Source organism: Saccostrea cucullata, unplaced genomic scaffold (genome assembly GCF_032062105.1).
Source record: "Saccostrea cucullata isolate Sc308-1 unplaced genomic scaffold, CSIRO_AGI_Scuc_v1 ctg1216, whole genome shotgun sequence".
Lineage (NCBI taxonomy): Eukaryota > Metazoa > Mollusca > Bivalvia > Ostreida > Ostreidae > Saccostrea > Saccostrea cuccullata.
Genome location: NW_026919105.1, coordinates 1 through 112,108, shown reverse-complemented (window position 1 = coordinate 112,108; position 112,108 = coordinate 1). Strand labels below are relative to the sequence as shown.

The 112,108-nt window shown below is 33.4% G+C and overlaps 6 protein-coding genes and 1 long non-coding RNA gene across 16 annotated transcripts; 5 read left to right on the top strand and 2 right to left on the bottom strand.

Annotated features, from left to right (window-relative positions):
- Window positions 1-29,388: 29,388 nt before the first annotated feature.
- On the top strand, window positions 29,389-34,353 carry LOC134279582 (peroxiredoxin-like 2C). Its single transcript, XM_062761996.1, has 7 exons — window positions 29,389-29,665; window positions 29,814-29,850; window positions 30,972-31,003; window positions 31,171-31,224; window positions 32,065-32,176; window positions 32,423-32,545; window positions 32,709-34,353. Exons 1-7 carry the CDS (start codon window positions 29,459-29,461, stop codon window positions 32,834-32,836), a joined length of 693 nt encoding a protein of 230 aa, XP_062617980.1. The 5' UTR covers window positions 29,389-29,458; the 3' UTR covers window positions 32,837-34,353.
- A 12,136-nt stretch (window positions 34,354-46,489) lies between these two features.
- Window positions 46,490-49,199, top strand: LOC134279599 (uncharacterized). The gene is made up of 3 exons (XM_062762018.1): window positions 46,490-46,792; window positions 48,668-48,779; window positions 48,950-49,199. The coding sequence occupies exons 1-3, from the start codon at window positions 46,543-46,545 to the stop codon at window positions 49,197-49,199; spliced, it is 612 nt and encodes a 203-aa protein (XP_062618002.1). The 5' UTR covers window positions 46,490-46,542.
- A 3,304-nt stretch (window positions 49,200-52,503) lies between these two features.
- LOC134279664 (dual specificity protein phosphatase CDC14A-like) lies at window positions 52,504-69,143 on the top strand. 6 transcript variants are annotated; one of them, XM_062762100.1, is made up of 16 exons: window positions 52,504-52,846; window positions 52,991-53,081; window positions 54,783-54,858; window positions 55,207-55,299; window positions 58,991-59,070; window positions 59,266-59,332; window positions 59,540-59,602; window positions 60,581-60,668; window positions 61,436-61,666; window positions 62,078-62,216; window positions 62,436-62,607; window positions 63,044-63,159; window positions 63,453-63,644; window positions 64,164-64,211; window positions 65,480-65,612; window positions 67,174-69,143. In XM_062762100.1, the coding sequence occupies exons 1-16, from the start codon at window positions 52,798-52,800 to the stop codon at window positions 67,198-67,200; spliced, it is 1,665 nt and encodes a 554-aa protein (XP_062618084.1). In that variant the 5' UTR covers window positions 52,504-52,797; the 3' UTR covers window positions 67,201-69,143. The 6 variants fall into 6 exon arrangements, with proteins under 6 accessions (XP_062618084.1, XP_062618077.1, XP_062618092.1 ...); XM_062762093.1 differs by lacking the exon at window positions 60,581-60,668 and adding an exon at window positions 60,358-60,445; XM_062762108.1 differs by lacking the exons at window positions 60,581-60,668; window positions 64,164-64,211 and adding an exon at window positions 60,358-60,445.
- A 7,592-nt stretch (window positions 69,144-76,735) lies between these two features.
- LOC134279572 (uncharacterized) lies at window positions 76,736-77,998 on the bottom strand. The gene is made up of 2 exons (XM_062761984.1): window positions 77,194-77,998; window positions 76,736-76,832 (listed from the first exon to the last, which is right to left on the bottom strand). The coding sequence occupies exon 1, from the start codon at window positions 77,731-77,733 to the stop codon at window positions 77,230-77,232; it is 504 nt and encodes a 167-aa protein (XP_062617968.1). The 5' UTR covers window positions 77,734-77,998; the 3' UTR covers window positions 76,736-76,832; window positions 77,194-77,229.
- A 2,053-nt stretch (window positions 77,999-80,051) lies between these two features.
- On the top strand, window positions 80,052-80,437 carry LOC134279656 (uncharacterized). Its single transcript, XR_009994688.1, has 2 exons — window positions 80,052-80,184; window positions 80,228-80,437. It is a non-coding gene; the product is annotated as an uncharacterized LOC134279656 (long non-coding RNA).
- Window positions 80,438-83,830: 3,393 nt separating this feature from the next.
- On the bottom strand, window positions 83,831-104,140 carry LOC134279625 (nuclear receptor-binding protein-like). 5 transcript variants are annotated; one of them, XM_062762046.1, is made up of 17 exons: window positions 103,946-104,140; window positions 100,356-100,478; window positions 99,125-99,184; window positions 96,136-96,195; window positions 94,673-94,732; window positions 92,409-92,510; window positions 91,962-92,051; window positions 91,704-91,744; window positions 90,711-90,799; window positions 90,217-90,297; window positions 89,900-89,958; window positions 89,682-89,789; window positions 89,337-89,466; window positions 86,471-86,579; window positions 85,993-86,043; window positions 85,213-85,516; window positions 83,831-85,075 (listed from the first exon to the last, which is right to left on the bottom strand). In XM_062762046.1, exons 1-17 carry the CDS (start codon window positions 104,054-104,056, stop codon window positions 84,983-84,985), a joined length of 1,671 nt encoding a protein of 556 aa, XP_062618030.1. In that variant the 5' UTR covers window positions 104,057-104,140; the 3' UTR covers window positions 83,831-84,982. The 5 variants fall into 5 exon arrangements, with proteins under 5 accessions (XP_062618030.1, XP_062618037.1, XP_062618046.1 ...); XM_062762053.1 differs by lacking the exon at window positions 94,673-94,732; XM_062762062.1 differs by lacking the exon at window positions 99,125-99,184.
- A 730-nt stretch (window positions 104,141-104,870) lies between these two features.
- On the top strand, window positions 104,871-112,103 carry LOC134279562 (protein phosphatase 1G-like; the record flags this gene model as incomplete). Its single annotated transcript, XM_062761973.1, has 4 exons — window positions 104,871-105,133; window positions 105,321-105,390; window positions 110,182-110,373; window positions 111,568-112,103. Coding segments are annotated over exons 1-4 (909 nt in total), but the record flags the coding sequence as incomplete, so codon positions are not given.
- Between the last annotated feature and the right edge of the window lie 5 nt (window positions 112,104-112,108).

Sequence of the window (112,108 nt, the reverse complement as noted above, 5' to 3'; positions counted from 1 at the left end):
ATGCTCACTAGTAATATCCCCGCTTTGATGTGAATATACACTATCATGTTAAAGTACAAAAGTTTAGTTTCAGGCAGATGCATGGATTAATATGAAGTTAATATTAAATTTATATACAAATAAATCCCACCATGTGACATGCCTCAACAAAGTATGTGCTAAGATTTCAAGCATCTGTAATGAGTAGTTGCTGAGAAAACTGCGACGAAAAACAGGTTTAAAAAAGGGGTAAAAACAGTATACACCCCACGGGCACTTGTTTCGTATACAGGGAGACCCTTATTTATTTTTACCACTAGGTACCTAACTTATCTTCAGGCACCCTCACTTCAAGCTTGTATTTTGTTAATATATCAGTCATTAACCTACTTTACAATGATATCACTCGCTTCAAGAGACTATTTTCTTGTCAATCAAATCGTTTCTGACGTCTCAGGTCGAACCTCTTTACTGTAATCTACTCATTTATTCCTGAATACATTTTAAGACTTTTATCGAGATACAAGTAACAGCTTTTCTAAAAGCTTGCCTGATTAATGCCATCAATATCTATAGAACCTATAAGCATGTTAAGTTATAAACGTTTACATTGGGGTGTAAATTATTTCACTAGAATAAATTATGAAGATGTTGCACAAAACATCATGCATTCATTTTAAGTTGTATGATACTCATCAGAGCAATAGAAAAAGAACACATTTTATATAAAGCATATATATTGTTCGTATCTCAAAATAGAAAATGAAATCATGTACATGTCCCGCTGTGGATTCGAACCCGCGACGTAAAGATGAACAATTCACTCCGCGAGTCTAAAAATGGTTTTAGAGGATAAAGTAAATAAGGGAAAAAACTAAATTAATGTAATTGACTAATGCTGCAAAGCATGGTTATAGCCTATATGTAAAGGTCACATAAATTAGATTCAACTGCATACAGCCTAGGCTTTGAGGAAGACAGTTGAAAATATGATAATTACAAGAAATTGGGAATCGTAACGGTTATGACTGACATGAAGGATATGTTCACTAGTTTCTTGGGTATGCCAGAGGATCAAAGATTGTTTGAAACATGTGATAAATAAGTTAAAGCCATATATGCTTAAATGACCCAACAAACTTGACGGCGATATATGAATGGCGACAGGCGCGGATTCAGGAAGTTTTTCCCCAGGGATGAGGGGTCCATATCAAAAATATTTGAACGAGCAAAAAAGTAAACTTTCTCAATCCTGAAATGTGAGAGGACACTTTCATAAGTCTATACTCTGTGGAGGAAACCCCGTGGAGGGGGGGGGGGGGGTGGTGATCAGATGTATATTTGGCCAGTACATCCTCTTAAGAGGTTTTTGTTCGTTTCGATTTTATTACTTTAAATGATGTAACTTCTAACTCACTTCACAATATCACCGATATGTTTTTTTTCCAAAGCTCGACCAGGATTCCGACAAAAAAGAAAATACTTTATATAATTCACGCAGTTTTCATTTCCATTCAATGGAATAGTCCAGGAAATGGGCGCAAAAACTTATACGTGACATTTTGGCACGAAATGATTGTATCACCCCTTTGCTAGAAGACAAATGGACTAATCCAGTAGTATAGAAACGCAGAAAAAAGGTCAAACGGACATGCCCGTATAAGAACTGGCATGAAATAAATAGCTGCTAGCAAAAAGTTAAAGGAAATAAATAAATCAATGTATTGTATCAGCGATGTGTTTATTTTTCTGCTAACTGTTGTTGCTGAAACGCAGGTAACAAAATCCGATGATAATCAGCATGCACCAGATTATGCTGCCTAACTGTGACCTCTTAGCTTCGCACCTAGGAAATATTGATCCTTAGTAGTGCCTGACGCCGTGACGTCAGGCAACAACTGCCGGTTGGGGTTAGGGTAAAACCAGAGGCTTCCGAGTATTCCATTCCGAGGTCTCTGGTTTCATCCTTCATTTGTTACCCAAACTGGAAATTCTGCATAGAACTTGCCCTTGGTGTATACATCCACGTATAGAAAGCATCACTTACCTTTGAACTCTGTCGACTCCACTGACAATACATGTACAAGTGGAGACTTCTTGCTGTTATGATAGCGTGGGTGACAATGGCGGAAAACTTTCTTCAGACTAAAATCAGAAAGCATGTGTTAAATCATAACAAGAGGCCCATGGGCCTTATAGGTCACTTAAGTATCATGCAACAACTTTCCAACAATTGAATTTGATTCCTGTTTTAATTTAAACCAGAAGCCATGAAATTCACAATTTTGAAAGAGGCACCATTGCTTTTCATTAATATACTTTGTTTACTTTAATACCCAGAAGTAGATCAGAGTAACAAAGAGAAAATGCATTTTCACTTTATCAGTTGTGCACCCCATCTCAAAGAAACCACAAACCCTGGGGCCACATCTTTCAAAATATTGGAAATTTTATTTCATCATGTTGATTAATACCAAAGTGCAGATTTCACAGCATTAAATTATTTTCAGACTATGTACCCCCCTCCCCAAGTATCTCTGTCCCAGCGGCCAGGAAATTAACCATTTTTGGAAGAAGCAGCTTTCTTCGTAATAAATATATACTAAAATCATTGGCATAATACCTAGGAACAAAGAAAAAGATTTCCAAAGAATTCTTGCATTTTCACTATCTAAACAATTTAAAGCCCCACCCTAACACAAGAAGCCCTGACCCAGGGGCTCTGAAATTCAAAAATCTCATAGAGGCATCCTTCTTCCTCATAACTATGTACATAGTTTATTGGTTTGATACCCAGGTGCAGAAAAGAAGATTTTTAAAGAATTTATGCATTTTCACTATATAATCAATAGAGCCCCACCCTAACACCAGAACCCCCAACCCAGAGGCCATGAAATTCACAATTTTGGAAGAGGCAGCCTTATTCAACATAACTATGTACTTGGTTAGTTTATTTAATACTCAGGAGGAGAGAAGAAGATTTTCATGGAAAAAATTCATTTTTCACTAAATAATCTTTATAGCCCCTCCCTAGCACTAGAACTCCTGACAGTGGAGCCATGAAATTCACAATTTTGAAAGAGGCAGCCTTATTCAACATAGCTATGCACTTGGTTATTTATTTAATGCCCATAAACAGAGAAGAAGAATTTCAAAGAATTTATGCATTTTCACTATATAATCTATATGGCCCCGCCCTGCCACTACATGTAGAACCCCTGACCCTGGGGCCATTAGATTCACAATTTTAGAAAAGACAGCCTTTTTCAACATTACTATGCATTTGGTTAGTTTATTTAATGCCCACAAACAGGAAAGAAGAATTTCGAAGAACTTATGCATTTTCACTATATAATCTATATAGCCCCGCCCTAGCTCTAGAACCACTGACCCTGGGGCCATGTAATTCACAATTTTGGATGAGGCAGTCATTTTCAACTCAACTATGCACTTGGTTAGTTTATTTAATGCCCAGAAGCAGAAAAGAAGAATTACAAAGAAATAATGCCTTTTCACTATATAACCTATATAGCCCCGCCCTAGCACTATAGTCCAGTCATTATAAATTTGACCTCAAACTAATTGCAACAGAATTTCTCTCACAGTAGTGTTTCTTCTAATAGCCTAATGTAACTCCATAAAAAAATCGGATGAGTGGTTTTCATAGAAGTCGACTTCAAAGAAAAGGAAATATGACTTTCACTTTATATCTGGTATGCCGCACCATACTACTCGCTCTTGACGTCATTTTCTACTAAGGGGACGACCATTTGATCCTGAGGGGGGGGGGGGCTGGCAAATTTTTTTGAGATGGATTATTTATTTTCATGCCTGTCGAGGACAGATTATTTATTTTCAAGATTATCAAGGACAGATTATTTATTTTCTTCTATGTTTTACCATATCTTGATCAATTGATTCTAAAAGACTAATCATTATAATACCATATTCGGATACAGGATTTGGGGAGGGGACAGGTATAACTTTGTTTAGGCAAGAGGTCTGGAGCCGCCGTAAGGGCCCCAGTGGGTCCTGGGCGAAGCCCTGGTGGAGGCCAAGGGAGTACACCCACCCCCACCCCACCCCCCAAGGTCTTGGGGTTTCGTGTATTTTAAGAGTAAAACCAGGCACTATTATAATGGTATTGGTTATTATGAACCAAAGTATGACATAATTAATACTGGTCATACCGTACTTTGAATGAAGTAAGTTCAGGGAGCAAAGCCACCTGAAGTTTTTGGGTTTTTCAATATGTATAAGAGTAAAACTTTTGTAGAAATTGTTTAGATGTGTACCAAAGTATGACATCATTAAGTCATATCATACCTTGAATAAAAAGGGCCCAGAGGGCGAAGCCCCCTAAAGCTCTCAGGTTTTTGTGTATTTTAAGAGTAAAACTAGGCACAAAAATATTGGTTTTGTCCCAAAGTATGGCATTATTATTATTCGTATCATACTTTGAAATTTTAAGGGATGGCCTGGGGTCGTACACATGTACGTCCCCCTTAAATCCGTCAGTGTATATTTTGTATTAATTTATCTGGAAAGTAAAATTATTCGACAAGAAAATTTATCTTTTGTGGTGTATAAGAATTGGTTTGTATTTAAAGTTATTCATCACACCTACTAAGTGCACATTGTCATGTTGATAAACTGACTAAAGTATCCAGTCTGGTAATTTGATTTTAAATACTATTTGGTTCTAATAAAATGGCGAGCGAAGCGAGCCCAAAAAAAAATTTGAATTGAAGACTTTTGAGATTAAATTACACGTAAATAAAAAAAGTATTTCTACAATATTTAATTATCAGAAGTCAAGGTCAGATTATTTATTTTCTCTGTATTGGAGGACAGATTATTTATTTTCAACATTTTCAGGGACAGATTATTTATTTCCAAAATCTGCCAGCCCCCCCCCCCCTCAGAATCAAATGGTCGTCCCCTTACATTTTGACAGGCATATCAATGGTTTTATTGTGGAAGAAACAGCTAGTTTTGTTGAGGTTCACGAACAAAGAACATGTACAACAGCTGGTATTTACAGGCATACGGGTAGAAAAGTTGTCGTGTTGAAATTCAAACAATTCTTTGTAGAAAATTAAAAATGTTTTTTCAGTGTGTATAGGTTAGTGGCTTTTTATATCTAGGAAACAAGACTGCTATGGTTTTACCTATGGTTGCTTGATAAAAGTAAGCTGCGGGGCATATTTAGTATATTTAACAAAGACCCCTAAATAAACTGCCCTGATGCACTTCTTTTCTCCCTGGGATATCAGAAAGCATATCAGAAATCACTGAGTAGCATATACAAGTTTATTGTAGAAAATAAAGGCTGGTCGTAACATATGGCAATAAAAGAGGGTCGTAACATATGGCAATAAAAGAGACATGGAGGTTTTTATGAATGAAGAAAACAAAGCTTCCGATGGTATAAGCATTGCCGAGGATCATTTCGTTAAGGGAATGGTTAATTCTCAAAAAGAGGATTCTCTAATTCTACAAAGTTCAATAAAGCGAACTCTTGCAATATGCTTTGGAGAACGAATCCGTTGCCTTATCGGAAGTCACAGAGGACCTAGCAAGCGATTTGAATTGTCCGATATATCTGACTTTACATCGGAATCCGTTTTAAAATTGTTACTGTTCAAAAAGGTAGTGTGGGTGGAATTGTGGTGCTTTCCAACAAACCAGAAGACATTCCTTTAGAAATTAAAGAAAAAAAATAATTTCATCAAATGGAGGCAACCAGTTACACAGCCAACATTTTGACAAAGACATTGATGAGTGGATAGACCTAGACAGCTACAACGACTTAAAGAAAGAAAAGGAAAAAAAACTTTGGACAGCGATCTTCCTTTCTCATCACTTGTTTACTTACACTCCTAGAGAAGCACGTAATCCTTAAACTAATGGAACTAGTACTTTTTCTTCATGATAAAGCAAATGAATCAAGGTTGATAACTATGGTCAGGTGCGTTGTCAAAGCTTATAGTGGGCGAATGAAAAAGTGGACAATTTTATTTTTTTTCAAATCATCGGCAAGATTAATATAACTTATTATTTGCGGCTTAATATTAACGTGTTTTGCCCCACTTTATACCAGTTCTACATAAGATCGAGAAATCGCACATGGCATGGCAAGGAAGAGTCATGAAAAGCAAAGTGTCCTATTTGAAAGGATTCTTTAGCTAGCATGGATAAGTGAAGACTGGCGACCCATGCAGGATTCAGATGCTGATCCTGATTTCCCCATGCTCAGCCAGTCTGAACTTAGGCGCCTACTTATGGAGTTTATCAGTTAAGACAGACTGCCTGTTACGCCCAAGAGCATGACACGAAAAGGACAACTGCATCATTGATGTTCATCAGAAAGCTGATTACATTTTTCGTGTAAGGATACACATTCTTAAAAGAAATATTTCCTTTGGATTCATTATTTCCTTATATATAATGAAGATCCAATAACTTTGTGGTATAGACGATGTAAAAAAAAAAGGATGCGCACAGTTGGTTGTTTTACCCATGTAGTATCTGTGCTTTGGTGTTTGGTTCATGGAAGACATATTCATGTAGCGCGATTATTTCCTATTTCATCATTATCGTTCAAAATATTTTTAAAAATATAACAACAACACCCCCCCTCCCCCCAAATACCAAAGAGATGAAGAAAGCACGAGAGTCGGGAAGAGTTTTATATTTTATTGTTATCGAAAGAAAGCATGAACAAGTTATGATGCTTCAATTATTTTTCATTAATAGAGCGTTAAGTTAATTTCTGAAGTCACTTGCTGTGGCCTACAACTCGACATTTAGATATTATCAGTTAAGTTCAAGATTTAGTAAATGGAAGATACCTACAGAAATATCAAATTTAAGAAATAAATTCCTTTAATGATGCTTTATTCCTTTAACATGGTCGAAAAAGATGTTTCGGGCCATAATTTAAACAGGATAAAAATCATATAAGAAAACCAGTCATGAATATGGGAGTTTTTTTTCCATACCAGACAGAGAAAGTCTTTCAGAAAACGTTAATTTGTATGGTCTTGGCCTCTTCTTTAAAATAATGTCAAATTTAATATATGTGTCGGGATTACTTTTCATGTGGTTTCAAATTGAATTCCCTGAGAATACTTTATTACTTTATTTTCTACATAACTATTAGAGCCGTCAAGTACGAGAAAAAGAAAGTTGAACGTGATTATGACGTAATAATTTAATTTTGTTTTTATTCACGCCTCTCACTGGTTGATTTCCAAAAAGGAACGCAAATTATTTTGTATAATCTGGTTTGGTATGGGGACACACCCCCTTGACGACCAGCTTAATCATCTTATCCATGCAATCCCCTCATTTCCAGTCCTCGGAATCCATGGAAAATTCCAGATTTAATAAATGTACCTTTAACTTTAAACAGTTACTCGATCTTACCTCAAGTAAACAGACATCATGGCTGCTAGATCTATGTATAAGTTATTACCTTCCCTCGCTTCCCATCACTTCATCGTTCACGGTAGCTCAGTCGGTAGAGCGCTTGCTCCGTGATCGGGAGGTCGTATCTCGACCGCGACTGACCTAAGTCGATAAAAAATGGGTAGCAACTGTTCCTTCGCCATGCGCTCGGCACTTTGAAGTGAAAGTTTCGGGTCCTTCGGATGAGACCTTAAAAACCGAGGCCCCGTGTCAGCGGCAGGCGTTGGCACGATAAAGATCCTTCACTGCTTAATGGCCCTGAGTGCCGAGTAAAGGTCAAAATTTGAAGCCCTTCATCGGCATACGGTGACGTCTCCATACGAGTGAAAAATTCTGGAGAGGGACGTTAAACAATATACAATCAATCCCATCACTTCCGCTACTAAGGTTGTATTATTGCGCCGTAAATTTGAACTCATAAAAAGCAGCACAATTTTACATCCAAATTTGTTTTATTTATTTTAAAATTAAATTATACATGTTATAAGGAATGACTTTAATTCTTGGCCAAATTATCGAGTATAATCTGGTTTGGGTAAGTTTACGCTTTATAATCCGCGAAACTGACCCAAACCAGATTATACTCGATAATTTGGCCAAGAATTAGAGACATTCTTTAAATAATGGATCCAGCACCCAAAAGTTAGTCTAAAGACATTTACTTCATCTTGACCTTAATAATGGTCATTGACGGACACGTAGAAACTGGCTTCAATTATGGGGTACATGTACTACCGTTATGTAAAGAAAGAACAAATCAAACTTTTGATATCCTGCATTTAGATAAAATGTGCAGCTAATATATTAATTTAAAAATTAAATACATTGGATAAAATTGATGTACAATTTTTATTGCACTACGTACATGTTTTAATACAATTCAGAAATTCGTTGTGTAATGGTGATAGCATAGGTTAAATATTGTAAACTAGTCTGTAAAAGACCAACGGTGAAGATGATATGAAAAAAATAATTAAAATTAAACGAATATTCGACTATCGTTCGACTAAAGCATCCGACTATTCGACTACGCTGCCCGAGTAAAATTGACATCCCTAGCTTTATTTAAGATCATCAATCTTGATAATTTCAATTTGGCTATGGTCTTTATGGATGTTAAAGTCACTTACGATCTTTAAATTGGTAGTATAACTCACTGGATTTGACCTATAATTTCTGAAGACTTTCTTTAAAGCACCCCTCTCAGATTCTGTACGTGTTACATGTTCTTAATCCTTTTGTTGTGAATTCTATATTTGATATGAAACTCACTTCCTTCCAGGAATGCTTGGTGACTTATTGCTTAGTAAAATATATACCAAAGTAGTATAAACGGTCTGGATGGGGGGGTCAACTGAGTGCACTTTTGGGGCTAGGGGGTTCAACGGAGTGCAGGTTTGGGTCTTGGGGGATAGGGGGTTCAACGGAGTGCAGGTTTGGGCCTGGGGGGATAGGGGGTTCAACTGAGTGCAGCCCCTGTGGGGGATAGGTGGGTCAAGAGAGTGCAGATTAGGGGTCTGTGGGGGATAGCCGGGTCAATTCAGTACATATAGCCCCTAAATACGGGGGGTGTTTACACTGTGTTTACATTATACTATACGCTGCTACTACGATTCACATCGCTGCTACTACGATTTTGGCAGCGATTCAAGAGTTTAACCAGTTCAAACTGGATTTTTTACTGAAAACAATAACAACCTGGATTTTTTTTACTGAAAACAATAGCAAATAACACACACAAGACAGATTATAACAAGAATCAATACGTTTTACCTGCGTTTTTATACCTGTTGCATCATCTGTAAGGACCGTGTGCAAAAAAATTAGGGTCGTGTGCAAAAAATAGGTTTGACTTACCTTTTGATCGTACTGTGTACATCTCTACACACTCTAGTCAGCGAGCTACCTATATATGCATTATGACGTCATACACTTGTAAAATTAAAGTTTCATTTTCACTTTTGTTTCTAAGAAGTGAACTTAAATTTTCAGAAAATGTAGGACTATCTTTTGTTTTTCCTCTCCTTTTCTATGATTATTTTCCTGCTGTGAAGCTTTTCTTGTATAAAGCTCAATTTCTCTATGACCACTGAAGTAATCTTCCTGATCAGTGATGCATTCTTGCCCTGTGAATGTTGAGACCGCGTTCATTTTTGAAATCTCCTTTCTGACAGACATTTTCCACAGGTAAATTTTTGTTTACATTTACTATGAAGGTCATCTTTGCATTTAATCATAATTATGTAAAGTTCTGTTTTGAATGTAAATGTACTGTATTTATCATCAGTTCATGTGATTTACAGTTGTAAAACCTGCATGTAACTCAGAGTACATTTAATATTTCTATGATGGGTAATTGTATGATTGAATTTAAATCAGAAAAAATGTTGACTAAATTTTGGTAAAATACATGGTATCTTTTACAGTTCTGTCTTGTTTTTCTGTAAATTATTGCTTTACTTAGGGGACGACCATTTGATTCTGAGGGGGGGGGGGGGCTGGCAGATTTTGGAAATAAATAATCTGTCCCTGAAAATGTTGAAAATAAATAATCTGTCCTCCACTACAGAGAAAATAAATAATCTGACCTTGACTTCTGATAATTAAATATTGTAAAAATACATTTTTATTTACGTGTAATTTAATCTCAAAGTCTTCAATTCCAAAAAAATTTTGGCTCGCTTCGCTCGCCATTTTATTAGAACCAAATAGTATTTAAAATCAAATTACCAGACTGGATACTTTAGTCAGTTTATCAACATGACAATGTGCACTTAGTAGGTGTGATGAATAACTTTAAATACAAACCAATTCTTATACACCACAAAAGATAAATTTTCTTGTCGAATAATTTTACTTTCCAGATAAATTAATACAAAATATACACTGACGGATTTAAGGGGGACGTACATGTGTACGACCCCAGGCCGTCCCTTAAAATTTCAAAGTATGATACGAATAATAATAATGCCATACTTTGGGACAAAACCAATATTTTTGTGCCTAGTTTTACTCTTAAAATACACAAAAACCTGAGAGCTTTAAGGGGCTTCGCCCTCTGGGCCCTTTTTATTCAAGGTATGATATGACTTAATAATGTCATACTTTGGTACACATCTAACCAATTTCTACAAAAGTTTTACTCTTATACATATTGAAAAACCCAAAAACTTCAGGTGGCTTTGCTCCCTGAACTTACTTCATTCAAAGTACGGTATGACCAGTATTAATTATGTCATACTTTGGTTCATAATAACCAATACCATTATAATAGTGCCTGGTTTTACTCTTAAAATACACGAAACCCCAAGAGCTTCGGGGGTGGGGTGGGGGTGGGTGTACTCCCTTGGCCTCCACCAGGGCTTCGCCCAGGACCCACTGGGGCCCTTACGGCGGCCCCAGACCTCTTGCCTAAACAAAGTTATACCTGTCCCCTCCCCAAATCCTGTATCCGAATATGGTATTATAATGATTAGTCTTTTAGAATCAATTGATCAAGATATGGTAAAACATAGAAGAAAATAAATAATCTGTCCTTGATAATCTTGAAAATAAATAATCTGTCCTCGACAGGCATGAAAATAAATAATCCATCTCAAAAAAATTTGCCAGCCCCCCCCCCCCCTCAGGATCAAATGGTCGTCCCCTTACCAAACGTGATAAATTAGCTTCCTCCGCAGAATGTTGTTTTTGCCCCTTTCCCCTAAATTATGCAGATTCTAATTTTAGCCCAACTGATTTGATAATTTCTAGCGAATCTCGAAATCCACGGTCTAAAACTGAAATATCACTATATTCTGTCCAATTTAAAATTCCATTTCCCTCAGCTGTTAAATATATCAAGAATTGCTGCGTCAATATTTTTCCCGTCTGCCAAATACAAACCAAGTATTTCAACAATATATATCCATATGAGGCCACTATCATTATCGGTTTTACCAAGGGACGAACTTTACATACAGAAAGATCTCCTTTGAAAAGTATATTTTGAACTCATTTGGATATAGATTATATGTTCCGTCAATCAGTTAAATCGCAGTGTTATTCTTTCCAGAGGCTAGCAACTCTCTTGCAGATACAATGAAGCGCATTGAAGTGGTAAAATTTTCTGTTTGAATGAAACGTTCTGAGTCATGTTTTGAACGTCAATTATAACATAATGACACGCCCATTTCTTTAGAAACGAAAAAGAAATATTCGTCGTATTGTCCAAGGACACCCCGCTCTTCGTGACAAGCAACATGAGTTACACCGAAATGGAGCTTTAAAAAAATTAGAAGAAAGAATTAGAGACTCCCCGCTTCTGTAAAACTCAAATTGCAACGAATATGTACATATTTTTGAACTTATCATGTCTATTGAAGTTACCACAACACATGTTTCGGTCGAACACGTGTTTACTCGGTGTTTATTTAGACCGTCAATTTGATTGGCTATTATATTTATAGAAAACCTGTTCTACGGGTATTCGAATAAACAAATTGACCGTTTTATCCATTTCTAAAGAAATGGGCGTGTCATAAGATGACAATAAACGTTCTAAAGATAGCTCAAAACGTTCCATTCGAACGGAAAATTTTACCACTTCAATGCGCTTCATTGTATAGTTGTGTGTTTTTCGATTACACATTGTCTTGAAATATGTTCAAAACCAAGATAATTTGGTACAAAATATTTCATTCATGATTCCTTCACTCGTTTAATGATTCTACAGATACAAGTACTGGTTTTAACATTAATCAAGGTATTTAACAAACTACTCGAAAGTCCTGTTCGAAGTTTTATAAGTAGTATACCAATTTCTGTTCTAAAAAGTGTATTTTGTAGTTCTTGGCTTTTCAACTTGCAAACAAAGAAAACTGAATTGATTGCGAGTAATACCCGTAAGATTTACAAAATCTTCGTCATCAAAATCAGATTTTCAAAGTCAATTCTAGAATTCTCATTTTTTTGTATCAGCTGCCGACAACGGGACAGGTGCTCTAAGAGATCAGCTGAAGATACAGATTGTAGCCCGTTGGAGACGGAATATTTTTAAAAATGTTTTCTTGATGGTCTTACTGTAGGCAAAATGACAGATACAAGCATGTTCATCGTCATGTAAGACTACATTATACCTTACAAAATATCTGTTCGTGCAATTTGAGGGATTCTCTTTAAGACTTTCCTCCACATACCACTAATAGAACAAAACCTAAATGATTTTGTGCCTGAATAAAATGTTGACATACTGACATGGCTCTCATATGTATTTGAACCCTTTCATTGCCCCCTGTGATAGCTTCTGTAGCATCTGTCACAAATGCAGTCGTTCTCCAAGACTTTTCTACCTAAAATACTAGAACGATTTTTCCCTGTGTTCATTTTTTATTCCCCTCAAACCCCGGTGCTTACCAAAAGGAGCCCTCCTATTACAGCACATACAATTTACTGATTTCGACATGTTTAGTGATACAGACAAAATATCAAATATAAACCCAGAAAAATCTCTAATCTATCTAACTTCCCAAAACTTACCTTAACCTACAATACAAGAAAAAATGGAAGGAAAATTGAAAACACAAATAACTACATTTGAAAGAATCAAATGCCTTAAATGAATATAAAACATACAAATAATGAATATTTTAGTAATATTTGGCAATAGCAGCAATACTTTGCAGAAGCAAATAATTCAATGATGATGGATTGAAAATACAACGGTTTGGCTTGGTCGCTATCAACGAAATGCTGCTCGGAGCTGAAACCACGTGATTTATTGAATTTTTTGTATTCACAATTTACCCGAGTCTACAATCACGTGACAAAAGGGAATATTAAACAGGTTACAATGAGGTCAATGACATGTAAATACCCGTGTCAAGAGAAGCAAACGACCGATGTTGTTTTGCACTATTTTTTAAAAAGTTTATTACTTCGAGCACAGGCTTGCCCAAAATTCTCCTTTGAATATGTTGAATTTCCAAGTTATTCATCTTCTGTCCTTTCGAGAAATTTGGGCAGAAATGCTCTCTCCATAAATTATGGCTTTGTAATTGGAGATATCTTTGAATAACAATGGAGATTTGTGAATTTCGGTTGCTCCTCTTCCAAAAATCATCTTCGTTTTTTATATTTACCGACTTATAATTTCTGTAATTTTGCAAAGTTGTGGTTTAGACAAAGAAGAATCGTGTTATGAATCTCGTGGGGCTTTATCAGGTCACCTGAGTCACTCAGGTGACCTATTGCTATCCGTTGTCGTCGTCATGTGTTAACATTTGAACATTTCAGATCTCTTAAACCACTGAACCAATTTCAACCAAATTTTGTATACAGCATCTATGGGTGAAAGGAAACACAAATTGTGAATTTCATGGTCCCTGCCCCCCCCCCACCCCCAGGGGGCATGAGGGGTGGGGCCGAAACCACTAAAATTAATGAAATCTTTAAAAATCTTCTTGACTCCTGGACATCAAGCAGGCAAACTGTTAGCATGGATGTGATGAGGATTGAGTCCTCTACCAAAATTGTGAAATTCATGGCCCCAGGGTCAGGGGTTCTAATGCTAGGGCGGGGCTATGTAGATTATATAGTGAAAATGCAATATTTCTTTGAAAATCTTCTCTGCTCCTGGGTATTAAATAAACTAACTAAGTAATAAACTAAGTACATAGTTAAGATAAGCAAGAGTGCCTCTTCCAAAATTGTGAATTCTATGGCCCCAGGGTCAGGGGTTCTGATGTTAGGGTGCAGCTCTATTGAATATATTGTGAAAATGCATTAATTCTTTCAAAATCTCCTTCTCTGCTCCTGGGTATTAAATAAACTTTTTTAGTATAAAGTTATAATGCCTCAACGAAATTTGTGACCCCTGTGTCAGAGGTTTTGCCATTTGGTGTAAGGGGGATGGACTCTTTTAATTTTATAGTGAAATGAAAGAAAAAGTGAGCAAGCTCACATACCCCACGCTCCCGCAAAACTCAAAGTGCTGAAAATCCTATAAAAAAATAAAGGAATCGGAATTTCCTGGTAATATGCACATCTACACATTGTGTCCTAAATATCTGCTAAGTTTAACGAAATTCTGTGCGGCGGTTTTAAAGGAATTGCACTTACAAACTGTTCATCTCTATATTCAAGGGATGGCCAAAAATCTAAGTTGAGAAGTGTGAAAATTCCCGGAAAAAATAAAGGAATCGGAATTTCCTGGTAATATGCACATCTACACATTATGTCCTAAATATCTGCAAAGTTTGACGAAATTTTGTGCAGGGGTTTTAGAGGAGTTGCACTGACAAACTGTTCATCTCTATATTCAAGGTATGGCCAAAAATCTAAGTTGAAAAGTGTGGAAATTCTAAGAAAAAATAAAGGAATCGGAATTTCCTGGTAATATGCACATCTGCACATTGTGTCCTAAATATCTGCAAAGTTTGACGAAATTTTGTACAGGGGTTTTGGGGGAGTTGCACTGACAAACTGTTCATCTCTATATTCAAGATATGGCTAAAAATCTAAGTTGAAAAGTGTAGAAATTCCCGGAAAAAATAAAGGAATCGGAATTTCCTGATAGCATGCACATCTACACATTGTGTCCTAAATATCTCCAAAGTCTGATATTCTGTGCAGCGGTTTAAGAGGAGTTGCGCTGACAAACTGTTCATCTCTATATACAAGGGATGGCCAAAAATCTAAGTTGAAAAGTATGAAAATTCCCGAAAAAAAAAATACAGGAATCGTAATTTCAAGGTAATATGCACATCTTCACATTGTGTCCTAAATATCTGTAAAGTTTGACTAAATTCTGTGCTGTGGTTTAATTGATTGTATCTTGTTTAACGTCCCTCTCCAGAATATTTCACTGATATGGAGACGTCACCATTGCCTCTGAAGGGCTGCAAATTTAGGCCTATGCTCGGCACTTATGGCCTTTGAGCAGGGAGGGATCTTTATCGTGCAACACCTGCTGTGACACGGGGCCTCGGTTTATACGGTCTCATCCGAAGGACCGCCCCATTTAGTCGCCTTTTACGACAAGCACGGGGCACTGAGGACTTAAGAGGAGTTGAGCTGACAAACTGTTCATCTCTATATTCAAGGTATGGCCAAAAATTTAAGTTCAAAAGTGCGGAAATTCCCGGAAAAAATAAAGGAATCGAAATTTCCTAGTAGTATGCACATCTACACATTGTGTCCTAAATATCTGCAAAGTTTGATGAAATTCTATGCAGCGGTTTAAGAGGAGTTGCGCTGACAAAAAAACAGGAATGACACTCTGACTGACTGACTGACTGACTGACTGACTGACGGACGTTTCTAAAACATTATACCTCACGCAACTTGTTGCGTGAGGTATAAATTCATTAATTCTTTGAAAATCTTTTCCGTTGCTCCTGGGTATTATGCTTATGATCCAAGTATATATATATTTATGATGAAGAAAGGTGCATCTAGCAAATTGATTAATTTCATGCCCCCTGGGTCAGAGGTATCGGAGGGTGGGGGGGGGACTACATAGTCTGAAAATAAATTAATGTTTTAAAATCTGCTCTTTGGTATTAATCAAAATGGTGTACAGAAGAATGCGATGAAACGATAAAAGCTCGAAAAAAAAAAATCAGAACGATTCTTTAATAGAGTACCTATATCAACAAATTTAAGCAACTTCCGTCTATTTAGACCAAAATCTCGCAGAACTATTTATTTTAGCAAAAGGATATCTTGGAAAAAGTTTGCTTCAAACCTAAATTCACATACCCCTATAAATTAAGTTTAGGACGCAATAAGAAAAATAAAAGGAAAAGGTCCTGAAAAATATCAACATCTTAATATTGGAAAGCAAATTATTACTGATAAGAAAGGAATATCTAATGCAATAGCTATTTCAAAGAATTCTTCGACAAACCACATGAGTCCTAATTTTATTCAAAATACTCAAGAAAAGAAAAGAAATTTCACAACACAGCTGTCGGACCGGACCAAGCATGTGTATTATAAAATTAATGAAGATGTATAAAATTTAATTCCCTTTCACAATTTCGAAAACACGGATTTCTGTCTTCGTGGAAGACCTATTATTGTTTTTTATTGTTATAAAACACCTATCAGTGAGACCAGAGGAACCCTTGGTTTCCTTCTGCTTTTCCGTTCATCTGTTAGTCTGTTTATTTGTGTGTCGTTCTGTCCGTCTGTCATTCTGCCCCACTTGGTTTGTCACACACTTAATCATTATACCCGCACTTTTTAAAGAAAGTTCGGGTATATTGTTGTTCCTCATGTCCGTCCGTCTCTCACACTTTTCTTCCCTGAACTCCTCCTACATTTTACACATTAGAATTATCATCTTTTGGGAGATGGTTGGTGGTCATGAAGATATCAGAAAGGTTGCGGAATTTTCATCTTGCCCCAGGAGTCAAATGGGGGTCGAAAAATTACGTTTTTTAATGCAAAAAGCCCCTTCTTCTCTAAACTCCTCCTACATTATAATTATATAGTAGCCTAATCATCTTTTGGGAGGTGGTTGGTGGTGTCATGTAAATGTGCAGTAAGGTTTCGGAATTTTCATTTTGCCCCTGGGGGTCAAAAGGGGGGGGGGGGGGGGTCGAAAATGACGTTTTTTAATGCAGAAAGTGCCACTTCTTCCCTGAACTCCTCGTACATTATATATAGTAGCCTAGTCATCTTTTTGGAGAGTTAATTTGTTTTAAAATTAGTTAAAACCTCAAGGTCAATGGGTAAAAAAATCAAAGCATGCTGGAAAAACATCTTGACACGGGTAATGTACATGTCAAAAGTGAAAGTCATATCTCTTTTCAATCAAAAGTTATAAGGAAAAACATTTTTGAAAAGTAGGTTAAAGGTCAAGGACACAGAGTCAAAAGTCATGATACATGTGGAAAGGTCTTATCACATGTAATATACCTGCATGTATAATATGAATGCCCCATCTTTTCTCTTTCATAATGATCAGTTAAAAACAATTGAATTTTTTGAAAGCTGGTCAAACGTCAAGGTTACAGGTAAAAAAAATCATGTGTATTTAGAATGGTATTGTCACAGGTAAATACTAATACACATGTTTAATATGAAAGTTAAGTCTCTTGTCATTCAAAAGAAATGACAATGATGACCAAATTTAAATTTATTGTGACAGACGGACAGACTAACATACAAAGTTTCAATAGGGGAAGTAGAGACTATTATTGGAAAGTTAGTTATAAAATTTGTATTTGAAATTGATCAATATTATTTTAATCCAAATAATTTTGTATCGTATTTATTTCGGACGTCTGAGAAAACATAGAATTGAATCTTCTGTTTTGTCATATAAATTTAATGCGGACGTCTAAGAAAACCTTCAAATTGATTCACGTTCTCTCAGACGTCCGCGTCGAATTAATGGCGGACAACTAAAAAACGTTCTTTAAGATTGTTAAAACCAAATTAGTTTTGGATCAACTGGCGTTTATAACTGTAATAAACTTGTATGATGTGAACACTAAGTTTCCAATATTTTCACTAATTTTTCAGTGGCTAATTTTGTTTTCTTTCCATGCGGTTTTTTAACAGTACATGTATGTGCACAAACTGAATTAGAGGTATTTTTTGTGTCTCTGGAACTAGCGCCTAGCTATACTTATCTCATAAATGCAGTAACACAAGATGGAATACATATTTTGTTGTTAGGTAAGAAATAAGCTTCTCTGATTACGGAAAAGGAACGGAAAATTTTATTGTTGCTATGGCAACAAGTTTCTATCAATATTCTTCTTACACATTAATTGAGGTACCTGTATTGTTTGAACAGTTTTCATTTTTCAGTCTCACCTTTTTCTTTTATTCTATAATCGTCACCTTTTCTTAACTTTTGTCTTAAGAAACAAAAATGGCACTTGAAGTTTTCCACTACATCTAATTCGACTTTTCATTTTCGAAAAGGACGATGGAACGACATACTTCTTCTCCAGAGTGGAATAAATTGCAGTTATACGTGTATTACATTCTTTGATGGCTTTCTCATATTTGGTGTTAATAAAGTTCTTCAACTTATTTTAAGATGCATTCGTTTTCTTAAGTGCAAGCACTGGAGTTTTCATCGGTAGCAAGAAATACATCTTTACAATTATTGTCGTCTTCAAGTCCATCCCCTGTTCGCTTTTTCTTAATATTTGAAACACAAGCTTCAACATCTGTGTCATTTATCCAATCCAAGAAGTTTTTATTAATGTTGAAGTATTTTGAATTAATATAATTACTGCAAACATCAGCTGCTAATTTATATATTGTAAAAACAACCAACATGTGTTTGCATGGCATAAAATGTTTCTGGAAATCAAAACATTTACAGTTTGAGGTTGTCAGATCCACAATAGCTTTTTGAGGGATCAAATGAGGAAGTCACATCGAACAGGGATTCCGAAATCTTTTTTTATCATTGAAGGGCCGATGAGCGTGGCATCAGAGAGTCGAGACGATGAATAGTCCATAAAGGGAGATGTCTTTTCTATTAAAAATTGATGGACTGAATCGTGGTACAGCTTTGGAGTTTTCATTTGCTGGACGTTTTTGGTTACGTATCTAAAATAATCGTTTCAATATTCATGATAGAAATTCTTTTTAACTGAATTATTGAGATAAAGAGCAGTTATCAAGCTCAAAACTTAAGTATCAACAATATAAATCAGGAGCAGAGAAAACAAGGACCTCCAAAAACACAAGAGGTGGGATCAATTGCCACGAAGGAGTAGCCAATCCAGAGCGACAGGTCACACCCGCCGTGTGCTCCGTGTCATGATTGGGTCAATATAACAAAAAATATTGTCTTTTAAGTGTGTAATTAATGAAGTTTCTTTTTATTTCAATTGAATGAAAAGACGACACAGCATTTGACTTAAAGCTAAATTGTATTTACTGAGAAGGTCAATATATCTACCATATTACTCCGAAATTATGACTTTAAATGACACTGTTTATATCCTCTTTCATCAACTTGTTTGTCAATAGCTTGCCTCATTTTAAATATTTTTTGCACGCTTTAGCAAATCAAATGAAGTGAGAGACATAAACAATATATGCAGGTGAAAAGTGTATATTGCTACAAAAGTTAATGAAGTTGGTGATAGAAAGTTGTAGTCATAAAGTATATCATAAGATTTGTTTCGTTAGATTAGGATTGACGTCTTCTTCTAGTAATATTTCAAATATGAAACAGATATGTCTCTGGCTTTGTACCCTTTTAAAAAGTTAATCCACATCATAAACATGATAGTAATTATCAAATTCACCTATTCAGCATTTCTTCAGAATAATTGCTGATCAGTACATCAACCACGCTTTATACAGTCCTACAACCATGTGAGTATTAAGCATGTTTTTCGAAATTCTATGGTGAACTTCTACTCCATTTGTTGTAGAAACAACGATATCCTCGTCAAGAGGTCTGAAGGCTCTCACCCATTTCTACAAAAATCACAAAGATTACATAGATTAAATACATTTGTAAGGAGCATAAATAACAAATACAACTTGTCAAGAATTCGATAATATAATTTACTTGATTGATTAAATTTAAATTAATACCTTAGCAATACTCAGCCAGACATTGTTACCGTAGTTCTATATTTTCAGTAGTGAAGTAGATCTATATCTGTTTACATATATTTCTTTCTGTTTTCGGGACTACCAAGTTAAACGCGATGAAAAAGGTAAAATAAATGACACATAGATATTTTCATTCAACAAATGTTCAATAGATCTTCCTTTGGTGTGAAGAATGTCTTAAATACTATAATTACAGCCTAAAATCGGACTTGCCTTTTTAACCCGAAATTCCTTTGAAGCTATGTGAACTAAAACAGGGGATATCACCGCTTTTGACTTCAAATATATTAAAAACTCATAAAACAAGATAATTCTCAGTGGGGATCATTGTTCTTACATTATAAACACAGGATTCCTGAACTGGTCTGCTGAACATCATTTTAAATATTCAAATGTTGGAGCGACACGAACTTTAAAACCAAACAACTTCTAGGCCCCCTAGGGCATTGCGCGTCACAAAATAGCAATATGGCGGCCTGTTCATGTAATAAATGCAGTTTTAATCGTAATTTATTAGCTCACCTGAGCCGAAGGCTCAAGTGAGCTTTTCTGATCAAAATTTGTCCGTTGTCTGTTGTCGTCGTTGGCGTTGGCGTTGTCGTTAACTTTTCATATTTTCGACTTCTTCTCAAGAACCACAGGGCCAATTTCAACCAAACTTGGCATAAAGTATTCTTAGGTGAAGGGGATTCAAATTTGTTCAAATGAAGGGCCATGCCCTTATTCAAGGGGAGATAATTCAGAAATAGTGAAAATTTGATGGTATGATTTAAAAATCTTCTTCTCAAGAACCACTGTGCCTTGAAAGCTGAAACTTATAGGCAAGCATCCTCAGGTAGTGTAGATTCAAGTTTGTTCAAATCATGACCCCCGGGGGCCAGAATGGGCGATCACAGTTTTACATAGAAATTTATAGGAAAATTCTTTAAAAAATCTTCTTCTTAAGAACCACTGTGCCGGGAAAGCTGAAACTTATGGGGAAGCATCCTCAGGTAGTGTAGATTCAAGTTTGTTCAAATCATGACCCCCGGGGGTAGGGCGGGGCCACAATGGGCGATCAAAGTTTTACATATAAATATATAGGAAAATTCTTTAAAAATCTTCTCAAGAATAGCAAAGGCATGAATGATCATATTTTTATGGAAGCATCTTCAGGTAGTGGACATTCAATTTTGTTCAAATCATGACCCCTGGGGGTAGGGCGGGGCCATAACATGGAATCCAAGTTTTACATAGAAACATGTAGAAAAATTTTTTAAAAATCTTTTCATTGATTAGTCCTATTCATATGGAAGCATTCTCAGTTAGTGTAGATTCAATTTGTTCGAATCATGACTCCAGGGAATAGGGCGGGGCCACAATGTAAGTTCAAATGTAAAGGGCAATAAAGCCACAGGTAGTCAAAGAAATATGCAAGCATCCTTAGTTAGTGTAGATTCAAGTTTGTTCAAATTATACCCTCTCCCTTTTAAGGATTGGTTTTGACCACTACTAGGTTTAAACTTTTTAATAATAAACTGATTTCTGCTTTTTTCCTAGTCACATTGCTTCACAGGATTTGATAACGTGACCAACTAAAAGTTCATTTGCCAGTGAACTTTTTCACATTGTTGTTTATTTCTTAATAAAATTTATTTCTTTACTTTTATAACATAGACATTTATTCTAAATGATTAATCAGGAAAACTAATCAGCAATCATTGTCAATTTCTGCATTATCAGCTTTAAAAATTAATTTGTTTTTCAAGAATTGGAATCATTTTTAATATAATAATTAATATAAATAAATATTCAATAAATTCACTGTCTCCAATAAATATTCATATACATTGAATTAAATTAATATTTATTCTTCATGTTCATTTAAGATGGGTAAAATACAGGTAAACCCGGGTAAATCCTTACCAGAAATCAGACTATAATTGTTATCAAAACATATTTCACACCTACTGTCCTACACCAAATTATCAAATGTGTGCAAAACGCGAACACACCTTTATTATACGTCTATGTTTCTGTACCTCTTGTACCGTTTACAAGGTTTTGAGAGAATACATTAAATTGAATTGAAAGTATTAAATTTATCTATTCATTTCATTTCTAATTAGACTGAAAAATTGCCTTAATTATCATTAAAAATTATAACATGTTGGGGCTTACTTTAATTAGCCTGCAGTTTCCCTTAATTGGCATTAATAATTAACTAATTGAACAATGTTCAAAAAAGAAAGTAATTTCACGTTGTTCTAAGATTGAAATTGGGTCACTGAAGAAGTTGAAAATGGAAAAATTTAAGAAAGAACAATTAAAGATCAACAAACTAAGGGGAAAAAGTTGGCTTTAGCTTAATGAAATAAAGTTATTGACTTCACAGACATTCAAATAAAAATATGAATAGCACACTCGGAATCATAAATTTTTATTCATTTAACACATTTGCAGTCGTAAAATATAATCAGGCAAAATAACAGTGGGTGGATAATATATATAAATAAATAAAGAATGTCATATTTTAAAATTATTACTGGAATGTAGATACTTAAAAATTGTAGAGATTGAATAATAATATTTCACAATTGTAGAGACAGAATAGAGATGCTTGACAACTGTTTCACAACTGTAGAGATAAAAGGCGTGTTGAATGTTAAATAGTCATGCTTAATAAAATCAGAAGTTTGCTCCTAAATTGGGTGTCATTATAACCCCCGCTTGAAAAGTGGGAGGGTATATAGTAATTGGTATGTCCGTCCGTCTGTTACGCTTTGGGGTACCCTTCTCCTATCCGCAACTCCTCTTATACCACTAAGTGAAATTTAATGAAACTTTCACAGAATCTTTATTACATATTGCCATTGTGCACCTTCTATTTTACTTTTTGATCCAACACATATTTTGGGTTTTCCGGCCACAGCAAAACATGGACTTTTCCATTATAATCATATGGGAGGCGGGGGTATCATTTAGTGAGCTCGTTGCTCACAGTACCTCTAGTTTTTATTTCAACAGATATTAAAAATAATTTAACTAATACATAACTATCCATGGATTTACCTTGGCATTATATACTTTTTCAAATGCTTATATAAGTAACAGCATAATGAAATGTTCAAAATATAACGTCAATTCAGAGTCTTTCGAGAAAAAAAAAATAATTAAAAGTATCACATTCCAAATCACTGTCAACAGAAATTAAAAGATTTTTTTCTATAATATGATATACTCAGTATATTAATCATGTACATGTACATTATAAGTAAAACTTAACAAGGTATAGAAATACATGTATTAATTAACAATTCCTGATGAAAATGTAAACATAGCATAAATTCATACACCCTGACATGAATATATATAGTATAGTATAAATAAACATTGTACACATAAACTTCCTGACATACATGACAGGTATAAATACAAAATCACAATATTGTTCATTCGTTTTCAGGTGGAAAATCCTTACAAAAATTCACAGAGAAAAATATGAAAGAGTTCATGAATTAAGCATCTACACTAAATATCTATTTTTCGTAATGATACAAAATTGAGCATTACATTGATTGCATAAAAATTATGATGTCATAATGCATTTATTTAACAAATGTGACAAAAAAAGTGTCCAAGTGATAAGATACAAAATTATGACACAACTGGACATAAATATTAGGGGTCTAACGATCGATATACTCGAAAAAGTCAATTTAAAAAGTTGTACTGTATCACTAAACAAAACTAGAGGTATTGTGAGCAATGAGCTCACTAAATGATACCCCCCCCCTTCCATAATGTCCATGTGTTGCTATATATTGTTTTATCATAATTGTATTGGTAATGTGTAAAGAGGAATAACTCGTCCTATCAAATGTTATCCAGAAGCTTCTATAATGGCTATGTCTATGTTTTGCTATGGGAAACCTTAAAATATGAGTCGAATAAAAAAGTAAAATCGGAGGTGCACAATGGCAATATGTAATAAAGATTCTGTGAAAGTTTCATTAAATTTCACTCAGTAGTATAACAGGAGTTGCGGATAAGAGATAAAGCGTAACAGACGGACGGACGGACGGGCGGAAATCCCGATTACTATATATCCTCCCACTTTTCAAGCGGGGGGTATAACTATATACCTGTGACATCAGAAAACTGTAAACCTATGTATCATGATTTATTATACCCCCGCTTGAAAAGCGGGAGGGTATATAGTAATCGTTAATTACGTCCGTCTGTCCGTCCGTCCATCTGTTACGCTTTGGGGTACTCATCTCTTATCCGCAACTCCTCTCATACCATAATGAAATTTGATGAAACTTTCACAGAATCTTTATTACATATTGCCATAAAGTGCACTGTCTAATTTACTTTTTGATCCAACACATATTTTGGGTTTTCCGGCCACAGGAAAACATGGACTTTTTCACCAGTTATAACCATATGGGAGGCGGGAGTATCATTTAGTGAGCTCATCGCTCACAGTACCTCTAGTTTTCATTTAAAGCAATTTATGTTTTTTCTTTTTCTTTTATTCTTTATACTAAAGAAAAACTAGAGGTACTGTGAGCAATGAGCTCACTAAATGATACCACCCGCCTCCCATATGAATATAATGGCAGTGTCCATGTTTTGCTCTGGAAAATCCAAAATATATGTCAGATCAAAAAGTAAAATAGGAGGTGCACAATGGCAATATGTAATGAAGATTCTGTGAAAGTTTCATTATAAATCCAAAATGTATGTCAGATCAAAAAGTAAAATAGGAGGTGCACAATGGCAATATGTAATGAAGATTCTATGAAAGTTTCAATAAAGAATGGGTGGACTTAACTAGCCAGAAAAAATGCTGCAAATTTAAGTTCCATAAAATGTTAATTTTTTTCCATTATATAAACCCCCGATATCTTAACTGTGTATTATTGGTACGGATGTGAATTTAAAATGCTCTTTTCGAGGTAAACTAAATAAATATTGAAGGCATGGTGCCTCAAGATTTGTTGAATATCAATAGATAATCAGGTTCACGCATTTTTCATCGTCTGAATACATAGTCAGCGCATGTTTGTCGGCTGTTCTTACGAAAACTGTAGTTGTATATTGAACAAAATAATGTCATATTAAAAGGAGAAGAGCCGACAAACGTGCGCTCACACTTAATTTAAATAAAAACATGTTCCAAACGAACTTCTCTCTTCCATTGTTACGACTTCGATTGACCTGTTAAATATTACAATTCATCACGTGATGTCCACCTGCGAGTGTACTCGTGGAAACAGTTACATTGTTTTCTTCAACCTGACCTAGATGTAAATCACTATGTTTGGTGCCGTTTTCAGAATTTAGCACATTAAATGTTGTTTTCATTTGGCGTGTCCTCACATTTAAAAAAAATCATAATGATATCGCTGTAATATTCCAAACACGTATTCGAATTTATAGAGAGAGAGATGGAGAGAGAGAAAAATGTCAACAATGATACCGATCGATAGCCCCGCCTCCTATTCATATTCAAAGCGCGACCTAAAAACCACTCCGGGTACATGTCAAATTCCGGAAGACGACAATAATGTAACCTTGTTTCAATTTTGATTCATGGCATTAAGGCATTGCTTTTGTATATATGTTCTAGCTAAAATAACCATGTATACATCGCTCTTTCTAGTGGTGGTAATATATTTTGGATTCACTTTATTTTCAACTTGTTAGAGTAGTCTCAAAAAGATCCAAAATAGGGCGTTAAGTCCACCCATTCTTTCCTTCAGTGGTATGAGAGGATAAGAGATGGGTACCCCTAAGCGTAACAGACGGACGGACGGAAATACCGATTACTATATACCCTCCCACTTTTCAAGCGGGGGGGGGGGGTATAATAAAGTGGTGATCTTGTTAACCGTTCAATTGTTAAAGTCTGCTCACCACAACTGCATGGACTGACAATATACATGTACTGTATGTATGTTAAGTTTTCGAACATTGCTACTCTGAATTTTATGGATTATAGTTTTAATATTTTTTATTTATACACAACAAGATTGCCACTTTTCCTAGGTATTAAGAATAAAATTAAAATTTGTGATGATTGATTGATTGTATACTGTTTAACGTCCCTCTCCAGAATATTTCACTGATATGGAGACGTCACCATTGCCGGTGAAGGGCTGCAAATTTATGCCTATGCTTGGCACTTACGGCCTTTGAGCAGGGAGGGATCTTTATCGTGCCACACCTGCTGTGACACGGGGCCTCGGTTTATACGGTCTCATCCGAAGGACCGCCCCATTTGGTCGCCTTTTACGACAAGCAAGGGGGTACTGAGGACCTATTCTAACCCGGATCACCACGGGGTAAAATTTGTGAAAGTGCAAGGATGTGTCAATCAAACCCGTCTAAAAATTTGAAGTTTTGATAACTTATAGATGAAATAAAACTTGTAATATATTTTTGTGTGAAATGCTTTTTAAATTATATGTCCTAATATTATACAGAAAATCGGTAGGTGCGTGAATTGAGATACTTGGATATGACATGTCCAAAACACTGAAGGAAATTATTCAAAATTTATAATCGAGAGTATAGCATCAATGTTTTGACTCATCTGACAATTCTTTTTTATAGGAATTCAAACCCATAAAATTTTGTAAATTCCAATGGTGGAGCCGGTGTAACGTTGAATTTTGACCCGGGTTGAAAATTGACCCGAGGGGTCATTTACCAACGTTGAATTGTGAGACCAAAGGAGTTGAATTTAGACCCTAGTCCGTTGAAAACTGAGCCGGGTCGTGGATTTTTGATCATGAAACCGGTTCTAAATTCAACAGCATTAAAACACGTATTTATGACTTGGTTTTCACAACTGTGATATAATCCATAGGCGTCGGGAAGGGGAGGGGGGCTAGGGATGCTTACTTTTTTTTGTTGCAAAGATAGACATAATATAGGCATTGAACAATGTGGAATTGGTTTAGCCCCCCCCCCCCCCACTCTTTTAACAGGCACGTTACAGTGTAGTCAAAGAAAGAAGTAAGTTGTAGTGCTTGAAAAAAAATTGGATCCTCCTCCCCCTACCACTCCCCCCCCCAAAAAAAATAGGATTTTCGGGTATGGACTATTAGTGTGGATAATGGACAAATTTTCTTTTTCTTTTTTCTTTTTCTTTTCAATTTTTTTCAGATTTGAATTATTTTTTCTTTTTCAATTAGACTCCCCCCCCCCCCCCCCCCCGCAATTTCAATTTGCTTCCGACACCACTGTGTAATCAATGCACAGTTAATTCAGTAACTCAGTTATATTTTTAGAATAAAATATTAACAAAAATATCTTAGATTTCAAAGTTACATGTAGCTTAAAATCGCAATATTTTGTGTAATATTTATTTAAAAAGAAGAACATATGTATAAGTAAATCCTGAATATTAGTAAACATAGTTACACAATATACAATTTAGTTCAGAAATTTCTTTATCTATATTTTTTGTTGTTGCTAACAACACTTCATTTATTATAATTTTAAAATTCGTAATATTAGTATTTGGGAAATGGTGAGAGTTTAACGCATGATGCACGTACGTTTTAATGCTTATTTAGTTATGCACAACATTAATAACTTATAATGTCCAACTTGAAAAACGGATTTTTTTTCAAAATAAAAGGTTTAGTGATCTTTTTCGCATAGTTAATCAAACAGTTCAAGAACGAACCTCACAATTAATACATATATATTTTGTTAAGTAGAAGATGGAAATGGTGGGGGTGAGGGGTGGGGGTGGGTGATCTCCCCTTTTTGGGATTAGAACCATATATACCGTATAAGTGGAAATTTTAGGGAGACGCAAATTTGGCGATTTCTCCTTTAGCGATTTCTCCTTAAAAACTGGTATTTTATTTTTAGCGAGAAGTAATTTTAGCGATTTTAAAATGCTAACATAATAAGCTAGTACATATAACACGCAATTTATTTTTAGCGGTATTGAATTTTAGCGATCTCAACAGCCTCGCTAATAATGCCAAAATTAAATGATCCGGAAACGATCGATTTTTGGGGCCGAAACAGGCTACTGACAGATAAGATTGTTACAGGGATTTCACCAACCTTGTTTAAAGGCAGCATTACCTACATGTTATGGTCGCTACATTGATCTTTTCACAAATGTAACCTATCATTGGATTCATTTTGACCGATGTGTTTCATTCTAATTTTTAGGCTTTTAATTATACCCCCCGCTTGAAAAGTCGGTATTTCCGTCCGTCCGTCTGTTACGCTTTGGGGTACCCACCTCTTATTCGCAACTCCTCTCATACCACTGAAGGAAATTTAATGAAACTTTCACAGATTTTTAATTACATATTGCCATTGTGCACCTCCTATTTTACTTTTTGATCTGACAAATATTTTTGATTTTCCAGAGCAAAACATGGACACTGCCATTATATTCATATGGGAGGCGGGGGTATCATTTAGTGAGCTCATTGCTCACAGTACCTCTAGTTTTATTAATTTTTATACTGAATTTGACTAGATGGGATATTCTGCCCACCTGATCAATATAATATTATATAGGGCTCACTTTCTAGACACCAGATTTCCAGGATTTTTGTTTTATGTCCTATTCGTAGTTTTGTAGTTATTATTTATGGCTGTGGGTTTTAAAAAGTATTGTCATAGAATAACGTTGTTATGCTTGAAGATAACTGAAATCGTTTACTGATCAAAATGTACATATATACACGGGATGATAGGTTTATTTCTATTATTCTTGAAAAGGGAAAAAAATTGAAACCGAAATATAAATATAGAGATACTGATAAATCCCGTAAAACAATTTCCCAGTTCAAAAAATGTTCAAACTCTGAGGTGGGGTCAATATTCAACAGGGTCAATTTTCAACTTGTTGAGGTCATCGGGGATAAGAACAAAAATCATCAAGCTGTTGAAAAATGACCCCGGGTAAAAATTCAACGACTTTTGGTCTCAATTTTCAACGGAGAAAAAACACCCTTGGTTCAATATTCAACGTTGAAAATTGAACCTCGGGTCAATTTTCAACTGGGGTCAATATTCAACGTTACACCGGTAGGCCTATGTTTATCATTTCATATCACCTTCAACATGCTACCATTAATTAATCATCTCGGACCAAATTTATTTAGGTACAAAATATCGTCGTTAAACATCAATTGAATACCTTGAAATAATTTGATGTCGATATTGTAGGCCTTTGTTTTAATTAAAAATTAAAACTTAAAAATTAAAGCTTAGAATTCCGGATATAAATACGTTTTTGTTTGAATGTTACTCTAGTGATGGTTCCATAAAACGCTTAATATGGGCTTTAATCATACTTGTCTGTTCCAGCGTTTTCATGACATTGATTTGGTATCGACAGCAAACATTGCAAGTTTGATTGCTGAACTAGACGAAACACGTTAGGCTTGACAAAATGTCGAAGGTGGAGGAAAATGAAGAAACTCAGGTTACAGAAGAAATAGATGATTTACAAATGTCAAGAGGAGAAAAACCAGAACCATGTGACTTCAAATTCAACTTTACAAAAGCGAAAGAAAAGTTTGTCTTGGATGAAGGAGGCAACAAAATAAAGTTTGGTGATATCTACAAACACCAGAAAACGATAGTCATTTTCACAAGGGTGAGTTATGTTTCATTGCCTGCATATTATCATCATCTATTCACTTTCAGGGTGGATTTTCAAGTTTGAAAATCGGATCAGGAAAGTGATATCTTAAAAATTTGTTCTCCTATTCATCATTGTTAATCATTCTGTTATTTCATTGCAGCATTTCCTGTGCTTTGTGTGCAAAGACTACATTGAAGGTAAGCAACTATGGAGATAAATAAAACATGTGGAAGAACAGCTTTCAAATTGATGTATATAAGCATTGATAAGATTTTGGTAATGATCCCATATATTCGAAACATTTTTAGTGGATTAATTACGAGGGGTGATCAAAAAGTTCGCAAACTATCTCTATATCTACAAAACCACAATTCAGATTAGAATGAAATTCGGTACACACATAGCCATACACAAGGTCTATAAATAGCATATGCTGAATAAAGTTTCTCTCCTTGTTTGTGACGTCACAGTGCGAAAATGACGTCACTATTTAGGTCACTTGTGATGAAAAATGGTTGTCTCAGTCGAACTCGTTCACCAAACGACTGTACAATTTATTGTAATATCTTAGAAATCCCTCTACAGTATCATATAATAATTTGTACACAGTTTATTGAGATAATTGAGTTCCTATAAATTCAATTAATGATTGGATTATTCGTTTTAGTGAAGGAAGGCTGATGGTTAAAAATGATACTTTTCATCTTGCCCAGTGAAAGCAAGTTTGAAAAGATATGTATTTTTAATTAAGCAATTTGCTATCAAAGACCTGCAATTAGCACTTTGAAAAAATAGTTGAATATTTGAACAATGATATAAGTATTAAATACCTAAGATATCGTTTACTTTAGATTTTAAACATATTAGAGATGATAAAAAGGATGCACCCATTCTCTATCCACCTTGAATAAAGGTCTCTCCTGAGACAGAAGATTTGTGTTTTAATGGTCGCTATGCTTATTTTTGGAAAGGATGTTATTATCCACCCATTCTGTTGCAGAGATATGACCATTTCTGACAAATTAACTGTTCTTGTCATAAAAATTAACTCACATGGAAAGAAATATAAAACTCGGAAAAATCTTTTAACTTTTCTGACAGAACGCTACAGAGGGGGTCACGTGACCGCCAATATCACGTGATTCGCGCATGGGCAGAATGGTGGTTGATATGCATTAAAATCGGGGAGGATTAATTTAGAATATAATCAACATTAAAACCAAATATTGTTTCTTGTATGGAAGTTATTCAATTAGTTTGCGAACTTTTTGATCACCCCTCGTATGTATCTTTTATTATACCTATTTTTTTTTTTCAGATTTAGCCAAGGTTCCATTAGAATATCTACAGGTATATTTTGATGATTTTTTTTGTAATGCAAAATTTCTAATGAAAATACAATACATCATTCTTATACTCCTTAATATGATAATATTATGACAATAATTTAGATGAAGAATCCTTTTTTTTTTGGTAACATATACATGTATCATTGATATACAAATACATTTTTATAGGAAGCTGGTGTGAGAGTAGTTGTGATTGGTCCTGCTCCTGACAAGTTTATAAGTGTAAGTGTTTGCTATATCTTTGCCATTGTTTGGTATGTAATAATGAAAAAAAGTTTTTTTATTCAAAAAATCATACCTCTTTGAATATTCATGAATTTTGAGGTATCAGTGTTTGAGATACAGATATTTAACTTTGTTAATAGCTCACCTTTTCACCCATTCTACAGACCAACATACACATACAAACACACACATGCACAAACTGCCATCTAAAGAAATTGCAGACTTGTCGAAATTTTTCAATCACTGTCAGACATTTGGTCTGACAAAGTCGAATGTTCTGTCGGACCAGTCAAAGTTTTTTTTCTGACAGGGTTCATCATATACCTAATTCAAAAATTGTGACGCTGAGAAAGTCATATAAATAATGGCATTTAAATGCCCATTATTATTTTCAACAGCCTTCAATCTTACAAGTTTCCTTCCTTGAGATTGAGAGTCTTTAACAATACACATAAATGACATGTTTTATGACTTTGCTAAAACAAATTTAATTTAATATCGTCAACACACTGCGTACACGGCCATTTTTTCTGTATTTGTGACCAGCTACGCATCCCTATCCCTACCTTTATTAAATTTGCATCACGCTGGATTTTTTTTTCAAACGGTCATCTGGACTGACATTTTCTTAAAAGTTATCAGTCCAGACAAATTTTTACCAGCTTTGCTGACAGGACCGACGGATTTCGACAAGTCTGAAAAAGGGTCTTTTTCTACTGAGTTACAGTTAAAATCAAGATTTTGGAGTACATATTTAAAGAAAATGATTTTTAGAATGTAATGAAATTGATCAGTTTTAGAGAATGTTTGTACAAGTTCTCATGTACCTTTTTTCAGGCCTTCAAGAAAGAGACGGGGTATATGTATACCATGTACACAGATCCAGACAGAGAACTTTATAAATTATTGGGAATGAAGAGCAACCCAGAGTATGGAAAGAATACTAAAAGTAAGAACAACATCCAATGCTTTTATGCTTGCAAAATATGAAAACTAATGTAATCGTTTTTGCTATGTAAGGTATCTCCAGAACTGAATTCTTTTGAAATTTTCACAAAATAATCTCATGATCAGTTTACATCTAATGAGGAAATGGATTGCTATGATTTTACAACTTTCCTCACTGTGTTACCTTTATAAACTGTAGATCACCAACTTCATGTGAAACCTTACTGTCATAAGATATTCTTTTCAGATAATAAACACCTCAAGCATAACATGATATCAGGAATTCTAAGTAGTACATGGAGGGCCATGCAAAGCCAGGAATATCAGGGGGATGTCCGACAGCAAGGGGCAGAGTATATCCTAGGACCAGGTACGTTTAAAAAAAAAAATGAAATTTCTATGTATTTCTTGAAAAAAAAATATGGTTGATGCAATGCCAAATTTTCCAGATGCCATGAGAAAGTTATTCAGTATAAATATATGAGATAAAATTTTTGAGTTTTGACCACTGCTGATTTTTACCTAATTTTCAGGAGATGAAGTCCACTTTATGCATCTTTGTGAATGTACCACAGATCAAACTCCTATAAATGACCTGCTACACCTGGCCGGGGTCAAACAAGTTAGTTTTCCTAAGGACAGACGAGTCATTGATGTGTAACTTGTGCTGCAACATGTGCCTATGTGTTCAATTAATGTAATATTCATTAGGGGTGTAACGATAAGATAAAGTGTGTGATGGTATATATCATGATACCTATGTATTGAAATATTTCACTTTTCGTAATTTATTAAGTTATGTGTCTCTGTCCATAAATGAAAAATTCTCTGTCATAGTGTGAAAAGATAAAAGGTGAAGATTTTTTTTTGTCAGTTCTCAAATGCATTATGGAACAGTTAATAAGTTCTGAACAGATGAAATCACTTTTATTTAGTTACAGTACATGAAAAAGAAATAGCATAAATTGCTTTAAATGAAAACAAATTATGGTACATAGGTTTACAGTGTTGTCAAGGCATATATAGTTTTTGTATACAAAACATTTTTGTATTGCCTTTTTGAGTACATTGTTACACCCCTAATATTTATGTCCAGTTGTGTCATAATTTCATTTGTTAATCACTTGGACACTTTTTTTGTCACATTTGTTAAATTAATGCATTATGACATCATCAGTTTTATGCAATCAATGTGATGCTCAATTTTGTATCATTACAAAAGATAGACATTTAGTTTAGATGCTTATATAATGAACTCTTTCACATTTTTCTCTGTGAATTTTTGTAAGGACTTCCACCTGAAAGGCTGAAAACGGATGAACAATATTGTGATTTCCTATTTATACATGTATGTCAGGATGTATATATGTGTACAGTGTTTATTTATACCATACTTAATATCATGTCAAGGTGTATGAATTTATGCTATATTTACAATTTTATCAGGAATCTTTAACTTAATTAATGCATTTATTTCTATACCTTTGTTAAGTTTTGCTTTATACATGTACATGGTTAATATTCTGAGTTTAATTTCTGTTGACAGTGATTTGAAATGTGATGCCTATAATTATGGTTATACATAATTGTATTTTCTGCAGACTTCTTTCAGAGTATTATATTAATACCAATTGCATTTTTATGTTGTTTTTTCTTCTTTTTGAAAGACTCTGAATGTATACCTCATTATTTAATGAACATTTAATTATGCCGTTTCTTATATAAGCATTTGAAAAAGGTATGTCATGCCAATATATATCTATAGTTATATATTAGATAAATCTTTTAATATTAATGGAATTACAATTGAAGCCCAATTTGGAAGCAAATTCCTGATTTTATTAAGAATAAGTATTTATTAACATTCAACAGGCCTTTTATCTCTACAGTTGTGAAACGTCTCTATTCTATCTCTCAGTTGTCTAGTATCTGTATTCTGCCTCTACTATTGTGAATTATTTTTATTCAATCTCTACAATTATAAGGTATTATTATTCAGTCTGTACTATTGTAAAGTATTATTATTCAAACTCTGCAGTAACGAAGTATCTATACTCCATTAACTTGTAAAATATGACATTCTTTAAGAAATCCATTTTCATATATTATCCATCCACTGTGTTATTTTGCATGATTATATTTTATGATGCAACTGTGTTAAATGAATAAATATTTATGATTCAGAGTTTTTAAATCATATTTTTATTTTAATCTCCATGAAGTCAATAATTTTTTTTCAAAGTTTGCTGATCTTCAATTGTTGTTTGTCAAATTTTTTTATTTCCAACTTCTTCAGTACCATTGAGCCATTATCAATCTAAGTACAAAGTGAAATTACTTCTCTGAACATTGTTCAATTAGTTAATTAGTAGTGCCATTTAAAGGAACCTGCAGAGTAATTAAAGAAAGCCCCAACATGTTATTATATTTAATGGTAATTAAGGCGATTTTTCAGTACAATTGAAAATGAAATGAAATAGCTAATTTTAATTACCGGGGTAGAATGGACAGTTCTTTTATGGAAACAAAATATATTAAGCAATAATTTTCATTCTTGTCATAGTGACTTTATATGAAGGAAATAAACCGTTTTTCATCGACTTATAAATATGATATGATAAATTTACTTATATATTAAGCATGGGAAAAGAGCTCACTTAGCTGAATTTAGATTAATCATTGAATATTGTTGGAGAATATTTGACTCCGCCGTATTAGACTCTTACTTGGATTGTTAGTTTGATATATGGACAGTTAGTAACCAATGAAACAATCATTAATTTTCCCCTATTTATGAACTTGGAGTAAATAAATATTTCTCTGTCACTGACATGTACATTTGATACTGTAGTACTTGTTCTGAACACATCGATTGGATGACTGATGCAGGCTACTGACAAAATATGTGATGTAACAAGGTTATACAACACCTCGATGAACATTAACTTCTTTCCTTTCAAGTAAAATCTGAATTTTTTTCTCTCCTTTTTTTCAAAGAAAAATAAACATAATTTACAATATGTGTAACGGTAACTGATTCAAGTAAATGAATAAAGTTGTACACATCACCCTTCTCCCTTTTCACAGTTGCGCGAATACTAATAATAAGTGGTTTTCTTTTTATATAGATTTGTTTTAAAAAAGAGAAGAGATTTACATTATTTCTCTACGAAATTATAGACTTATGGCCGATTGTGTTATAATTGCCGAAAAACGCCCATCGCTGAAGTTGCCCTCAAGCACAGTGTAACTTCTCAATGGAAAGAAATGTCATTCTTATATGTAAGAATTGAAGATAAGGTATTGAACAGTGTATATCCACCCTTATAAAAACAGTAAAAAAAAATGTGTCGAACATAATGCAAAAACACGACCGACCCCAGGAGACACCAGAAATTGGATCAGGTGCCTAAAATGAGTAAGCTTTCTCTGTCGACCCACCGATCGCACCCGCCGTTAGTCAAAACTGGCATTGGACGATGAAAGCAGGTATGAATTATTTTGGACACGGTAGGGCCCAACGATGAATAATAAAAAAAACGTGAAAATATTTCATTATGATGTACACAGTGATTTTCATGCTATTTTCGATCGTTTACAGAACATACAAAAACAAATTGTTTTCGTTATTTAATTATGTATATCAGAGGAAGAGTGAAGAGACCTCTTATTTATTCACCTAATACGAAAATGAAGTCAAAACACTAATCTATATAGATTTACTTATAAGACACAATTTCTTTGCAAAATTTATAATGTGAAAAAAACCCCACTGTATACAAATCACATAATTGTTTTATTATGCCTGTGGGATCCATGGGACACAGGAGGGGCCCCTTCCGTTTTTGTTTGTTGTTGTTGATGTTTTTTTTTGTGTTTTTATATATGTTATACAATAGGAAACGAAACAATGAATCTGAGAGTCGATGAGACCTGTAATAAATGTCAAATCATAAAGTACAAGCAAATTTAAAAAAAGTGGTCCCCTGCTTTCGGTGTCTTTGTGGGTGGGTGTCATTTTGAAGACATATTGTGTCAAATATGAATGTACTATCATATGTCATATAGAAATAATCACCGAAGTTGAATTTTTTTTTTATATAAGGTCAATCTTCAAGGTCAAGGTCAAAGAAACCATACCATGCTCGGAAATATCTTGTCACAGGTATTGCAAAAAAAATTATGAATTTTGAAAAATAAGTCAAACTTCAATGTCAAGGTCACACGATCAAAAATCATGGATATTTATAAAGGCCTTGTCACAGGTAATATACATGTGTAATATGAAAGTCATATCTCTTCTCATTCAAAAGATATGACCAAGGTTAAAGATTTTAAAAAGTAGGTCAAACTTCAAGGTCAAGGTCACAAGGAAGGACTTGTCACAGGTAATACACTTTAATATGAAAATCTTATCTCTTCTCATTCATAAGTTATAGTCATAAAAATCATATTGATGTTGTCACACTTAATACACAATGACATCTCTAATATGAAAGCCCAATCTCTTCACATTCAAAAGATGAGACAAAGGTTAAAGTTTTTGTGATGGACGTACAGACCAACAGACGGACAGTAGAATGAGATTTAATGACCCCTCTCTTTTGCAAAAGCGGGGGACAAAATAACCCCCTACCTAGTTTATTATTAGGTAGGGGGTATATTTTAAATGCCCCCGAAAACGAAGTTTTTGCGGTATGTAGTTTTTGCCACGTCCATCCGTCTGTTTGTTTGTTTGTTTGTCCGCAAAAACCGTCCCAAACTTTTGACTGGGCGGGACTATGGGTTTCATTTTGCACAGGTGTATTTCTTTTTGACAAGACCTTTCTTTGGGTACCACCAAATTTGACGACTTAACCTTAACCTTGGAGTTTGACACACTTTCACACCAAAATTTTAAACTTTTACTTTGGCCATAAATGTTGAACAGTTGAAGCTAGGACAACCCTACTTCACATATTTATTCTTTGTGACAAGACCTTCCACTGATCACCACAGGTCAAAATTTTTTTCAAGGTCAAGGTCACGAGGTCAATAATCATAGTGTATTACAGAAGGTCTTGCCACATGTGTAATATGAAGTCCTATCTATTCTCATTTGAAAGATATGACCGAGGTTAAAATTTTTGTGATGGACGGGCACACTGCAGACTGACAGATGGACAGACGAATGAGATATAATGTCCCCTCTCTTTTGCGAAAGCGGGAACAATAAGTAACGTCAGGTGCCTATGATTTAGGTCACTGTTTTTCTTCACATTATTACATGTAGTTGAAAGCAACGACATGTAACATTTAAAACAATATGTGTTTATGAAACACTATGCGGCAAAAAAAAAATTGAAAAAAGATATTTCTGTCATATAAGTCACAGTCAAAGTCACAAGGTCATTGACCCTGGTGTCATTTGAAAAAAAACCTAATTAGTGGAGTAGGATACTGGATTTGGAGTCTTTATTTCTTATGGTTTAAACATTATACCGAAGGTTAAAAAAGGCTGTTTCTAGCATCTAGGTCACAGTCAAGTTCACGGTCATTGACCTTGGTACAGTTTGAAAGAACTTAATCAATGGAGTTTGCATACAAAATATGCAGTCTCTATCGCTTATGATTCAAAGGTTATGGCAGAGGTAATAAAAAGCTATTTTTAGTATATAGGTCACAGTCAAGGTCACAAGGTCATTGACCTTGGCATCGTTGGAAAGTAACTGCAACGATTTACAGTGCAAACTTTGAATTTAGTATTTTGAAATCAAAAGGTTTTTTATTTGAAAAACAGACAGGATGAATTATTTTATTCATTTTTAGCTCTGCTGGTCAGAGACCAGAAGAGCTTATGCGTCCGGCGTCCTTCCATCTGTCTGTCTGTCTGTAAACAATTTTTCAAAAATGCTTCTCCTCCTACAGTTTTGGTCTGATTTCAATAAAACTTGGAACACAAGTAGACTATGGTCACTAAGATACATAATTCTGTATATCGGTTTTTGATTTCGATGAACGGTGTTGCCGTGGATACTAGTACTAAACATAGAAATTTCTGTGAAATACTTTCAAAATGCTACTCCTCCTATAGTTTTGGTCTGGTTTCAATATAACTTGGCACACAAGTAGACTACACTAAGATACATTATTCTGTTTATAGATTTTTGATTTCAATGACGGGTGCTGCAATGGTTACTTAAATTGAAAATAGGGATGTCAACGAATATTCGAATATTCATTCGTTGAGTTGATATTCGAATATAAATTTATGATTCGAATATTCGGATTTTAAGTATACAAGCATCAAAAAGAAAAAAAAAACTTGGCAAAAACTGAAGTTTTATCAGAAATTGAATCAAATTCTTATCGTTGACCAACAATAAGATTTTATTTAAAACAAAAATAAAAGAATTCTTCTTGGATTACCTTAAAGGTGTGAAAAGTTTATCTATTAAAATGATAAAATTTATTCATTTGATCATTTAATTAGAGGTATAACTGTGTCCAGTACTTAGAATTAGTTTGTATTGTTGAAAGGACACATTTTTTAAGTAACACACATGGATCTCTTGTTTATGTATACATCATTTAAAATCATTATCAGGAAATTAATTAGCTTAGAGTAATTGCTTTTAATGTTTCTCCGTTAGATAATTGTTCTGTGTGGTATAAATCTGTAGGGTTATCAGTGTACACTTTGGTAAGATGATTAATGGAACTTATTAAAAGAATCTTTTAAATTTTGGGGGGAAAATTTATTTATTATATTTTGGATGTAAACTCTTCATATATTCTGTAAAATATTTTAAGAATATACATGTAATTATAGTGCATTTACAAAACTCTGCGTGAAATTTTATTTCAAAATAATGACATAAACGTATATTGCTTGACAAAAGAGTGAAGATGTATACATATTATAATGCAAGATGTATTTATTTTATCGAATATTCGAATATATTCGAATAGTATTATCGAATATTCGAATATCAATTATTGACAATTTTGACATCCCTAATTGAAAATACTGTAAAAGTGTAATAAAAACTACCCCTACAGCAGTAGTTTTGTCACAAAAAGAGCTCAATCAAGCATCATTTTTCTATTTATTGCTGATGTAAAGTTTCAAGTTCCACTTTTCTCTTCATTAATTATAAGTACAAACCAGTAGAGCTTCAGTCTCGACAGAGACTTCTGGTTTAATAAATATATGACTGTTCTCTTTCAAACAAATCTCAACTAACAGTCTCCAGCATTTATGTCGGAGGACTCTTTCGACAAAGTTACGTACTAATAATTTTTTATCAAACGACTAATTTGGGGAAGCGAAAAACATTCTGAAGAAATGAACACTCCTCTTTGACTGGTGAGTAATTTTATTTTTATTTGCAAGCATATTGGACTTTTACGAGAAGCGCTGACTTTTACAATCGACGCTTACATTTACATTTAAACCTGCCTTATGTAAGGAGGCACAGAATTGATAATATTCCTTTATTCTGTGTATATAAATAAATCTAAAATAAATGTCAGATCGAAGATGGCTTTTAAAGTTTCAAGACCACGCGATGAAAATTAGTGTATGGTTGATTGATTGCATGTTCTTAACGTCCGGTATAAGAATTTGTTCCGTCAAAAATAGACGTTATCATATACTGATTAGGATTTCTTTGAGAATTTTTTTTTTACCTTTTCAGTTCACAAACGACATATTACCTAAAAGTGATTGAAAATTCTAAAAGTACAGGAACTAGTTATTTCAAATAAATTAAGCTATAAAGTATTCAAATTTAAGCATCAACTTTCAACTAAAAAAAATAACTTTAAACGATTTCAAACTAATACTCTTTTTATTGAGTGAAGAAAAATATTGTAATAAAATGTTTTATTTTTCATATCTCCTGTAAATGAGGCCATATACAATAGAGAAAAACTCGACGTAATTTGTAGCTAGGTTGTCTCGACACACTACTCAGAATCATATACGCTTTGATTTTACAAATTGTGCGCTCTACCGTACACATGTCTTCTGAAATCAGGTTATTTAATTTCCGACAATTTCCTTATATCAGCATCACCCCGACTGTGTATCTGTTATGTGTTGTATGGTGAAAGGGGTTATGATTGTATGTCAGTATGTCGGTTTGGTTAAATTTTGTCACCTAGGAAACGCATTCATCAGGGAACGGTAGTTCGACTCCACCTAATACATGTATTTCCGGAAGATGCTGCCCCCCTCCATTATTGCAACTGTATTCACAGAATTGAATAAGTATTGTTTAATCCGTAAAGGCATGAAACAGTATTAAATTTTCAATTTTTAAGGGGTTGAAATTATAGTATAGGCATCTGCTTGTGTGATCATTCAAAACACAAGGGTCGTACATGCGTAATTAACAATACCATGTGTACCTGATCATGCGTCATTGTAAGCACATTGGGGTTAAAATTATAATTATTCATATATCTCTCAGACTTGTTGTACATACTGTATATATGGATATAATTTGGCTTTAACACATTTTAAATCGCCAAGTGGTATCCCTTCGGTAGAAGCTCTACGGTGGTGTGCATTGCATTGAGTTCCGGAGTGTCATTTTTAGTCAAAATCGTTTAACGGCACTTGTTTTGATTAATCGTAAATTAAATACCAAATCTAACAACTTTATTTAACTCCTCGAGTATTGTAAGTGAATGCATAACGCCAACAGATGAACAGGCGCGGATCCTGATTTTTCTCTCAAGGGGGGGGGGGGGGGAGGGGTGTTCCAGTCCAGTCAAAAAAAATACACAACCCAAAAATCTCTTGTCTAATGAAATCTCATGAAAATTTAATGTTGTGAAAAATTTGAAAAATTTGCAGTTTTGTCCCGAACAAAACATCAGAAAAAGAAAATTAATACCGGTATGACTACAAACAAGACTATATCAACGTGTTTAAAATAATCAACACATAGAAGAATTCATGGATTATTTAGTCAATTGCGTTTTCCTCCTACGTATTATCTAGCCAAAGAAAAATTTAAAAGTAAAAACTGATTCAGAGCGCTAACATGGTATACAATATGCTCATGTGTTAAAGAGAGCCAAAATAACAATTTGTGGATGGTGTAAGGGTTTTTAAAAAAAGGGCGGTTGCAACTATAACAAAAATTGTCTATAGTTAACTACAATTTACTAGAAACGCCAGTAAATTGTTCGTAGGATATGAAGCTATTTAATCGTATTTTATTATCAGATGTTTATTTCAATATTTATATTAACCAGAAGTCTCTGTCAAGACTGTAGCTCTACTGGTTTATACTTAAAACAAAGGAAGAGAAAAGTAGCAGTTGGGACTTGAGACTTTAAATCAGCAATAAATAGAAAAATGATCCTTGCCACTCATCAAAATAAAAACCAATGCACAGAATTATGTATCTTAGTATAGTCTACTTGTGTGCCAAGTTATACTGAAATCAGACCAAAACTGCAGGAGGAGTAGCATTTTGAAAGATTTTCACAGAAATTTCTATTTTTAGTAACCATGGCAACATTGTTCATTGAAATCAAAAACCGATGCACAGAATTATGTATCTTAGTGTAGTCTACTTGTATGCCAAGTTATATCAAAATCAGACCAAAACTGCAGGAGGAGTAGCATTTTGAAAGATTTTCACAGAAATTTCTATTTTTAGTAACCAAGGCAACACCGTTCATCAAAATCAAAAACCGATGCACAGAATTATGTATCTTAGTATAGTCTACTTGTTTGCCAAGTTATAATGAAATTGGACCAAAACTGTAGGAGGAGTAACATTTTGAAAGAATTTCACAGAAATTTCTATTTTTGGTAACCACGGCAACACCGTTTATCGAAATCAAAAACCGATGCACAGAATTATGTATCTTAGTGTAGTCTACTTGTGTGCCAAGTTATACTGAAATCGGACCAAATCTGTAGGAGGAGTAGCATTTTGAAAGAATTTCAAAGAAATTTCTATTTTTAGTAACCACGGCAACACCGTTCATCGAAATCAAAAACCGATGCACAGAATTATGTATTTTAGTGTAGTCTACTTATGTGCCAAGTAATATTGAAATTGGACCAAAACTGTAGGAGGAGTAGCATTTTGAAAGAATTTCAAAGAAATTTCTATTTTTAGTAACCACGGCAACACCGTTCATCGAAATAAAAAACCGATGCACAGAATTATGTATCTTAGTGTAGTCTACTTTTGTGCCAAGTTATATTGAAATCGGACCAAAACTGTAGGAGGAGTAGCATTTTGAAAAATTGTTTACAGACAGACAGACAGACGGACAGACAGACAGACGGACGGACGACGGACGCATTACTATCGCATAAGCTCTTCTGGTCTCTGACCAGTAGAGCTAAAAACGAGCTCCCGTACATTTTACCTGTGTAAAAGTAAGCGTCGATTGTGAAAGTCAGCGCTTCTCGTAAAAGTCCATTAATGCTTCTTATGTGAATGAGAATTTACCTATACTTATATTGCACTGCACTGCAATGTTATGTCAATCAAAAGACAAAAACGTTTTAAGTATTTATTTTCTTTAAAAGCAAAAAATAGGGTCAGAAAGGATCTCTTAAATAAAGATATCAGTGCAGTGCTGCAATGCATCTCATTGTAAGTGCTTGACAACTGTCTACTTAAAACATATTTGGTCTAGTTTCATGAAGTTAAACATTGAATTTTCCTGTCTGACTGACGAGTGAACATTTTGAGACTCAATCAAATAAAGGGCCCATTATAGAACAATCAAAGGCGCTTCTCAGTACTGCATGCTTAGCCAGCTAGCGGTACTTGTTCTGTGAGAAAAACTCACTCTACATGTAAGACCAATCTTAACGTGTGAGTGACTCTCTAGTCTTATATAGTATACAAGCTTGTTATTTCTTAGTCTTGCCTAAATATTTGCATAATCATTTTGTCTACGTTGTTCAAAGGGGCGTAATTTCATTATCGAACTTTGTAAGAAACTTACAGTATGCAAATTTTGCAACATATACTTAGCCGCAAGAGGAAATTGTATATAAAGGGTGACTTTGGAGGGTGGATGGTGGGGAATGTTTTTAAACCCTTGACTAGTTGTGATTGTTGAAGTACAAGTATAACTGCACCATACTGCACTCTGCTGCAATTCAATGCAGCACATTGTGTTGCCTTGCCAATCAAAATAAACTTAGTCAATTTGTTGTCATTGAATTAAAAATATCATTAAAAACTTTTTTTTATTTCATGTAGTGTATTGAAAAAAAGTAAAAAAAAAAAAAAAAAAAAAAAAAAAAACTGGCTGAACTATTTTATTCATATTTTACTAATGACTGTTCTCTTTCATATACATCTCAATTAACAATCCAAAAACTTTATGTCGAAGAGCTTTTTCGACAAAGTTACGAATTGAGAATTCTTTATCGAAGGACTAGTTTGGGTATGCGCAAAACATCCTGAAGAAATGATCAATCCTCTTTGACTGATAAATGTTTTATTTCTAATTGTGAGAGAATTAATATATCTTATCTTTATAAAGAGAATAAGATTATAAGAATTTGACTTTAATGCAATGCATTTACAGTGCAAACTTTAAATTTTTCTTATTTTGTTTGAAATAAAAGTTGGATGGCATTTTATTGAATTCAAATTAGATTAAGTAAAATCTGAATGGATTTTATTTAAATCAAAATTTATTAATATACAACTGTTCTTTTTCATATGAATCTGAATTAACAATCCAGCAATTTTGACAAAAGACATGAAATTAAATGACCAGTGAGCATTTGCCAAAAATATACTGAACTCTTCTGCAAAATAATGCTACATTTTGTAGTGCCTGACAAATTATCCAATCAAAATAAACTTAGTTGGATTTTTTTGTAAGTGAATTAAAAACAGGATAATTTAAATAAGTGTTTTTTATTAAAAAATTTGTAAAAAAGAAAAAAAAGACTGGATGAAATGTTTTATTCATTTTCTAATAAATATATGACTGTTCTCTTTCATACAAATCTCAACTTACAGTCTCCAGCATTTATGTTGGAGGACTCTTTCGACAAAGTTATGTACTGATAATTTTTCATCGAACGACTAACTTGGGTAAGCGAAAAACATTCTGAAGAAATGAACACTCCTCTTTGACTGGTGAGTAATTTTATTTTTATTTGCAAGCATATTAATGCTTCTTATGTGAATGAGAATTTACCTATACTTATATTGCACTGCACTACAATGTTATGTCAATCAAAAGAAAAACGTTTTAAGTAATTATTTTCTTTAAAAAAAAAATTGGGTCAGACAGGATCTCTTAAATAAAGATATCAGTGCAGTGCTGCAATGCATCTAATTATAAGTGCTTGACGTACTGTCTACTTAAAACATATTTGATCTAGTTTCATGAAGTTAAACATTAACATAAATAGGAATTTTCTTGTCTGACTGGCGAGTGAACATTTTGAGACTCAATCAAATAAACAATCAAAGGCGCTTCTCAGTACTGCATGCTTATCCAGCTAGCGGTACTTGTTCAGTGAGAAAAACTCACTCTACATGTAAGACCACTCTTCACATGTGTGAGTGACTCTCTAGTCTTATATAGTATTCAAGCTTGTTATTCGTTAGTATTGCCTAAATATTTGCATAATCATTTTGTCTACGTTGTTCAAAGGGGCATAATTTGATTATCGAACTTTGTAAGAAACTTACATTATGCAAATTTTGCAACATACTAGTATACTTAGCCGCAAAAGGAAATTGTATATAAAGTGTGACTTTGGAGGGTGGATGGTGGGGAATGTTTCTAAATCCACGACTAGTTGTGATTGTTGAAGTACAAGTATAACTGCACCATACTGCACTCTGCTGCAATTCAATGCAGCACATTGTACTGCCTAGTCAATCGAAATAAACTTTGTCAATTTGTTGTCATTGAATTAAAAATGTCATTAAATTTTCTTTTTTCATTTAGTGTATTGAAAAAAAAGTAAAAAAAAAAAAAAAAAAAAAAAAAAAAAAAGAACAAACAAACAAACTGCTGAACTATTTTATTCACATTTTACTAATGACTGTTCTCTTTCATATAAATCTCAATTAACAATCCAAAAACTTTATGTCGAAGAGCTTTTTCGACAAAGTTACGCATTGATAATTTTTTGTCGAAGGACTAGTTTGGGTATGCGCAAAACATCCTGAAGAAATGATCAATCCTCTTTGACTGATAAATGTTTTATTTCTATTTGTGAGGGAATTAATATATCTTATCTTTATAAAGATAATGAAATTGTAAGAATTAGACTTTACTTACAGTGCAAACTTTAAATTTTTCTTATTTTGTGTTTTGAAATAAAAGTTGGATGGGATTTTATTGAATTCAAATTAAATTGATTAAAATCTGAATGGATTTTATTTAAATCAAATTTGCTGCATATTTTTTTATGCATTTATTGTGCAAACTTTAAATTTTTCTTATTTTGTGTTTTGAAATAAAAGTTGGATGGGATTTTATTGAATTCAAATTAAATTAAGTAAAATCTGAATGGATTTTATTTAAATCAAATTTTCTTAATATACAATTGTTCTTTTTCATATGAATCTGAATTAACAATCTAGTAATTATGACAAAAGACATGTTGACAAAGTTTCGTATTGCAGATTTTGTCCTGTACTCGATACTTAGGGCCATTGAGCAAGGAGAGATCTTTTTCGTTTCTGCACCTTTCATGCGCGGATTTTTTTCCCAGGCTGTGGACCCCCCCCCCCCCCCCCGAATCCGTGCATTTTAAAAAAAAAGAATTTAGTAGTTTTGTGGAACGATTTTTTAGATAAAATCCTAATCTGCCGATATTATGCACTCGATATATGCTTATTCAGATTTCTTTCACATGAAATATATTTAACAGATGGCTGCAACAAGATAGTTTATCCTTGGAAGTTCAACACTTGCAAATATAGCTTGGAATGGGATGGGTTTGAGGGCTGCATTTCATTTTTAGATTTTTGCATTGCATCCGAAATTTTTGTTTCTCTATATTTTCGACATTTTTTCCGTATTTTTTTCTTTTTTTCGAAAGTACCTTTTGTCAATTAAATGTTTACCGAGTAGGTGGAAATAGATTTTTAACAGGATATAAATAATACATTTATATCAAACCACATTTTACAAATATAACATTACGATACAATGTAAATGTATGCATGCTCGCCGCACTAAGTATAGTTTAAAGTTTGAATGTGTTAAATGAGCATGCAATTTTTATTCACCAAATTTTTTGTCTATTGAATTATAAGTCATTGACTGCACTAAAAAATTCCTCAACGATGATACGTAAATATTGATTTATATTATCAACTGTGTTTCGACGAACTGAAATGAAAACCGAAAGAGAATATGGACCATCTTAGACTATATATAAGTGGTGCTCACAGCACGGGCAAGACTACAATTATACAGGACCTCTGCCCTCACCTCCCAGGGGTAAGGGTAGAAAAGGAAACAGCCAGACGAATCATAGAAACACATGGCTGGCAAAGAACGGACTTTCATCCAGAGCGTTATCCTCAAGTTTTTGAACAACTGAACACCGAAATTCTTTTAGCAAATATCAAAATTGAAAAGGACAACTTCCTTGAAAAAAGAGGTTTGTAGCTTGACTAAGCTTGTGCAGATCTAGAGGGTGGGGGTCCAGATTCACTCTTCTGAAATTTACGGAGTTATTAAATTTAAAAGAGTAAAGGACAACATAAAATAACCTTTGAACTCCCTCAATAGAAAACGCCTGTTAAACTAGAGGTATACTGTGAGCACTGAGCTCACTCAATGATACCCCCACTCCATTTTACTCACTGGTATATAGGAGGAGTTGCGGATGAAAGATGTGTTCCCTTCAATATTACAGAAAAAATGGCAGTGTCAATGTTTTGCTATTGGAAACCCGAAATATGTGTCCGATCAAAAAGTAAATAGGAGGTGTACAATCAATGGCACTATGTAGCACAGATTCTGTGAAAGTTTCGTTAAAGGCCATTCAGTGGTATTAGAGGAGTTGAGGGTTTTGAGACTCCAGAGCGTAACAGATGGAAGATTACGTACACTTTGAATGCTAAACTTATACCCTCTCACTTTTCAAAGGGGGGGGGGGTACAATAATAAGTTGATTGGGAATTATAGTCATACATATGAAGCTTTTAAAAGAATTGAAAGAAAACTGCTTCCTATAGGATTTTTACGTTTGCAGAAAGAATTTCTCCCTCTTTTATATGTTTTTCAACAAATTTCTGGGTGCGTTTTTTTTAATCCTTTAACCCCCTTTTGGTACTTTTACCTGATTATTGGTTTTACAAAAAGGTATTGTGCACTTTTAAAACAAATTTTGTATTTCTGTTTTTACTTTTTGACGGTTTTGATTCATTTTACGGGAGCCAGAAATCATTAAGTCAGACTGTTTTCGGACTACCTGCAAAACTGTGTTTATATTAAATACCCTCACCCCCTGAAAAAGATAGTTACCATCTTATGTTTAACAAAAATATATGAACATGATTTTTGACAACAATCCCACACATTTAAAGGACCCCCCTTTAAATTCCCCGCTTGAAGAGGTAGAGGGTATTTAGTGATCGAATTTGTCCATCGTCTATTCTGTAAAAGTTTCACTATATATAAGCTCCAGTTCTCACGAAGGGTTTCAATAATGGTTAACACTGACAGTTCTTTTGCAAATTTAAAATTATGGACTCTTTTGTTTTAAGAGGTTTGTCAGCATACAAATTGTGATTTTTTTTAGCAGAAATGAGTGTTATGTGACTTAAAAAATCATTCTATTAAATTTAGTGTCAACATAAAATAATACTTTGAACTATTGTCCCCTGTATACTAGAGGTACTGTCAAAAGGTTCATTCAATGATACCTTCCCTTACTCCATGTTACTCATGTTTTGCGCCATGAAAATTTTTTTCAAAAAGTCACATAAAAATTTGTCAATGTCACATAACCTGCATTTGTGTCCGTTCAAAAAGTAAATAGGAGGTGTACAATCAATGGCACTATGTAGCACCTTTCTGTGATACGAAGTTTCGTTATAGGCCATTCAGTGAAATTTAAGGAGTTGATTTTACAGAATATTCGTTACATATAATGCTATATTCTTCTCACCTCAAATTTTACTTAATAAGTTGATTGGGAAAACATATGAAGCTTTTCCAAGAAAAAGCTTGAAACTGCCATTTTATTTTTAATTTGCAGAAAGAATTTCTCCCTTATATGTTTTTCAACAAATTTCTGGGTGCGTTTTTTTTTAACCCCTTTTGGTATTTGCCTGATTATTTATTACATAATGCCATTGTGCACTTTTAATCTGACTTATTTCGGTTTTCCCATAGCAAAACATGAACTTTGCCATTATAATCATATGGGAGGTGGGGTTATCATTTAGTGAGCTCACTGCTCACAGTACGTTTAGTTTCCATATATTTCGACTCAAATTTGCAGAAACTTGTTGGGTTCTGTATTTAGATTTTCTTTGCGACCGGTGTCTAGATCCAATGGCATACACGGAGATGTATCTTGGACCTGAGGCCTTGGACAGAATCAAACACACAAAAGGACTCCAACAGATGATAGAGAGGTAGCATATATTTAGTTTGATTTGTTCATCCTATTGAAAAGTTTACGCTCATGTGATCATCTGAGGAAGGGTTTCATCCCTATGCAAGAAATTACACACTCTGGAAGCTTACTTGGAAATGAAAAAAAAATTAATTGGATTAATTTTTTTTGTTTCCCAATCTTATTTAGGTTACAGTCATCAGTGATTTTCCTTATTGAACCTCAGCCTGAGTGCATTTCGGATGACGAAGTGAGACTGGTGTCGACATTGGAGGAACTACACACGTATACAACCTACTTAAAAAGACTGTACGACAGTTTGGTCATCCCTTATGTGACAGTAGATATACTAGATCGCAGGGACCGGGTGTCCTTCATCCTTCAATGTTTGCAAACCAAAGCACCCATGAAAATTAAAATCAAAAATTTAAAGCAATAAAAAAGATTTGATGCAACATTCACATACCAAGTATTTTTTTTCTGTTGTACGTGAAGATTACAAGGCGTTTATTAGCCACCTTTACGAAAATGAAAATACCAAAGTACATGTATCTGGAGATTACTTAATTTCATGTCTCAAAACTATGTGATGACAGTTATTAGCACATGAAGTTTATATTTTAAAGCTGATTTTTTACAAGCCCCACTCCCTTTTCCAATCTTTAACCTGAGGGATATGACTTGAACAAAACTAATTGTACACAACAGAAGAAGCCTTCTAAACATAGAATATTTTTAGTTGGCCTACACTGCTACATTTGTATACTCTGGGGATCGAATTTTCCTAAGTATCTGTAGTTTTAGAATTTATTAACTTATTGGATATAATGAATCATGCTTACACAAAATCAAAATTAGCTGTTCCTATGTGCATGTTAACTGTATGAATTATGGAGATTACAAATTTAAAGCAACCCAGCTCAAAATATGGGATCAGGTGCCATGGAGTGAGAACCTGCTGTATATTAAATTTGGCTACTTAAAATAAAAAGTTTAATTTCTTTTTTGTACAGAAATAGTTCTTTTATTACATACGCAACAATTTTTGACACAGCAATATTTAGTTTTACAATTTCAAAAATCGTCTGACTTAATTGACAACACAACAATATACAAAGATGCATTGTAATGTTCAATGTTAATTCTTCATCACAGAGAATGGTCAAGAAAGAGTATGTTTGACCAAATGCAGTTCTATACATCAAAAGCCATATCAATGCAGGTTTTGATCCCTTATCTAGCCAAATGTGTACATCTAGCTTGCAAAAGGTTAAATACTGTGAGCTAGCAAGGGTAGAATTTATGAAATTACACTAAATGCAATTTTTTGTTGGCAGAAATGTGTTAACTAGTACTAAAAATGCAATTTTCACTTTTGCCTTATTTAGGCAGAAATTTGTGTTAACAGTTAAAAATGCCATTTAATAAATTTCTACAAACTTCCAAACCGTAAACCTGTTAACCATAAGTAATTAATTTATTTAAGTTAATGTGTAAGAATATTTAACGTTTAACTTCAAGCAGTTTTCTGCTAAAAACAATGTTTTTTGAAATACATATATAACGGCAGAGTTTCAATGTTAATCTGTTAATGAACATAGTACATTGAAAATATATATTATGTTAATTAAAGTTTACAAATCCTGTATTTGTCTCCAATGACATGCAAATGATTTTTTCTGTTAAGATAGTTTACGGTTGTGACATTAGACACAAAGGGAGATAAACATGCATAATGGGCACTTGACATTTTTTCAGTATTTTATATTTATGTACTTTCATATTGCATATTTAAATGTAAATATAACTTTATATAAGTAACCATTGTTCAAAATATTATCAAAATTTGGCATGTTTTATTTTATATTATTTTTCTTCACTGAAAGTACTCAATTATACCTGTTTTACCTAAAAATTCAAGAACATTGGAATTTCAAAAAGCCAGTTCTCCTAGACCTGGACTTTTAAATGAAATTTTTTAATAGGATATAAAAGCACCAAGTCTGTATTTTATTTAAAAAAAAAAATCAAAAATTTGCCTTTAGTCAAACCTTAAAATGGACAGACTGCTATAAATTCTAAATGCATTTGGGCAAAAATAATCAGTGCAAAAAGGTCACATTCCTGATCTGCAGCATACACATTTGAAATGGACAATTTAAAAATTAAATTAGATTTGATAAAAAGAAAAAAAAATGTTTCATCAGCCCTGACATGAACATTTATTGGTGACCAAGAAAACCAGATGGAAAAAGTCAATAAAAATATCAAAAAATAAAATTTGTCTGTAAAGACAGTACATAAATTTGGTTGAACCTTATGAAACTCTTTAAATTCTAAATGATTGCTTTCAAAAAAGCACATGAAGTAACATTTGAAATGGACAATTTAAAAAAAATGTTTGATCACTTTAATCAAAAACATTTATTGAATATATTTAATATAAAGGTTTATGAAATAGTTTAATATTCTACTGATGCTTTCACATGTGCATGTACAAAGAGACATTATATTAATGGAACTGTACCATCCAATTAGCCCCTTCACGATAACTGCGGTACTACACTTTTGCAGGGCAAAATAATAACGTTTGGCGGAGTTTTTGTTGATAGATAATTAAATGACGTATATTGAACATTCTAATGCAATTGTTTTGTAAAATACGTTTTGATTGGCTAATGCACTAATGTTTGAAGCAGTAAAACGAGCATTAACGAGCGTGAAAACTTTTTCATTGTGACGTCACAAAAGAGCGACGCAAAAACACAATGATCCGTGACGTATTTTATTTAACGAAAATCAACAAAATAAGACGTAAACAACAAACAGAATGCATGGATTGCATTAGAATCTAATCTTCTAATTTGGTAACCGTTAATGCTGATTTAACGGTCGCACACGCGTAACGGAGCCGGTATTAGCGACCGTTAAATTTAACGGTCGCAAATACCAAATTAGAAGATAGTTATTCCCTAAATTACTTTTACGTTATATTTCACCAAACTATATCATTTTGCCTTGCAAAAGAGCAGTACTGCAGTTACCGTGAAACGGTCTATTACCAATATTGCGTGAAACCTACCCACCCCCACCTTTTTTTTAAGAAAGTAAAGGGTGACTTCAGGAAATTTGATAGGTTGTGTCCTCTCAAGCTGATTTCAATTCCTTTAATTCTTAGGATCTGATTTAAAAGAAATATAAGGTAATTTTATATAAGATCTGATTTTAAAAAAAAAAACAAAAAAAACTTGTATGGATTAATTACAAGTTAATTTAAAATTTCGAGATTGAACTTGGAGTATCTATATAATTTGCTTTCGTTTTCTCTATCTTTCGTTTCTTTTTCTTTCGTTTTTTCTTTACTTTCCTTTCTTTCTCTTTTGTTTTGATAAAGATAGTTTTAGTAGATTATTTTCTTTTTTTTAATATTATCCACATTAAAACCTATATTTTTATTCATTGGGACAGGTTTCAAAAAAATTCTATATTTCATTTTACCAATACATAAAACTAACATTACAGAAAAAAATATGTACATAAATAGATTACAAATTATTAATTAACGCATTCAATCAAAATCACCCTTATTGCTAATTAATGTAAATTGATGAAATTAATAATCATTGACAGATGTTGGTGTTTCCATTGAAAACTATAAACAAAAATTTCATTGGCCAGACGATGATATCCCCATGGCGACAATTGTTGTGTAATCTACTATTGGCCTAGAGCTTGATCACGTGATCTTTTGCACTTAACTTTGCTCCAGTTCAAACATGGCCGTCAAGTTTGGCAACGATAAGGGGGGTCGATAATTTTAACAAATTCTTTTAATTAGCAAGTTTTACACGGATATTTTAACTACATGGAGACTTACAGGGTTTTAAAGAAACATTTTGTGGTGAAATAGTGTATTTATACTATTTGGAAGGCATTGAATTACATCAGGTAAACAGAGAATAATTGCTATCGATATTGCAAGAGGAAAACTGACCTATTCGGCTATCTAGAAACGAAAGTGATAGCTTTATTGAAGAATGGCCGATGAAAATGATATTATTGGTAGTGCTTCCGAGTTCATTAAAGGTGAGAAGAATTTTATACGCTATAAAATGATTAAATGATTTCTGTGTATTTTCCCTTTCAGTCTAAACATGTCTCGACAAGGTCTCAGTGAACCTTGAAATGTGTCTTTACAGAAAATTAATGAGTTTCACACATGCATTTCAGATCGACTATATTTTGCTACATTGAGAACGAAGCCTAGATCTACAGCACACACACATTATTTTTGTGTTGATGATGAGCTTGTGTATGAAAAGTAAGTAGATTTCTTTTTAATTAGATAGTCATAATAGATATATAAAGATTTAGAAAATTTTTTGCCCCCAAATAATTTATAACAAGATTTTTAAATGAGTTATTACTATAATGTACTTTAAGGGCATGATTTATTCATGTTATTTGAATATATGCATGTCCAATTGTTGTACAGATTTCTGAAGATCATGGACTAATTTTATATCCCTGGTGCTATGGCAGGCCAGTTATAAATGTTTATTGTATTTTCCCAAACAATTCTATTAAAAGAATGACCTACCAACCATACTTCTGTTTCACATTTTGTAAAAATATAAAAAAAAAAATATTCAAAAACTTATCTCCCCAAAAGCCTTACAAAGTGTTTTACCTAACTTGTTTACATTCAGGCATATGATATTGTCTTTTCAAATAATCTTCTTGTTTCCACCATTGTTCATCTTCTAGCATAACTTATTGCATTTCCCATTTGCAAACTTGGAAAAATATTTATGGATGTAATATATATATATAAACCAAGAATCTTTCAAGTCCAAATGTTTGTCAAAGACTCATCATAATGGTGCTATTCGAAACGACATGTTCAGTGCATCAGTTTGTTAATGTAGTGATCATAGTCTTCATCTTTGTTGAAATGAACTTTTTTTTCTCTCGCCTGGCCAAACTGGAATATAATTGCTTGTTTGGATCAAAGTATTTGTAATGGAATATAAAGTTATTCCACAAAAAATTACTAATTGGATTTATGGCCCAATCCTGTAAAAATGATAATACTGATGATGATATAATCAAGTAATAGTGTACTCATGTAAGAACCTGTAATTTTGATCACCTCCCTCCCCCCCCCCCCCCCTTTTAATATATGTAAAAGCTACAATATGGGCCTATATTAAGTTTAATCATTTATCATGTTTACAGATGTTATATAATACATGTATCTGAGTTTTGTTTTTTTTTTTTTTTTTAATGTTTTCACCATGTTCACTATCATAGGACATCAAATAGGAAGTAAATTTGTACATGCCCCATATATACTTTAATTTAAATATTTCCTTGCTTTTGGAAAAGTTTTCAGGTGGTCATAGTTTGAGAGCGAGGGCCAAGTACATGCATAAAAAGATCATATAAATGTATTAAAAACACCAGTATCAACCAGTGTTAAACGAAGATTTTAGCTTGGCACTGTGCCAAAAACACTCCACACACTTTGGCTTGTTTTCAGTTAAGATTTGTATTTTACTGCATGTTTCAAACCATAAACTATTTGGCCATCTTTGCAGTATGGAAAGAAAAAGGGGATATGAACTTTTAAGCCACAGACACCCTGTAATAAGTTTCGCTATTTATTTTGGTGACTAATGACTATAAATAGGTAGACTGTATGTATGAGAAGTCTAGGAATTTATCACAATTGTTATGCAATATATATATGTTTACACCAACTTATTATCAATATACAATGTATAAAGTAACTTCTGTCCCATTAATCTATCAATAGGTCACATTTTGACATAACTCATGCAGTGGGTTGTGTGTAATTTCGTGTTTACCTATAATCCTGACCTATTTATTTTCTTCACTGAGCATGGTGAAGGTACACTTTATGCTAATATTTGAGTAATTAGGTTTAGGTCAAGGATTTCAATGTTTTTGTGTTGTTATGTTTATAAACATTTCATGTCTGTTGTTTTTTTTCTTCCAGTTTTTATGCAGATTTTGGACCATTGAATTTGGCACAACTGTACAGATATTGTTGTAAACTGAATAAAAAACTAAAGGTAATGAGAAATTTTGATAATTAAGTTTCTGCAATCACACATTTAATGTTTGTTCAGGTAGATCCAAAGATGTATAGATATATGCTAATAAGGAAGATTTTAGAGAAATTTACATTTTTAAACATCATGAAAATAATCTTTAATTGAATATATTATTTTGACTAGAATTAGAGTTCAGCTTTGTTTACATATGCTATAAATAGCCCATGTAAACAAACTTAGCAGCTAGGGTTGTAGTTGTGATGTTGCTGCATGAAAACAGGTGTCAGAGATGTGTTATCTGTTGGCAGAGAAAGCCTTCACCCAATTAATTATGAGATGCACTGACAAAACTGATTTTCTTTGCAGTCCTTTTCACTCGCAAAGAAGAGAATCATTCACTACACAAGTTTTGATGCCAGGAAGCGAGCTAATGCTGCATTTCTTATTTCCGCATATGCAGTAAGTTCAATTGTTAAAATTTGGAAATAGAAATGTATCAAAAATCTAAGATTTCCAGGTAAATTAACAGAAAAACTATTAAAATGGGTGTGGAATTCAAGGTTTATGTAAATTCAAAAAAAAAAAGAAATAATAACTAGTAAACTAATTGTTCAGAGAACAATAAGACGTCTTTCCACCTTTTTAAGTGTTTCAATATCATTTGGGCTGAAAAAATTAGGAAAAAAGCAAGAAAATAAATAAAACAGCAAAATTCTCATTTCTCTGCTAGGATTTTAGATCGGGCTCGCAGTTAGTATAATTTTACCGTAAACAGACTTCCTAGATTGTTTGTAGTCGACTCGGGGATAAGCACGAATTCATTGATCAGGCAAAGAGAGCACATAAAAAACATTGTAACACGCTCCTAGGTGTATATATGAGCTTGAATGAGATTGTTTTCAAGTTAAGATGTAAGGGGTAGGGTCTGATTAAAATTATGATATACCTATTAATATGAATAACATGCATTTGATCTGCGCATCAAGACGGAAGCGTAAGTGAAAACATTGTGAAATGTCCCATGTGTACCTGCATCATATGTGCATTAAACATGTATTAAAGAGATGTTTGAAAATATCCGATATGAGTTGTTTTATGTTTGAAATGGATGGCGATAAATTATTTAAGAGCATGTGAGAAAGATGAGCGAGAGATGCAAGGCAGTTTGTAATTATGGAAAAGGAAAACAGAGAATCGGGTTCGGATATTAACATTCCTGACCGAAATAGGCATGGAATTCATTGTAAGTAGCATAAATAAAATTCTAAACATGTAATTCTAGATGGGAAATACAAGGAAGAAACGTGTATTTTTTTTACTGTGCTGAAAGTCGCTATTTCTTGGGATTGTGTTATTCTAGAAAAAAAAAATCAAATTTCAAATGAAATCAAGATTCATTTCATTAATATTAAATCTAAATAAAATTGAAATAAATTCCACATACTACAGAAAGCTAGAATATTTGGTATTAAAATGTCATATTAGAACAGGAAAATCGAATGATATTAACAACAAATGAAGAAATAGCCAATACAAGCTTTAATTCATGTTATGCCCATCTGAATTTAAATTACAGACAGAAAAAGAAATGTAATTTTTGCCGATAATCAGTAGAATTTTATTATACTCAAAAGACTCACCGTAAAACTTTTAGGACATTTTCTTTAAGGTGTCTTCTACTCAAATCCTTAATCTTATGTCGATCTCTGGTGTTGTTTGACTTGTAAAATTTTTTTCTACATAGCTATTGATTTTTTTTAATGGACCGAGGGTAGGGGGGTGTATTTTATAAGCATTTGTTAAAGTAAGAGTTGAAAATATCTCCACATACTTAAGCTTGATTGTGACCTTTGGGTCAATGGGGTCAAAGGTCAAGGTCATTTAGCGAGGTCATAGGTCAAGGTCATCCAAAAAAAGAGAGAGATAAACTTGAGATTAACACTTGAAGATGAATCTAGATAAAGGTAATGAATATTTCTTTATTACTTTTTGAGTAAGGGGTCAAGGTCAAAGGCAAGGTCAAATATCAAGGTCAAGGTCATTTGGATTTTTTTTATAGCTTAAATTGACAATTTCTCTAGTATTCCAATGACCCTGACCTTTGACCTTGACCTATTCTTCAAGGTCAAAGGGCAAAAGATCTCATGCCGTTAGGCCCATGTCTTTACGACTTGTCGTCAAGAAGTTTTTAGTTCTTTGTAAACATCATAAACTGGCAGGGGCAATAACTACTGAAAATGGTTTACAAATTCTTTCGCACTAATGGAATTAGAGGTGTTCTGAATTAGTTGCAGACATTGTTGAAGGTTTCGTACTTCTACGGTTTACGGTTTCGGAGGAGTAGCGATAACAAGGGTTTACACTGAAGGGGGCACTAACTTTTAGAGGGGTCAATCTTAGGGGACAAGAATGAAATCTCTGAAATGGTTTTAAGAGTACATATTGAAGATGCAAAGATGTTTAAAATTTGGTAAAGAACAAAAGAGGTATAAGAAGAGCTAAATTTTTCATATTTTGAATGACCTTGACCTTTGACCTTGACCTCAATTTTAAGGTCAAAGGTCAAAGAATCTTTCGCAGTTGGCCACATGTCTCTATGACATGTTGTTTAAGAAAAGATTTGGATATTTGTAAGCATCGCAAACATTCAGGGGCAATAATTCATCATAGGACTTTATGAATCCTTTCGCAATGAAGGATTGAAGTCTACTAATTAAGTTGTAGACCAAGGTGAAGGTCTGGAAACTCTGCGGTTTATGGTTTCGGAGGAGTAGCGATAACAAGCTTTACGACAAAAGGGGTAATAACTGAGTAAGGGGTCAAAGTTCAAATACGTTGGGTCATTTTTCAGAATAACTTTTGATATCCAGTATCATGAACTACAAAGTTTTTCGCTAAGTCTTGTGGTTTCAAAAGTCCGGCGGAAAAAGAATAATAATAAACACTAGGAGACTTATTGTTCAAAGAACAATAAGAGGTCTTTCCACCTTCTTTGAATTTCAATTCTGTTTTATATCTGACTCCTTAAAATTAAATTCAATGAATAAGAAAACAAAATTTGTCTTAAAAGGATAAATAAAGAAGAAATGAAAATTTAAAAAAAAAAAAATGAAGTGACCTTGACCTTTGACCTTAAAAAATCTTCAAGGTCAAAGGTCAAGGGTCACAATGCAATTGACCCCATGCCTCTACGACTTATACTTTTCAAGTAATAAGGTTTAATAGTAAGTACAAAGATGTTAAAGGGCAATAATTCATATAAGGAGTCATCAGATCCTTTCGCACTTATACAATGAATTTAGGCCTAGAGACCCTTAAGACATTAGTGAAAATTTGATGTTTATAGTGTCTATGGTTTCGGAGGAGTAGCGATAACAAGGTTTTTCACACAAGGGGCAATAACTTTTAAAAGGGTAAATCTTAGGGGACAAGAATGGAATCTTCGAAAGAGTATGAAGAGTGCATATTACAGACAGAAGATAGATATTATATGTTTAAGGATATAAGAGCTATTAAAAGAAATTTATTCCTCATATTTGGAATGACCTTGACCTTTGACCTTGAAATGAATTTAAAGGCCAAAGGTCAATGAAACTAATGCAGTTGGTTTCATGTCTCTACGACTTATCGTTTTGAAAATTTTTAGTTTTTTATAAAATTTATAAACTTTCAGGGGCAGTTACTCATTGAAGGGGTCAAAGAAAACTTTCGCAATGAATAGATTGAAAAGTCTCCTAAATTAGTTGAAGACAATGGTGAAGGTTTTATATCTCTACGGTTTACGGTTTCAGAGGAGTAGCGATAACAAGCTTAACGGTGAAAGGGGCAATAACTGCATAAGGGGTCCAAGTTAAAACATGGGGGGTCATTTTTCGGAATAACTTTAAATATCCAGTATCATGACCTATAAAGTTTTTCGATAAGTCTTACGGTGTCAAAACATAAGGTGAGAAATAGAATAATAAAAAACAGAAGCATTTCAAGAGGTCTTTCCACAGAAAGGTGGAAAGACCTAATAATAATAATGATAATAACTTACTATCTGAAAGAAGAAAAATATTTCAATAATAAGATGTCAGTTTATGTTTTAAATATATTTTTACACCAGTAATAGAAATTTTTTGAAGATGACTGCCTTTTTGTTTTACAGATAATATATTTGAAGAAAACCCCAGAGGAAGCATATCGACCATTGGTAGCTGGTTCAAATCCTCCATTTCTTCCATTTAGGCATGTGGCATGAAAATATGTACAATTAATAGTCAAAGATTAATAACAGGTTTATGAAAAATACCTGTATTTACAAATATAATGAAACACACTTCTATGCAATAAATTATTATTATTAAAGTAGGGTATATTCCTTCCTTCTTGATGAGTAACAATAATATAAATTGAATGTAAAATTTTTGTTCATTATTACAGAGATGCATCATTTGGGGCCTGTTCCTACAATCTAACATTACTAGACTGTTTGCATGGACTCAGTAAGGTAAACAAATTTAAATATTTTTTAAGGGTCAAGGGGAGGGGGGTTAAATTTTAAAATTTTGGGTTTTTATATGCAACTTTTTCAAAATAAATAGTTAAAATGTCGACAAACTAAAACATTCTAATTTGACTACTGATAAACAGACATTCGGCAAAGTATTAAAGGTAAATAATGCAAGTCTGATTTAATATTCATACTTCCTTCCAGGCACTGGCTAATGGTTTCTTCAATTTTGAAACATTTGATGTGGATGAATATGAGCATTATGAGGTAACTTTTTTGTTAAAAATAATAATTATTTGCAACAAGATTGTAGATACATATTTTGCCAAAGGTTAAAAATGCATATTAAATGATAAAAACAGATTACAAGACAAACATGCAGCCTTACAACTGTCATCTGTACATTATCCTGGAGGCATAGAGCATTATCTGTGTCTGTATCATGCAAGACTCTCTTTCTTCAGAGAAGTTTTTAATAATTTTATGTAATAAAACACTTTGATAAAAGTATGACAAAAATGACATTGTAGATTTCAGTGATACAAGTGCAAGAATGTACTTTTCCAGGCATTTGAGATTTTTTATGTAAAGGCAATATAATTTTTGTTATAGTAATATTTTAAAGTAAATTACAGTATACTAGTAGCTCAATTTTATGAGAAATTGTGACAGCTCAAGTTCATAACATGACTATGAATTGAATTCCAAAATCTAAGGGGTAATATTGCAAGATTTGTGATGAACTAAATGGTCATAATTAGAAATTTACTGTATATATTCCTTCATGAGACATCTTTATTAGATTGTCAAGCATTGATAAATCCAACATATTTGATATTTTTTGATAGGTACATTTCAAGTAATAAGTGTAAAGAACTAAAAATGCATTTGATATTATTTTATCATTACATTCTTCATGCATTAAATTTGCTCATGTTGAAAGATGTTCCATTGAAAAGACTAATTTTTTGACATTTTCTATATCTCTTTTTTTTTTCCCATGATCAATGTCTCTTTTGTAGAAAGTAGAAAATGGTGACTTCAACTGGATTGTGCCAAATAAATTTCTGGCATTTTGTGGACCACACCCTAAAACAAAGATTGAAAATGGTAATAATACTAACCCATGTTTTCTCCACAGTGCAGAAAGGTCAAAGCAGTTCAAGGCGGTCAGGGGGGAAATTTGGACAGAAATAGTTTTGCTTAGTCTCAAGTTGTATTTTCTATTTTTTTTTCTTCCTTCAGAGAGTTGAAAATGGGGACCTTAATTGGATCATTCCTCATAAAATGGTGGCTTTTAGTGGGCCCCATATCAAGAGCAAAATGGAGGATGGTACTGATGAGTAAATTGCGGGGGGCATCCTCCCCCATCATTGTATATATATCTAGCCTAGCTCACATGGGGTCATACTCCCCTGTGTATTTCAATAGTTGCTATTGTAGTTTAGACTGCTCAAGCATGTCTGGGCAAGAAACTTAATTTTGTCTTAGTCTCTACTCTATGTAGATAAATCTCATGCTAAAGTAAATGGGGTATCTTTTAAAAAGCATGAAACTTTGTTATGATACACATATTCGAAGAAAGGTTGTGAGGAATTGACAGTAAAAGTATGTGCATATTAGTACCACTTTGATTAGATGGATTAAATTATGTTTTCACATAAATGCAGAGCTAGGTTCATTATTCTTGTTGAGAGAACAAAAACGTTAGTCGTCTTCTAGTGCAAGATTATCCTTGTATGTTCTGACTTTTCTCATTGCTATGTATTTTATGCATTACTTTTGAACTTAAAATTGTAAAAATGTCACTAATTAATTAAAGTAAGAACCTCGTTTCCCCAGTAAGCACCCCAATTTATGATTTTAAATTTGAAAAAAAAATTACCGGTAGTTATCTATTTCTTTAAATAATTGTTGTCCTTTTCAATTTTAAGTGTATTGTGCACTTATTTGGGCAAATATGGTACATGTAATCATATATTTTATTTTCAAGGCAATTTTTCGTGTTCCTATACTATTTTTCATGTTGCTTGTCAAGATTTTTATTCAGTGTTTGTGATTTCACCAGGTTTAATATGAAATAAATGCTCTTTCTGGCAGGGTACCCACTGCATGCTCCAGAGGCATACTTCCCATACTTCAGGAAGCATAACGTGACCACAATTGTGAGGTTAAATAAGAAGATCTATGATGCCAGGCGGTTCACAGATGCAGGCTTCGATCACTATGACCTATTTTTTATTGACGGGAGTACACCTAGTGATAATATAGTCAGGCAGTTCATAGAATTATCTGAAAATGCAGAAGGTGCTGTTGCTGTACATTGTAAAGGTAAAATTAATAATAATATTGATGTCAAATATTAACATCAATTGAAAACATTTAATTTAAGTTTTAAAAATCCTTATGAACATATTTCCATCTCTTCATAAAATTATATGGTAAAAAAAGTACTGTAAATCACTTTTTATTCGCGAGAACTTTATTTTCGCGTAATTACGCGAGACGGTATTCTCGCGAAAATTTCTTACTCGCGTATAAAAGAATTCCTTAAGATTATATATAGAGAAATTACCACAATTCGTGAAAATTTTGTCTCGCTTATAAAGAGTAAATGACTATCTCGCGAAAACAAGGTGTCGCGAAAATTAAGTGATCTACAGTATATCTAATAGGTCCACAATTAAGAGGGCTAAACTTGATCGAGAGTGTACTAAATGGTTAGATCTTTCTGTTTTGCAGCTGGTCTAGGACGTACAGGGACGTTAATAGCGTGTTACATGATGAAGCATTATAAATTCACTGCTGCGGAGTGTATAGCTTGGTGCAGAATTTGTCGGCCGGGCTCCATCATAGGGCCTCAGCAAAACTTCTTAGAAGAGTAAGTGCACTGTACTCTGAGATAATGCATCCTTTTAAAGCATTCAAGTTTAAATCACTTCTGAATGTTCAGATCTGAAGAGATAAAATTTATGATTACTCCTTTGTAAAATGAATTTTTTGGTAGAAAAAAATTATGAAAAAATGTGAAAAATAAGTTTTGTTTTTATGCAATTTGTGAACCTCATTTTAAAGGTGAAATCTTTTTTTGTCTGAACAGGAAGCAGTCACTAATGTGGATGCAGGGAGACCTTTTCCGGGCCCGCAACAAGGACGACAAACGACGAGAGAGACACCACAGTGTCTCCAAGATTCTGACCACTATGGATGATATGCGAATTCAAGATGCCATAGAGTTAGAAAACTATCGGTCAGATGAAAATGATGATTATGTAAGAATATTAACTCTTCTATTTATATTATACCTTGATAAAACTGATAAAACCCAATTCCCAGAATAAAATGTATCTCTCAGGGGCTTGTAGTTGTGTTACCATTGTGTTTGAAGAATGAACTCCAAGAATAACAAGAATAAAGCTTTTTCAATATCTGACTGTGAATTTAGAATAATGGATATTTCAGTACATGTAAAAAAAAAAAAAAAAAAAAAAAAAAACTTAAAGAATAGATAACTCCAAATAATAACATCTATTGACATGAAGTAGCCTAGCTTGTCTCCATCATATTTGTGACTGGTTTATATGGGTACTTTCAAGGCAGCAGTGTAGGGTTAATCAAATTTTATAAAAGATTTTTATTTCATAACATTCTGTAACTGTTGCAAGATTTTATATGCTGTATCGTATCAAAATTTCTGTATGGTTCTAGTTATACAGTGGTCCCATCACGAGAGGCAGCATGATAGAAACTCAGGGCGACAAACTAAATCAGATGAAGCTGCTACGGCAACACCACTCTCGATCCGCCACCACTGGAGCATTCGGGTAAGGAAAAGGTCCAAGGACCACCGAATGTTTACATTTATCCCTCAGTTTTTCATGAAAGGCATTTCATCTATCTTCTGCTTATAAAGTCTAAAAACCCAGTATCTAACTTCCAGTGCTTTAAAAAGAAACCTTGTTTAATTCATTCATGAAAAATCTTTCTAGCTTTGTTTAATATACATGTTGTTTATATCCCTAAATACCCTCTGCATGTGGAAATAAAAAAACTTCACCACATTTGCATTTTTTACCCCAATCACATCACATTTCCCATGGTGCTCTCTTGACTGTAGGCATGAAGATGGGAAAGGTCACAAAAGGTCGACCACCCAAGTCTACAGGACAAGCGGTACCAAAAGTGCTCACTCATCAGCGGCTCCCATGTCTCCACTTAAAGCCTCCAAAGTTAGCACCGTCATTAACAACCATGCCTCCTCGGTCAAGCGGAGTACCAGGCATGGTACAGGCTCATCCAGTGCCAAAAGGTAGGACCGTGCCTCCAGCAGGCACACCAGCACATTTCAGTGTCCTTGTTCTCACCAGAATTTCAGATATCTCCCTCTATTTAATATGTACAATGTTGTGTTGGCAGAAGGAAATGCCAACATCTTGTAATTAAATTAGAAACATTTTCACGTAAAAAAAATTGATAATTTACTCATAGGTGAGGATCTACTACTTCCATTACTCTGTTTTAAAGTTGAACTGAAAAGCATTAATGCATGTAACAGACCTTCTTAGAGTAGTGCTTTAAACTGAATTTAACATTTAGAATCAGTTGATTCAATTTCAATTCAATTTATGTCTCTAAGCTTGTAAATTTCTTAGATTTTTATACCATCCTTTCTTCATTAACTGTTTCTAATTCTTGAGAAAAAAAATGGGAACCTCTCCTTGAATAGATTAACACTGATCAAAATGGTGCAGCGATTTGAAATATTTTTTATAAAAAAATATAATATAGTAATACACAAGTGTGATTTGCTAATTCTCTGATTTTGTAGAAAATACCACTCGCATACATATAATCTGAGGAAAGCCTTGGCTGCTAGGTATGGCCTTGTTATTTTAGATTAGGCCAACATTAACCGCCAAGTTTTCACATTTTGGTTTCACATCTAAGCATGCTTCTTATCTAAATATTATATTTTCATGAGTAAATATGTAATTTTATTTACCACTGGCTTTGAGTATTAATGGTGAAGCTTGATTTTTTTTTTTTGGGTTCATTTCTTAATACAAAATGATGATCCATTTATTAGTATTTCTTCTTTTAAAAGTTACCTCCCCCTTATCCCCAAATCTGTAACCACTTGTTCAAAATAAAAAAGAAAGAAAGAAACAATAAACAACTGGACTTCAGATTTAAAAATCTCTGATCTTTCATCCCATCTAAACCTTAATTCATTAACATGATGCATCTCTAATCATTAACATATTAATGAACAGCAGATAGAAAAAAAGTTTCATAAAATATTTTATATTCAAAAAGTCTTGTAATTCTCCCATATGATAAGCATTGAAAGGCAAAAAAATATTGATAATAAGAACTATAAATTGAAAACTCATTGTTTTGTCATGCCATTCAGTGAGTTTTATTTTATGAGTATGTTTATGTCGTAAGTCTGAATTCTGCATGACTTTATTATTTCTGTATGACATGAAGAAACATCATTGCGATTCATGTTGTCTGTATGTGCATTTGATGTGTATGTCAACATTGATGGTTTTTATTTGATTCTATGATCATTATTTTTACCTCGGTCATTATCTTGTCACTTTGGTCTCATTTTCACCACCAGTATTGTCAGTGCTAGTGTCCCTATTTTTTTTTAATCCATAGTCCCGCTGATTGTTTGGATTTTTTTCTTTCTTTGCTGTTGTTTTGCTAACAGTTGTATGTGGTGTGGTTGTGTTGCATTTTACAAATAAGTTGGAAGTTTTCCAAGTTATAATTTGGATATAAGAAAAAGTATAAAAGATTGCATAATATCATTGGATACTAAAATACTAAACGCCAAAATAAGTTTTCTATGAATTTTGTATCTTTGCAATAAGCGCTATTCACCATTACAATTTATCATAAAGAGGCATATCTAGTGTGAAATGAAAAAAGCAAAATAAAAAAAATATATCTGCTTGCTTTTTAAATTTTAAATGTGAAAAAAGATCCATATACATGTAGCTCCTTAAAGACATTTCATGTTAAAAGCGCTATGCTTGTCTGTTTCTTGGTGTCTCTGTGTGTATTGAAAAGCCTATTAACTAAACTGAGACCAACTTATGCTACAATCTGCTTCCTATTTATTTGCCTTATCAGCTCAAGCAGATATGATGACTACATAGATAATAGGCCGTACAACAAGGATCATTATAAAAGCAACCTGTACAAAACTTCTGATGTCTTGGCTTCCACTGGCAGCGATTGGCCCTACAAATTTCGCTCCACTACAGTAAGTGATCTAGTTAAGCAGCTCCCCCCTTATAGTTACATATACAGTATATATACTACTACTACTACTACTATTCCAGTCCCATACAAAAGCTCTATCCTGCTAACCCCTGCCAACTTAACTACTTTATATATAGCTCTGTCAGTCTCTTGTGTCCTTGCAAGATGACATCTGCAAGCTTTAGGCATAGGTTCGGAATAGAATTCATTAGATGACAGACTTCTTAAAAAATACTGCATTGCAGCTTTATAAATGTTCTTTGTCCATTGCGATTTTAATTTTGTTTTTTGGAAATGTATGTAAACTGTTACTCAGTTGGTGTCTATTGAGTGTTTCTAATTTTGGCATTGAAAATGCAACTGTTGGCAAACACAGCATCTAATATTTACTTATCCAGTAAAGTTTAATTCAGACTGAGTGGAAATTGTAAGTGTGGCAAGTTTGTGGCTTTTCATATTTGAGTGAGAAAAATGTATATGCATTAAATATGTGCTTTCTGTGTAAATATCCTGTGTGAGGTATGGTTGTTTTGGTGTGTGTGTGTGTTATCAAATGGTGACAATAAATTTAAATCCCAGCTTAATTCGGAATAGAGGCCTTATGGATGTTGGAATTGTCTGTTAATTTACCAGTGCGTTAAATAGTGCACATTTTCATTACGTCTTTGTCCTGATACTGTTGACCTTTTAGGGATTAGAATTGAACATAATTAGTGTCATGATTCATTTACATAATTAAATCACTTCAAAAAATGTGTGTGTATTAAACATGCCCAATGGTAATGCAGCTTTTGGCATGTGTTGTTTGAGAAGGGATTGATCTTTTGCATTATACTTGGGATCTGGCCAGAATATTGGTTTTGGCTTGAATAGATCAAAGACTGCATTAAAATGTTTTGATTTTTTTTTCATTTGTTCCCTCAGCTGAGGAGATTGTATTTGCATTTTATTATTTGGTCAGTGCCCTTTAAACCTTCCCAAAATTGTAGACATTTTTCAAAATAATTTCTAATCATTTATTTTCAATTTATACTTTACCCTTTATAAAATCTTCTTCAAAGTAATTATTATTCAATTTTGTTTTAAATGTTGCAGTGTTTTCCATGGGAAGACAGCTGATTTTATTTTAATGTGTAAAATCAACAGTGTGATTTGATTTGCCCTTTGTTTTGTTTTACTGGATAGTAACATTGTGTTCTGACAGTGTTGTTGAGATCTAATGGTGGAGGAAAAAGCTGTAAAATGACTGAATTTACTGTAGAACTTTTGTACAAGACTTTTTAAAAGAAATAAAAATCATAAGTGGTATAGCTGCAAATTAAAACAATATATGCAGTAATAAAAAATTTAAAAAACTTGTTAGCCTATGAAGATATGAACAATTTCTCAGTTAAAATCAGCTTTGTCGTCATTGCTTCTAAACTTCTCACTGGAGGCAGGCCTAAGCTTTCCTATCTTTCTTAGCAGCAATCTTTTCTCTTTCCAAGAGAAAAACTTTGGAAAGGCTCGAAGTTTATCAATAAAAATTAATTGTTTAATGGTGGTAATTTTCTCTTTTTCAGATCAATCCCTCATACTCGAAGTACTAAAGCAGCTGTTATACGATGACGCCTTGTTGGATTCTGAATGTTCGTCTATCTGTGATAAACATTTTATTCGTGTCTATGCAGGCCTGAAAAAACAAGGGGGAAGTAGTCATTTCAGTAACAAAAAAAGGCCTATCACTGATTTTTTTTAATACCTCGAGCAAGGTGATAGGAAAAGGGGATTCTTATTTGTAACAAATGAATGGAGAACTTGTCAAATTTGTACATAATGAATTATTTATTGCCTGATTCAAACTGTCACCTGTTATTGGAGTTCTGCACTGTACAATATGCTTATTGATTGCATTTGATATAAAATAAGTCAATAATGTTTTTAGAGATCATTTTACTGAATGTGATTTTATTTGTAAAAAATACACCATTATTAACCACTGTTAGAGGCAATACATTTCATTGAATGTAAAAAAAAAACTCATTGTTATGAAGTGAAACATTGATGTAATGTACCAGTATTTGTTTGACAGATGTTTTAATTTTAGTCAAAATTCATCACTCTTTGAATTTCTTATCTGACAATGATAACACTCTTTTTTAGTGTTTCTGTTCAAGTTTTGTAAATGGTTTTTGGTGTTTTTTTTGAGATTGATTTTAAAGCCAGTAGATGAGATATATTTTGTAAAGAAAATACCTCTGAAGAAGAAGTCTTTCTGAATATTGGAGTGTAATTAGCACCGTGTGTTGGTTTATACCTGGTAGTGCTGTTTTAATTTATTGTTGTTGATAATCTATGAAAAGGGGAATTAAAACACCATAATTGACAAATTTTTTTCCTTTAAAATTTTAAAGCAAAGATTTATACAGATGGCCTTCAGTTTTTCAGTTTTTGATTTAAAAAATGTAAGCTGTGCATGATATTTATCTTACCATTATGCCATATAAAATAAGTACATGTGTTTGCTTTTTACCATATCTTTTTTAACAGAAAGTGTGTTTGCATGAAATCAAACTTTTCTCCTTTTTCCTTCTTTTTATAAAAAATATGAATATTTCAATCATCAGAGATGACCTATTTATAGATTTCCATTTTACATTTATATTATATATGCCTATTTTTATACCCCTCTTTAGAGTTTTATATATTTTAGGTTTACAACCACTATGGCAGATTTGTTTTTGTGAAGGTTGAGAGTGATCTTTCCTATACAAAGATCATTCGTAATGAGTTAGAGGAGTTTTTAGTCACAGTGTCTGCACTCTGCTCTTTGTGGTTTTTAGTTGACTATTTTTTTGCACCCTTGCTTAAACATTAGATGATATAGAAATTAAGAACTATTTTTACAATGTTGAGAATACATGTAGTTTCACTTCAGCATTCTACTTCTCGACAGCTAGTCATTAGGTTTTCTTGGTTGTAACTATAAGTGGTGCAGTTGTTTCTACATGGCTGACCCAAAACTGACATGATTCATTGAATAAAACCTTCATTTTTCTCTCTCTCTTGTTTCATTGCATTGAAATTTTTAATAGAAACCCAAGTATAGAAGTCATCAAATTCATCTTTTTTCGAAGCCATGTGTACACGGTATGTTATATTTTGTTGTTACACAGAATGGGTTATATTTATGTATTTCTTTTGTTTTTCTTCTGTGTTCAGTTGTATTAAAACTATTTGTTGATTATAATTTTTTTTAAAAAACAAAATAAGTAGACCACCATTCCTAACAATTCTCTCAAATTTTAAGATAATATCTTTAAAAAAGAATTTGCCATTTTGAAACTAATATTTCTGTCAGTCTTTATTGTATGTCAATCTCTATCTTAAAGATAATGCACCTGTAATTAATCTAAATAATTATAAAAATCATATTTATGCTGTACATAATACAGATAAAATATAATATAGTTTATATGAAGAAGTATTTTATACAACCATTGTTTTAGTTATTTGAAAAAAAAAATGAACAATGAATAAAACACTTCTATCTTCTTGTTTGTTTTTGATTTAAATTGGATGGACAAATATTTTTTAAAAAAATGTCCATGTCATCATACCACATGATGATGATGTTGAATGTATAGATGCAAGCACTGATGTTGAAAATCTTCACTAATACGTGTTTAATTTACTAAGAGAAACAAGATGTGTTTCTGAAACACTGATGCACTTTGATATGGCAACATATCAAAGATTAAACTTTTCTTAATCAAATGCAAATTAAATATGTTGGTGCCCAAAGTAAAGTCTTAGCACAAGAAATAGAAATACTAAAGCCCTAGCACCACCTGTTCAAAAGTTATGTACAAGGGTAAGTTTTTTGAAAGAAGGTCAAAGGGTCAAAGTTGTTTTTAAAGAAGGGTCTTGTCACAAGGATTATATATGTCAAGTATGAAAACCCTAACTGTTCAAAAGTTATGGCCAAGGTTAAAGTTTTCTGAAAAGTAGGTCAAACTCTAAGGTCAAAGTTCTTCATATTAAATGAAAGGTCTTCTCACTAGGATTACATATGTAAAGTATGAAAGCCCTAGCCCTTACCGTTCAAAAGTTATGGACAAAGTTAGTTTTTAAAAACTAGGTCAAAGGTCAAAGTTGCTGGTCAGAATTATTAGACAACAAGGTTGCCAATTTTCCTCAGTAATAAGAATAAAATTAAAATTTGGGAAAGTGGAAGGGTGGGTCAATCAAACCCAACCAAAAATTTAAAGTTTCAATAACTTTTAGAAGAATCAGATTTTTAATATTTTTTTTTGTGTGGTCTATTTCAATATACACATGTTTAAGCCGTGATATTATACAGAAAATATCAACTTCAAATCTGTGTCTATGCACCTTTAAGTACATTACTGAGTATTTGAAAATGGGAAACAATAGCTACGTGATAAGTTTCATACTTAATCATACCTCATGATAAATTAAGTGAAGCTTCTTGCATCATACAGACGGCTGCTTTTTCAATAAAAATTGAACTTGTAAAATTACTTAATTTATACTGGGTCATTTGCAAAAATATTTTGTTAGAAAACATTCTGGTTGTACAAACAAGTACTCGAAAATTGATGATAACATTAAAGATGTTTGAGTTTCTGATTGACAATATCCATTTTTACCAGTCCTCCAAAAATCTGTCGGAATTGTCATGGGTACTAACTGTGTCCCGTTTTTAACATACTAGTACCTATTTTTGTATTCATTTGAAGATTTTATTCAAAAATTTCTACTTGAAAAGAAAAAGTCTATTGTTGTGGCCTTCATTTTAACATTTAAATATATCGACGGTGTAACGTTGAATTTTGACACGGGTTGAAAATTGACCCGGGGGTCATTTTTCAACGTTGAATAGTGAGACGAAAGGTGTTGAATTTAGACCCTAGTCCGTTGAAAACTGAGCCGGGTCGTGGAATTTTGATCTTGAAACCGGTTCAAAATTCAACAGCATAAAAGCACATATTTATGACTTGGTTTTCACAGCTGTGATTTAATCCATAGGCATCGGGAACGGGGGAGGGGGGTGGGGATGCTTACCCTTTTTTGCAAAGATAGACATAATATAGGCATTGAACAATGTGAAATTGGTTTAGCCCCCCCCCCCCCCCCCCCCCCCCCCCGTTGCTTTCAGCAGGCACCTTACAGTCTAGTAAAAGAAAGAAGAGTAAGTGGTAGTGCTTTAAAAAAAAGAAATTGGATCATATCCCCCAATAGGATTTTTGGGTTTGGACTACTAGTATGAACAATGAACAATTTTTTTGTCCATTTTTTCCAGATTTGAATTTTTCTTTTTTTTTTTTTTAGCCCCCCCCCCCCCCCCCGCAATTTCAATTTTCAATACCAATGTAATCAATGCACACTTAATTCAGTGATTCAGTTATATTCTTAAAATAAAATACTTTATAAAATATCTTAGATTTCAAAGTAACATGTACCTTACAATCGCAATTTTTCGTGTAATATTTTTTTTTTTTTAAAAAGAAGCACATTTGTATATGTAAATCCTAAATATTAGTAAACATAGTTACACAATATACAATTAAGTCCGTAAATTTGTTTATTTATATTTTTTATGGCTAACAACACTTCATTTATTTCAGTTTTAAAATTCCTAATATTAGTACTTAGTAAATGATGTGAGTTTAATGCATGATGCACGTACGTTTTAATGCTTATTTAGTTGTGCACAACATTGATAACTTACAATGTCTAACTTGAAAACGGATTTTTTTTTTCAAAAAAAAAAGGTTTAGTGATCTTTTTCGCAAAGTTAATCAAAGAGTTCAAGAACGGACCTCATAATTAATACATATTTATTTTGTTATATTTTGTTAGTTAGAGGATGTAAAAAGGGGGCGATCTCCTCTTTTTTGAGATTAGTACCATATATACGAGGGGCGATCAGAAAATAATGCAAGTAATGTTATTCCATAGATATTCTTCGTAGATGACCAAAACCGATGTCACGCACGGGTAGATACATTCATTACCTGTGTCTGTCTTAAATTTCTTATCATTTTATCCACTATTTCAAAAGTTACATACAAAAGAAGAAGGGGTAGTCGTACACACTGACCATTTTTTCCAAGTGATATGAAATCTGCAGTGAAGGCTGAAATAAGAACCTATATAAAAGTGAGAAGCATTCTTGATATACCTGCATAGTAATTTTGAATGAAATTTGTCAGATTTATGGAGATTCTGCAGTTTCGTTAAGCACAGTTTGTCGTTGGTTAAAAAAGTTTAAGAATGGCGTTGACGTCGTTAAAGATTCTTCGAGAGCAGGGCGCCCAAAGACAGCTGTTACTGATGGAACCGTGGCTGCAGTTAAGAAAATGGTAGAGGAAAATGGAAGATATACTTTAAAATATATTGCTAGTGTTGTTGGAAACTCATCAGCAAAGGTACATGAAATTTTGACCAAGCACCTCAACCTACGTAAGGTATGTGCACGATGGATACCGCATCTCTTGACACCAGAACAAAAGACAGCGCGTTTGAACTTTGCTAGAAAAATGTTAAAAATCTATAAAAACTGTGACAGGAGAAAATTTTCTGAATTGCTTACAGGTGATGAAACTTGGATTTACTTTTTTAAGCCGCAAAGAAAAATTAACAATATGATGTGGGTCAGGAAGAATAGCGAGCGTTCTGTGATTGCAAAAAGATGTCAGAGTGCTAAAAAGATTCTGTATGCTATTTTCTTTAATTCTAGTGGCCCAGTTGTGCAAATTCCAACTCCGCAAGGTAGAGATATCTCGGGACAATTTTACAAGAATAATGTACTGAAAAGAATTAAGAAAGTGTATGAAAAGAAAAGACCAAAGACAGGCATGAAGAACATAAAGCTCATTCACGACAATGCTCCTACTCATAAGAGTAAAACGGTTCAAAGTTTTTTGAAGGATGAAAAGGTTATTCAGCTCCCACATCCCCCGTATTCTCCTGACCTAAGTCCTTGTGACTTTTTTCTATTTCCTAGACTGAAAAAAATGTTATCTGGACGTCGCTACACTTCGCGGAGTGCAGTTGGTAGTGCTGTTTATCAGTGCTTAGACAGTATTCCAAGGGAAGACTACCTCGGGGCTTTCAAATCATGGTTATGCAGATTGCAAAAGTGTGTGAATGTAAAAGGGGGTTATTTTGAAGGATTAAACTAGTTAATATTTTGTTATATATTGTTTTCATTATTCTATAAATATACTTGCAGAACTTTCTGATTGTCCCTCGTATGTTATTTTTTTTTTTATATTCGTGACTAGGCTGTTTTCTTCATTTTTGTAGTTTTTTTAATCAAAAAATGTTTGCATTAGATACACAACCCTGACTTTCAGCGTTATTTAATTATTGTAATAAAGAAGCCAAAATATAACATTGGACCCCCCCCCCCCTTCCACAAAACAGGGAAACACGGGATAGTTTGTGAGGAATTTTTGAAGCAGCCCTTCCATCCAATTAGAGAAACGTGGTTTGGTTTCAACATTGGCTAGTTTCCCTTTCCACTTTTTGCTTGCTTGTTTCTTTGTTTCGTTTCGTTTATTTATTTTGTTTATGTTTTTTCTTACAATTTTTCAGAGGGTTTTGACACCATACCCCCGCCTCCGAGAAAAATTTAGGATCCCCCCCCCCTCTCTCTCTCTCTCTGTTTCTTTGAAGAGGAATGCGATTTTTAGTTGTTGAGGTCAATAGAAATTGCAGGGACGGCGTTTTTTCAATTATTTGATATCAAAGATGGTGGGAAGTGCAGCTTCTAGTCCATCCAAGATCTAACTCACAAATATTTTGACCGATGTGTTTCATTCTAATTTTTAGGCTTTTAATTTTGTTAATTTTTATACTGAATTTGACTAGATGTGATGTTCTGCCCACCTGATCAATATAATATTATATAGGGCTCACTTTCTAGACACAAGATTTCCAGGTTTTTGTTTTTAATATGTCCTATTCATAGACTTGTTGTTATTTATGGATGTGGATTTTAGAAAGTATTGTCAAAAATTAATTCATGCTTGAAGATAACTGAAATTGTGTCCTGATCAAAATGTACATTATATATATACACGGGATGATAGGTCTATTTCTATAATTCTTGAAAAGGGAAACAAATTGAAACCGAAATATAAAAATATAGAGATACTGATAAATTCCATAAAACAACTTCCCGGTTCAAAAAATGTTTAAATTCTGAGATGGGGTCAATTTTCAACAGGGTCTATTTTCAACTTGTTGTGGTCATCGGGGATAAGAAAAAAAATATCAAGCTGTTGAAAAATGACCTCGGGTATAAATTCAACGACTTTTGGTCTCAATTTTCAACGGAGAAAAAACACCCCTGGTTCAATATTCAACGTTGAAAAATGACCCCCGGGTCAATTTTCAACTGGAGTCAATATTCAACGTTACAACGGCTCTTTATCATTTGCCAATTTTCATTTCAATTCCTACATTGATTCGATATATCCATGCGAGATACCAGAGTCTCACAATTTTTTTTTTGTGTGTGTGTGTTTGGATGTGTGTGTGTGTACATAGATTTTTCTATCGTCAAATTCTCTTATTTATTCAGCAATATACCCACCTGCATATGGAGTTTATTTGATTCGATACGCTCACTTTCTAAATCGAGACAAGCTATTGACAAACAAGTTGATGAAACAAAAATATCAATGGCTTCGTTTAATTTCGCTAATTCTATAGTTATTTCTATGCCATTATTGTCCCCCGCTTTCGCAAAAGCGAGGGGACATTAAATCTCATTCGTCTGTCTGTCCGTCACAAGAATTTTAACTTTGCCCATAACTTTTGATTTAGTGGAGCTATGACTTTCATATTTCACATGTGTATTTCTAGTGACAAGACCTCTCTCTGGGTACCAGCAAATTTGACCTTTTGACCTTGACCTTGGAGTTTGACCCACTTTTACACCATTTTAAATTTTTTTTTTTACTTTGGCCATAACTTTTGAACTGTAGATACTAGGACTTTTATATTTCACAAATGTATTATTTATGACAAGACCTTTCATTGGATATCAACAATTTGACCTTGACCTTAGAGATTTCCGCACTTATGAAAAAACTTTAACCTTGGCCATAACTTTAAAACGGTAAGGACTAGGGCTTTCGTACTTCACATAAGTAATCCTTGTGAGAAGTCCCTTCATTGGATAACAAGAATTTTGACCCTCTGATCTTGACTTGGAATTTGGCCCACTTTTTAAAAACTTTAACCTTGACCATAACTTTTAAAGGTTTAGGGCTAGGGCTTTCATACGTCACAAATTTATTCCTTGTGACAAGACCTTTCATTTCATATTAAGCACTTAGAGCCCTTGATCTTGGAGTTTGACCTACTTTTAAAAAACTTTAATCTTGGCCATAAGTTTTGAACGGTAAGGGCTAGGGGTTTCATACTTCACATATTTATTCCTTGTGAAAAGATCTTTCATTGGATAACAAGATATTTGACCTTCTGACCTTGACCTTCGAGTAGTACCTACGTTTAAAAAAAACTTGACCATAACTTTTGAAGGGTTAGGGCTTTCATACTTCACATATCTATTCCTTGTGACAAGACTTTTCATTGGATATCAACAACTTTGACCTTGACCTTGGAGTTTGACTTTTTTAAAAGCTTTAACCTTGGCCATAACTTTTGAATGGTAAGGGCTAGGGCTTTCATATTTCACATAAGTTATCCTTGTGAGAAGACCTTTCACTGGATACAAAGAACCTTGACCTTGGAGTTTGACCTACTTTTTAAAATTTGGGAAACAATATATTTAATTTGCATTTAAGAAAAGTTTGATCTTCACTTTGTTGCCATACAACAGTGTTTCACAAACGCATGTTGCCACACATCAGTGTTTCACAAACGCATCTTGTTCCTTTTAACTTTTGATTGAGAAGAGATGGGGCTTTCATATTTGACATGTGCATTACCTATGACAAGATATTTCCGAGCTTGCTATGATTTGTGACTCCTTGACCTTGGCCTTCACTACTGACCTTATTTTCAAAAAATTCAACTTTGGTGATAATTTCTAAAAGACATGATAGGGCGTTCATATTTGACATCTCACCCACAAAGACACCGAAAGCGGGGGACTATAATTCTTTGAATTTGCTTGTTTAATCATTAAATTGTCCACAGAATTTTCCGTTTGTCGGATCATATAAAAGGGCGACAGGGGGATTCTTACTTCTCCAAACACCTGATCCCTATGACGTTTTAGAGGCCTCTGTTTGCTCCGCTCCCGATATGAATTGTATCAATCGACTTTCGGGCTTAGATATAATGACAGTTTGTTATCTTCATAATTCGTGTATAAACTATGTACCGCTATTATTAACTCCGCTTACACCATAAGTGGGGAAAATTAATATCCCTTATGCTTTTGCAATGAAATTTCAAATCACAGCATTTTTTGGCATTGGAACAGATTCTTTAGTTTCCTGTTGAAAAGACCCTCTAAGATGACTCTCACGTATACAGTCACATTAATTCCATCGGAAATAAAACGCATTCAAATTTAAATATTTTTATTGTACGCGCAGACTGTACAATTGTTGACAAGGGTGAATGTATATGTATTATATGTCATTTGAAAGGGTTTAAGAAATGAAATCCAATGCGCTTCGATGAGGATCACACACATACATAAAAACAACTTCCTTTCAATTGCACAAAGATGGGATTACTACAAAACTAGTAAAATGGTTAATTTTACACACGTCTATTATACCCATTCGAATTAACGTTTGCACATTCACATTCTGTATCTCTAATGCTCCACTGAAATTCTTTTGATGTTGAATTGAAGGTAATGTAATGAATGACGAATTAATGCGACAATGTTCCCACTAAGTTTTGTCCACCATGTTGGTAGAATGGACATGAGCCCTTTCTCGTTCCCGCCTGTTTCCACAGCCAGAATTCTCCTGGAAGGCTCGCAGGAGTAGCATACGTGTTTGCAAAACTTCGTTACTTCGTATCCTCTTCTGGATCTTGAACTGGGAATTGCGCAGATATCTGTAGAGTTGGACCTCTTCGTCAGTGTGGAGTCGTGTCTTCTTTATATGTCCTGCAATGAAGGCGACAACGGCGCCAGCATATACCAGAACCGTGGCCACCACGAATAACATGGCACCATGAGCATCATACTCCGGAACTTTCGGGTCGGTGCTGTTGGCTAAAATACACAAAGCAGCCGTCTCATTGCATTGCATATTAACTTAGGTTTCCAAAATTGAAATGAAAAACATCATCCCTCTTCATGTACATTTACTTCAGATGATTACCAAAGATTACTAAAGTTGTTCCATAAAACACCCTTTTATTTGGACTATTAGTCAGAATTTTTTTTCAAGAATAGTTTGCCAAGGACATATTTTCTTTTTTTTCATAGCAAATTGAAAAGCAGTCAAAAAGATTTAAAGGTAAAACCATCAATTAATGGATTTCTATACAGAAAATAATTATCATGTATACTCAAAAGCACAAAAAACATATGATCGAGGTATATTATGCTGCAAAATCTAACAAGAACTTACCATTGGTTAATAGGGTTAGCAAACAAAGAATAATTTCTATGAGGATGCCTCATCGTCTGTTTGGCAAGATGAATCAGCGAATGTCTTTACAGGCAATTCTTCTAGTTCTAACTGTTCCATTTCTCTCTCAGTCTCATTTTCAATATGAAACGTGACTTTAGGTCTATTCTCGTCAGTTTGCTTGTTTTCTTTATCGTCATTGTCCTCTTCTCCTTCTTCCATTCTTAAATCAAGTTCGTCGATAGTTTCATTGGTTTTGATCATTTTAACAAAAGTGTTTCGACGAAAAATTAGCTGTTGTCTGCGAAAAGATTCTCGAAGTGTTTTTCCTGTTTTGATAAAATGTTGAACGTCATCATCCAGCTGACGACGATAGCTGTTGGATTTCTTTCGCAGACGACTGACCATCATGGACACAATTCCAAGGAGAGAATATACCAGAACGGTGCTGATGATAAATTTCATGGCCCCCTCATGATCATAAGCTTCTGTGGTAGTTTCTGGAAAAACTGTCGTCTGATTCGAAGAGATCACATCCATTCCAAGCGCCTAGAGGAAATGCACACTAAGATTTCCACCATTGCACAGAGGAAAAGTTTTGGACCACCTCCCTACGTCTCATAAAAACAACTTTTACTTGATGGGGTTTCTCTTTTGTGTTCTTTCTATTATCATTTTTAGACCTATCAAAATTTTTAAAGAGTGTACAAATTTGCTTGACAGGAGAGTTATACGGACGATTAAGCTGTATTTGAAATGCATATATATGCCTTGGCATTGGGCGGTATGAAAAGCATGGAGGAGCTATTCAACTTAACCCAAACGTCAAGTAAATCTTATTGTTTTGATGACACGAAATTCTCATAGACATTTAAATTTTGAAAAGAGGCATGGACTATTTTCAGTAAGTATTATCATAATCTATTAAGATTTGTTCTGATATTAATTGATCAAATGGATAAGTATCCTATTAGACAAAAGGTTAATAACAATTGTACGATTTCAGCACCGGATAGGCGCCACATCACAGCTGTATATTAAAAAAAAAAAAAACTCGGAATGTTTTTCAGTTTTTTAAATTCACAACAAAGGCTACACATACATAATACGTGTGTTAAAAAATACCTTTAAATATTTCTACACTTTGAAACAGGTGTTGAAACGTTTTTATTCATATTTCGCCTTAACTGTGCAAGATTCTCTTTCCAATTTATCAAATTCAAGAGGACTCTACAATTGGTACTGTAAGTGTGCTGTATGTGCATTCATTAACCCTTCAGTTGAAGTTGCATGGCGTTTTGCAGATAAGTTCATTATTACTTTGTCCGCTCACATACAGACTTTTTTTTTTGGAGGACTTTGAAAAAAAATAAAGGTGAAAAAAATGATGAATTTCATTTTCAACATTGGAGCATCTTTAATTCTTTGATGTTCAAGAACAAAAATGAATTATAGAACTGAAACCACCCTTGCTTCCTAATATATTGGTAAATACATGCAAATGAAATATTCTACTTTTTCATCTTAGTCCTACATGTATATCAAAATTACTTAAAATAAAATCTGTGTATTCAGTAGATTCCAGTTTATGCCATTTAAGTCAAAGGGTAGATAACTCTATAGTACCATGGAATGCATACATTTTTAAAAAGGTAATTCTGGTATTGTAGTATCTTAAAATAAATAAGTCTCTTTAAATCTGTCTTGATCTTGACTTTTTGACTAATATACTAGTCCAACTGAACTAAGCAGGTTTTAAAAAAGTATGAAGATTTTAAAACGGATCAAAGGACAGAAAATATATATGCTTCATACAAGGATTCTGCAAAATTAAAAAGAAACATTTTATAATCTTCACTTCTTAAAATGTAAGTTGAAGGTCACCATTTCTCAGAAAACTCTTAAGGTCAAGCATTAGCGAAGGGGTCATGCTTGGCTTTACATTGATTCATATGAAAATAACACATAAGAAAATATGGAGAAACTCAATATTTTTAATGCAGTTCAAATTAAATGTAAAAATATTTTGTAAATCATTGCACATGTAATAACAAATCATAACAAAAACAAAATGTGGCATTCTTATAGTAAATGTGAAATGACAGGTGTTTGTATTTTCTATTTTGATTAAAATACTTCAGGAAAAGTACATTTATCAAAAGTGAAGCTAGTAGTTCTCTTCAATTCAAAGCTTAATATAATACAGAATTTACAATATAATTATTCATAGTACATATTTACAGGTGACCACATTAAAACAAACAAAAATATACTAGTACATGTGTACCTATATCTGTGTGTAATTATTAGCTTAAATTTTGCAAATCTAAAAATACACCCACAATGTACATGTGACTGTACATATATATGTAGAAAGGACAGCTATATTAAATTTCAAGATGTACATAGTACATATATTAAAAATTTTCAGGTACATATAGAAGAGCACAAGTTAAAGATTAATTTTATGATTTCTTTGCATTTCAGGGACATTATAGGGATAAAAGTTACAAAGCTCATTTGATCAAACATTATCTTTACAGCAGCTACAGCAGAAAGAAAGTTCTAATGTTGTGCACCCCTAGACACTACATTAATGCAAGCTTGGTCAGGTCGAGTTTAAAGTAGATTGGGAATGGACCTGCTCCAAAACATTCATAAAAAATTAATGTCAGATCAATTCAGTACTTTCATTATCCATGCAAGTCAACTTAGTCAACTCTCAAAAGGACCAAGAAAGTTGGGAATGGGTCTGTTCTACAAACTCGTAATTCATTCAAAAATGGGTCACATTCAGTATCTAAAACAAGTATTAAAAGCTTGTACTCTGCATCCCTAGACCCAGTTCATCTATGCAAGTTTACTCATGATAGGGCTTATTCCATCATGTACATATGTAGTTACTTGGGAATGTGCCTCTTCCAAAAAGTTTACCAGATCCCTCATCTAAAAAATGAAGGCCATTATAGCATCCAAAGCAAGTCTCTTAGTGTGCATCTTTAGATGCATCATGATCCATGCATGTTAGATACAGATAGGCTTAGCTACTTGGAAATGGATCTGCTCAAATAAAAAATTGAACCGGGAAATCAGTGCTAACACCAGGAGCATAAGCTCTTTCAGACTTTGTCAAGGTGAGCTAATTGTAAAGGTGAAAATGAAGAAAATCAAATCACTGCAAACTATATAAATGCACATATATGATTAGTCTGTTTCACAAAAATTTGAAAAAAAAGAAAAGAAATATAGAGAAAAAAATTAAATAATTATAACTGCATTAATTCTTCTCCACCGGTAAACAAGTTTTTAATTTGAGAGAAATCATAAATTAATAAACAAATGTTATATAAAACAAAAACATCGAGATGAAGGCTAAAGCTGTAATAATAAAACATTGAAAGCCGTCTTCTCAACAGGTAAATGTACAAAATTTTCATCACAATGTTCTATATACTGTTTGCTGTGCACAATGGTACTAGTATTTATATAAAGTTAAACTATTCTGTCAAGTACTACATAAAAATTTCATGTTGAAAAAATTTGGTTGAAATCTAAATTTAACTAGTGCTAATTGTAACGGGGACCGTTACAGATGTTCCCCAAACGCTCCCCAACTCCCTTTTGGTGCCATATTCCATGTAAGCTTCATTAAATAGGACAAAATTTATGCATTTGAGACTTTAATTATCAACGCCAAGTTCATTTAAATTTTAGCATTGCACGCGTGCGCATGTGAATGCATGTGCGTAATGACCATATCATCTTGTCTACATAATTTATAAATTTTAATATACTAAATATTAAAGTATTTAAACCAAAAGTATTAAAACATACGCTCATTCAAGTGTATTTTTGATTTAACTCATTTCACGTGCACGCACGTGCATACATGAGCATGGTGACCATATCTACTTGTAGAAGTCCATTACATCTATCTATGTTCTAAATCCCACCCCGTTTGGTTGAAAAGCAAGGGAGTTATAGCTGTTTAAAGTTTCAGCCAATCCGATTACAGCGCATGTACACCCACATGTATGCATGTGCATTGTGGCCATACCTTCTTGTAGAGGTTCATTAAATCTATGTATGTTCCAAATCCCATCCTCTTTTGTTGAAAACTAAGGGAGTTATAGCTATTTAAAGTTTAAGCCAATCAGATTGCAGCGCACGTGCATGCACGTGTTTTCATGATAATTGTTATATATCATGTTGTAGGATATCTTTATGCATGGCTATGTTCAAAATTCCATAAGATTTCTTTGAAAAACAAGAAAGATATAGAGACTTTAGTTTCAGCCAATCAGAGCGAAGCGCACGTGCATGCGCGTAAGATCTTGGTATTTTGGCCATGTCATACTGTCTATGCTACAAATATATCCTTATATTATGAATTTCAAAGCATTTCATTACAAATGTAAAAAGTTACGCCTATATCACTTAAACCGGTTATTTCACGTGTTGCACGCGCGTGCTCTTGCAAACACACATGCATGTACGTGCTTTTATGAAAATTCTTGTTAATCATGCTGTAGATCTTCATAATTTGTGACTAAGTTCAAAATTTCAAATGATTTTGACAAGAAACAAGAAAGATATTGATTTAGTTTCAGCCAATCAGAGCGAAGCGCACGTGCATGCGCGTGAGATCTTGCCATATTGACCGAGTCATCTTGTTTATACTACTAATATATCCTTACATTATGAGTTTCAAAACATTTCATCAAAAATAGAAAAGTTACAGCAGTATACATTATATTGGTCATTTCACGTGTTGCACGTGCGCGCTCTTGCAAGCACGTGCGCGCAAAATGACCTTCGTTTGGCAACTCTACATAACATGCCTACTGACCCTAAAAAGGTTTCACCTAAGTCGGATGTATAGTTTACAAGATCACTCGTGGACAAAATTTTCCCAGGAAGAAGAAAAATAATAATAATAATAATAATAACAACTAGATACTCTTGTTGCTACGGCAACAAATAAGGTCTTCCGTTCTTAAGACTTCTTTATTTATCTATAAGAAGGATATTTTTCTATTTAAAAAAATAAATAAAGGACAAAATGCAAAAAAAAAAGAAGAATCCTCGATCTAGGCTCGATCCCAAAACCAGAATGAAAGTCTGACACGCTAACCACTATCGAGTTCGACAACAAAAAAGGTTTTTTGTAAACTTATCATTTTAAGGTTCAAGGAAGTACTTTCGTAGTACTCATTCTATAAAATATATTTATGGGATAGTATGATACTCAATTAATAAAGTTTTTCTCTCATAACCGGAAGTTGCTGTTTTTGTTTCTTTTGGGACGGACATATATCGGAACAACAATTAAGATGCAATAGTGTGATGCCAAGAAGTATTCCTTAAAGAAAAGTTAAAATTCATGATTTCTTTGATCACTTCCTGTGACGACCGGAAGTGATGGCAGACAATCTTATCTTAATTGTTTTTGCCAACTCATCAAGATTAACCACTTTATTAAGTTTGGTGTCTTAATCTCTCAATGTTTACGAGATCTAGCTATGATAACTTCTCATTTTGAGGACAGGAAATCACGCGACCGGAAGTGAGTTTTGCAAAAATTTCTTGAGGTTAATGTTGACAGTTGCAGTCTGAATAGCATATCCAAAAATCATTACAAATACTTCATAAATAAATGATATTTATTGGAAAGAAAAACACTGAAATTATGTAGTTTCCCTCTTTTAACCGGAAGTTGTCTCTTTTTGTTTCCAGTGGTACTGAAATAATTGAAAACAACAAATAAGATGCTCTAATGTGAGGCTAAAACAGTTTCATAATAGAAAAGTTGAAAATTTCGATTTTTTGGATCACTTCCTGTGACGACCGGAAGTGACGGCAGACGATCTTATCACAACTAATTTTGCCTACTTATCAAGATCTATCACTCTAGATAGGTTTGGTGTCTTAATCTTTTACCGTTTACAAGATCTAGCTATGATAACTTCTTATTTTGAGGACCGGATATCACGCGACCGGAAATAAATTTTACAAAGATATTTGACGTTACTGTAGACATTTGCAGTCTGAATAATATATCCAAAAACCATTTCAAATACATTACGCATAAAAAATATTTATGGGAGAAAACAATACTGAAAATATGCAGTTTTTCTCTTATAACCGGAAGTTGTCGTTTTTGTTTCCGGTGAGACTTATATATTTCGAAACTACAAACAAGATGCTATAATGTGATGCAAAAAAGTTTAAAAAAATAAAAAGTTGAAATTTTCGATTTCTTTGATCACTTCCTGTGACGACCGGAAGTATCAAGATCTATTACTCATATAAGTTTGGTGTCGTAATCTTTTACCGTTTCTGAGATATGACTCGGACAAAACTTTTTTGAAAAAAGCGGAAATCGGACATAACTGACGACCGGAAATGAATTTTCAAAAACTAAAAACTGCATTTAAAAGATATTTTAACTCTCTATCATCTCTGAAAATTTCATAGTCATCTCTGAGAAATCGTCCAAAAAAGAAAAGGGGAAAAAAATAATAATAATAAAAAGAAACAGTAGAATCACTATAAGGTCTTCCGTCTGAAACGGAAGACCTTAATAAGAAACAGAGTAAAAACAATATGGTCCCCAACTTCGTTTGGGGAACATAATAATCTAAAAGGCTCTTTTTTTGTTAATGTTGTAAGAGTTGTTAACAGTATGTATAGCAATGATGTGTGCACTAACTGTAACGAGTGATTAATTGATAAATATACAAAAAAAATTTAAGTGTAATTCAATACATGGCATACACTGTCACTTAATTTACTTTAATGCCCCTTTTTTACTTGAAATTATGGCACAACTGCAATTCTTTATACATAAGATAAAACTGAAATATTGTAAACTTCATGTTTTAAAATTTTACATTAAAATCTTTAATTCACACAACTGGAAATGAGAAATATCAGTACATTGTATCAATTTCACTTTTTTTGCCCTAAAATTCAAAGAGAGGGCATATGAAATCCTAGCTTATTCATCAAAATGCTAAAACAACTGGAGCAAAATTGTTTTGAATGCATTTATACTTGGCCAATATACCTTAAGGGCAAAAACTTTTTTTTTCTTTTCACTCATTGCAATAAATTTTGTTCATTCTAACAAAAAAGCAATAAAATAATTGTAAATGAAGAATACATGTTTATACACAAATCTATACAGTATATACAAAATCTATGTACATATATTTATACACCATGGTGTTGATGAGAAGAAAATATTGAATGTTTCACAACTGAAATGAAAAGTCCCCTTGATGAGACTTGAATTCTTTGTGCATTTTATTTAAACCAGTCAATTCAACAAAGCAACTTTATGTAAAGGTTCAAATTAATTCAAATACGTCTCACCCATTTCATACTCCAAATAAAAGTTTAACAATTCGTTTATGTATAATACTTTGAAAATAATCTTTTAAAATGTTCTCTTCTTAATAAGTATCAAAGGACAGAAGGTCAACAAGTGTCCTCAGCTTTGAGCTACTTGATGGATATTTTCTAATAGGACAGCACCATGTACTACAGTGTACCTTAATGTAAGGTGAAAAATCCTCATAACTGGCATCACTTTAATCAACTGACTTTGAAGAACGAGGACTGACAACGTCATGGCTCTCCATAATTTCCTGAAACTGTCCTTTATTTCCTGGGCTTTTCCCAGAGTGAAAAGGCAAGTACAGGCAAGTTATATGGCCACACTGGTTTTTTGTAGTTTGGAGTGTACTCGTACTTTATTGTCACATCAAACCAACAGATGGAGACATCAAGCTGTTGCAACATTTTCTATTATACCATTCTCTAACATGGAGGGGCGAATGGATTCTTCAATCAGTTTTGTTATACTATCACGGTCATTCTGAAAAAAAAATTCAATAACAGAACGTCAAGACTAGTTTCCTTTGAAAACATTTTCATATACTCTGTACACATTTGGTGCATTGTAAAACACAAATCATATATTCCCCAAACAGTGCAGTAAAGATACACACACACCTGATTAATGAAGCCATAATGCACCAGCTCTTGAGCCAAGTTCTCTGGTGTGTCTTCATCATTGACCTCTGCTGTCAACTGCCTGTTCATTTTGTCGTCCATCTTCAGTTGTAGGGTGAGATTGTACACTCCTTGTTCGTCCGTTTTCTTCACCGAACAGGAGTACTGTATGACGAGGCGATTCTCCACGTCCACCGGTTCTGGGATTTCTGACTTTGAGGACTCCACCACCTCCGGAGTTTTGGCCCTTGGTTTAGGAGGGGGTGTGGGTACATTAAAGGCAGTCAGAGGGAAGATACCATTTCTGTGTGATAAAAATATGACATCTGTACATGTATTTTTCTTGGGGAAATCAAAAACATGCACATGTATATTAACATATCACTGATGCAAAGAGCCAGATCATGTCTTGACAGGTGTGGACCATCTGGGCAGAGGAGAAGATCTATGAGATCCTCACATTTTTCAGATAAAGATAATGTTATGATGATAAATTTATCATAATCCCCATTATTTTTACTAAATAAATATAAATTTTTCAGGATCAATACATGCAATATAAAGTTTATCTGTTAAGCAAACCAAATTTTCAAGGGATTCTTTTTTTATACACATGAAAAATTTTAAATGGATTCAGAAAACCACTTCCAATAGGTCAATGCACACCACTGAGCAAGTCCCACATAAAACATTTGGGTGTATTATAAATTAATATATAAAATATGCAGATTAAGGATTGTAAATATGTGTAGAATCTTTTAACAGTCGATGTACACTAACCTGACATCTTCTAATAATTTCTCCCGCTCCATAGGAGGACACTTGGACACTCTGTGGAGAAAATCAAATACATTCAAAACACAATAAACAAATGATGATGGAATGTGTCCATCATAAAATCTCTTATAGCTGTAATTTTAAAATTTTGCAACAAATGCAGTACCGAAAGAAGTAATTAAAGATGGGTATCTAAGGCATTACAAACAGATGTACACTGTACAACTAGAGAGATGGACAGACAGACACCCCCATCACTTTACATCCCCCTTTTCAAGCGAGGGGGTGGGGGATAATAAAATTACAATTTTTTATATGTTCAGTAAAGCCACTCTTGAGTACAAATAATTTTTTGATAAATTGTTTTAATTTGATTTCTTGCTGTGAATTCTGTAATACAGGATTATCTATGCATCTACTGGTAATCAAATCTATCCAAACATGTAGATAATTATACAGGTATTAATATTTTCCTGTTTACCTCCACACCACCCCTTCCCTGCCATCAGGGTGTGTAATCTCTGCGATCACTTGATTTGGTTCCAACTTGTATTTGTTGGCTTGGTCTGTTAAATTTTCAGGTAAAATTGCTGGAAAGAGAAAGTAAGAGAAGCTTCAATTTCATTAGATATTAGCATTTTGGACTATGTACAGGTATCATGTTAAAAAAAAAAGTCCTATTAACAAATGCAAGAAAACTAGAAATGCAATCCTAATACATATACTAAACACAACTTGAACAAAATACCTTGAAATAAATGACTTTTTACAGTGAAAGACTATATACAAAAAAATTAAACTGATCTTCAACTTAAATAAAGTGCCACGCCACAGCATGATACGCCCGTCAAAATATTACACAAGTAGAACTGTCCAAACGGGACAAAATACCCCCCGCTGGGTTATTCAGAAGTAGGTTTTTCCATAATAAAGATATGTATCAAACACGAATTATGAAATTTTTCTTCCAGGGACCTTGAACTTCCCCAAATGACCTTGGGTCAAGGTCATGACACACCCTTGGGTCAAGGTCACGACACACCCTTGGGTCATGGGCAATCTTTGTGTGAAATGAGAACCTACCAAGTTTATCCATAAGAAAGATATGGACCGGATACGAATTATGAAATTTTTCTACCAGTGACCTTGAACTTCCCCAAATGACCTTGGGTCAAGGTCATGACACACCCTTCGGTCATGGGCAATCTTAGTGTGAAATGAAAACCTACCAAGTTTATCCATAAGAAAGATATGGACCGGACACGAATTATGAAATTTTTCTTCCAGTGACCTTGAACTTCCCCAAATGACCTTGGGTCAAGGTCATGACACACCCTTCGGTCATGGGCAATCTTTGTGTGAAATGAGAACCTACCAAGTTTATCCATAAGAAAGATATGGACCGGACACAAATTATGAAATTTTTCTTCCAGTGACCTTGAACTTCCTCAAATGACCTTGGGCCAAGGTCATGACACACCCTTGGGTCATGGGCAATCTTTGTGTGAAATGAGAACCTACCAAGTTTATCCATAAGAAAGATATGGACCGGACACGAATTATGAAATTTTTCTTCCAGTGACCTTGAACTTCCTCAAATGACCTTGGGTCAAGGTCATGACACACCCTTAGGTCATGAGCAATCTTACTGTGGAGTAGTAGATTCTAATGTCCCTCTGTAAGAAAGATATGGACCGGACACGATTGCACAGACAGACGGACAGACAGACAGACGGACAGACAGACAGACGGACAAGGTGATTCCTATATACCCCCCCAAACTTTGTTTGCGGGGGGTATAATTATCTTTAACAGTTTAGACTGCAAGAAAATCACTTCAACCTTGATTGTAAGATTTCCATGATTTTTCCATTTTTAAAAAAAATATTTCTTTATCCATCCCCTGTGCTGTAGGCATAATTATAACAAATATTACATAACTGACAGATTTCTATACTGTTTGTGTTAAACTTTGTCAAATGCCGGCCATCATAATAAACAATATCAAATTAGTCTTAACAACTTAATCTATGCCAAATTAATTTTGAAAAGAAAGGCTGGCCATCAAATGACATTTGCTATGACCAGCAGTTCTTCTGTCTAATCCCCAAAGACAGATAAGGCAGCGCTTGATCAGATAGCCTTCCTACATTGAACTCATTAATTAATCTTTGACTGGATGCTTGTCTACTCATTACTCCCTAAATATTAATGGATCTGCACTTTTTATCCTAAAACACTTTTAAAACATATAAAATACTCCATGATTTCTTTTTAGATTTAATGCCAGACAGGTTTTATATTTAATTCATATGGTCAAGTAGGCATGCTGATTCAACCCCACCCCATAAAATTAGTTTTTAATAAATTAATATTATATAATATCAGATTATTAGTTTATTATGCAATATCAAATAAGTTTTAATTACTTTTTATCAAATTCATTTTAAAACTTAGATAGCTAGCCACCAAGAGCTATTTTTAATCTAACAGCTAGGCTGGCTGTCCATTTGCCCAATACCCAAGGGATAACACCAAACCTCCTCACACTAAACTCATTAATTTCTCTCTAATTTGACATGCAACTTTCTGCTATTAAAATTCTTCCTGACCAGTGCTTGATAATTATGCCCATGGGACAAACTGAATTCCTCTCATTAACACTGAAATTTGTTTAAAATTGCTGTAAAGTATATGATGAAAAAATAAGTTTTTACTTGATTTAATACTTTTTAATAAGGATACAACTCTATTTTTTACATTTTTAGGATTACGAAATTTAAAATTTAAAAAACTTAAATTTTTAAAAAATTTCACTAATATTAAAGGTCACAGTGACCTTGAAATAGGTCGCGACACACCTTCTACTTAAGATGTATACTTTTGCCAAGTTTGATAGCTCTAGGTCTAATAGTTTTCTAGTTATGAGCAGGACAGGATTTTTCCATATTTGGCCATAGCATCTTTATTAAAGGTCAGAGCGACCTACTTTTGGTGCGCGACACACCGTCTACCCAAGAAGTATCAGTTGACAAAGTTTGATAATCCTAGGCCTAATAGTATTGAAGTTATGAGCCGGACACGAATGGACAGACGGACAGACGGACGGACGGACGGACATGAAGCCTATAACATAATACGTCCCGTCTTAAGACGGGCGTATAAAAAACCCAATCCATCTCAGATTACAGCTAAAAGTGTCCTTTTATACAGTGATTCTCCCAAAATCTTTAAAAAGTATGCAATGGACATAGAAAGGTACTTACATCAATTTTTTTTGAGATATGTGCAATTCACAATAACTTGATATTATGTAATTACTTTTCTACAAAGTTCTAAATACTTACATGAATGTACAATGGCATGTGCAGCTAAAAGAAGCAGTGAATGAACTTCAAATAGAATTTCATGGAATAGAAGCTCCCTGGCCTGGGGCCGTTTCTTAGGGTCCTTCTGTATACACTTGGATATGAAATCCTAAATGAAAACAGGGGTTTTCTTAGTTGTCTTATAGAATTGATTGTTCTGGGGCATCTTTTATTCATGTATCATGATGTATGTCTCAAAAAAAAAAAACAAATATTTAGAAAAAGTACAACAAAGTACCTTAAAATAGTGTATTCTCCGCCATTCTTTACATACTCAGAGGAGTGAGAGTTTACTTTCTCTGGTTTAGCTAGTAATATTAATACCTTTTGTAGGGGATTTTCCAGCGAGGCTAGTGTTTTTTCTATGGCCTCTTCTGTGACATGATTGGTACCACCTTCTCCTCCATTGCCTTGGAAACCTAGTGCTGCAATCTAGGAGTGACCTTGCAGTGTTAATTACAGATCAATTCAAGAAAAACAAATAATTATTCAGTAAAGATCAAATACAGAAATTGGGACAACTAATGAAAAAAGAAAATTACCTCCAGAGCACACATTCCAAATGAGTAGATATCTATGGCAGTAGTGCATCTAGATGGATCTGAAGGAGAAAATATATAAATTAGCTTCTACTGCATTTATATTAATAATTTTGTATACCCCGGTAGTAAAATTTTTTTTCACAAAACATTTCGAAAAGCAAGATTTAAACTCTTTAGTACATACAATGCCCTTGGCAAGGTTAAAACCTTGTGAGGCGAAATGACAATGAGCCCCTTAATACAGGGGTTGCAAAGACAGTGTATATGAATTTATTTTTCAATATTCATTAACTATTCCAAATAACTCAGTTACTTACCCTCATATTCAGGAGCCACACAGTGCATGTTTTTGATGTCTTTTCTGTAGGTTTTCACAATGTGCATGGCATCAGGGGCCACTGAAATTGACAGGTTAAAATTTAACATTAACCTTTAGTGCCACACAAAAAAAAAAAAATCTTTTTCATGAACTGGTCAATTTAACTTTGAATAATCAAGCATTCTAAGGGTATTGCATAAGTAATACCACAGGGAAGTGAAATCTGGTTCCCCTTAAAAATTAAAGCTTGGAACATGTGCATGATTTAAACAAGGAATGTTTATCATTTACTTTCTATTCTAGAATGGAAATGTTATTGACTATACCATAATCCTTAGGAGGTCCAAGTTCACCTACATGTATAAGTATTAAAGAGAAAGATCAATTTCAAACAGTCTTTCAGCTAGTCATAAATGAAGATATTTAGGCCAGACAAAAATGTGCCTTGTCAACCTCATTTGAAAACAGGAAAAAGAAAAAGCAATTACTTACCGGAACCTATTTTGATGAGCCCATTGTGTTGAATAAATATCGTATCACAGGTCAAATTTCCATGTATAATCTCACAGGAATGTAGGTAACTGTAATAAAATTGATATACTAATTCTTATAAAACTTTCAGTTTTGAAAATAGGCTTCAAACAATGGTGAAATTGTATAACAAAAAAAAAAATGTTTTGGCAGTGTGCATCCATAGTATGCAAGTATGGTGTGGTACATCTTCACAAGCCAAGGGTTTCTGATATGCTATTCATGCGGAGAGTAGCGTTTCAGAAACCCTTGTCTAGCGAAGATGGGTGTGGTAAGTTTTTGAATAGCTTGAGAAAAGACATACTCTAACAAATCTTTTTCTGTTCAATATGAAATATGATTGTAAGATTCATCATCTAAAACAAGTCTCATAGTGCACATTCCTAGTTGCAGTCATCCAAGTTTGGACCAGGTACCGCTTTTACAAAAATTAAAGTTGGTCCAAAAACTTCAACCGGTTCACCCATCCAGAAAATATAAGTCAGATCCAGGATATGAAGCAAGTCTGGCAGCTTGCCTTTTTCATCCATGGAGGTTTGGCCCTGGTAGGGACTTTCAGGTACTTGTTAATAAACCTGCTTCAATCTCCCCCCCCCAAAAAAAAACACCACCAAAATTTCCTTGAGTTGGGTTTACAACCCCCCCCCAACTTCCTTGAGTTGGGTTTAAAAGGGGGGTAATTTTGAATGCAGTTCAAGCAAGATATTGTCCCATGCATGATTAAATCTTTTTTAGGGATAGGGGTCATAAAAAACAGTCTACCGTATATACTCGCCTATTAGTCGGTCCGCCTATAAGTCGGACAACGAGTTTTGGACCAGAGATTAACTCCCAAAAAACCGACTTATAGGCAAGTATATACGGTAATCATCCATTACATATCATTTTTTAAAAGGAAAATTTTGAAAATATATATATATTTTTTCATTTTGTTTCATTTAATGAGCAGATTACCTGAGAGCAGACAAGATCTGTGTACACCACCTCTTCCATGCCTGACAAAAAATAAATTAAACATAAAAATATTACCTCCAAACTGTTCAAATGTCTTTCTTATTATTTTTGATGTCAATGTAAAATTATCATCATGAAATAAAATCTCTCCTAATTTGGGATCAACTTTAAACAAGCATATAGCTGATGATTGCATTGAATTCTTGCTACATAGTAAACAGGATTAAATTATCAATGTTTGTTCTTAATTTGACTGACCTTGAGCTGGAATGTTTTGTTGTTCTTCTTTGTCCTCTTTAAGAACTGTTTCAGGGAGCCAGAGGACATGTATTCTGTGATGAATATAACCTGAACAAGAATAAAGAAAATATTAGCATCAGAAAAAACTTGAGGTTATTGTGAACACTGAGCTCAAAAAATAATACTCTACTTGCATATGTGTATATAATGGCAAAATGCATTGTTTGCAGTATGTGAATGTGATTCTGTGAAAGTTCAATATAATAGATAGAATAATTTGCTGTGTATCAAAATTTAATACATTCTTAATTTCTGGTATGATAAAAGCAACAAATTTTAGGACAGAATTTTGATATTTTCTCCAAAAAAAAAAAAGAAGACAAAATGGAAAATGAAAGAAATGGAGAATGATACATTTACATGGTCTCGAAATCTGAATCAAGATAGAGCCACTTTGACACTTACCCTTGGTCGTCCATCTTTGGTATCTGTCCAGTACTTATGGAATTTGACAATATTTGGGTGATCTAGTTGTATCAGACTGTTAAAGACTTGTCGGATCTTTTCCTGCAAAAGATTTCAATTTGACATATATAGAAACATACCTAATAAGGATACATATTTATATACTATTAAAAATCCTTATCTAAAATATACTGCATTTTCTTAAACTATAGACATTCAATACCAATGCTGTTTATGCCAATAGATAATTCATAAACATTTGTGTCATGAAATTAGTTTAGTGTATATAAATAAGTTCTAAATTCTAATTCAACTATTTAACTTCACTGCAAACCAACTTTCATCTTGAACTGCTCAATTATCTTTAGTTTTTTCCTTGTAAAAGCTATAATACAAGATATGCATGCATCTCTGCACTGATTTGCAAGGGGTTCTCGAAATGTTCATGGACTGAAGCAACATGTACTTTGCTGGCAGCTGCTGTGTTTTCAAAATTTATAAGGAGGAATAAAACGACAAAAGCTTACAAGTGTTGAAATTTTTAGCTTTATACATTGGTTATCTGCCAATTTATCATTTTTCAAAAAAAACATTAGACATCCCTGCATGGTCTGTTTTGACATTGTCAGACTCAGTCTACTTCTTCGGCTTCATCTGTTCATTACATACTTCTTGATGTGACACTGTACATAATTATTTCATTCTTTTTATTTGACTTCAAAAATTTAATGAACTGCTGACAATATGGTCATTAAGTATCAATTTAAGAGGTAAAGATGCTATGTTTTTATGGCCTCAGTGCATAAACTTTTAAAAACCCCTTGTCTGTGTTCTGCAATTTAAAGATTTCATTCAAAATCAATTGATTTCCAGTAAGAAGAAAATCTATCTCTCTAAGCATTCAAAAACTTTTTAAATATTGTGCATGTATATACACCAAACATGACATACTTAGTATATTTTATCATGCAAAATCCTACCCCATTCTGATTTACCAATACAGTTATATTGCATAGCCATGATGTACAGTGTGCAATATACAAAGCAGACACATAATTATTTCGACATGTGAGAACACATATTTTGCTAACTTTCAAATTTCAGTAGAGCTTCTGTTTTCACTTGTAATATTGTACAAATGCACATGTACATTCCTTTTGCAAATTATACCAATGTACCGATGTATATATATACTCATGTAATGTTAGTATGAGGCCTGATAGCACATCAGGACTCACTGATTTGTACAAGTGAGTGCTAGTTACTCTGTAAAGCTAAGTCCACTGTAATACACTGTATTTCCAAACACTTTCTGCACTGGGAACAGTTGTATCTACAGACCATTCCACCGCATCCCTGAGAGACAACTGACAAAAGCATATGGTACATGTATCTTGAATTGTACAGAATTTGTACTTTAAATGTGATTTTAGAATTCATCAGAATGAAATTTGACATCCTTTTGTTTAAAAATAAGGTTGTATGAAAAATAATTCTGAAATTGCAAAATTCTATCAAGCAGTTCACTCTTGAAATAACAGGAATAAGTGAATGCTACTAAAACAATCTTGAAATGCCAAAAATGATGATTAAATATAATCATATTTTTTCCAATAAAGAATAAAATTTGTGAATTGTATTTTGGGATATCAAATTTGTGCATCACAAAATGAAAGGTTATTTTTTTCTGAAAAATAAACATTTTTTCTATGAACTTTCTTTAATTCATAATTTGAGCATTCATTTGTGAAGATTTTTGCCATATATTCCTGCCAACAACCTTTTTGCTAATCTAAATTCAATCTAAGTTCACTACATTGCCCTACCAACATAGCTGCCAAAGTGAATAACTAACAGAAAATATGTCACACAAGAAAACTACCTATTAATGAATTCTTATTTCATCTAATGCTAGGTAACTATCTAAAATTAAAATTGAATGTGTAAGTAAATCTAAATTAGATCAATATTTCTTTCTGAAAAAGCAATACACTATACAAATATTTCAGCATTCACTAATTTAGTTCCTTTTGTACTGTTGTCAAACCTAATCATAAATCTAACTTAAAAGTCAACTCTTCATACAAAAATGAAACCATAGAAAAAGAAAATAATACTGTTGTTGATTTATACTTAATTTTTTTCAATTACAAGTCATGTATTTATACAACCATGCCTGCTTGTCAATGAACAGGACAATGAACAGTTAGATGCTGCATAGGAGTAATGCAAAAGCTTGGTGTGGACAAGCCGAGAAAACATACGTTCAACAGGTAATCGTTCTGAATGGAGGATTTTCGCCTGGGTTTGCTGGCTTCTGAAGTCTGAAAATCGTGCATGCAGTCGAGAAATGTAGAGGAAAAAAAGTGAGAAAGCAAAAGTTCAGAGTCAAATAAAAAACAAAACACTATGCATGGCAAAAGAAATGCAGAAATAGAGAACAAGCAATTTTATCAATGATGATTTAAATAATATTACATGTTCTATTCTAAAAAATAAATATGATGATGGTACAGGTTAAAAGTCAAGTACTTGAAACATTGTGCTATAACATTGTAAGAGTTGAAGAAAGTTATAACCAACTAATAAATATACCTCACTGCAAACCAACTTTTAAATAAAATTATTTTCTGTTGCACTATAATAAAATTTATCTCTATTGACATTGACTCCTGTGCTTGATAGTTTACTTTTTATACAGCTGGTTTACAGCAAGGAGAACTGCTATCCTTTTTAAAACATTCAAAACAATTTGTAAAACATTAACGTTATATATACATACACCAGGACTGTCCAACCCTGATTTATTTCTATCATGCAAAATCATATTCCATTCTGATTACCAGTTAAATTTAAGTGCACAACCACAGGATGTGAAAGGGAGACACACAGATTTATTTCTATATTGCATTAGAACATGTGTACATGTACCGCTAACTTTTCCTAAACCAATCCAGTTTCTTTTCTCACAATTACTAATATACAAACCTATACATGTACTGATATGTTACAATAAGGGCTGATAGCACTCTAGAAGGGGCTCTCACAGACTTGTACATGTGAGAAGGTACTAGTAACTAGTGGTGATAAAAATGACCAAAAGCTACTGCTACATTGTATTGATTGTCAAAATTAATTGGCAGCTTACATTATTTAACTGAATTAAATTTCTTTTACTAATAGTCATGGACATCACTCAATTTTTTAAAGTTTAGTAGACTATCCTTAATTCCTAAACAGCACAACTTCATGCTGTTAACTGCAATAATATATGCTTTTAATATTTCTCAACACTGTCCAAATTAGGAACAAACAACCCCCATGCCTTCTATCTATATGTAACATGCCACCACATTCCTAATTGACAAAAGCACGTTGAAAATTTGAAATTTAATAATTAAATCATTTACATGTTTTAGCTATTGGAATAAAAATTCTTTCTCTCTTAAAATAAAGCTTTGTGAAAACTAGTTCTGAAAAGATAAAATCCTAACAAGCAGTTGTTAATTTAGCATATATTTTACTTGTACAATACATCTACAGCGATTTTAAAACGAAAAGGGGGAAAATTCTAATTACAATAAAATATTAATGATAAATTTATATGCAGTTTCTAAAAACATTCTACATGTATTTTAAATTTTGTCATGACTGCTTGTAAAGAGACAAAAATGCTGCACAGAAATTAAATGCAAAAGCTTGGCAAAGACAAGTTGAGAAAACATACGTTGAACATGTAATCATTCGGAATGGAGGATTTTCGCCGGGGAATGCCGGTGTCTGAAGTCTGAAAATTGAGCATGCAGTATAGAAATAACAAAAGAAGAGAAAACAGTAAGAAAGCAAAGGTTAAAAATTAAATAATGCCCATGGCCACAATGCTCACCTGGTCACACTGCTGTTTCAAAGCATTTCCCCTCTCTATAAACTAACGGCTACCAAAGGATGTTAACATTTTAACGTGGATATTAATGACCTTGCTGTTTCTCTTTATCAGATTTTTTTATATATGTTTCCAGGCAAGTATCTGAACCCTTATTGTAGCCCAACCTAAATTGAACAATATAAATCTGTGCCACAGAAAGATGTACTTTGACTTATCATGACTTTGTACACTTTTTTTTTAAATCAAAAAAATGTTTATCCCCCATTTTGATCTCACATAATCACTGGTGCCCTAATTTAAAACTTGCATGAACAACCGTCAGGATTTTTTTTTCACTTAGTCTTCTCTGGCTCATTGGTTCTCAAGAAGAAGATTTTTAAAGACATCTGCCTTTTTGTCTTCCTTTCCAGAGAATGTGGCCTTGATTTGAACAGACTTTAATCCCCTTTACATGAAGACACTTCCTGGTGAGTTTAGTTAAAATTAGACCAGTACTGGTACAAGTGTTTCTGGAGAAGAAGAAGATGAAAATGTGAAATATGAATTGTAATAGATGAACAGACAGATTATCTGTGATCAGAAAAGCTCACATGAACCACTGGTTCAGATGAGCTAAAATTTCAAAGATATTCGCAAGAAAACAATTTTTAACTGATATTTAGTAAAGACAATTTTTTTTAAATAAATGTATCAAGAAAGGGGAAAAAAATAATCTTTTTTTTGCAAAATTTAGAACAAAGAGCAGGTTGATACTTCAGAATTACAGTAGTAAGGCAAAAGCTTGGTGTAGATAAGCTGGGAAAAACCTACGTTTGACCTGTATTCGTTCTGAACGGAGGATTTTCGTCGAGGGCGGGTGTTGTCATATAAAGTCTGAAAATTGTGCATGCAGGAGAGAAATTATAAATGACGAGTCAAAGTGATCAAGCAAAGTTCAGTGCCAAGTTTATTTTGTTTGACACTGCAAGAAAAATGCAGAAATAGAGATCAAGCAATGCAATCAGTGATTTTCAATTTCAATAAATAATACACAGTTCAAATACAATTTCATCTATAAATTAAAGAGTTTCTACTTGCAATATTAAACTATGATAATCATAAATATAAGAGTGAATAATGTTAAAAAGTTGTAAAATCAATTATCAAATTTTACTGCAAACCAACTTTTAAGTTTCATTTTTTTTTTTTTTAAATACATCTGAAATGCTGTCTGAGGACTATATTCTGTGTTCTAGAAACTTAAAATTTGAAAGTAAAATCAACTGGTTTACAGTAGAAAGAAAACATCTTTTTAAGCATTTTAAAAAAAATTACATGTATATACACCAAAATGACCAACCCTGACACATTCCATCATGCATATTTGTATCCCATACTGATTTACATCATACCAGTACAGTTAAGTGCACAGTCATGTGGAGTAAAGGGTGGAGATATAGAGACATGGTTATTTCCATATAATACAAGAACATGTACTGTGCTAACAGTTACTTTCCCAGACCCCGCTACTGCTCCTATTCTCACCTGTTTTATACAAATGCACATGTAGTGATGTACATTCTCAATAGAAAATATACCAATGTACCAAACCTATATATATAAACTATAATATGTACTATAATGTTAGAATGAGGCCTGATAGCACACCAAAAAGGACTCAGACTTAAACAAGTGAGTACTAGTAACTCTATAAAGCTACTTTGGCTTATTTTCCCCAACACTGTCCACATTGGGGAGGACCATTCCACCACATTTCTAACAGACAACTGACAAAAGCATAATGACACATACCTAGAATGTAAATAATTTTGTACTGTATTTTAATGATTTACTAGAAGATAATAATTCCTTTTGTCTTAGAATGTAATGGATCCTACTTCCAAAAATATGAAATAATTAAAACACTAAATATTTCAAAATGATAGGAATAGGTGTCAGAATGTAATAGGTAAAAAAAAATATCTTATTTTAAAAAAATAATGCAATGAAATGTTACTAATAAATTTATATACATTCTTATTATTTTTCATCATTTCATCAAAATCACTGTATAGTCTTTTCTGGTAAATCTCCTGTATAATAAAGCTCCTGAAGTTTTTGGAAGCCCAATGCATTATTTCTTATGTGTAAAATTTTGTGAATTGTGTTTCAGGATATTATTTTTGTGCAATACATGAAAAAGTGAGACGATTTAGTGATTCAGTTTATGTGACAAGTGTTGCTAATGATTTCTTAGCTTGCTATATTACACTTGGAAATGGGAATGGCAAGATATTATAAGAAACCTGTGACTCCTGCAGGGTTATAAATGCCAATACTTTTAATAATTTCCTTAGAGTTGTCAATTAAGAAGACAAAAACACCCCCACCCACCCTCTGTGAAATATGAATAGCCTTAGAAAGACAGCCAGATATGAACGCCTAGCATGTAATTAGCATTGTTATTATTAATCAAGTCATTTTTCATCTATGATAAGTAACTAAGTATCTAAACCAAATTTAAATGTGTAAGTAAGTGTACATTAGAATAAAAGTTTTAAAAATCAATCTTTTTTTTTTCTCCTCATTCTTTACAGCATTCACTACTTTGGATTGGGTTATTTTTATAGAATCTTTTTCAATAATTCTAAATCTACTTAATTTTGTCATCTCTTCAAAACAAAATTTTAAATTAAAAAGAAATACTTCAGTTCACTCTCTTTTTTTTTTTAAATGTATTGTTTCAATATAGATATATGTCAAGACTGCTTGTAAAATTTAGACAAAAAACAGTTAAATGATGCACAGTAGTAATGCAAAAGCTTGGTGTGGACAAGCTGAGAAAACATACGTTCAACAGGTAATCGTTCTGAATGACGGATTTGCGTCGCTGGCGGCCCGTGTCTGAAGTCTGAAAATTGTGCATGCAGTAGAGAAATAACCAATGAAGAAAAGTCAATCATGAGAAAAGAAAAGTTCAAAGTTCAGTATCATTTATCTTTAAAACTAAAATGTTTGGCATAGCAAGAAAAATGCAGGAATAAAGAGCAAGCAATGTTATAAGTGAGGTCTTAGTTCTCAAAGTACAAAAAGTCTGTAATATATGTTTTAAATACAGTGTGAGAAATTAAATGAGAATCTACATGAAATACTTCACTATGATTATTAGAGTACATTGTGATAATACCATTAATTCATATCATTATGCACTTAACTTAGTAGTACATCTAAACAATTTTAGGACCAATACGAGTTATTTTTATGATTTTTTGATAATACCATTAATTCATATCATTATGCACTTAACTTAGTAGTACATCTAAACAATTTTAGGACCAATACGAGTTATTTTTATGATTTTCTTTAAAAACTAATGTATACAGTTATACTGTACATGTATTGGGGTAATTAAACTTTACAATATGATAAATGGTAACAATTTTAATATTCTTTTGTCACAATCTACTGCCATGTTTAACTAACCTAATATATTCTAAATATGCAAATCAAGATGTCTTTGAGATTTACTGTTTGCCGTGGTAGTAACTATCAATAAACCCTGACTTCAAAAAAGATTAATCATGCAAAGATAAAAATGTTCAATAATTAACAAAAAAAATATCAATATTTTTACATGATTGTATTTTTCATGTCTATTTAATATGTCTGAATAAAAGAATATGGACAAACAATTAATTTAAGATTATTGTTATAAATTTAGTTTATATTGACCAGAAAATAAATCTTAACATGGTACACATTTTTTAAAATTCTAAATTATTCATCCTTTCAATTATCAGTGTGTTGCATAGTACTGGTATTTTGATTTAATCACCAAAATAAATAATCATGATAATAATGGTTTAAATTATTTGGGAACAGAATGAGTTAAATCTATGATTATGATAACTGTGCATAATTGAAAGGTTGACACTCGCCAAATTCAGAAATTATGTGAATGATACGGTACTGACCACAGCTTGAAATAATTTTAAAAATCTCAGAATATGTTTACAAGCTAAAAAAGATATAATTTTTTTCTCTCTCTCTCTCCAAATGATCATCATCTAAAAGGAAGTTACCTGTTGTTCTTTCAAGTTTCTATTTCCTGAAAACTGCACTTCATTCCAGACAACCTCCACCCCTTCTTCAGTGTCCATGGCCAGGAACGCATTATCAATACCAGGCACATCTCGCTGCTCTACCTACAAAATATGACGTAATAATAATAAACAAGCGTTGAGTAGAGCAGACAACATTACAAAGCCTGCACACCTTTTCCTTTTTTTTTTTAAAAAACATATATAAAAAGGTACATACATATTCATAGTGAGCCCAGCAAGCGGCTAAAAGCACAGCTCATCACTGTCAGCTCTTAAAGCAATGCCTGGGCGAAGTAAAAAATTGGACTTTGCATATTGTTCAAAATAATTTTTTTTACTGTTTTACCTGTAGTGTCGGAATGCTTTACAAATTGCATCTTGCTGCAATCTACGTTCTCCTGGTAGCAACAAATTAAAGTTTTTTAAAAAAATAAAATCACATTGATTTGGTGGATATTGCAGAAAAACAAAAGATTAAATGTTCTTCATGAAAATAAGAATAGTTCATGCCTTGGTTTGTTAATGTGACACAAGTATTGCAAAATGTATCGCATCGTAGAAGGTAATCCAAGATTCCTCTGACTCTAGCCCCTGCTTTTATATTGTGACTTGTGCAGGGGAGAATCAGAGTGTTTACTGATTTCTCACGTCTCGGGAAAAAAAGGAAAAGGTAGGAGAGTTGCAACACCAGTTGGTGTCTACTTTTCAATATGGCCTTTTTCTCCCCTGTACAAGTCAATATAAAAGCACAGGGTTAGAGTCAAAGGAATCTCAAATTACCTGTCATGTGCAGTTTGAAGAGAAAACTGAACAGGTATCTCAGCTCACCCTAACAGTTGCACTGACAACATATTAAACCAAGACTCAAAATGGCCAAATACCTGAGATTGAGAGCATAGCAAGGTTGTTCTGATAGACATGCTTTTAAAAAGAACAAAGATATACTGATATATCTTTTTTTTCTCTGCTTTAACAGTTAAACAATTAGATAATGCAATGCTTGAAGGACAATAATGAATATACACAACCTCATTTTCTCCGACTCAGATCTTGCCCAAAGATATCTATAAGTATAATCCGAGATTCCTCTGACTCTTACCCCTGCTTTTATATTGTGACTTGTGCAGGGGAGAGTCAGAGTGTTATTGAAAACTGGGAATTCGAAACCACCTGGTATCGCTACTCTGCCTACCTTTTACAACTTTATTTCGCGGAGCTAACTCCCGAGACGCGAGAAATCAGTAAAATAATTATTTTCCTACTTGTTAATTGTCATTAAAAGGATGCTTCCACCGTTTAAACAGCCCTATCACCGACAAATGAAGCATCACTTGAACTAGGTCGCCTCCTCGCCATTCGACTGTTTTGCGCATGACGTCAGCACACAAATACACAAAATTCCAGTCAGTTTGAAAGTAAACACGTGCTCAAACCACGTGTGGGGCTTTCGGAAAAATATGAAAGTGTTGTGAAAATACATATAAAATAACATAATGATGTTTTATTTATTGATTGATAAGGAAAGCAACTGTCAAAAACGACTTTTATCCTAATATGAGGTTTAAAACACCAAACATGATATTTTCACGTGATAGTTTGTTTGTGTATTTGTGTGTGACGTCATGCGCAAAGAAGTCGAATGTCGATCAAATGCTTCATTTTTCGTGCAGTTTTAAGGCGAGAAATACTGAACAGCGTATCTCACGCTCACCCTAACAGTGTGAACACTGACAACATATTTTCTCTGTGCAACATTCCAAGAATTCCTGCAACCCAATGTCCTTTGCCAAATATTGCCGAATAAATAAATAAATAATAACGTAATGCATATATCAGGCTTTCAGTTTGTAGAAATCTTTCAGACAAGAAATAACTCTGCAATGTTTTTCAACAAAAATTGCACTAGTTCATAGTTTCAGATATACTGATATATCGTACGACGTCACAGCTAGTTTTCTCTGCGGCTTTAACAGTTAAACAATTAACGGTCACACCGTAAAACATATTATTTATGACGATTAACAAGTAGGTGAAGGGTGCGTCGATTTACCCAAAAGGACCCAAAAGGAACCCAAAAGGACCCAAAAGGACATAAAAGGACCCAGAAGGAACCCAAAAGGAAATCAAAAGGACTAAAATTAATATATTATAATACATTGAAAATTAATAATTTGAAGTAAATTATTAATATTGTATTATAAATCTACCTAAAAGTTGGCAAAAACATACATTTATATTGTTGCAACTTTTCTTAAAGAAATAACATACGACTTTTATAACACATCAAACACTAAATCTGGTCAGATATGCTTTGATTTCTTTTAGCTGAAATTAACAAAGTACACTGTATTATTCTATTTCTCCTTTGTTTTACCATATCTTACTATATGATATTTGATAAATAAATAAATAAGTTTATTTAATGACATGTTCTAGGCATATGGTATCGGGGATGGGTGGGGGTCGGGGATGGGGGGGGGACCTCCCACCTCAAACCAAACACGCACTTTACCCTCAAAAAACTAGTTTTAGTTTTAATAAAATATGAAAGTATTCATTATATATCCATTTATTCTCTTTATTTCAAGTCCTTTTGGGTCGTTCTTAATTTCCTTTTGGGTCCTTTTGGGTTCCTTTTGGGTCCTTTTGGGTTCTTTTGGGTCCTTTTGGGTAAATCGACGCACCGGTAGGTGAATAATTGTTTTACTGATTGCTCGCGTCTCGGGAGTTAGCTCCGCGAAATAAAGTAAAATAATTATTTTCCTGGTTGTTAATTGTCATTAAAAGGATGCTTCCACCGTTCAACAGCCCTATCACCGACAAATGAAGCATCACTTGAACTCTCCCGCAAGGACTTTCCTCTAAAACTTCACTCTCGTCTTCAGATTCGCTGTCAGCTTTACTTTTACTGCCTTTTGCGCCATTACTATAAGCACACAAAAATACACAAAATTCCAGTCAGTTTGAAAGTAAACACGTGCTCAAACCATGTGTGGGGCTTTCGGAAAAATATGAAAGTGTTGTGAAAATACATATAAAATAACATAATGATGTTTTATTTATTGATTGATAAGGAAAGCAACTGTCAAAAACGACTTTTATCCTAATATGAGGTTTAAAACACCAAACATGATATTTTCACATGATAGTTTGTTTGTGTATTTGTGTGTGACGTCATGCGCAAAGAAGTCGAATGTCGAGGAGGCGACCAAATTCAAGTGATGCTTCATTTTTAGGTGATAGGGTCGTTTAAACGGCGAAGGCATAATATTTATGACGATTAACAAGTAGGTGAATAATTGTTTTACTGATTGCTTTACACCATTTCTTTTTTCAGTTAGCTCCGCGAAATAAAGTTGTAAAAGGTAGGCAGAGTAGTCAATAAATTACCAGGTTATGGTATATATCATAACCAGATATACTCTCTAAGTGCCGTTTTAACCAAGTTTTCAATATGGAACCAAGTGCCGTTTTGCATATCTCCCAGGTGCCTTGCACAAGTCACAATATAAAAGCGGGGGTTAGAGTCAGAGGAATCTCGGATTACTATAAGTATAAACTTTTCTCACCTCTTCCCGTCTCTTCTGCCATCTCCCGCAAGGACTTTCCTCTAAAACTTCACTCTCGTCTTCAGATTCGCTGTCAGCTTTACTTTTACTGCCTTCGTCTGTTTCTGCCATTACTATAATGCGTTAAACATAAAAATATGTAAAGTATGTGATAATGTCTTCCTTTCCAAGTTAACCGGATGTGAGCTTGAGAACTATTCCGCAGCAAATACAAGTGGAGACAAGTAACTTGTGCGATGTAATGTTCGTTAATAAGTGGAAGCCCCTAACCTAAAATATGTGGAAAATATAACACAAAAATCTAGGTATGCATATGGTAGACATTAGTTTCTAATAGTGAAAACCCACGAACCATTAATATATAAAAATATTATAATGTATATTATTGGTACGATTTACTCATATAGTAGTGCACTTGATTCACCTTATCAAGCCCACGCCTACTCCAATAAACACTTAGTGGTGTTCCGTAAATCTCCGACGAGCAGAGCTTTGATTCTGAAATACTTGACTTTCTTCATTTTTTTCATCGAAAATACAACTTCTACAGTTTTAAAAAACCAAGAAACATGTTATAAAAAACTTGATTTATTGAATTTATCAGTGAAAATCAGATAAATAAAATGCTTCAATAATTTATGAAATGTTACTTGATACCATGGACTAAGCCCTCAGGAAAACAACGCTTGGAACTCCAAAGGCCCATGTAGAGTTGTCGTTCGTTGTTGGATGGGCCACTGTCTTGTTTCTTCGTCATGCTAATCAAGTACGCTATTTATTTTTTTCTAAAACCTTAAAATTAAAAAAAAAATCAGTAAAATGTAATATCTATGATGGAGAAAAAAAATATGAACAACATTAATATTCACACGACTTTGTGAAAATATTTTTCTTAACGTTGTTGTTTATTTAATATGCTGAAATCACGTGGTCTGTTCTGCACGCCGCGAAAATGTGTACACATGCATGATGATTAAGATGCATTTGTTTTCCGTGCTTTGTTAATTATTTGAATATGTTTACGAAATGATATATCAGATATATTATAGGATAACTGACACGAGGAGATTGTAGAGGATGGGAGCTTATCTGTCTACTCCAAATACTGAAAAAATATCCATTGACAAAGTCTCCAAAAGGTTTTGCTATGGAGCTTCCTCTATGCAAGGTTGGAGGGTTTCACAAGAGGTTAGCTAACTGTGTATTCATTTGAATGTATGAAAATATGATTATTTTATCTAAAGTGACTGTTTTGCAACTATTTGAAGTGGTAAAATGAGAATAAGCTTATTATTTTGGGATTTGAGGGATTTTTTAAACTAAACTTTGTTTATGTTTCTCATTGCTATAAAGAACCTATGGTTTTGTATTTAAGGATTCACATAACTGCATTGATGACTTAGATGAAGATACTGCTCTCTTTGCTGTATATGATGGACATGGAGGTAAGCTAAATTTCTATAATCATGACTTCCTTTGATTTACAGTCACTTCGTACACAAACCGAGTCGTACACAAACCCACTTGTATACAAAAAGTCAACTCGTATACAAAAAAAAGTCAACTCGTACACAAACCAGAAGTCAACTCGTACACAACTCATACATAGGTTTTCCTATGTGATTTAAGGTAATATTTGCCACAGTTTCCAAAAAATTGAGAAGTCAACTCGTACACATTTTTAACTAGTTTATGCCTATGATTTTCAATATACCATATGCGCGATGCGATGCGCAGATTGATTTGTTGACAAGATTTTCCGTGCCAAAGATATAAATTTCTGTTATGCAAGTAATGCATGTTGACGTTGAATATAATATTTTATAGCATCCTAATTTATGTTAAATAGATATACAGTGTAGATAGTAAATGCGATCAAAATGCAATCTAAATACATGGTAAGAATTTAATGGTATACTGTATAACACATTTTTCTTACACTTATCTAAACTTATTTAGATAAAGTTAGTTTTAGAAACTTACCGTCTTGCTGCAGGAAAGACAACTCTCTCGAACCATGGTGAAGTATAAGGAATGAAGAAACTTGGAGACGTTTTCTATACATATAGTATCTCATAATTAAAGGATACCGAATTATGAGCATCTGGTAATTAGCGTTTGTCGCAGATCCAAGAAACCACCGCGCGTGTGTTAACAAAACTTCTTTGATGTTCCTATCAGCATGATCAGGGAATTAAGTTAAATTATTTAAATATTTAGGGGGAAAACTTAGATAAATGTAACACTTCCTGTTATCAAACACTATTTGTATAAGATTAAATCATAACGATTGTATATAAAAGTTGTGTACGAGTTGACTTCTGGTTTTTGTGTAAGAGTTGACTTTTTGTATACGAGTTGGTTTGTGTACGACTCGGCAGTGGCGTAGCTAGCAAAATATCTTCTGTATTCAAAAAGGCAAGGGGTCTGGGGGCCGCCTTGTGGCCTCCAGCGGGTCCAGGGCAGGACCCTGGTGGGGGCCCAGGGGGCGAAGCCCCCGGAAGCTCATGGATTTTCAAGGTTTTATACATCAGAAAATTACCTAAAAAGTTTAATTTTTACAATCATAGTTTTACCAAATATTAACAAAAATTGCCGAGTTTTGACGATACACTTACAATCCCAAAATTCTATTTTTTAAAAGCATTTCGTGTAATCCTGAAATAAGGCAAAACATTTTCAACAGTGGAAATCTTGCAATATGTGTTGAGTTCCGAAATCACAACTGAACCTTGAATTTATGAGGATGATATACCGGTAATTGATATTTTCAGAATTTTTTCCCGATGCAGTGTGAAAATAACAATCAAAATGAACAGTACCACATGAAAAAAACATCTCTGCCTTAATTTGATCAATTGAATGATGATTTTCATACTCAAACACTGTATATACTATATACTCACATTATGTATCATAATAAGTGCCACGGTTTAGTTATTTTTCAAACATTTTTTCCTTATTGTAGCAACTTTATAATTACATTACCGCAAAACTGTTTTGAAATTTTCTGACGAAAGAGAATTTATTATGAAAGGCAGGAAAACCTTGGAGAAATTTATTGGCAGAAAATTCAATGTTCTATATAGTAGTTGCTATAAAATTCATTTTACAAGTTAAGACTTTTTAAAAATCATATTTACTATGAATTATATATATTTAAATTCTATAAACCGCTTTATCCACACACCAAAAATATTCTCCATTTGTTACATGTTAAAAATTTAATTGTTTTTAAATAATAGTACAAGTTTGCAGTTACTTATTAAGGGAATAGGTGAATAAAACGGATTAAATTAATTGACTTATTTGCTTTTACTTTGAAATGACACAACTTTACAATTCGCCCTTGAAATTCTAAAATGATTTTTTAAAACGATATGTACTCTGTTTCAAAGATAGAAGCATAATATTTTACCGGTATTTTATCATATTTAGCACGTAGAGGTAAATAGATCTAAGTTACTTTAAAATAACCTATTTTAACTCAGTCTTGTATTGTACTTCTGATTTGTTTTTCTTTCTTTTTTATCATTATTTCTTGTTAATTTTTTTGTTTGTGAAAAATCTGTGTATTCATTTGCGTTTTTGCGTAAAGGGCGCTACGCCACTGCTCGGTCTGTGTACGTAGTGACTGGACACCCTTCCTTTTGGTGTTGGTAATTTATGTTATCCACCATTGACATCTCGGTCCAATGACACCTCGGCCCAAACAGGTCGGCTCAAGATTGAAGACAGGTCGGCCCATATATAAGACACCTTGGCCCAAAACAAAATTTCATTGAGAAATATATCACGTTTCCGATTTCAGACTTTGCGAAATTTAAAATAAAATATTTATCAAAAAATCTATAAAAAAAAAAATCAATTTTTTTTCTTAATAATAGAGACAGCCCCGACCATTTTATTTTAATCAAGGAATGAGAAAACATACATGTGATTAAGGTGCTTAATTGATAAGTTAATTGCTAAACAAACAAAAAGCCGCGGCACGTTCTTTGGAGTGTGGTCAAGTTCGTGTCATACTGGTGACGATGGGGGGTTAATTACGAGCAGACTCCATTGAATATTAATTGTCTACAACATTTCTTATAAAAACATTCATGAAAGTTAATTAGTAGTTGAAACCATTTTGTACATTAAAAAACTTTAAATTCATATTAGATTTATTTTGTTTAATTATCGAGCTCCCCGCATTTACATTGTGCATTTCCACAGGAAAAAGATGCAAGAAATGATATGAAACCCTCACCCCTTCCCGATTTGATTTTTAGATAGGAAAAAAAGTATCGTGAGAAAGAATAATTAACTATTTAATTAATCATGTAAATTATTTTTTCTATAACAAAAATTTGCTTGGGCCGAGGTGTCTTTTATATGGGACGACGTTTCAATAATTTTGGTCCGACCTGTCAGGGCCTAGCAGGGCTCGACAAATTGTCCGCTACCAGTGAATATTGCTGGGCACTTGTCCGATTGGACAAGTGATTTTTTTATGTAAAGAAGTCTTCAAATAATAATAATTTAAAAAAAAAATAACTTGTGAATTAAGTTTATGGAATAAAAACGGAAACAGTACGTAAACCCGAATTTCGATCCTGATATCAATCGCTATGTAAAATCACACTTGATCGGGATCGATGTTCACTAATTGCAGCCATACTATTGCATGGCGTGGATCTTACGACGTTTGCGGGTTTGGAATATATTTGATTGATATTACAGATTCAGTTGCGAACATTTATGTTGTTGTCAGGACAGGAAATCTAGATAAAATTTTGTTTTATAAGTGTTTGTCTTATTTATCAATAAAAACACTAATAAATAAAGCATGTTTAATTTTTTAATTTAAGGCCAGCATTTTTTTATTTTTAGGTTTACAAACCCGCCGCTCAAGTTTTTGAATTTTCAGAAAAAAAATAAAATTGAGAAAAACAGAATTTTTTCTTTCCGATGTCAAATTTGAGTCGGGATCGAGATTTCAAATTTACGAACTCGTACTTCCGGTTTTAAATGAACATGGCGGGTAATGAAGGGAGATTTGTGTCAAGTCCATAGCAGCACTAAAGCTTGGTTTAATGTAAATATTTATCGATAGGAGTGCCATTCAAAACGTTTCACCCGTTCAGAGAACAATAAAATGCTGACGACTTTGTTACAAAGTGACATGTTGGTGAGATAATTATGTATCCGTATTCAAAAGTAACTGTCTATAATTGTAAATTATTTTCCTCCCACAGGTTTAAAACTGCCCATGGTAGCTATTGTCAGAGACATTGTTTAGGTTTCTGTCATAGCTTACAGTCCTAGCATCATTCTTCAGAAAAGGGTCGCTTATGCATCAGATGTAATGAATAAAACTATGGGAGAAGTTAAGTCCATTTGAGGAAGAAATAAAAAATAGCCTAAAGAAATAAAATATTTCAACTATTTAAAAACAAGAATATACAAATATATACAGGCATGTAGTATCGTTTATGGCAGCCAAAAAAATTATTTTACACTTAATTGAAAAAAATTCCACCCTACTCCTCAATACTCCTTGGGAATACTCCCTGTCTGTTTTATGAAAGGAATTATTACTTTTATAGGTCTCAAGTATATTAATATTTTAGAATAATTTCTACCTAACACACATTAAAAACAAAAATGAAGATATATTAAAAGAGATTTAAAAAATTGATTTTTTTTTTTTAAAAATCTGTATTTTGTCCAACATCAAAAGATTTATATCACTGCCCCCAACTGGTAGATGATGAAATAAACAATTAAAGGTTGTATTTTCCCCTTTGTAACCATTATGTGTCCAGTGGCAAGAAGCTTGTTAGGAGAGCATAAAAAAAGAAGCAAAAATTAAATGTAGAAAAGTCGATAATGTATCCAAAATATAATTTTATTATTTTTTTTTTTATTTCCTCCTCCTACGGGACTTTTTCATTCTGATGTTCGTAAACCTAAAAATAAAAAAAATGCTGGCCTAAGTAATTGTTTTCAAGATATCCATTGAAAAATTTTTGGACAAGTGAAGTTAAAGTTCGGACAAGAAAATATCTTGGTCACTTGTCCGAATGGACAAGTAGGAAAAAAAGTAAATGTCGAGCCCTGCCAAGGTGTCAACCGTCACGGGCCGAGGTGTCGTTGGGCCGAGATGTCTGACTACCGTCCACCTAAACACTATACTAGAGAAGTTACTAGGTATTTATGGAATTGATATCTTTTTATATTCATTTAAACAGGGTCTGAGGTTGCCCAGTATGCTTCACTGCATTTTCCGGATTACATCAAGCAACATCCCCTTTTCAAAGAAGGCAAACTGAAGGAGGCGCTAGAAAATGCATTTCTTGAATTTGACCAGAAATTGCTGGAGAAGGAGGCATGTGATGAAATGAGAGTTTTGGCCGGAATAGATGAAGAGAGGGATGAAGAAGGTGAAACTTCCAATACTTTAAAACAGTGTAGGTTAAAATCTATCACTGTTGTGTTGTTATCCCTCTAAAAGTTTAATGCTTTATTGAAAGCTTCAGTTAGACATATAGTAACAATAGTTAATGTGAGCTCACCAATCTTTTAAAAAAATTAGCCATCCTTTCTTTAAGAATTGAAGTAGCTCACTCTTTGACATTCAAAGGCATACTTTTAATACAACAGAGTTGATGAGAGTTGTTAGTGTAACTGGAAATCAGAAAATTGGAATGGACCAGACTGAGTTTTGAAAACAGTCCATTTAATCTGCAGTCAGGTGCTCAACCAACTGATCTATCTGGTCACCTGCAATCCAACCTGTGTTAAGCCACATTCCTCCCACATTAAAAGTCTTTGCTATATTGTGGCACTAAATGTAACTGGAAAAGAAAAAAAAATATATGGCTGGACTGGGAATCAAACCTGGTCTACTTCTGACAATGAAAATTTGTCCCTCTCTGATAACATTTGGTACTTTGCCATGCTGTGGAAGAGACAGATGTAAGTCTAAGACCTACCAGAAAAGGAGCTGGGTTGGTGATTTCAAGAGCAATGAACTTCAAGGAGGGAGATATCTTGTGATCAGACTGGTTTGATAGCCATTTAATACAGAGCTCAGTTGGTAGAGCACTGACTATAGATTTAGGGACCTCATCCATTTCTGAATTTTCAGTCTTGTACATGGGATTTTTCTACTTCCTGGTTACAGTAACAATGAACATGTATTCACCATCTTGTAAGTGGTATAATTTGTCACACAAGATACGAAAGTAATGAAACTAAGATCTTAATTTCACCTATCCTTTGAGAAATTTTTGAAGCAAATTAGAGGTTTTCCAAAAAAAAAAAAAAGAAATAATGATAACTAAAACAGCAAGAAATGACCCACAATTCAAACTTTTAATTTGGCATATCAGTCTAATATTCAATTTGGCACAAGATTTCACATATTGATATTTTGCAGTCTATCTAAATTAAAAAAATAAAGGGTGCAAAAGATAACTTTTAGACTGATTACTGTAAGTGCAAGATGTAGAAGACCAAATAAGTTGCAGATTAAAACAAAAAACTATGCTATGAGGTACAAATTCATTAAAAGACATTACTTAGTTTTTACAAATTATTCAATTTGTACATTTTCATTATTTTCTTCTAAAAAGCCAAAAGGAAAATGAAAATAGAAGCAGACATTTTGAGAACAGAGGCTGACATGCCCTTAGAAGATTTATTGGCCAAGTATGAAGGATGCCCACAGCCCAGATTATTAAAGAGAAATCGTGGAAGTGGAAAAGTAAATTCTCCCATGTTAAAAGGGAAGAAGGAGTCTAAGTTTACAGCAATGTGTGCAGTGGAAATAGAAGAGGCAGCAGGCGGCTCCGCTGAGTCAGAAACCTCCTGGACACGAGATAAGCTGGCTAATGGACACGCCGAGAATGAAAACAATTTAAACAGGGAGAAAGAGCAAAATGAAAGTAATCAAATGTTGAATGATCAAAATGAATGTGAAAGTGAGGACCTCAAATCCGATGTTAAATGCCCAATGGATAGTGCTGTAGGTTCCTCTTCATCTAGTTCTCAGCCGTGTGTATCTTCTAGTTCAGATGGACCCTCTAAGTCTGAGGAATCAGCAGGGTCCATATCGGACAGTGGTGACGTTAAACAAGAATCTTCAGTGGTAGACAATGTATCATCATCCTCATC

Coding starts and splice junctions, on each gene's coding strand:
- LOC134279625 (XM_062762046.1), bottom strand. CDS start 104,056: ATGGCAGAAACAGACGAAGGCAGTAAAAGTAAAGCTGACAGCGAATCT. Junction 94,733..96,135: donor CGAATGATTACATGTTCAAC/GTATGTTTTCTC, acceptor CACGATTTTCAG/ACTTCAGAAGCCAGCAAACC. Junction 90,298..90,710: donor GCTCATCAAAATAGGTTCCG/GTAAGTAATTGC, acceptor TGTCAATTTCAG/TGGCCCCTGATGCCATGCAC.
- LOC134279664 (XM_062762100.1), top strand. CDS start 52,798: ATGGCCGATGAAAATGATATTATTGGTAGTGCTTCCGAGTTCATTAAA. Junction 53,082..54,782: donor GATGAGCTTGTGTATGAAAA/GTAAGTAGATTT, acceptor TTTTTCTTCCAG/TTTTTATGCAGATTTTGGAC. Junction 64,212..65,479: donor AGGAAAGCCTTGGCTGCTAG/GTATGGCCTTGT, acceptor TTGCCTTATCAG/CTCAAGCAGATATGATGACT.
- LOC134279599 (XM_062762018.1), top strand. CDS start 46,543: ATGGACCATCTTAGACTATATATAAGTGGTGCTCACAGCACGGGCAAG. Junction 46,793..48,667: donor CAACTTCCTTGAAAAAAGAG/GTTTGTAGCTTG, acceptor TTCTGTATTTAG/ATTTTCTTTGCGACCGGTGT. Junction 48,780..48,949: donor CTCCAACAGATGATAGAGAG/GTAGCATATATT, acceptor AATCTTATTTAG/GTTACAGTCATCAGTGATTT.
- LOC134279582 (XM_062761996.1), top strand. CDS start 29,459: ATGTCGAAGGTGGAGGAAAATGAAGAAACTCAGGTTACAGAAGAAATA. Junction 29,666..29,813: donor CGATAGTCATTTTCACAAGG/GTGAGTTATGTT, acceptor ATTTCATTGCAG/CATTTCCTGTGCTTTGTGTG. Junction 31,225..32,064: donor CTCCTGACAAGTTTATAAGT/GTAAGTGTTTGC, acceptor ACCTTTTTTCAG/GCCTTCAAGAAAGAGACGGG.
- LOC134279572 (XM_062761984.1), bottom strand. CDS start 77,733: ATGGATGTGATCTCTTCGAATCAGACGACAGTTTTTCCAGAAACTACC.